Source organism: Azolla caroliniana, unplaced genomic scaffold (genome assembly GCF_043228905.1).
Source record: "Azolla caroliniana isolate FFs.n. ecotype wild unplaced genomic scaffold, voAzoCaro1.0.p SCAF_9, whole genome shotgun sequence".
Classification (NCBI taxonomy): domain Eukaryota; kingdom Viridiplantae; phylum Streptophyta; class Polypodiopsida; order Salviniales; family Salviniaceae; genus Azolla; species Azolla caroliniana.
Window position 1 is genome coordinate 12,476,695 of NW_028230444.1, and position 144,179 is coordinate 12,620,873.

Below are 144,179 nucleotides of genomic sequence, written 5' to 3' on the forward strand. Positions count from 1 at the left end.
AGTTGCGGTTCCGCTACCGGAAGATAGCTGGCAAAAGATGAAGAAAGTTGCTAATGATCCAAGGTTAAGAGATCCAAAGGCAATAGGTCATGTCTTCACCGAAGAGATGAAAGGAAAGCTACGATTTGGAAGGGAGGATTTCCTCCTCCCTGAAGAGGAGTGAATATTTCGTGACATGCTTGAGAGACATGGGAAGGCTTTCACATTTTTCCCACAAGAAATCGGATGTGCTAATCCAAGGACGATAGAGCCGATGGTGATCTTCACGGTGCCGCATGTACCTTGGAATTTGAAACTGATACCGATTCCGAGAGCACACCTACCGAAGCTAATTGAGCTCTTAAAGGAGAAGGTGAATATAGGAATTTTGGAACTATTGAATGATCCTTATTCTAATAGGTGGTTCACGGTGCCGAAGAAGAATGGATCATTGCGATTCATCCAAGATCTTCAACCGTCAACAAGGTGACAATTCGGAATGCTGGAATTGCTCCGAGCGTGGATGAATTTGCCGAAGCGTTTGCAGGGCGGTCCATCTACTCCATTGGTAATCTCTACTCTGGATACGACCAATTTCAGTTGGCGATTGACGGTCGTGACATTACAACCATGAGGACTCCGATCGGGCTCGTGCGGATGTGTACCTTGCCTCAAGGTGCAACGAACTTGGTGGCTCATATGGTGAATGCCATGAACAAGGTCTTGAAGGATTACATCCCGGACATTACCATGCCATTCTTGGATGATATTCTGATAAGAGGATGTTCAGATGAGGAGAAAGATGAATCGAAAGATAAGGAAGGGTGTAGAAAGTTCATCGTGGATCATATGAAAGATTGTGAGAAGGTGCTCCAAAGGCTCGAAGATGCGAATTTGACATTTTCGAGAGAAAAATCCGCATTCGGGCAACCAAAGATCTTGGTGGTAGGTCACTTGTGCGGAGCATACGGCTGGAAGCCTTCGCCATCCAAGGTGAACATGATCCAGGATATGAAAGAAGAATGCGTAAACCAAACAGAGGTTTGAAGGTTCCTTGGAGCATGCGTGTTTTATCATATCTGGATTCTGCACTATGCTCATGTTGCCGAGACTTTATATGGATTGATAAAGAAAAGAATGAAGTTCGAATGGCGAGACGAGCACACAAACGCGATGCGAAGATTGAAGAAACTACTTCTTGAAGCTCCAACACTAAGAAAGGCCGACTATACTGAAGGGAAGCCAATTTATGTGACTGTAGATACGAGCCCAACCGGAATCGGGTGGGTCATCAACCAAGAAGGAGAAGATAATGCGCGGTATGTCATACAGTTCGGGGCAAAGGTTCTCAGCGAACGACAACGAGGATACGCCTAAGTCAAGCGGGAACTTTGGGGTATTGTGTTGGTAGTGAAGACGGACAAAGACTACCTGATCGGGTTGGAAGTGATAATTGAGACAGATTGTCTCCCAATCCTCGGGATGATCTCGAGATGTGCGACCCCAGATCTAGCTATGCTAAGGTGGGTCGCCTATATCAATTCTTTAAGCCCAGAGATCCGCCACATTGCAAGGAAGAAGAACACCATGGCTGACATGCTATCAAGGGCAAGATGTGAGAATGAAGGTGACATGGTTTCGGAAGATGAAGACGTCACCCTCGACTTCTTCAAGATGGCTCGACTATCGGCAGAAGACAAGGTCACGCTAACCCTCCACAACTTCAATGAGGAAGAGTACAAATGAGAGTGGTTACTGATCGGTAGATTCTTAAGAACAATGCCGACGGATGCTTCATTGACAAAGGTGGAGGCTCTACGAATCTAGAAGAAAGCTTACCAATACTTCTTGAGGGGAGGATTCCTTTGGCGACACCCAAAAAGAAGGACAGGAATGCCACGTTGAGTGGTGGTAAAGAAAGAAGATCAAGTGACGTTGATTACCGAATTACACGACAGTCCTTGGGCAAGTCATAGAGGAACAGATTGAGCAATGGATTCGCATATTGCACTCCACTGCGGAATGCCCCGAGTTCAAGCAAATCGTGCACCGGATTGCTTGATGAAATTGGCGTTCCTCATCCTGAGGTAACGCTTGTCGTGAGGACATAGAAAACCTTTCCTCCTCATCATCCAACTCGAGCTGTAACACTCGTTCAATTACCATATTCGTCGTTTCCCCTTTCACGCTATTGTTGTTGAGCGTTGCCAGGATGGGCCAGCGTAAAGCTGCCAGAAATGTTTCCCGAGCCTCTTCCCCCGCGGGGCTTCGTTCCAGTTTCCGTCGTAAATTTTGGAAACATAAGCTGAAGTCCGCTATCGTCTCGGTCGGTAGTTTCTTAATTGTATAAAACTACCCGAGAATCTCGCATTGTGGAACCCTCCGATGGAAGAATCGCAAGAAAGCGGACTGCAGCTGATCGAAGGTTGTTATGGCTGGTAAATCCATCTGTGAATGCCAAAACGCCGCACGCCCATCTAGTGTTAATCCGAACTCCGTCATTTTCGACTGGTGTGCCACCGTCTCGGAGAGATTCTACGCCATGTGGTTCGCATTCCAGACATTCAGGAACATGCGAATATGAGTTGTGGCGTCGGTTTCGCCGTTAAAGCGGGGGTAGGCAAAGGCCATAGTGGGAGCTACGGCGGATCGGGAAAGACCACAAGGTGGCTGCGGTGAGCGTGGTCCCCGCGTCTCGTCGAGGTATTTGGGGAGCGAAGGATCCCCTTTGCACTCACGGCAGGTAGTACTGAGGTCGTTGAGGCGCGGCTTTTGCCGTGCGCGTTCTTCTGCCTGGCGTGTGACGGACCTTGTTATTGGTCGGTCTTGTCGTGTTGGTTCTCTGGGTCGTCTGCAGCTAAACATCCATTCGTTGTTGCTCGTTTGTGAGGAAACATAGATCACCAAGCGTGCCAAAAGTGTTGCTGTTTAGGAACACGGTCCGCGGTCAGTCCTTCAACCTAGACCTCAAAGTGGGTGTGGAACAATGAACAGGGGTTTAAGCGTAATGCGTAAGGGAAGAACCCCTGTACCCTATCAGCGTATAAGGGAAGACGGCTACAACCGAATCCCTATCAAGGGTTACACTTACGTACTTCAACGCTTAAGTATTCAAGACACCCACACTGAATTAGCCATAGCTATACACAGAAGATCAGAGAAGATAGAATTCTATTATCATGCGTTTCTTTACATTCCCAAAATTACACGCACCTCCATCAGAGGTTTTCTGCCCTTTATATATGCAGGGTCTAATTAGCCGTTCACGCTCCCTGCGTGAACAGTTACATGCGTTATGCTCTTATATAATTTCTTATTCCTACGCTTTTGTTCGTCGGTTACTATTCCGGCGGACAATACTCACAAACACATTGCCAACAATGTATATGGCGAAATGGGCACACCGAGTTTTGGGCTTTTTGATATCTTAAACGTTTAGGCCAACTATCCCATTTTGTATATGGTAGATTCACTGTAATATCATTTTGTGTCGATATCATAATCCTTGGCATCCAACCATCCCATTTTGTATATTCCCATTTTGCACATGATGTACTCTTTATATATTCACTATCCATTGTAAGAGATTCGGTGTAAAATTAATATTCATTGCCATAATGAGGAAGCAATATTTTGATGTATATGGTATCTAAGTCGGTGATGCAATATTTTGGTGTAAAAGGTGTCAAAGTGTATTTTGAAATCATGACTGAAAATAAAGTGTATGATCAATATGGTGTATAGGTGTATATGGTATCAAAGTTTATATATGAAATCCTCTTTCAATACTATGTGTGAGGAATTAATGGTAGAATATGTGGACAAACCCGATGTTTGACAATATATAGAAGGACAATGGTGTGGCCTGACTTGTGTTTGGAGGAATATATGGCCCAAGTTTAGTAGATTATTCAACTATGGACATGTTGATATTACTACTATTATAAAGAGACATTGACAGTTTATCAAGTACACTGCTTTGAGAGGAGGAATAAACCAATCTATTACCGATCTTGTGCATGTCTTAATCAAGGATAGTGAAACCGACACTTGCATCAAAGGGACCATCATGAATGGTACATGTAACGGCAAGAAATATAGTAGATTTGTGACCCATGCAAATTGTAGGGATCAAAGGTCAAGACTTAAAGAGATTGAGACGATTCTCGAAAGGTATGTGGTTGATACCAAAACGATGGATAATATGGGTGAGGCCCGATATTGGTTTAGAATATTGAGCATGGCCACTCCCACTCCAATGCTCTTATTGTGATTGCCAAGACCTTGCAAGTAAGTGTAAGCATTTACTCAAAATTTGGATGATCATTGAGAGGCATATGTCATCCCTATGTGGGTCGTTATCATTTATAGATCATATGTCCCAAATGCGAATGGATGATATCATAGAAAAAGACATGGAGAGAGAGGTAGAAGCATATGACATTGAAGTCTAAAATACAAACAACCGAGGAAGTTATTGAATGGTTCAGCCAAGGGTTAGGATCCTTTAACAAGGTTGCATTTGAGGATTGTCTGCAACAAATGGCAGATCTTCGGAAAAAGGTGTATAGTTTAAGTGTGATGAAAGTAACCAATGAGGTGTATAATTCAGAAGCAACAAATTGGTGCAAAAAGAGGAGTGAGGCTCGACATTTCACAATAACTTATTGGCAACTCCCCAAACACTTCCGAATCCTATGCCGAAAGATTTACAAAGAGGTGCAAGTCGGTCTTGGAGGTGGTTGCCAATAAGTGAGACTGAGAAGGTTTGGAGTTTGCATTGCAATCGCTTGATCTTGACTTTCAGGGACTCGAATGCTTATTGCTGCAAAAATCATGGTTGTATTTTGTTGTCATGAATAGTACTAAAGACAGAGAGGAAAATAGTATTAGAGGTAGAGGAGGATGAGTACTGTGAGTACTTAAGAGGAAAAGATGGTGTGGAACTCACGAGAGAGAGATGATGGCAATAGAAGATATATATTATAAGGAGAAAGATACAAGAACAACTAGGAGGCTTAAGACTAGCGTTGAACTAAATTGGTTCTCAATAATGCCATGTGCCTCTTTTTATAGTATGCTTAGGAGTATTCTTGACATTTCTAGAATGTTCCAAAGAAATCTAGAATATACATGGATTTCCTAAGTGAAATAATAAATGAAAACAAATCTTTTGTATTACAGTGTATAGCTTAATGATAGGGCTTTAACCCATGTGACACAAGGTCATGGGTTCAAATCTTTTTGAAGCCATATCAGGCTATATCATGACACTACCCCCCTCTTAAGACGAGTTCCACTCGTCGTCTTAGATTGAGGACCTAGTTTGTCTGGATATTGTTGATGGAAGTCCTAAATAAGAGCTCGAGCATTTGCTACATTCTCGATTGGTTCCCAAGTACGATCGCTTGGTATATAGCCTAGCCAATCGACCAAATAGTAGAGCTTGTTGCGAACAATCTTGGAATCGAGGATGGCGGCAACTTCATAGTCCGGTCCTGCTTCAAGCTCAATCGGGGGTGGAGGTGGTGTAATACGATTCGGAATAGTGTTGTCTTGATAGGGTTTGAGGAGAGAACTATGAAAAACCGGATGTATCCATAGTTGCGGAGGTAGATCAAGGCGAAAAGTGACATCATTGATTTTTCTAATAATACAGAAAGGCCCTAATTGTCGATAATCCAATTTATTGCATGGTCGAGTAGTCTTGATGTGTCGTCATAATAGCCATACCCGATCTCCAATGTTAAAATAGGATGGAAGCCGATGACGATCCGCATAAACCTTTTGTGTTTGTTGAGCTTGATGTAAATGGGTAGATAGGTCTGCTTGTATCTTGCGTAGCCACTCCAAATGATCCTCTGCACGAGGATTTGTGGGTAACTCCGGAGTTTCAAATCCACACCACCGGGGATGATAGCCTATATAAGCAAATTCGTCAAAGTGGAGAATATCCGCCCTATCAACCTATTGATAGCTTAGAAAACACCGAAGATACTATTCTGGTGTTTGATTTGTTTGTTCTTTTGGTCCGTTTGTTTAAGGTTGATAGTCGAAGGAGAGGTTACAAGTGACCTTGAGCATTTTAAAGAGATGCTTCCAAAATTTCGAGATGAATGGAGGTCCACTATCGCTGATGATACACTAGTGGATAGAGTTATTATAAGCAAATTCGTCAAAATGGAGAATATCCGCTCTATCATCCTGTTGATAGCTTAGAAAACACCGAAGATACTATTCCAGTGTTTGATTTGTTTGTTCTTCTCGTCTGTCTGTTTAAGGGTGATAGTCAGAGGAGAGGTTACATGTGACCTTGTGCATTTTAAAGAGATGCTTCCAGACTTTCGAGAAGAATGGAGGTCCATTGTCGCTGATGATACTATATGGGAGGCCATGATGCCGAAATACCTCACGCATGACAATTTCAACGGTTTCTTCACTAGTGTTTTCCTTAGTACAAGGCAGGAAATGTGTCATCTTAGTATATCGATCTACTATTGTTAAGATCGCATTGAACCCCTTTGAAACTGACAAATTTGTGATAAAATCTGTTAAGATCGCATCGAATCCCTTTGAAATGGATTGCCACATCTTGCTTGGAATTGGTAATGGTTCCAATAAACCATATGGATGGTGTCTTGGCATCTTGGCTCTGCAACATGTATCACATGTCTAAACATAGTCTTCAATAAATCGTCGCATAGGAGGCCACCAAAATGATCGTTGTACTAAATCCAACGTTTTAGTAATACCAAAATGTCCAGTTGTATATGTGTCATGACAATTTTGGACTACTCGAAGGCGATAAGAACCTTTAGGAACATACAAGAGTTTCTTAAAGAATAGTAATCCCTCATGACATTCGAATTGTTGATAGTCTGTATCTGGTTGTTGAGACTGTGAACAGGATGCTCGCGAGGGATCAATTTGCACTAGAATGGCTTCAATGAAAGTGTCTATCTTCAATTCTTCACGTATCGTATCGATAATGCGGGAATCCAATGGAGTGTCAAAAACCCATGTTGCATGTAGTTGTGTTGGTCCCAAGATTACGTGCTTTTGATTATCGAATGTTGGATCATTGGGACGAGGTGCTAGATACGAGCGCCGCGATAATGCATATGCCTTCCCTTGTTGCTTCCCAAGGTGATATGTAATTTTGAAGTCGAAACGAGTGAGGAATTGGGCCCACCGAGCTTGCCCTCGATTTAATACACGAGAATTCTGGAAGTAGGCAAGATTTTTGTGACCACCGGATACAGTGACTTGATGAGAAGATCTCTCTAAAAAATGCCTCCATTGTGCAAAAGAGTCCACTATTGCTAATAGCTCCTTGTCATGTATCTCGTAATTTATTTCGGCGGCGTCAAACTTGCGCAAGTGGAAAGCCACAAGATGTAGTTTTTCATCATCGCCTTGTTGTGATAGAATGTTACCAAGGGCGAAATCCGACGCATCTGCCTCAATGATGAATGGTTTTTTCGGATCAACATGAGGTAGAATAGGAGCTGATGTAAATGCTTTCTTAAGACTCACAAAAGACATGTCCACTTCCTTAGACCAAACAAACGACCGCCCCTTCTTGGTAAGCTGTGTGAGAGGCAAAATAAACTTTGAGTAGTCTTGTATAAACTTGCGGTAGAAATTTGCGAAGCCTAAAAAACATTGCACATCTTGCAACGAACATGGAGTTTGCCACATTACCACAATTTTGACCTTAGCTGGATCCATAGAGATGCCTTCCGAAGAGATGACATAGCCTAGAAATTCCACCTGGTTGCACTCAAAACTACATTTTTCCAGTTTTGCATAAAGACCATGTTCTCGAAGTTGTTTTGGTACTAATAGTACATGAGAATCATGCTCTTCTTGAGTCTTCAAATAAACTAGTAGATCATCCAAATAGATGATCAAACAAATATCCAAGAGATCTCGGAATATATCATTTGCCATGTGCTGGAAGATTGATGGCGCGTTGGTGAGACCGAATAGCATAACCGTATACTCAAAGTGCCCATATCGGGTGTGAAAAGCGGTCTTCCATTCATCTCCCGGTTGGATCCATACGAGGTTATATGCTCCTCATAAGTCGATCTTTTTGAAGAACCTTGCACCATTAATCCGTTCTAAAAGACTCAAGATAAGGGGAAGTACATACCTATTCCTGATGGTGACCTTATTCAAGCCATGGTAATCCACGACGAGATGAAGTGAACCATCCTTTTTCTTGACAGCTGGAGATTTCAAATGTCGAATGAACCCGTTTGCAAAATTCTCCTCTATGTAGGCTCAAAGGACTTCTAGCTCAGTTGGTGACAAGTTGTAGATCGATCCCCATGGTGGCTCTTTTCCTAGTTGTAAATCAATGGGACAATCATACGGTCGATGGTGAGGAAGAGTATTGGCTTGTACCTTATCAAACACATCAGCATAATGACGATACTTCTCTCCAAGTTCAACTATGGATTCCTCTTTAGTGGCGTTGGAAGGTTTTACTGATATTGCGAATACAAACATTGATTCCTTGCATCCTTCCTCATGCAATTGATGTAGCGAAATGGTTGAAATTCGATGAGTAGATCCTCGGGTTTGTCGCTACCGGATTTTTCTTGTTCTCCAATCTATGTCTAGGTTATGTAATTCGAACCATGGTAACCCTAAGACAATTGGATGCTCTGGACTACTAATATATTAAAGGGAAAAGTATCAGGATACCCCTGGAAGTTCCGCTATTTACCAGAATGTCCTTGGAAGTTCCAAATTTATCAAACTACCCCTATGTCCAAAAAATTACACTTTATAAAGTAATTATACACTCAAATCTACAAGCCCTATTTACCAAAGATGGAAGAAATGGACCCGAACTAGCCCTATTTACCAAATATTTGAGTGTATAATTACTTTATAAAGTGTAATTTTTTGGACATAGGGGTAGTTTGGTAAATTTGGAACTTCTAGGGCATTCTGGTAAATGGACAAACTTCCAGGGGTATCCTGGTACTTTTCCCTACATTAAATGATACTACACACACCAAATTATCTAGGACAACCTGAATCGGTTCTGACTCTTCTACAATATTTCCGGAAGCAATGGGGCAACCATCAATGACTATTATAGATGTTGGGCAAGGAAGCTTTCTTAGGGATATTTGATGAGCTTGGGCAAAATTCCTATCCATGAAGCAAGAATTGGCTCCGGAATCTAAGAGTGTGTGAATGTAAACGTGTGGAAGCGTTAGATAAAACCGGCTCAGCCAAATAGCAACAAAGAATAGGAAAGGTTTAATGGAGAAGCTTAATACACAGAGAGTATACGCGGGCGGGGGGGGGAGAGAGAGAGAGAGAGAGAACATAAACTCAATTCAAAATATCACTCTAAAAACCTCTATATGTACAACGTGCTAAAACAACACTATTTATACAAGTCCATAAAAGACTGACAGAAGTACGGACATGTACTTCAATATTCCTATGTGCAATTGACACTAACTACAAGACAATGATTACCTAGTAGTCTAGGTAACTGCTAGGCTTCCGGTTCCCACTCGAATCCAACTCTCCGATCCGTCTCCCCGATCCGGCCGATTGTTTCCGGATACCGATCCGACTCATCCTTCTAGATGCCGATTCGGATCCGGTTGAGCTTGCTCACTCAACACTCCCCCTCAAGCTCAACTTGAGGTCAGATCGTGGTGTTAGTGTTTGTGACAGTCGGTTCTTCTACTCGGCTCCTTCTAGCGTCGCTCTGCCTTGCTCACGCTCCTCATCTGGTCCGGTCCTGTTTGTCGCGACCCTTCTAGTTCTGCGCACCTCGACCTCCTCGATCGGCTTGTCTGCTCAATAGGCCCATTTCAGCTCCCTTGCTGTTGTGACTCTGGTGCTTGTCGACCTGTCGGTTCCTTTGTGTTGGCGTCGACTTCCGTTGCGTCCATGTTCGCTTGGCCTTTAGTTGATCTGGCTTCTCCGAATCTTGAACCGAATCGGTTTCCTTCGATTCATTCCAGCTCTTGTCTGAATCGGTGTTCTCCAACTCATCTTCCGATTTCAGGCCCTTCACCATATCAGACCATGTCTGGGTCTTGGCCTTCTCCTTCCAATCGGCTCTATTCTTCTTGACTCTGTCGCCATTGCCACTCGTTCCGACTTGTTCGGACGTGCCAACTTCTTTCGTCGACTCGGCTTCCTTTTTCCTTTTGTCTCCCCCTTTGTTGGTTCTTTCTTCCTCTCCGGCTCCTTGTCCGGTGCCATCCGTTCCCTTTCCTTTTCTCCCCCTCAAGTGTGGCACATTGAGATGCTGAATACCGAGCATCTCCGAAAAATGTTGCAATTTGTCCGATCCTAGCGGCTTGGTGAAGATGTCGGCAACCTGTCGATCCGTGTGAACATACCAAAGGTCAACTTCACCGCTCAGAACCCGCTCGCAAACAAAGTGATAATGCACTTCTATGTGCTTTGTCCGAGCATAGAACACGGGGTTCTTGGCGAGCTGAATGTTGCTCATGTTGTCACAGTAGATCAGGATCGTGTCCGTACCTCAATCCGCAGGTCTTGCAACATTCGCCGAAGCCAGATGGCGTCACAAGTGGCATTGGTAGCGCCCTGGTATTCAGCCTCAATGCTCGATAGAGCCACTGTTGGCTGCTTCTTGCTGCTCCACGCAACAACCACGCTACCTAGAGAAAACATGTAACTGGAGGTAGATCGGCGATCCGATGCATCACCAGCCCAGTCAACATCGATATATCCGACTAGCTTCCCAGCTATACCGTGCCAGTATAATAGTCCCCCACCCTTTGTGTGGTTAACATATCGGAGTATCTGATGTGCGCACTGAAGGTGCTCGACGGTCGGCTTCTACATGAACTGGCTAATCACTCCGATTAGGTAACTGATGTCGGGTCGAGTGATTGTCAGGTATATGAGGCTTCTGATAATTTGTCGAAACCATTTCTCATCGCAGGCCGGTCCAAAGTTGGGACTGAGTTTTTGGTTTCGGTTCAGAGGTGTGGAGACAGGTCGGCATTCCGTCATGCCGAACTTGTACAACATATTCAAAACATAGTGTCGTTGTGAGAGCAATATGCCATCGGGGGTTCGGATCACCTCGATCCCAAGAAAATAATGAAGGTCCCCAGGTCCTTCATTTCAAATGCGTCCGACAGCTAGGACTTTACTCGGCCGATTTCAGTGAATCATCAACATAAAGTAAGATGCAAACCAGACCGTCCGTGTCAGAACCAAGGATAAAAGATAGAGTGATGGAAGAAGGATATTAGAGAACACGAGAAGAAAGGAACCAAATACTAAGAGAAGAATGGATGTATAAGATAGAGAAAGAAAGAGAATGGATACAAGATATATAATGAGAGCTAAAGACTGGTGTTGATTCGAATTGATTTGAGAATACATGTATGCCCTTATTTATAGGTTCCTATAGAATAGCTTAGAGATTTCTAGAATGTTCTAGAATGCTCTAGGACATTCTAGAACATTCTAGAGTAATCTAGAGTTTTTACAATAATCAATGTAATACAAGAAGTAGCTTTTATTGTTTCATATAACAATAAGCTATCTTAATGGTTGAGGTTTTCAAGTATGGATTACAAGGTTTGAGGTTCAAGTCCGGGTGACGCCATAATGGTCATGTGTTCACGACACTATCCCTCCTTCGAGAACGCCGAGTGGAAGTCGGCGTTAACATTGTTGGGTCGGGCTTGTTTGGATAGTGACGATGGAAGTCGTTGACCAGAGCTTCAGCATTACAAACGTTATCGATGGGTTCCCAAGTGCGATCACTCAGTGGATAACCAAGCCAATCAACTAGATAATAAAGCTTATTGCGCACAATCTTAGAATCGAGAATAGCAGCTACCTCGTATTCGGGGCCATCCACAAGTTGTACAGAAGGCGGTGGTGGCACGACACGATTAGGAATTAAAGAGGTGTGGCAAGGTTCCAAAAGAGAGCTATGAAAGACAGGGTGAAGCCGCATATGTACAGGAAGGTTAAGACGAAATGTTGCATCATTAATCTGCGCCGTGATGACAAAGGGACCTAAGCGTTGATAGTCAAGCTTAGCACACAGTCGGGTAGTCTTGATGTGACGATGAAGCAACCATACACGGTCACCAACCTTAAACGGAGACTTAAGACGATGTCGATTGGCATTGGTCTTATGGTGTGCTTGCGCTTTCTGAAGATGGGACGATAACTCGAACTGGATTTGTTGTAGTCGGTGGAGGTGATGCGCCGCACTAGGGTTTCGTGACACTTCGGGAAGATCCAGTATACACCATCGAGGGTGGTTGCCGGTGTAGGCAAAGAAAGGTGTAACTTTGGTAGAAGAGTGGACCGTGTTGTTGTATGCAAACTCGGCAAGATGTAAAATATTACTCCAATCATCTTGTTGATAACTAATGAAACATCGAAGATATTGCTCGAGCGTTTGATTTGTGCGCTCTGTTTGTCCGTCAGTTTGTGGATGATAAGCCGAAGAGAGTTTGCAAGAGATTTTGAGGCCTGCCCATAGGTGCTTCCAAAAGTGTGAGATAAATTGAGGACCTCGATCGCTAATAATATCATTCGGGAGACCATGATGGCGAAACACTTCACGCATAATGAGATCTGCAGTTTCTTCACTATTGATGGTCTTTACACATGGTACAAAATGTGCCATCTTGGTGAACCGATCCACTACTGTTAAAATAGTATCAAAACCTTTGGAAGGTGGCAGATCCGTAATGAAATCCATAGAAATAGACTGCCATGGCTTGTTGGGAGGGGGTAATGGTTGTAGTAAGCCATAAGGGTGATGTCGGGGTATTTTGGCGTGACAGTAGGTGTCACAAGTGCAAACATAATCTTCGACAAATTTTTGCAAGTGAGGCCACCAAAACGAACATTTCACCAGCTCAATGGTCTTGGAAATACCAAAATGTCCAGCCATGGGGGCATCATGACAATGTTCCAACACTTGAAGTCGGGTTGATCCGTCGGGGACGTAAAGGAGATTCTTGTAGAAGAGTAAACCATCTTGCCACTTGAAGTCCTGATAATGTTGAGATGACCCTGGCTATGTGGAGCAAGATGGACGACTTGAACCACAGTGGGCTAAGACATCCTTAGCAAAATCATCCGAATGAAGTTGTTGCCGAATAGTGTCAAGAAGGGTAGAATCAAGTGATGTGGCATAAATTGTTGTTACCTGTAGCTTTGATGGCCCGAGGAGAGTTTGCTTTTGATTGTCAAAGGCTGGATCTCCAGGTCGAAGTGCTAGATACGAATGCCGAGACAGAGCATCTGCTTTCCCTTGTTGTTTTCCGGGGCGAAAAATGATCTTGAAATCGAAACGCGTTAGAAATTGGGCCCACAGAGTCGTCTATTTAATACTCGAGCTGTTTGAAAATATGTGAGATTTTTGTGATCACTATAAATGATAATCTGATGAGGTGATCCTTCTAGAAAATGACGCCATTGCTCGAATGAGTCGACCACAGTTAGTAACTCCTTGTCATGCACCTCATAGTTTATCTCCGAAACAGTAAATTTTCTCAAGTGAAACGCGACTGGATGTATCTGCCCGTCCTCGCCTGGTTGCGATAGGATACTACCCAATGCAAAGTTCGATGCATCCGCCTCAATAGTAAATGGCTTTTCAGGATCAATATGTGCTAGGATGGGTGCTGATGTGAATGCCTCTTTCAGCTGCGTAAAAGCCTTGTCCGCTTCGATACTCCAAAAAAATGCTTGATTTTTCTTGGTGAGTTGAGTAAGGGGCAACACAATGCTTGAATAATTATGTATCCGAGGAAACACTGGACATCCCGAACTGAGCATGGGGGTTTCCATTCCAATATTGTTTGGACTTTTTCCGGGTCCATGAAAACACCATGGGATGAAATAGTGTATCCCAAAAATTCGACTTGTTTGCAATCAAAACTGCATTTCTCAAGTTTGGCGTAAAGACCATACTTCCTTAGGCGTTCAAGTACTTGCCGCACATGTATATCATGCTCCCCCTATGTTTTAGAGTAAATCAATAGATCATCTAGGTAGATGATTAGAAAAATATCCAAGAAATCCCGGAAGATGTCATTTGCCATATGTTGGAATACAGCAGGTGCATTTGTGAGCCCGAAAGGCATGACTATATACTCGAAATGACCATACCGAGTACGAAATGTTGTTTTCCACTCATCTCCCGACCGAATTAGAACAAGATTATATGCACTCCTTAGATCAATTTTGGTAAAATGCTTTGCCCCACCAATGCGTTCTAAGAGATTGGAGATTAAAGGTATAGCATACCTATTCCTTATGGTGACTTTATTTAAGCCTCGATAGTCCACGACCAAACGAAGGGAGCCGTCCTTTTTCTTCACAAAAAAGATAGGAGCACCAACTGGAGACTTTGAATGTCGAATAAACCCATGTGCAAGATTTTCCTCGATGTATTCTCGAAGAACCTCAAGCTCAGTGGGTGATAAATTGTAAATCGGACCCCACGGTGGCTCTTTTCCTGGTTGGAGATCAATAGGACAGTCGTACGGCCGATGCTTTGGAAGAACACTAGCTTTGACTTTGTCGAAAACATCAGCATAGTCTTGATATTTTTTGGGAATTTGGATGTCTGAATTCCCTTGAGTGACACTAGAAGGTGTCACTGATACTGCAAATAAGAAAAGGTCCTCCTTGCCTCCCACTTGGCGCAATTGTTGCAATGTGATGGCCGAAATTTGAGGAGAAGGATATGGTGCATCGATAGAACTATATACTTTGGGAGGATAATCCCGAGTTCGATCCTTGACAATGATATTTTCTGCTAAATGGCACCTAATTTCTCGCTTCCTCCAATCGATTCTAGGGTTATGTAGCTCGAACCATGGCAAACCGAGGACAATTGGATGCTCAGGACTACGGATTATGTTAAAGGAAACTACACATCCTAAATCACCCAAGAGTATGTGTATTGGCTTAGACTCTTCAAATAACTTCCCGGAAGCTATGGGGCGTCCATCAATCACTACTATGGAAACTGGACAAGGAAGTGTATGCAAGGATATTTGGTGTTTTTGGGCAAAATCTCTATCCATGAAACAAGAATTGGCTCCAGTATCTAAGAGGGCTTGGACTTGAAGTTGACAACTGGGTGTCCTAACTTGTACTAGGGCTGAGAAGACTCTACTAACATGCTTGGAAGTAATGGAACCCACACTAGGTTGTACATATCTAGGGTTGTCCAACCAAATGGCTCCTATTTTGGCCAGACTTATTCGTTTGACTCCTCTTCTAATTGGCTTAGGACTTCAAATTTATTGGACAAGGGTGGATTATTCATAATATTAGATTCACTAACTACTTCTAAAATGTTGGACTCATTTTTATTGTCATAGTGAATTTGATTTACCTGACGTCTTGGCCTACGGGAGCAATGAATGGCTATATGTCCTGGACCTCCACAATATAAGCACAGATGGTTTGCTCGACGACGTTGCTTCTCTTCGTCTGACAACGGTCCTCGTCGTTGAGTCATATCGATCTCCATGGGTGTAGGACTATCCATTGGGACTGGACTACGTGTTTGCCTTGGAGTTGGAGCAGGGCTATACATTTGCCTTGGGGATGATTGCGTCGTTACTGATGCATAAGTTGGTGTGAATCTTGATCTTGTTATTTGTTGTTGTCTCTCACATCGACGCTCAAAAAGGCGATTATCACACCGTATTGCTTAACTAATAGCTTCTGTAAGTGATCTTGGATCCTCGGGGAAGGTAAGAAGTAAGTCTTTGACATCACTACGAAGGCCTGAACGGAATTGCTCCATTAGGGCTTGTTCATCCCAAGGAATATCGCTTGCGATGAGATGGAAATTGGCAGCATATGTTGAAGCTGGTTGATCACCTTGACGAAGTGTACGAATCTTGTTGATAGATGTTCTTGCCCCATCAGTATCTCCGAAACAAGCCTTAAATTCCTTGATAAATTCCTCGAAATTATTCAGTAGAGGAGAATTGGTCTCTAGCAATGGAGCAAACCACGACAACACTATGCCAGTCAATAAAGTGCCCACTAGCCTGACTCGTGATGCATCTGTTGGATAACGTGCGGGATGCATTTGAATCACCAACCGTACTTGATTCAAAAAACCTCGGAAATGCGCCCTCGACCCATCAAATTTAGCTGGGAGGCTAATTTTGGGCTCCTTGATAAGTCCCTGACCTTCAACCCTTTGTTGTTGTAACACGACGATTGTCGACTCTAACTGTTGCACTCGTCGCGTGAACTCCTCTTATTGTTGTTGCTTCTCTATAGTAACCTTTTGTAGATCCCCAAGTAGACGTTGATTCTCTACTTCAAGAGATGTGAACTTTGATTTAAGGTTCTCCATTTTTGCAACAAGGGTGAGATATTCTTCTGAGTTAATGGCAGCCATGGTTTCAGGATGGTTACAAAGGAGGATGAGAGAGAGAGAGAGAGAGAGAGAGAGAGAGAGAGAGAGAGAGAGAGAATTCGAATCAAACTGTCAGAACCAAGGATAAAAGATAGAGTGATGGAAGAAGGATATTAGAGAACACGAGAAGAAAGGAACCAAATACTAAGAGAAGAATGGATGTATAAGATAGAGAAAGAAAGAGAATGGATACAAGATATATAATGAGAGCTAAAGACTGGTGTTGATTCGAATTGATTTGAGAATACATGTATGCCTTTATTTATAGGTTCCTATAGAATAGCTTAGAGATTTCTAGAATGTTCTAGAATGCTCTAGGACATTCTAGAACATTCTAGAATAATCTAGAGTTTTTACAATAATCAATGTAATACAAGAAGTAGCTTTTATTGTTTCATATAACAATAAGCTATCTTAATGGTTGAGGTTTTCAAGTATGGATTACAAGGTTCGAGGTTCAAGTCCGGGTGACGCCATAATGGTCATGTGTTCATGACACTCCGGACCTTGCCGGATGAACAAAAATGAGTCGGATTTAGAGGTCACAAACCCCATCTTACGCAACCGGTGTGTGATCTTCGCATTCCAAGCTCGGGGGCCTTGTTTCGGACCGTAAAGCGACTTCTTAAAACGGCACACCGCCGACTTGTTCATCTCCGACTGAAAACTGGGAGGTTGGATCATATAGACCCGTTCTTCAAGGTCACCTTGAAGAAACGCATTCTTCACGTCCATCTGGTGAAGATGCCACCCCCTTGCCGCAACACGAACCGTCGTCATCTTCGCCAGTACCACACGAACCGTTGTCATCTTCGCTACCGTGGGTCTGTGCGTATCCCTTCGCCACTAATCGGGCCTAGTACCACTTAACCGAACCTTCGGCATTGTACTTTATCTTATACACCCATTTGCAACCGATTGGTTTACAATATCGGGGAGGGTCAACAAGGTTCCATGTGTCGTTGGCATCGAGTGCCCGCATTTCTTCTTCCATAGCGGCACGCCAATTTGCGTCCTTTGCCGCTTTTGTGTAGCTCTCCGGCTCACGCACTTCCACCACTTTGGTCATGTACGCATAGTGATGCGCCATGTACTCATTGTACCCGTACCGCGTAACAGGGTTCTTCTGGCGGGAAGACCGTTGTAACTTGGTGTCACCCGGTTTGGGGCCCTTCTTGCCCGGTTCGGACTTCGTTCTCGAAGATCCGCCTTCATCCTTTCCGAAGTCGGATTCACTTTGATCTGACTCAATGTTGTCGGTTTCATATTCCGACATCTTCTTCTTCCCCTTCTCTTTGCGTGTGAACCGTCTCCTCGGTTCCTTGCGCGGGGAGAGCACAACAGAGTCTCCACTACTCATCAGTTCCTCATCCAACTGGTCATCCCGACTCAACCGCTCCCGAGTTGTTGAAAAAGGCTTCATTGTTCTGGCTAACAGATATTTATGATGAATGGCTACAATTTGACTGGACTGAAGACAAACATCATTTTTACTCATTCGGTCCACTTAGCCGGAATGAGATTGGACTCTCTTCTAGAGTGCCGAAGTCTTCACCTTCTACCTGGACCTCCTCGGGCTCACTAACCTCATCTTCTGGAATCGGGACTTCGTCGGGAGTTGGAGTTGGTAAGGAGTACCATGATGCCGTCTCATCAAACTCGACATCTCGGCTTACTCGGACCTGCTTAGTCCGGGGGTTATAGCACTTATACCCCTTCTGCTCATGCAAGTAGCTGACTAGGATGCACTTCTCCGACTTCAGATCCAGCTTCCTCCTCTTCTCATCCGGTACATGCACATATGCTATGCTACCGAATATCTGAAGGTGTCTCAAATTCAGCTTCCGCCCAAAATATAGCTCATGTGCTGACACCTTGTCACCGATCCGGTTTTGGATGTAGACAACCATTCGGACCGCCTCAGCTCAGTAGAAATGGGGCATGCTCTTCTCCTCCAGCATTGCCCTTGCCGCGTCGACAATCGACTGGTTCTTCCTTTCGGCCACACCTTTTTGCTCCGGCATGTATCTACAGCTGAATTCTCTCCGAAGTCCGTTCTACTGCAGATAATTGTTGAATTGGCTAGAAAAGTATTCTTTTCCGCCATCTGACCGCAAGCACTTGACCTTCCTCTCCGTTTCCCGTTCAACTAAGCTTTGTAAGTTCCGGAAACATTCAAAGACTTCGCTCTTCCGTTCGATGAGGTAGATCCACGTGTGTTGGTTGTAGTCGTCGATGAAGGAGACGAAGTATTGACTCCCACCAAGACTAACATTTTGTGTTGATCCCCATGCATCTGAATGGATTAGATCGAGCTTGTTACAACTTCGATTTCATTCGGTGGGGAATGGAAGCCGATGTTGCTTCTCGAGTTGGCAGGCTTCACAAATTTCAGCCTTCCGGCCACTGAATTTTGGCAATCCAAACACAACTTGTTTCAATTGCAGGTCTTGGAGCCTCTGGTAATTGACGTGGCCAATCCGCTTGTGCCACAGGTCAATGTCCAACCCGACCTTCTGCCCTTTGGCAAATATGGCGGTGCCAATGTCATTGGTGTTGAGGATGAACATCCTCCCTTCTCTACGCCCTTGCGCAATTATCCGGCCTTCTTCCTTGATGAAGCACCCTAGGTGCGTAAACCGCACCTGCATCCCCTGGTTGTCGATTTGTCCAACTGACACCAGGTTCTTTGTGATAGTCGGAACATGTAGTATGTTCATCGGCTTCCCTTTTTGTCCGACATGGCTTAAAGGGACTTCTCCGACATGCACAATCAGGTGAGGGGTGTCGTCTCTGGTTTCGACAATCCCCAAATGTTCCGACTTCTCCAAAAAGGAGAACCACTCTTCATGGCTCGTCATGTGGTTGGACGCTCCTGAATCAACGTACCATACTTCCTCCGATTTGGAAGTAGTCTCCTTCATTGAGTTAGCCTTGTGCTTCATTACGAAGGCTGGCCTGGCCCTTTACCGTTTTTCCCAGTTCCGAATCCTTCCGATCCTTCCACGTAGTGCGACCTTTGTCGGTTCTCCCGACCGGTTTTGCCGGATCCGGATTTGTCCGAATCGGCACGTTTCTTCCAACACTCGCTTTCCCTGTGGCCCTTTTTGCCATAGTACCATCATTCCATGTCGGCCTTTCCTTACTGATTCTCGGTGCCGCTTTGACTCCCCTTGCTTGTGGAGGGTCCGGAACTGTTGTCGACACCACACCACCTCTGTGCCTCCGGTCCTGCTCTTGTCAGTCGCCTCCATTGCGTGCCGACCCACCTCGTCCACCACGTCCATGGGGCCGATCTATCTCCCTATACAGCATCCAGTCGTCCGATTGAGTGGTCCTTGACCCACTCGTGTGGTTTTCTTTGACCATCAGCATCGATTGCAAGTCGAAGAAAGACGGTAGTTTCTCCCGGGTGCAGATCGCTGTCTGGATTGGCCCATACCTTTGCGCTAGACCACCGAGGTAGATTTGTACCATCTCGTCTTCATCCACTGTCACATTGATGGACCCGAGTGCGTCGCAAATCTCCTTTATCTTGGTGGTGTAATCCGTAACTGACATGTCTCTTTGCCAGATGTTGTTCAGCTCTTGCCAGAGCTGCAACTTATGGGTTGTGGTACTCGCGGCGAAAAACTTCCTCAGATTTCCCCAGGCCTCCTTCGGCGTCTTTGCATCCTTGATGTAGCCGAGCATCTAATCGTGCACACAGGACGCGAGGCAGTACAATACTCGGCTCGCTCTTTGCTCCCATACCGGAAAGTCACTGTGTGTCGGCTCCGGTGCTACCTCATTCGTTCCTTCCACGAAGCTCCAATATCCATGCCCCAACAGGTACTGGTGCATCTTGTATGACCAGGACACATAGTTAGAGAAAAAGCATGGATTACTTTTAGAAAAAGCATGTTAGAGAAAGCATATAGTCTATAGTTAGAGAAAAAGCATGGATTGCTAAGACTCTCTCATCACTATATAAGGATGTGGAGCACAATGTAATAAGGGGGGGGAAAATAAAAAAATAATGAGGTGATTATTAGAGTCTAAATATTGATTAATATAATACTCATGGGATTCGCGAGTTTTTGATCTCTCTTTTCCAATCTATTCCAATCAATTCCAATCGAATCCAAAGTATAATTAGGGTTAAATATTAATAAAACTAAACAAAACTATATTCGTGGGATTCACGAATTTCTATCTCTCTTTCTTATAATCTATTCATAACTAGACTCATCTCAAATTCTTCCTCCGCCTAGTCCAAAACCCCAATGGTTCCCACCCGACTCACGCAACGATCCGACGCCGAAAGGCACGACACAATTTGGTGAACCTGACATGAAGACGGATGACAAGGAGATGGAGAATCAACAAGAGGCGATGAACACGATGATGATGATGTTCGAGCGGATGCTACAAGAACAACAAGCGATGTCGGAGATCACAGTGGTAGTAAAGCGGCTCGTACAATGAAACGGACAATTCAACGGAAAGGATGCATCACGCTATCTACGTGACTACAAGGCGGAGATGATACGATGTGGGATACCGGAAGGATTGCAAGTGATATCCTTCAATCGGGTAGCCACCGATGAGTTACAAGAGAGAATCTACAAGATACGGCAACAAAACCCAACATGGGGGTCCTTTGAAGAAGCTTTACGAGAGGCATATGACTACGAGAGATCAAAGGGACAAGATCGACGCGAGTTTCACCAGTGGGTGGCATCAACGAAGACCCACCGAAGCGCAACACAAGCATTCCTAGAGTTCGAGCATCATTTTGCTCGACTCTCGGAGCGGGAACAAAGATTGGTGGGGGAGGATAAAGTCCTAATGTTCATAAGATCGATTGATCGAAAAGAAAGGATAGACATCAGGATCGAACTCGAAGATGATGACGGTACAAATGGTCTTACCGAGGATTGGGTTGAAGTCGAAAGAGTATGCCGAACACATGATAAGAGGAAGACGAGAATCTCGTCGGCAACAACATGGCCTATAAGGGATGATCGATTGAGGATGAATGATGTGTCTGAGACAAAGGCCGAAGTACGATACATCAGTACCACGAGAGAGGGTATAGAAGAAGGCATCCTCTTGTCTTGCGAAAGAACGATGGCTAAGGATAAGACCGATAACTTGAGAGTGGCGAACACCACTTCAAGGGTGGAAGAAGGTTTCGGGATACGAGTGTTTGAAATATCAAGAGAGAAAGGGGTAAGCATAATCGATGCTTGCATGATCAAGGGAGATAAAGAGTGCGAGGCGGACATGATTAAGGAGGTAGACACGAAAGATGACATCGAGTCGGAGGTGGCTATGGACGAGTCAATGGCGAATGGCCGTGTCGAGACTTTCCCACCACTAATTCCAGAGACTTTGGCGGTTGCGTTCGAAAGGCAACGTGAGACCGAAGAGATGGAAGGTGGCGGAGAGAAAACGAAGGTCGAAGCCGATTCATACAATGGAGAGATAGTCGAGAAGGTGGCTATGGGTGAAACGACGGGGGACGATAATACCGAGTATTCCTGCCCACTAATTCTAGAAACTTTGGCGGTTGTATCCGAGAACCAACGTGAGACAAGAGAGACGGGAGATGGCGACAAGGAAGGTAAAGTCGAAAGTCAGTTCGAATGGAAGATGATCCCGTCCGAAATTCCAATCTAAACGAAAGCCAAACGAAGCAGAAGTGGATTCAGCCGAAATCTGATCGGTCGAGCTCGACCCAGATGGAAATCGTTCCAGCCGGAAGCCGATCGGATGAGACCAATCCAGAAAGAAGCTAATACGACTCAATCGGAGGTTGAACCGGTCAAGGCAGGTGAACACGAGGAAAAGGAATCCAACCCAAACCAAAACCGATCGGTCGAACCCAAACCAAAAGGGGGCCAACTCAGTTGAAACCGATCAACCGAGTCTGATTCGGCCAAACGCGAATACGGATGGAAGCCGACCTAACTGAAAGCCAATCAAACAAGACCGTTCCGGAAAGAAGCTAATACGACTCAACCAGAGGTCAAAACAATCGAGGCCAGTGAACACGAGGAAGAGGCCAAGCAGGCACACTACCACAGACGACAAGGGCAAAGCAGATTTGAAGGGTGTTACTGAGGATGAGATCTCGACAAAGAAGGATGGCTCTAACATGAAAATTGTCAACTCTAACGCGAGATTGTACGACGAAGGTGGACGAAGTGCGGAGTGTCTTGACTAAGGAGACAGTCGGAACGAAGGTGGCACAAGCACGAGACATGAAGGATTATGCTCAAGAGGAGCACAAGGAGTCATGACAACTAGTCATGGCCATGCAAAGAGTGAATGAAGAATATGGTGGATCAGATGGCGACAATGGTTTGGGTGGAAGGAATGGACATGCTCAAAATGGAGAGACAAAGTCAACATTGCGAGAGAAATTGAGGATATTACGGATGAAAGAGAATATCGAGCTCCAACAACTTCGGCACATACCGGAGGATGTGCAGGTTTGGAGGGGGTGAGTGTCATAGTGTATTTCGTACACTACGTGAAAAACGTATAAAGTACCAGATTTAATAAATATGAAGAAAACGAAGAAAATATGAGACTACATGTTACATGCACAGGGCAAGATTCAAACCTTGTACCTCCATGTTAATAATTTGAAGCATTACCATTGCAATAACACATCATGCATGTCAAAAAAGCAGATATCCCACATCAAAAGGTTTAGTTAGATGAAAAACGCATGATAGAAAAAAGCTACACATGTATAGTCGATAAAAACGCATGAGGTTAGAAAAAAAAAGCATGTTAGAGAAAGCGTATAGTCTATAAATAGAGAAAGCATATAGTTTATAGTTAGAGAAAAAGCATGGATTGTTAAGACTCTCTCATCACTATATAAGGATGTGGAGCACAATGTAATAAGGGGGAAAAAAACAAAAAAATAATGGGGTGATTATTAGAGTCTAAATACTGATTAATATAATACTCATGGGATTCACGAGTTTTTGATCTCTCTTTTCCAATCTATTCCTATCGATTCCAATTGAATCCAAAGTATAATTAGGGTTAAATATTAATAAAACTAAAAAAAACTATATTCGTGGGATTCACGAATTTCTATCTCTCTTTCTTATAATCTATTCATAACTAGACTCATCTCAAATTCTTCCTCCTCCTAGTCCAAAACCCCAGTGGTTCCCACCCGACTCACGCAACGATCCGACGCCGAAAGGCACGACAACGTAAGTAGAGGCTGGACAATCACCTTGACGTAATCATCGGATTTTGTTGATTTCCGTCCTTATGCTATTAGTATCTCCAAAACAGGCTTTAAACTCGCTTATAAACTCCTCAAAATTATTTAGTAATGGAGATCTTTTCTCTAACAACGGAGCGAACCATGCCAAAGTTGAGCCGCTCAACAACGGAACCCACTCGTGATGCATCCGTGGGATATTTGGAAGGATGCATTTGAATGACTAATCGTACATGATTAAGGAATCCTCTGAACTGTGATCGCGTTCCATCGAATTTCATAGGAAGGCTAATCTTGGGCTCTTTATGAATCCCTTGAGTACTTGGTCCTTATTGTTGCAATGCTACAATGGTTGCTTCAAGTAGTAGCACGTGTAACGCTAGCTTCCCATGTTGTTGTTGCAACTCCTTGTGTTGTTGTTGCGTTTATTGCTTTTCTAAAGAGATTTGTTGAAGATCCCCTAACATCTGTTGATTTTCTTGTTCCAATGCAACAAACCTTTCTTTCAAGCATTGCAGCTCCGAGAAAACGGATTGATATTCTTGAGCGCTAACAATTGTCATAGTATTGGAGGAAGGAGGGATAAGAGGATTAGTATGAAGGGAGGGAGGAGTAAGAAGATAGAGAAAATTGGTTCAAACTATCAAGAATAGTATGAAAGACGGAGAGGGAATTAGTACTAAAGGTAGAGGAGGATGCCTACTATGGGTACTTAAGAGGAAAAGATGGTGTGGAACTCACAAGAGAGAGAGAGAGAGAGATGATGGCAATAGAAGATATATATTATAAGGAGAAAGATACAAGAACAACTAGGAGGCTTAAGACTGACGTTGAACTGAATTGGTTCTCAATAATGCCATATGCCTCTTTTTATAGCGTGATTAGGAGTATTCTTGACATTTCTAGAATGTTCCAGAGAAATCTAGAATATACATGGAATTCCTAAGTGAAATAATAAATGAAAACAATATTTCTCATATTGTAATGTATAAACTTAATGGTAGGGCTTTAACCCATGTGACATAAGGTCATGGCTTCAAATCCTTTTGAAGCCTTACCATGCCATATCATGTCATTTGCCAATCTCCCCACATGATCTCAACTTTTGTATGGATTCAATTTTCATGTCTAGGTTTTGGGTATTTGATTTTTGAGATTTTTGGTCTCCGAAATCAACATTGGATAACTTATGATCTTAAAAACTTTTTATGGCTCGAAATTTGAAGTTTCTAGTATGTTGAAAACATATTTTTGGTTTTTTAGTGGCCGAACTTTTAATGCCGTGGCAAAATCTAAGATGGAACGATGTTTGGAATGATCTCTAACTTTTTGTTGTACATTGGGAAGAAGATTTGCGTGTGTTTTAATTTTAATGGTGGAAGTTTTATATATCAAAAACTCTGTGATCTTGATGTCATATATATTTTTTGGACTTACACAAGTTTTTTGAAGTTTTTGATGTCAAGCTTTGAGTCGGGCCATTGCCTTGAAGTAGTTGTTCTATTGCTTTGAGTCGGGCGACTACCCTGAGTCGTCAATCGGGCTATTGCAGTCAAAGAGTCAGGCAATCGAGTGACAGATGAGACGACGGCGTGGCACATATCCTCGGAAACGCATGGCCCAACATTCCCTCCCTCCCTCCCTCCCTCCCTCGGGAGCCCAACCCAACCCAACTTTTGATTTTGGTAGCAATGAGACACACGAGAGCCTTTCTAAACGACTTAAAATTAATTCACTACATATTCCTTCTTCTTTTATTTTAATTATTCCTTCATCATTCAATGAAATTCCTCGCCATCGCCAAAACACACACAGAGAAGACAGAAATTCTCTGTGAATGAAGACATTCGGATAGCTTCGTGTTTGAAGGAGAAGAAGTAAAAGTTTTCTTTGTACGTTTGCTTGTTTCAAATCAGAACAGAGGAAGAACAAGGTCCAGGTCTTTGAGATCGGAAGAAGAAGAAGAAGAAGAAGAAGAAGAAGAAGAAGAAGAAGGAAACGAAAGGTAAGAGATGAAATCCAATTCCTATATTTTTAACCTGATTCTTTCAATCAAGGAAACGGGCCCCTTTGCTGAATTTAGGAATGAATCCTTGTTCTAAAGGTCTAGAAAAAAGGTTCAATTTAGGGATGAATCTTTGGTCATCTGTTTAATTCAGAAAAGGGATTCCTTTCGTTTATTGTTTTGATTCCCCCTCGAAATATCATAAACACATAGTTAAAGAAAATTTAGTTCTTCCTAATTGTTGTTTTGATTTCTCCAAACATCTACTGTAAAATTTTACATTGAGTTACTATCAGACCAGATGTGCCGAAGGTGGACCAATTCAATGTATTACTTCTAATTGATTGAGGATATGGCGCTACATTCGGGGCTCATCAGTCTGCTTTTCCTGCAGGTAAAATAAAGTATCTATGTGCTCATCTTCATCTCCTTAAAGTTAACACAAATAATCATTTATAGCCAAGGGAAATGTAGTTAGTGAAATTCAGATGATATTAGACAAAGCATATGTTTATGGAAAAAATTCAGACGACAACTTAATGTGATCTACAAGAAATACGCATGGAAGCAATCTAGGGTTTAGTAAGCCATGACATGTTCCCAATTTACTCAGAAACATTTTTAGTACTAAAACTATGCATGAAATGTTGAAAAAACCATTGCTTATGACAGAGGAAGAACAAGGTCCAAGTCACATCTCTTCATTTCAATATATTGAAACTTTAGGTTATACTTGACATTACAAAGTGTTTCCCTCTAGCTTTTCTTTACTGATAACTAATGTTAAAATACCATTAACCTTATGACATTGAAAACTATACATCTGAACCTAACCCTCTTCTTTCTCATACATTAGTTTGGGGATAATTACTCTAATATTAGAATTGTATACCAATTTCAGTAGAAAATCATTTAATAAAAATATTTGGCCACATTAGGATGATGATATGATTATGTAGGATTAAGCATCTTGCATTGTTAGATGATAAATTTATCATCATTAAAAAGGAAAGTTTTGTTGGGAGCTAATTGCAGTCTCATCTTAATATCTCTAGAGGAGTGGGGGGAGATTCAAGAGGCAGAAAACATGGTTAATGTTTGTGGAAAATGAGAGGAACTCATAGAAAATTACTTAAAGTATCTTGGGTAAAGGGAGGATATGAACAAACGGAAGAAAAAGAAAGATATATGGAAATGGCGGAGTTTTCTTTGTGAATTAGTCACGACATAACAAGCATTTGGAGGAGATAGAGATATGCCAATACTATCATAACTTGCACAAACTCTAATTGAAGGATTTGAACGTTTTGTTCACGAAAAGAAGAGATTAAGGGGTTTCCAAAGATTGAAGATACAGGTAAGGAAGTTGAATCTTGATCTGTTGGTAACCAATACCAAATGGCGGAACCTTCAATGGAAGAGAGGGATGTTGCATATGAATGTGCCGTCAGATTCTTAGTATCTATGACTTCCACCGGTTCTGCATCTAAGATAAGTGCTATGTGAAGGAACTCAAAATGATTTAACATGAGTTCATTTCATCAAGCTTCCCCTTGGTAATTATGGGAGGCTATGATCTCAACCTGCCAGGTGACCAACTACTTCCACTTGTTGACATCTTCTGTTGTGCTGCTCAAACAACCACCAATCGTGTTTAATTGCCGCTGCCTTATAACCAAGGTTGTTAGGTACGTTAGGTATGGTACGGATACCATACGTATATAACGTATTAATACCCGTATAGTACCTCCCTATTTAAAAATACGTTAAATACGTTTTCTTAATATGTTAAATACTTATAAAATACGTATTTTACGTATAGTACGTTAAATACTTCTAGAATTTGAAAATTATTTACCTTTCTAAAAAATATCTATAATATTGTAAAAAACATCTATGTTTACACAATTTTGTGATGTACAATATACTTCTATATCCTAAAATGCATATGAGACATTTGAACATTTCACATCCTAAAATACTTGTAGTAATATGGATGTCGACATTCCCTTATTCTATAAATCACTGTAAGTGTGTATCACGATGTTCTATTTCAAATTGTAATTATTTACAATTATGCCTTCACAGATTGAGGAATCGTCTACGATTATCACACTCATGATAGTTTCTCTTTTCTTCATTTTCTTCTTCTTCTTCTTCTATCTTCTGCGATTATCACACTCATAGTCAGGACAGGTTTATGTATTCTTTTCTCTCTTCTTCTTCTTCTTCGTCTTCTTCATCGTCGTCTCTTCTATTCTTCTTTCTTCCTTCCTTTGGCTTCTTTTTCACTAAAATCTTTTTTTTCTTTTGCTTTTTGTTGGGGTTTTACTTACATTTTCTTTATAAATACGTATTATACCTGTTTTTTTATAAATACGTTAAATACTGTATTGGACAAATGTACATGATATTTGATTGAACAACATTGAGGTATAGTACGTACTATACAAATGATGAGGTACTACCCGTATTTAAACGTTAAATACGGGTACGTAAACAACCATGCTTATAACTGTCTCCTCTTCTTCTTGGGTTGAGCAAAAGGTGGCATACACACGTTCGTACGCATACCTAGGAGTAACATTCACAAGGCCTAGGTTCTCCTTATGGGAGGCTGCAGGTGCTTGACTTTCTCATGGATATGTAGCCCTTGGTACTCTCGAAAGACAATGTGCACATTTGTAGTTCCAAGAGCTATGAACTAAATCGTGGCTATTTGACATAGTTGTCAAACCAATGCTTCTTTGTGGAGTAGATACGTGGGAACTGAGTCTAAACAAGGCAAATAATTGGATTCATTGGGAACTTTACTCTCAATGATTGCCCATGTGATAAGGAACTAAGCATTGGTGCTCCATGATATAATTGTTGGGTCTTCTTTTAAGAGTAGACCAAAGTAAGAAAAACAAACACAAGAAGACCTAAGGAAAGCAAGACAAACAGAGGGAAGATGGAGGCTGGAAGTGCGTTCTCTATAGATGTTCTCTTACATAGAAGAAGCTGAATAATGATCATCCCTAAGTACTATGTACCACCACATATATGAGTGAATCCAATATGTGGTAACATGGGTCAAAAACCTCTAACCACCTCTAGAGTAAAAAGTGCCCATGTATAGGGAAAGAGTTCACATCAAAGCTACCAAAGGGAACAGGTAAGTGTAACAATAATTTGGATAGAGATGGGAGCAGCCCCTATAATTATCGAAAACATGGATCGACCTCTAAACATCACTTTGTAGGAAGATTGCACACTATAAATTGCTTTTTACACATATCGGAGGATGTATTCATCATCATACCATCTTATAGGGACATACATTTATCCTATGCACTACGCAATGTGATAGGGCTGGGTAAAGGTAAAGAGGGATGTTTGACAAATCAGCTATTGAGAGATGACATTCAGCAAATAGGACTGTAGTAGAGATGAGAGTAGAGACACGTAGATCTTTGGTGTACCCAACCGCCTTGATTGATACCCACGAATCCGGTAAAGTCATAAGTAGGAAGATAGCTTTGAGCTTGTCATCAAAAGCTGGTAATCCTGAATCTTGTAGTTGGGAGAGAGTACCTGTGAATAACGATAGATGCTCTGTTGCACCTTTCGACTCATCAAGCCTCATACTGACAAGTTTTCTCATCAAATGCACCTGATTCACAGGAGTAGTATTCTCGTAAGTTTTCTTAAGTTTCTCCCAAACTTGATGGGCAGTAGTCAAGCCCTTTACATCTACAAGAATTTCATCAGAAACAACCATTTTAATATATGTAATGGCCTTCTTATTCAGAGTGTTCCAAGCATCATTTTCCATCCTCTCTGGTTTCTTTTCTACGAGAGCATCTTCACAATCTCTTAGAAAGAGGATGCCCAGCATACTCTCTTTCCACAATTCGAAACCTTTTCCATTAAATCTCTTGATTTCAAAGAGGTTTTTCACTTCAGCTGAAGTGGAGGCCATTGCTCCCAAGATTTATGACAGATGCCTTCAGAAATTGAGCAGAATACCAGTAGGAAAGGGTCTGACAGATTTTTTATTTTTTAAATTTGTGTTTTCTGCTGATTCTGAATCTAAAGAAAAACAGCAAAGCAGAGGAAAGAGATTTGGCTTTGATACCAGTTAAAGGTAAAGAGGGATGTTTGACAGATCAGCTATTGAGAGATGACGTTCAGCAAACAGGACTGTAGTAGAGATGAGAGTAGAGACACGCAGATCTTTGGTGTACCCAACTGCCTTGATTGGTACACAAGAAAAAAAGGTTATTATATTAGTTAACCTTACAAAGAAAGTGGTGTGTTCACATTACAAAACGAGGTGTCCTGTCCAGGTGAACAATGTGTTAACATATACCTAATTTGTGAACTACGGGCCTTTACATCTAACAGCTGGGAACTTCATCACATCAGTTAGAGATTTAGGTAGATATGCATGAATACCTTAATACCTCTAGAATTTGCGAATTGTGTCATCATGGAGTGAAATTTGACGAACACTATGTTTGTCACTGTAGCATTCAAATAAGAGGGTGATATAGTTGCCTCTTTAACCAAGGGTTTGGCCCACTAGCCAAGGTAATGGAATGTGGGATTTTTCTTGTAGAACTGAAAAGACACAGGGGAAAGTTTTTGAAGGATAATAGTATAACAACACAAGCTCATCAACAAAGAACAATCACAACTTTCTTTATCCCCATCACTCCGACTCATGCTACAAGTCAATCAAGGGCTACTCAAATGGGCTCTTGAGCAGGACAAATAATAGAAGTATGTGGGTCATCTAGGTAAGTATGTGATATGGGCATCCCCGGTTACCTAGTGTGTTTGGCACTTCCACATCTCCAGTCTCCTATACTTACTGAACAATTGAACATGCTTGGCCTTGGCTATGCCTTCTATAATGTTGCTCACATGTGATAACCATCTAAATGTAGAAGCTCAAAGATAAGCTCCTTCAAGTTAGCAAACCTTATGTCCTCCACAAAAGATTGGTGGTTGCCATCTTGATGCAGCAGCAGTAATCAGCATATCACGACCTCAATATTTTTCCTTGGAAAATGAGATCAATTTGCATATCTGAATCCCCATGTATCTTTGTACGACACATATACCCTTGATAGGCACTTGTTCTTGACGTAATACGTTCTTCTATTGGAAGCTCAAGTATTAACATTATCATAGGAGTGGTGACAAATGAGGATTGACTCAGTTCCACCATGTCATTCTCCTTCGAAGTTTCTTCGAAGTTTCCCAATGGTTCCTTAGTACATGCACTCTGATTGATTACGAGGGGATTGAAAATGTATCCATCTGTGGAATTTTTAGCTAATGGGCGAAGAATATCTCAAGTGGACAAGAGGGCAACTGATTCTTAAGCAAACATTCTGACAGTTGCAGAGATATGGCAGAGCGAGTTGGTAGGGATATGATAAACTGTTAAATAATGAGAACAATCGTGGATCGCAGGCTTTATTTTAATGGCTAGCACACTTATGTTTTTTCTCCACACTTGTTTTGTTATTCAATCTTCATTTCGGAATTTTGTTGCAGGTAATCATACTTGGATCAGACGGTGTATACACATCATCAGAGTATGTGTCCAGTTAATGATTGATCTATTTTGAAAAGCTTCCAAAAAATTCTGTTTTTTTGTTTTTGTCAATTTAGTTGACATTGTTTTCTACCTGCATTATGTGGTTTTCAGCGGAATTCTACTTTAAAGATTGTAGAACTCAGTCATTGTTGGGGGATTCTTCTTCTTGTAGTATTATTAGATGTAAAATATTTGAGATTCTATATTACTTAATTTTCTTAAGGTTTTGTTTTGGCTGGTGCTTGTTTTATACTGGCTAAGCTTTATTTCAATGGAATCTCGACCATTTTAAAGTTTGCTGTCCTTAGATTCTGTTATAGGAGCCATTGTAGATTCAGACAGTAATCTTGTTTTTTGAGATCATGCAACATCCCACATTTTCTTCACACAAAATTCATTAATCATTCTGGTCATGGGAATACTGTTTCCCCTATTGTTATGCAATGCATATATAGTCAATTGAGGATTTTTGCCCATCCATCTGTTTCCACAGCAGCCAAGTTGTGCAATTATTTTATCCTGGAAAGGACTATTTCTTTCATTCTTGAGCAGGCAGAAACATGAATATAATTACTGTGCAATGTATGGAATCTGTGGGGCTCGGGAGGATGGAAAAGCGTTGAACTGTCCAAACTATGTGCTGGCAACAGAGGTAGTTTTGTCTTACCATTTCATGTGAATGGAAATTGATTGAGTGTGTCAGTTGATGTTCTCGGAGATTTATTTCAAGTCTATATCTTTCTAGTTATTTATTTAATAAAAAATTTCTAACTTTCTGTTTACATGTTTTCAGCCTGATTTGTTGCTTTCAGCCAAGATCCAGAGTCTTTGTCCAACTCTTACAGGGAATATATGTTGCACAGCAGAACAGTTTGGTATTTTGCGTACTCAAGTGCAGCAGGTATATATGTATCTCATGAATTGAAAAATGCCCTTCTAAGCTCAGTTTTGCGCAAGTTTTGATTGAGTTGAATTCTTCAAATTATCTTTAACTGACTTATACAGGCTGTACCTTTCCTTGTTGGATGTCCAGCCTGTTTACGCAATTTCTTGAATCTTTTCTGTGAACTTTCTTGCTCTCCGAATCAAAGTGTTTTTATTGACATAACATCTGTATCAGAGGTATGAATCTTTTATCTCACACCTTAGATGAGTTGAAAAAACATTTATTTTCCTCGTATTCTTTATCCTAAGATGCACAGCTAATATAGTTGTTTGCCATGCATATCATAACTATTGATACTGCAGGGACCTGGCAATTCAACTGTTACTGGTATTGACTTTTTCGTAGCAGAAGAATATGGCAAGGAACTATATGAGTCATGCAAGGATGTAAAATTTGGCGCAATGAACACTAGAGCCATGGACTTCATTGGAGGTGGCGCCAATAATATCAAAGGTGATCATTAACGATGAATATAGATGATTTTTGCTCAATCAGCATTGGTAAGAATTGTTTTTTCTATATGCAGAATGGTTCACGTTTATCGGCAAGAAAGCGGAAATGTTTGAACCTGGTTCTCCATTTGCAATCCAATTCACATCCTCTGTTGAAAATTCATCCTCCATTGAGCCTCTCAACATGTCAGTGCATCCTTGTTGGGATACTTCATTGTCATGCTCTTGTGGAGATTGCCCATCTGCAAATTCCTGTGCTGATGTATTACCACCTTCATCACATGATGATGAAGGTTATTGTTTAATTGAAGTTGGTCACAAACAGGTTGCGTTTTATCAACTAGACTTTCCACTAGCTCTTTATAATATACATTAATATAATTTTATATTAATGCAGTACTTTCTTCTGTATACTGTATTCTGAATGACAGGTGCGATGCATTGATCTGACTATGAGCTTTTTATATATTTTGCTCATCTCTGCTGCAGCTTTTTTTTATTCTTCTAAGAATAAAAGGAAAGGGTACCAAGGCCAAAGTATTCGAGAACCTCTCATCAAATTTGAAGAGGAGAGTGAACTGCATCCGGTCAGCAATTATGTAGAAACCACAGATATACAAGTAATGTGACCTTGTGGGTTGTATAATTCAAGGAAAACCTTATTATCGTTTACTATTTGTCTGTTCATTGCCAGGTGCTGGAAAGTGAAGAAGAAGCTGAATACAAAGAGGACAATCACAGATCTTTTGTACAATCTTTCCTATCAAAATTCTTTAGGTTTTTCTCCTGCATTCAAGTTCTTTTTTTGTCAAAGAAAGATATAAAAGTAAATAAGATAAAAAGAGACGAGGGAATCTGGTTTTCGGCACATGTGAGATTCTCAAGTTAGATATATTGTAGCGTTTGTCTTCAAAAGATCTCAAGCATAGGTTGATCCAGAATGGAAAGGTCGCTGAAGTGAGGGAAGCACATGCGATGGTGGGAGATAATGGCCTTTATCTGTCGATGACAAGGGTGTTGAGGTCGTGGTTCATGGGGCTAGGGCCTACATGCACGACAAATTGCTATTGCCTGATCAATTGTAACCCCTTTGTTATGTCTTGGTCGGTAGCCCATTTGTGTATCCCTTGTTTGACTTGTAGCATTAGTAGGAGTGATGAGGCTAAAGAAAGTTGTGATTGTTCTTTGTGGATGAGCTTGTGTGGTTGTATCCTTCAACAACTTTTCCCGATGTCTCTTGAGCTCTAGCAGGAAAAGTCCTAGGCACCGTTGGTCCTCATTTTCCATTACCTTGCGTAGTGGGCCAAAGCCTTGTTTAAAGAGGCAATGATATCTCCCTCTGATTTCATAAAAGACACTATAGTGACAAACATAGTGTTCTTTGGATTCCAGTCCTTGATGACACAATTGGCAAATTCTTTTTTCTAGAGGTATTTGTGTATATAAGCCTACCTCAATCTGTAATTGATGTGATGAAGTTCGCAGCTGCCCCTATCACACTTCGCAGCGCATAGGATAGATGTATGTCCATATAAGGTGGCTTGATGATGAATCCATACTCCAATGTGTGTAAGAAGTATGTCTTATAGTGGGGAGAATCAAGCTCAACTTGTGTGAACATGTGCTTATGAAGAAAAGGACGATGTGTGAAAAAGTGTGTGAGCACATTTTATTGTAATCCATGTAGTTGTCGAGTGTGTGAGAGCACATTTTATTGTAATCCGTGTAGTTGTCGAGTGTTAGTGTGGTCAAAGAATATTAGATACTCTTATAACAAAATCGTACTCAAGTGGATATCTTGGTTAGATTCCACCAACACATTTAATAGGGAAGTCCCTTGAGGACTTGTATATAAAACCCCCTTTGGCCATTTAGTTTAGTTGATGATCTTTAGTTAATTAATATAGCTCTCTTCAGTGCATAAGCTGTCATCCCCCTACTGTGTATTTTCTTATTATTTTCTGGTTATTCTCTTTGATTTCTTCTCTTGCTTATTCACCCACTCTCACACAAACACACTACGCTTCTGAATACTCAACTCTAATAGAGTTAGATTCCTTACATGGTTATTTTGGGGCTGATGCATGTTATCTTGTTTTCCAAGTTAATAATATCAGTTCGGGTCTCTCTATTCTTTTCCACGTTGGTCATATTTAGATGGGGACAGTCCAAGCTATATTGGAATGGGGGTAGTGCATTTATACTCATGCCATGTGACTCTAACCATTGCTGCATTTCAGCATACCAACAATGAATGTCTCCATTTTCAGCTAGTTGTCTTGATGACATAAGTGACAACCTTTGGTATCTTCATTTAGGGAGCTCCCAAAGTCATTGGATAAATGTCACTAATCGGAACAATGCCTCGGTGATTATAGGTGCTGCTCCCATCTTTGCCTGGATTATATCATGGGGCACCAATGCTTTGCTCCTTATCAAAATAAATGTAACTAAGTAAATAAGCAAATAAAAATAGAATTAAGATGTGACCGAAGAATCTTGTCATCTATACATGTAAGATTCTCAAGTCAGATATATTGTAATTTTTGTGTTTGGAAAATCTCTAGCATAGATCGATCAAGAATGGAGAGGCCTTTGAAGCAATGGAAGCACATGTGATGGCAGGAGATAATGGCCTTCATCTTTTGATGACCAGGATGGTGCGGTCATGGTTCACAAGGGCGGGGCCTACGTGCACGACAAATTGCTGTTGCCTAATCTATTGTAGCTCTTCTGCACGTTTTGGTTGGGAGCCCTTGATTGGCTTGTAGCATAAGTAGGAGTGATGGGGCTAAAGAAAGCTGTGACTTGTTCTTTGTTGATGAGTTTCTGTGGCGGTGTTTTTGTCCTTCCACAACTTCTCGGTGTCTCTTGAGTTCTTGCAAGAAAAACCCCAAGCACCGTTGGTCCTCTTATTCTATTACCTTGCATAATGGACCAAAACCTTTCTTAAATAGACAATGGTATCTGCTACTTATTTTATGGAAAATAGTACAATGACAAACGTAATGTTCTTCAGATTCCCCTCCATGATGACACAATTGGCAAATTCTTTGTTCTAGAAGTATTTGTGCATATTTTCCTTCTTCAATCTCAACTGATGTGAAGAAGTTCACAGCTGCCCTATCACATTGCACATCGCATAGGATAGATGTATGTCCATATGGATAAGGGGACTTGAAGATGAATCCATCCTCTAATGTGTGAAAAAGTGTCTTAAAGTGGGCCACCCTCCAACTTGATTATGTCACTTGGGACCTCTCTACTCTTTTCCACCTTGGGTCATGTTCTGATTGTTGGGTTCTTGTTTTGAATCACAAAAACTTACCCACTTTAGGGTTATGAGAGTATTTATAGACAGGGGGAAAAAACCTCCTAAAGAGGGAAAAAATGCCCCTGTTGTCCTAAGTGTATTCACACGCATCATTGTCCTAAGTGTGTTCACACACATCACTATCCTAAGTGTGTTCACACACCACTACCGAAATATGTCAACAAATTCCCCTTGGGAGTGATGCGGTGAACAAGGAGCTAGCACTCATGGCTAAGCAAGTGCCAAGCTATGTGGATACAGATAAATCCACAAATGGAAGTAGGCCTAAAGCTTTGCGGAAAGCTTCAAACTTCTCCCTAGGCAGAGCCTTTGTGAAGAGGTCTGCAATGTTCTCTTGCGTGGGCACATAAGGCAAACTGATCTCACCAGTGGAGAACCTTTCCCTAACATAGTGATAATGCATGTCAATGTGCTTAGTGCGAGCATGGAACACAGGGTTCCTCACAACTGCCATTGCGCTTTGATTGTCAGTGAAGATGGTGGTGGCAGAAGATTGACCAACACCCAAATCAGCTAAAAGGCGTCTGAGCCACACACACTCAACTGTAGCTGTGAAAGCTGCCCTATACTCAGCCTCACAACTGGAAGTGGCCACAATAGGCTGCTTCTTGCTCAACCAAGATATGCATGAGCTACCAAGCATGAAGCAAAAACCACTTGTGGACACATGAGTGTCATAACAACCAGCCCAATCAGAGTCAGAAAAAGCATGCAGGTCTGGCGGTAGTGATCCCCCCTTGGGATAAAACAACCCAAGTGACCGGGTACCACTCAAGTAGCGAAAGATGCGCTTAACTGCCTGCCAATGCTTTACTCCTGGGCAATGCATAAACCTGCTCATTTGAGAGACAGCAAACTGAATATCAGGTCGGGTTACGCATAAGTAAATCAAGCATCCAACTGCCTGGTGATAGAGAACAACATCAAATGCATCTCCAACATCATGAAGGCTCAAACGTAAACCTGTCTCCATGGGAGTGGCAATAGGTTTACAGTCTTCAAGGCCAAAACACTGCAATAATGTGTCAATGTATTTCGATTGACGCAAAGCTATTCCACCATCAACTTGCATAAATTGAATGCCCAAATAAAGATGCAAATGCCCCAAATCTGACATCTCAAAAGAGGCATGCAAATCAGCATTAAAGTCAGCAATGTGCTTCTCATTGGGACTAGTGAGCAACATATCATCGACATACACAACCATGATCAGAAATACATCATCAGCACGCTTAACATATAAGGTGCTTTTAGTTGGACTATTCTCAAACCCAAATGCAATCAAATAGGCATGTATCTTTTCATACCAAAAACGTGGTGCTTGCTTCAAGCCATATAATGCCTTTCTCAACCTGCACACTTTATGTTCATGACCTTTCTGCACAAAACCACTGGGCTGAGTTACATACACCTCCTCATGAAGATCACCATTTAGAAATGCTGTTTTAATGTCAAATTGATGCTGTTCAGACACATCACTGTCCTAAGTGTGTTCACACACATCACTATCCTAAGTGTGTTCACACACATCACTATCCTAAGTGTGTTCACACAGCACTATCCTAAGTGTGCTCACACACATCACTATCCTAAGTGTTTTCACACAGCACTGTCCTAAGTGTGTTCACACATATCACTACCGAAATATGTCAACACTGATGGGGACAATCCAACCTATATTTGAGTGGGGGTAGTGCATTTGTGTTTATGCCATGTGACTCAAAACATTGTTGCATTTTAACATACCCACAATTAATATCTCCATGTTAAGCAAGTTGTTTTCATGACATAAGTGCCAGCCTTGAATACCTTTGTGTAGTGAGCTTCAAGAGGTGTTGGATATTGGCCGCTAACCTGAATAATGCCTCGATGATTGTTGGGGCTGCTTCCATCTCTGGTAGGATTATATCATGGGACACTAATGCTTTGCTCTTCATCATTGGGACAATTATTGAGATTAAAGAACTCTCTAAACCTTTTGATTTATGTGTAGAAAGTTGTAAAGGTTCCCATATTAAAGCAATTCCATCTCTGGTAGGATTATATCATGGGACACTAATGCTTTGCTCTTCATCATTGGGGCAATTATTGAGATTAAAGAACTCTCTAAACCTTTTGATTTATGTGTAGAAAGTTGTAAAGGTTCCCATATTAAAGCAATAGTATGTTAAAATAGTGATGCATTTGCTAAAAGAAAACCTTCTGTAAATTTCAAATCTTAGAAAGTTGTGAAGGTTCCCATATTAAAGCAAATAGTATATTTAAATAGTGTTGCATTTGCTAAATAAAAACCTTCTGTAAATTTCAAATCTATCTAATACTGATTATGTGTTCTACCAATCCTCATGGTAATATATACTGGAATTTATGTCTTATACATGGGAAGAAAGGGATGTTTGATAATGTAGGCTAAGATTGGGGTTGAGAAACCAGACAATGGAGTCTGCAATTTGTTTAAACAGCTCAAATTTAGGGACAAATACACGTCTTATTGTAATCTGAACTCCGTAGCTGAGAATGCAGCAACAAATTCAGACTAACGATAGTCAGCAAAGAGGGGAAGAAAGAAATATATATTAACATCTCTAGAAAGGGCCGTAATTTGCCCATGAGACGTAAATAAGTTTACAACTAATGTTAATTTTTGAATTTTGATAGCAAGAATCTTTCTAATATTGATTCCTAAAACTAAGCAGGGGAAATTGAATATTGACAAGAAAATAGTTCGAAATTAATTTGATTTCATATATAGAACTTGCTATTAGGCCAAACCTTAAAAAAATCAGAACCTTTTTCTTTCACATCTTTAGCCCAAACCTTGTGCACGTAGGCCCCGAACCCATGGACCATGACCTCACCACCCTTGTCATTCACAGATAAAGGTCATTATCTCCCGCATCGCAGGTGCTTCCCTCGTTTCAGAGGCCTCCTATGCTAGAGATCTTTCAAAGAAAAAAGTTATAATCTGTGTAACTTGTGAATCTTACATGTGCCGAAAACCAGATTCTTTAGTCTTGTTTTATATTATTTACTTAGTAATATTAATTTTATTTTGATTTGTTGTCCTCAAAGATGAGACAACACTTAAGATGTAATCTCTTGTTTGGTCTTATAGGCCATTTTGGCCTGTAAAAAGATTCATTTTAAGGACTGCTTTATCCTGCATTGCTTGGCATATCTTCTGTGTTTAAGTTGCTGATCATGTCCACTTTGTGTGGGCATCTTTAAAAGCATAATATATTGCCAAAAACTTTCCAAGCACTGTAGGGCCTCTAGTTTTAAAGCCTATTTCATAGCCTTGTATATTTAATTAGGGCTTTAAAGGCAAGGCATAATGCAAACTAGTATAATTCATAGGTGGCTTGGTATTGCTGTTGCGAAGAATCCTGGGCTTGTTTTGTCAATAGCAGTCGGCATCATGTTTATTATGTGCTTGGGCTTGTTCTTTTTGAAGGTGGAAACTGATCCAGAGAAGGTAATTTAAAGCCATGCTTACTATGTACAACATAAGATGACCAGTGCCTTGTAATGAAAATAATATCTTCATTTTCCTTTCCAGCTGTGGGTTAGTCCAGGTAGTCAAGCAGCAACAGAAAAGGAATTCTTTGACACACATTTGGCTCCTTTTTACAGAATTCAGCAGGCTAGTTAGCGAGATATAATATTCGTCAATGCCTTTACTTTTTCTTATGTTCTGTGGGTATTTATAGAAGTAATAAACCCTTTTTTAATCCTTTTTTACAGCTTATTTTGGCAACAATCCCAAAACCAGGGGATACAGTTGCTTCCACCATTGTCACAGACAAGAATATTCTGCTTCTATTTGATATGCAGAAGAAGGTAAATAATTAATTTCCCTAGTCCAACATTAAGAAAGTGAAAATACCCTTATCAGCAATAGGATGGCTTATTTTTGTGTCCCTAAATTAATGATCTATGATCAGACTTTGTACCCTATGGGGATACATAATCATTCTTTGATGAGTCGTCTTCATCCTGGTTTAGAAAAATATTATTATCAGTTTGTTTATTTTTTATTGTACACAATGCTGAGCTTGTAATGTGCATTTAAAGCTATTATATATTTATCATGTTCAATACCGTTGCATCTATCAAATACATACCTATTCATTCTTTTTATGGGGTTCCTCTACATTATGATGCAAAAAAAAAGAATCAAAGAACATGCACCTTGGAAGTAGTTAAGAAGTAGAAGGGACACCTATGGACAAAGTTGGAGTTGTGAGTGCAACATCAGATGGCAAAAAAAAGAAAGAAAGTGTGTGCCATTCATTTAAGTATCAGTTGTTGGATCACAGGAGTATGGAACCCCTCAGAGGGATGTAAAGGCATTGGGAACAAAGTTGGGATATCAGAGATCCCCATTACACCAGAATGGATAGTTGAGAAACATGAATCGTGAAGCCAAGCATTGATTTTAAATGATAGTAAACCCTGAAAGGTGAAAAAAATATCCTTGAATGAGAATCTTACATTGGCACAAGATTTATGCCTATCTTCCTACCAAAAGATATTGGGGGCCTCTTGTTTGGTCTTATAGGACATTTTGGCCTCCTAAAAGACGTTAACATATCTTTCTTTATTTCATTATCCAATTTAATGGTATCATTTCCCAATTGTTTGTTAGTGGATGATTAATTATGAATCACAACCAATTAAAAAGGGTACCAATAAAACAAAGAACAAAATATCAGTTTTTTATTTCAAATAATAAAAATGGAAAAGAGTGAAAATAGGATATAGTAATCCTCATCATATATTGTAGATTTTTAAGTGCCAGTCTTGAGTATCTTTGCTTTGGGAGCTCCCAAATGCATTGCATACCAGTCACTGATCAGAATAATGCCTCAATCTCTGATTGGGCTGCTCCTACCTCCATCCAGATTATAGCATGGGGCATCCTTGTTTTGATCCTAAACATACAGGCAATAATGGAGACCAAAGTTCTCTTCAAATCTGGCTAGTTATGGGCCTAGAAGGCCCGGTCTTCAAATCTACTCCGTCGTACAAGTGTGTTAACAACCAGAATTGAGTTCGTGTTTCTTGGAACTGTATATGTGCACATCATCTTTTAAGGGCACCAAGGGCTGCATATCCACGAGTAAGTTGAGCACATGTGGCCTCCCTTAGGGAAAACCAATTCCTCTTTTCATACAAAATGACTTTACAGCATTTAGATCTCTTTCTAGATCCCTTGGAGGGTTTCAAATAAATGGCGTCATTGCATATAATAATTTAAGTATGGATTCCTTGCACCAACAATATATTTTCCTTTTATGGGCTCTTCCTACGAAGGGCTCTGAGGGTCAATATGTGATCCAAAGTTGTCAACCCCTTTCATGAACCTGCCTCTCTGGCTGAATGTCAGCCATTTCTCTCACCATCATAAGTGATTTCATTTCTTCTGATATCCCTTCATTCTAGATTGACCCATGCTAGATATATTTTGAAGACAGAAATTACAATCTATCTGACTTGAGAATAGTACATGTATAAATAACAGGGTTTCTTAGTCACATTTATTTTTATTTACTTTCTATTTAGTTGTTTCTATTTTGGTTTGTCTCTAAGATGAGACAACATTTTAAGCTGTAATCTCTTTTCTGGTCTTATATGTGTGATCAATAGAGATGCCTCGAACCTATCTGCATGGACGTTTACTATTTTTCAACTGCGTCCTCAAAGATCCTACCTCCTAGGAGTGATCTATCTACCATCATCACAAGGCATTGGAGACAACCTTCTTGTCCCACTGAACTGTCCATATTAGATCACTCCATGATGGACATCTTCAGATGGCCGTATTTTTAGTTACAATTGTGAGGCACCGAACCTTAATCATAATTACATTTAAAGCCATTTATTATAGGGAGCTACAGTAGAAATCCACTTTTCTTTTGTTAGTCTCATTCATGAGATGGTAAAACTAGTTGGAGTATTTGTCATGTGTCATTGGCCATTATAGTCTTTTATAGACGTTTATATATCTTTCTTTTGTTCTTTCTTGGTTTTCTTCAGAAGATCCAAAGTGTACCTTTATTCATCTTTATCAGCTGCTAAGTTCCAACGATGCATATTTATTGAAGTTTGATAATGCAGTTGGTACAATCATTATTATCAAATATTATCCTTTGTATGTACAGATTGATGCAATAAGGGGGAACAACTCAGGGGTTTCTGTTGCCTTTGAGGACATATGCTTGAAACCAGTTGGCTCTGCCTGTGCTAGTCAAACTGTATTACAGGTATGATTTGACTTTGCAAGGAAATTCACATATATTCAAACACCATTAAGGTACAACTGCTTCTATGTCTGTATTTCAGTATTTCAAAATGAATCCTGAACTTTTTGAAGATTATGAAGGTGCTTCCCATGCCCTATTTTGTTTTGAGGTACTCAACTTTTGCCTGCTACATTATTTAGCTAATGCCTTATAGTTGAGGAAAATCCAAGGACTGGAAAACTGATGGGAAAAAATTATCATTGTCTTGCCAGCATTTTTCTTCATCTGAACCATGTCTCAGTGCTTATCAAGCACCGGTTGATCCAAGCACTGTGCTTGGCGGCTTTACTGGGAATAATTACTCTCAGGTTTTTCTTAAATTCAGATGATAAATATTTGAATAATAGCGGCAAACTATTTAGCTCTTTACTTTTGACTATAATTCAGGCAACGGCCTTCATTGTGACATATCCTGTCAACAATGCAGCAGGGAAGTTCACTGAAGCAAATAAAGCAGCTATTGCATGGGAAGAGGCTTTTGTGACTTTAGCAAAGGTATTTATTTAATGCATTAAACATTTAGTGTTTTAGTATTGTTAAAATAATGGATATTTTTGAGCAGGAAGAGCTTACACAAATGGCGCTTTCTCATAATCTGACTCTCGCATTCTCCTCTGAGAGTTCTATTCAAGCAGAACTAAGCAGGGAGAGTACAGCTGATGTTATGACAATAATGGTAAATGAAGTCAACAACATATTATTTATTTATCTCTCATAATACTTGGAAAGTAATGCTGAAGTGATATTTTTGTATGCAGATAAGCTATTTGGTAATGTTTGCCTATATTTCCATCTCTCTTGGTGATTTTTTGCCTTCCAAAGCTCCCTTTTATGTCACATCAAAGGTATTCAGGAACAAACTTATTGATCATTTACTTCAGCTAGCTATGTTTACAATATGTGCATTTTAATGAGGGTTTTGTTAGAAGGTTTCTATTATGTAAAACTTTCAAGAATACCTTATGAGCAAAAATAAGTAATGAATAAAAATATATTGTCCAACAACGAGTCCAAACTGTCTGTTTCATACAAAAGGATTCAAGTTGATCCAATTTCCACGTGTATAGTACCTATTCTAGGATCATAGGTATCATTTGGTTGTAACTTTGGTCTCATTCGTCATGCACATTGGAATAGGTACTAGAATAGGTACTTTGGTCTTTCTGGATAATTGAACGCAAGAAAGGAAGGCAAATGGGCAGTAAATAGAGATTTGAGATCATTAGTACAGAGAAGAGAGCTGCATGAATCTGCATGGCTTATGAGACTTTATGCATCACTATTTGGATCACCATGGCTCTCTAAGGACATACACTAATTATTTTGAAGATACCTTCAAGAACACAGATATACTGTCTATATAAAGACACCACTGCATTGCCATAAACTCCCAATGTGCAAAGATATAGATGGGAGTTGGTATGTCATCCCCAACCATAGATACCACACAGTAGTAGAAGCTCCAGAGGAGTGGCTATATTTTGGAAAAAGGAGCTCCATGAGAGTGCATCTTGTGCAAGGATATAGATACGAGTTATATGTGGATACAAATAAAAAAGTAGGGATCTTAGAGAGCTATGTATTGCAATTTTCTTCTTTCCACCTGCCTACTTGAAGTTTGTACCACTGGAAGAATCACCATTTGCACCATTATATGATGATATCATAAGGTTTTCTAGTATGGGGGATATAGTACTATTAGTATGGAGAAGTTATGGCAGGCGAAGTTGGTCTAAAGCGACAAGCTCAAGAGATGAGTGCAGTAACAAAATATGATAAACACTTTCTAGCCTTGAGAAGTGCTGATGGATTTGTGATGTATAATAGTTTGTCGCGATGGTCCGTATCAGATGCTTTGATATGTTGGAACATCAAGGGAAGTGCAAGCACAATCGATTACCTGATGGGATCTGTAAAGAATCTAACTCTAGCATGTACTTTCTGCAGGTATCATTGGGTTTAGCAGGCGTTTCAATTGTAGCATTGTCTGTTCTTGGATCCGTAGGCCTTTTCAGTATATTTGGAGTGAAATCAACTCTAATAATTGCTGAAGTGATACCTTTCCTTGTCTTGGCTGTAAGTAAATTCTGTCATTTATTATGGTTGCATGTTAGCCACTTCTAGAAGACATGAAAAATTAATGTGGTAGTGGTAAAACAGTGCTCTTGCTAATTATCGTTGTTATAAGTAAATTTAGCAATTTTGAGACAAGCAAGTTGCTGCATTAAAAGATAAATAATCCATGCATACTACATTAACGCTCAAAACTCACACATGCAGTTAACACTATTGAGAGAATAAAAATTTGCTCATCACAATTGTCACAGTTTTATTTATAATCTTCACATTTCTTGAGCTTAGGACTAGCTTTTGCATATTCCCAATGTATGTACATGTTTGCTTTCCTGTTTGGAACATAAAATATATTCCGTTTTGTCCACCAACCGTTCCATATTGGATTACATCATGTTGAATTTTTTCGGAGTGCAGAAATTTTGGTTCCAATGGTGTGGCTTCAAATCTGTTTGTTTAATTTTGTTCCACAATTACATTTCAAGTCATTTAGTTTCAGGAAGCTAGCATAGAAATACATTTTTCTTTTGTTATTCTCTTTAATTCCTCGCATTGGCAAGTTAACATAAACAGTTGCAGTCTTTGACCATTATGATCATTTAGAGATGTTAATAGTCTTTTTTTCTTTCTTCTGTTTTGGATATTTATTTATTGTAATATGAAAATTCAAATTGGGGCTTTCAATGAGAAATATCTTACCTTTTGACAGGTTGGCGTTGATAACATGTGCATCATAGTGCATGCGGTGAAGCGGCAAGATATACACCTTTCCTCAGAGGTGCGAGTTGGTAATGCTTTAGCTGAAATAGGGCCTTCCATAACACTTGCAAGTTTGGCGGAGAGTCTAGCCTTTGCGGTTGGGATCATGACCCCAATGCCAGCATGCCGGGTGTTTTCTATGTTTGCAGGTAGCTCCAGTATGGGTGTTACTTTTTTCGTTCTCTGTTTTAGAAGACTGACATGTATTTATACTTTTGCATATTTAGAAGACTGACATGTATTAAGCTGGCATGTATTTATACTTTTGCAGCCATGGCAGTGTTTTTGGATTATTTGCTACAATTGACAGCTTTTGTTGCTCTTCTTACTTATGATCTGAAAAGGACAGAATCGAAACGGGTGGACTGCTTCCCGTGCTTCCCCACTACTGTGCATGAAGATGATTCAGCAGGTTCAAGGAACTCCTTTCTATGTATTGCGAATTGAACTTATCTAGATGCCAATGCATGTAACAATATAATGTGAATGCCATTTTTCATTTTTCTTTCTGCTCTTTGAAGAAGGCACGATACCCAGCACACGCCAAGAACCTGGTCTTCTTGTCACCTACATGGAGGTATTCTGAACTCACATCTGATAACCTTGTTTGCTCAGGATGGCAGGCTTTTTATGACTCAGAAAATTCAAAATTTTGGTATTTTTCCAAATTGCTCCCTTTTGGTTGCAGATGTTTCATGCTCCGTTTCTAGAGATACCATCAGTCAAAGCTTTTGTACTTGCGGGATTTATTGGATTAATGTTTGCCAGCATTGTGAGTACCGTATTTCATATGCTCATTCTAGTTATCATGGCTTGGTTCATGTGAGTTTGGATCTATGAATGTGTGTCCAGCAAAGATGCCATACTAGTTTTACTATGGTAACTCAAGTTAAGCTATCATGTTTTACAGAAAGTTTATTTTATGTATTAGATTCAATTTTTTTGATAGATCAGGATCCGCTGCCGATATTATTGTAATGCATCAAAAAGCAATATATTGTCTGGCTAATTCTGATCTGATGTAAATAATGTATTTGATACAAACTTACATTTTAAGGATTGAAGAAATTAAGGGATACATTACTCAGTGCCAAATGGTTGCAGCATTAAGGTTTAAGAAGAAGCAGAATTATCTTACATAAGTGGAATCCATCAAGAAAGAATGATATGCATACATAAAGACCTATCACATACAATCATACACATGAAACTGATTCAGCACTGTTTTTTGTAAACAAAAGAAATTGAGATAACGATAATCCAAGAGCCAAGATGGTTTTAGCTCAGCTAGTAGGGTTGCCTTTCAGAAACCAAAAGGCCATACATCAAGTCCAAACACTCCACAATGGCATCTAGTAAAGTAGTGTATATAAAACAGCTGCATGGGTTAGTAAAAACTTGGCTTACCGTTAGGATATGGCTCTAATATGAAAATATATATACATATATGAATATTTACATACATACATACATACATACATACATATGTATATATGCACTCTAGAGAAGTAGTTGGTTTATCAATAGGGTAGAAGTGGTAGTGAGGAATCTAATTGTCTACACATCTTTATAGGCTTGTATAACACGCGTATCACCTGGTTTGGAACAGCAAGTAGTTCTTCCTCGAGATTCTTATCTTCAGGTTTATTGTCATTTATTCTCTTGAATGAAAACAAAATTTTGGATGCCTCTAGGTTGGCCTAATATTGGGACAATCTTGGAATATGTGCAGGGTTATTTCAACAATATCACAGAATATCTTCAGATTGGGCCACCTTTGTATTTTGTTGTGACAGATTATAATTACAGGTAACCTGCCCCATTTGACACAACATAAGAACTCATGACCCCTTTAGAGTTTGGTAGTAAATTCTTCTATATTGCAGTGTTTCAAGTAATCAAACAAATTTATTGTGTTCTATCAGCCAATGCAATCCTAAGTCGCTTCTGAATGAGGTTAGTGGCCTATTTTCTGTGAAATTGACCAGTTGATTAAGATTCAGTAAAAATCAGTTTGATGCTTCTCCTCTCCACAGATTTCTCGTGCTGCAGGATCACCAGAAAGTAGCTATATTGCGAAGTCAGCTGCTTCATGGTTAGATGATTTCCTTGTTTGGCTTTCTCCAGATGCATTTGGGTGCTGTCGGAAGTTTACAGATGGCAGCTATTGTCCTCCTGATGATCAGGTAGATGTTGAGAATCAAAACATTTGAAATAAATGCTTAGTGTTGATGCTGTGAGAAAATCATTGACAAGAGATTTAACAAGATATCATTTGTAACGATCACTCATTGAGTTTTTGAGGCATTGAGATATAATTCAAACTAAGTCATTGTTATTTTATCCAGCCTCCTTGCTGTGCTGAAGGTGAAGAATTTTGTGGAGTTAGTGATGTCTGCCAGAACTGCACAACAGTATGTCAGCAGTAAGCCCTAAATTCTTCCTATTGTGCATATGTTCCATTAAAAGCTTTGTTTTAATTTGTGAGCAGTGTTTTCTTCCTTCTGAGCTACATGGTGGACGACCATCCACGAACCAGTTCAAAGAAAAACTCCCATGGTTTCTGAATGCTTTGCCTTCTGCAGACTGCAGCAAGGGTGGCGTTGGTGCCTATTCAAGAAGTATTGATCTCAATGGTATATCTTCCTGTGCTTTTTTGTTGAGTCTTCTTTGAATTGGTTTTTGCATCCTTTTCAAAGAAAAGAAGACTTATATTAAGAGTAACAGTTTTGTGTCATAGAACATTATTTCTTACATCCATAGACCTCTATTAATCATCCACATAACAACCATGTACTTTTTCGAATGTGCATATAACTCATCTCTTCTGTGTCAAAGTCATTGCATAAAGCAGCCACAAATTTTCCCACGCAATGGGCAATGCCCCCAAACTTGGTAATCATACGAAATAGTTCATATGATGAGGAATAGTCACAAGGAGATGCTTGCAGTGCAAAATAACTCAGGGTATTTATACACACAAACAAGCAAGAGCAACCTTCCAATGCCTCGTGAGCAAGAAGAAGAGATTGTATTTAGCTAGATCTAAAGATCATGTGCATTGCTTGTTTCTAGGACAAGAAAGTAAAAGAGCATGGAAAATGTTCATGAGAGGCAACCTACCACACAAATGACCTCACCTCAGGTCTGGCATGCAGATGCAAAGGTACTATCTGATATCCCGGGGCAGCCTCCACCTCTCCACCCACATGGCTTGGGCCCACATAAATCCACCTTTTTTACTCCAGAAAATGTAAGAAATGCCATTCATCAATTACAATTTGGAAGGCTCAGGATCATGATGGATTGGTGGGTGAGCACTTTATCTATGCCCATGACATCTTGCTCCCCTTGCTAGCACACATCTTTAATAGAACTATGTGTAAAGGTTTCCAGATCCATGGGTTTGTTAGAGGCAGTGGCTAGCACAATTGGAGTGAAACAGGGATGCCCACTATCGCCCATTCTCTTCTGTCTTTACATAGATGAGGTATCACATTACAAAGAAAGGTTTGGGGGTTCAGGAGCCAAATATTACTATACATATGCTGATATTGTGTTGATTTTTCACTCTCCGGAGGGACTATAAAGACATCTAAATGTCTTTAAACTATTTTGTATGGACAAAGATTTTGCGATAAACATGGATAAAATTAAAGCGACAGTGTTTAACACCAGTCAGGCATGGGTAACAAGATCAGAACCAGATTTCTTCTTAGGAGAGGAAAAGGTAGAATACACACGCTCCTACACATACTTAGGAGTAACATTTACAAGGCCTAGGTTCTCCTTACGGAAGGCTGCTTGTGCTTGAGTTTCTTGTGGATATGCAGCCCTTGGTGCTCTCAAAAGACAATGCGCACATTTGTAGTTCCAAGAGCCACAAACTAAATTGTGACTATTTGATACACTTGTGATTCCAACTCTTCTCTATGGAGTAGAAACGTGGGGACCGAGTCTTCAAGGCAAATTACTGGAAAGATTTAGAGATCCCTTTAGTGTAAATGAATGTCTGCATTGTAAGTAGCAAAGCATCGGTGCCCCATGATACAACCTGTATCCAATGTCTTTGGGAGCTTCCTAAAGGAAGGTACTCAAGTTTGGCACTTATGTCATCAAGACAACTGGCTGAACATGACGACATTCATTGTTGGTAGGCTGAAATGCAGCAATGGTTTGAGTCACATGGCATAAGCATAAATGCACTACCCCATTCCAATATAGCTTGGACTGTCCCCATCTAAACATGATCAAAGTGGAAAAGTATAGAGTGATCTGAACTGATATTAGCCACAAAACCTTCACGCTGCTGCATATATATGTCTTCATGCAGATCGCCATGTAAAAAGGCAGTCTTCACATCCATCTGTATGAGCTCCATATCTTCAACTGCAACTAGGCCCAAAATGGTTCTTAATGTAGTCATCTTAACTACAAGTGAGAAGATCTCATCAAAATCAACTCCATATTCCTGCTTGTATCCTTTTGCAACCAATCTTGTTTTGTACTTTGGCGAGGAATCAGAAATGACCTTCATTTTATAAACCCATTTGCATGGAAGTGTTTTCTGCCCTTTAGGCAACTGCACCAAATCCCAATTGTCATTTTTCTCAAGAGATTCCATCTCCGACAACATGGCTTTATACCATTTCTTATTGTCCTGTCTGTCCATTGCTTCCTTGAAGCAAGACGGTTCACCACAATCAGGCACCATGACATAATCAGCCACATTGTTTGCATCAGGAACAAATCTGTCAGGCTGTCTAGTAACTCTAGACAATCTCCTAACCCAATGCTCATAGTTTGGTAGCTGTTGAGCCTGCAAATCATCATTTTCAACTTGCTGTCCAGGCATTTCAGCCTGCAAATCAGCATTAACAGCTTGTTGTTCTAGCCGTTCCTGCACATTTGGTGGCTCATCATTTTATGGCAAAGGCTGGCTGATCATTTCCAACCTCATTTTCTGCATTTGCAGGTAAGTTTACAGCAGGTGTTTGGTGCTGTACAGCGGACACATTTTTCTGTCTAAAAGGTATTTCTTCTCGGAATACAACCCTACGTACTTCCTCAGTCTTTTCGGGTTGTTTATGCATGCAATTTTCCCAGAAGATAACACCATTGCTGCGTTCTATTTTTCTTTTCTCGGGATCCCACAATTTTTACCCCATTTCACCCTCGTCACCGTATCCTAGGAAAATACATTTGCAGGACTTTGGCTCAAGTTTGTTGCGTTCTTCTTTACGAATGTGCACAAAGGCCTCACAGCCAAACACTCTCAAGTGAGCATATGAAGGTGGCTTGCCCGACCACGTTTCCCGTATCCTAGGAAAATACATTTGCAGGACTTTGGCTCAAGTTTGTTGCGTTCTTCTTTACGAATGTGCACAAAGGCCTCACAGCCAAACACTCTCAAGTGAGCATATGAAGGTGGCTTGCCCAACCACGCTTCCCGTATCCTAGGAAAATACATTTGCAGGACTTTGGCTCAAGTTTGTTGCGTTCTTCTGTACGAATGTGCACAAAGGCCTCACAGCCAAACACTCTCAAGTGAGCATATGAAGGTGGCTTGCCCGACCACGTTTCCCGTATCCTAGGAAAATACATTTGCAGGACTTTGGCTCAAGTTTGTTGCGTTCTTCTTTACGAATGTGCACAAAGGCCTCACAGCCAAACACTCTCAAGTGAGCATATGAAGGTGGCTTGCCCGACCACGCTTCCCGTATCCTAGGAAAATACATTTGCAGGACTTTGGCTCAAGTTTGTTGCGTTCTTCTTTACGAATGTGCACAAAGGCCTCACAGCCAAACACTCTCAAGTGAGCATATGAAGGTGGCTTGCCCGACCACGCTTCCCGTATCCTAGGAAAATACATTTGCAGGACTTTGGCTCAAGTTTGTTGCGTTCTTCTTTACGAATGTGCACAAAGGCCTCACAGCCAAACACTCTCAAGTGAGCATATGAAGGTGGCTTGCCTGACCACGCTTCTTGGGGTATTCCCCCTCACAAAGACCTATTAGGTGACCGATTAATCAAGTGAACAACTGTCATAACAGCCTCTGCCCAAAAACCATGGGGTAATGCAGCATGAGACAGCATAGTATGGACCTTATCTTGAATAGTCCGATTCATACGCTCTGCAACTCCATTTTCGGGTTGATTATAAGGGGCAGTGAGCTCCTTGTTTATCCCTTTGCTATCACAAAATGCTTGAAAAGCCTTGGACACATGTTCCCCACCATTGTCAGAGCGAACACACTTAAGTGTCTTATCAATTTGATTCTCAACTACTGCCAAGAATGTTCGAAACTCCACAAGACACCTCTTCTTTGTAATGTGAACACACCTCTTTCTTTGTAGGGCTAACTAATATAATAACCTTTTTTTCTTGTGTACCAATCAAGGCAGTTGGGTACACCCAAAAATCTGTGCCTCTACTCTCATCTCTACTACAATCTTGTTTGCTGAACGTCATCAATCAATAGCTGCTCCCTCAAACATCCCTCTTTACCTGTAACTGGTATCACAGCCAAATCTCTTTCCTCTGTTTTGCTGTTTTTTTAGATTCAGAATCAGCAGAAAACACAGTTTTAAAAATAAATAAAAATAGAAAAAAATCTGTCAAACCCTTTCCTATTGGTATTCTGCTCAATTTTCTGAAGCCATCTGTCATAAATCTTGGGAGCAATGGCCTCCACTTCAACTGAAATGAAAAACCTCTTTGAAATCAAGAGATTTGATGGAAAAGGTTTCGAATTATGGAAAGAGCGTATGTTGGGCATCCTCTTTCTGAGAGATTGTGAAGATGCTCTTGTGGAAAAGAAACCAGAGAGCATGGAAAATGATGCTTGGAACACTCTGAATAAGAAAGCCATTACATATATTAAAGTGGCTCTTTCTTATGAAATTCTTGTAGATATAAAGTGCTTAATTACTGCCCATCAAGTTTGGGAGAAACTTAAGAAAACTTATGAGAATACTACTCCTGTGAATCAGATGCATTTGATGAGAAAACATGTCAGTATGAGGTTTGATGAGTCGAAAGGTGCAACAGAGCATCTATCGTTATTCATAGGTACTCTCTCCCAACTACAAGATTCAGGATTACCAGCTTTTGATGACAAGCTCAAAGCTATTTTCTTACTTATGACTTTACTTGATTCGTGGGAAACATTAGTTGTTTCACTATCTAATAGCCCCACCTTGACCTTTGATGTTGTGCGGGGCGCTATTCTCAGTGAAGAGATTAAAAGACAATCTAGCGGAGAAGGTAGTGGTTTAGCATACAATATTAGGGCGAGATATGATACGAGGAACCCAAATGTAGGACAAAGAAATAGAAGTAAGAGTAGAGGGAAAGGAAAGCAACAAGATATCACATGCTATCAGTGTGGCCGTAAAGGTCATAAGAAACCTAATTGTAGATATTTGAATATAGAACTAGAAAGGAAGAAGAATGTAGGAGAGAAGAAAAACAAAGATGATAAATTTAATACAACAGAGAAAGCTAATATGACTTCAAATGTTATCATTGAAGACCTATCTGGTGAAGATGGTGATGTACTTTGTATTACAGGTGATGCCTTCATAGCTCATGTTCAAGACATGCAAATCACCAAAACAGATGTTATTGATGCTTTATTGTCAATCGATGATGGATTGACACAAACATGGATAGTAGACTTTGGGGCTTCTTTTCATGTTATTCCATGTTTGGAGTGCTTTACCACATTTGACGTAGGCAGTTATGGAAAGTTTATCTTGGTAACAATAGTGCTTGCAATATTGATGGTATTGGAACCATACCCTTGTCTTTGGATAATGGTCAAGAGCTCGTGCTCAAAGTTGGTAGGCATGTACTTGGCATTAAGAAAAGTTTGCTATCTGTAGGATAGATGGATTTGCATGGTTACACCACATTATTCGGTGGTGGATTGTGGAAACTAAAGAAAGGATCTATGGTTATTGTGAAAGGTTGCAAAAAAGGCACTCTTTACTGTTTGCAATGTAAAGCTTTACCTGGAAAGTTTCTTGCTATTGCTGAATTCGACTCTCGTTTAGAGCTTTGGCATAAGAGATTAGGACATATGAGCCAAAAAGGACTTGAAGTCCTTTCTGCTTTAAAAAGATTTGATGTTAAAGGATCAAAGCTGGTTTTTTGTAATGATTGTCTATGTGGCAAACAAATGAGAAATTCTTATTATTCTGGTATCTCTCGTAAACCAAATGTGCTAGATTTGGTGCATTCTGATGTATGTAGCATGCTTGTAAAATCCTTGGGCGGTGCTGCATATTTTATTTCCTTTATCGATGATTATTCCTGAAGATTTGGGTGTACTTGATGAAAAGAAAAGGTGATGCATTTGATGCATTTAAATCTTTTCATGCATTTGTGACTACTCAAAAAGGGACAAAATTGAAATGCCTCAGAACAGATAATGGGGGTGAGTTTACATCTGCAGAATTTAAGTCTTATTGTGACTTACATGGTATTAAAAGAGAGCTTACAGCTCCATATAACCCTTCATCAAATGGGGTGGCAGAAAGATATAATAGGACCTTGTGTGAGCGAGTACAGTGCATGCTGTCCACAGCTAATCTCCCTCATGAATTTTGGGGAGAAGCATTAAAAACCGCAGTTCATATATGTAATCATTCTCCCCACAAGTCCTTAAAGAATGGAATCCCGGAGGAGGTTTGGTCTGGCAAACCAGCCTCATATGACCATTTACGAATTTTCGGCTCTGATGCATTTGTACACATTAGAAGTGAGCTGAGAAATAAGCTCGATGCTAAGTCCACCATGGGCATTTTTATGGGCTATGGTGATGAAGGTGAAATGGGCTATAGGATTTGGTTACCTCAGTCTAGAAAAAGTGTACGCAGCCGGGATCTTGTTTTTAATGAAGAAAAATTGCTGAAAAATGCTTGTTCCTTTGTTGGGAACTCTAAGAGCGTTACATTTCAGCAATTACAGGCATCCACAAAATCTGAAAATAAACCTCATGATGTTATACCAAAGGTTGAATATGATGATCGACCGGTTATCTTTGAGACAGAAGAAGTTGGACAGCAAAGAGCTGCTCATGAAGGTATTGGTCAATGAGATGACGGTACTGAAGAACAAAATATAGATGTCAAACAACATGCTGGACATGGTTTGCAACAGCCAGAAAGTGCTGAAAATGATTTTCCTCCAGATTTAGAACCAATCCCAGAAGATACTGATCATTGGGTACGTAGGTCTAATCGTTCAAGGAGGCAATCACATAGATATGACCCCTCTTTGCATTATGTCATGCTGTCAGATGAGGGTGAACCTCCTACTTATAAGGAGGCAATGTCATGTGAACTTAGCAGTAAGTGGGAGATTGCAATGCAAGAAGAAATAAAATCTTTATATGCAAATGATACATGGGATCTTGTGTCCTTACCTCAAGGAAGGAAAGCACTCCCAAATAAGTGGATTTATAAGGTAAAGCAAATTGAAGGGAAACCAAAATACAAGGCAAGATTAGTTGCCAAGGATTATGCACAAAAGGAAGGTATTGACTTCCAAGAGGTCTTCTCTCATGTTATGAAGATGACCACACTTCGTGTGCTATTTGCTCTCACTGCAATGCTTAATTTGGAGTTGTACCAAATGGATGTAAAGACTGCTTTTTTGCATGGTGATATTGATGAAGAGATCTACATGAAACAATTTGAGGGTTTTGTAGTCCCTAACAAGGAGCATTTGGTATGCAAACTAAAACGTAGCTTGTATGGCCTAAAACAAGCACCACGACAATGGTATAACAAGTTTGATACTTTTATGCTTTCTCAAGGCTTTGATCATAGTTATGCAGATCATTGTTTATACACGAAAAAGGATATCGATGACAGTCCTATCATACTTGTTCTATATGTGGATGATATTTTGCTAGCTGGGAAAAGAAAGACTAGTCTTGATGCTCTAAAAGATCAATTGAAATCGGTTTTCTCTATGAAAGATTTGGGAAATGCAGAGCATATTTTGGGCATGAGAATTAGTAGAAACAGAAATGACAAATTGTTGTTTTTGTCACAAGAAAAGTACATTGAAAAAGTGCTTAACAGATTTAATATGGCAGAAGCATAGCACAATGTGATAGGGCAGTTGTGAACTGTTAGAAATATTGAGAATCGATTAGATAGGTATATAGGGTTAGAAGCACAGAGATGGATATATGAACACAAAACTTCTATTACATATGAGAGTAGCTCACAATGGTAGTTCACTCATGCGCGCAAACCTTAGAGCTTAGATGGGATCTGGACCAGCTCACTACAAAATTAGTGGGGACTGATGATCATCACACCATTGTGTAAGAAAGTGGATTATATTTTCTCTTTGGTTTGAGTGTAACATTAAATGTGCATGTCAGTTGATAATTGGGGAGATTTTCCTTTTCTGTCAACTAACTTGTCATTTAATATGACGCAACTCCTAGATACAAGCTAGTGCTAGATAGTACTTATCTTAAAGTACATTGTAACTTGCCCACAAAATATTCTTCTAGTTGACTTGATTAGCCAATCCTATTAGCCTACTCCGCTCTTTCCTAAATACATTGCATCCTACGCATCTACAGTTTCCTAGATTGACACCTTATTGACCCATATGGTCGAGTTGCACAATAGCTACTCCTCATTTGGGGTGCTATCACAAAATGTGCAATCTAAGAGTAAATATGGGGATAGATTTACAACTTGGGGTTGATCATTTATTACATCTAACAGAACTTCATCACATAGTGAGGTTGAGGTAGGTAGATGCATGAATACCTCTAGAAGAAAGAATTTGCTAATTGTGTCTATAGGGAGTGGAATCGGAAGAACACTATGTTTGACATTGTAGTGTTTTTTATGAAATAAGAGGGAGATACCATTACATCTTTAAACAAGGAATGGAACATGAGGACCAACGATGCCTAGGAGTTTTCTTGGTAGAACTCAAGAGACATACGGAAAAATTGTCGAAGGACAACAATATAACCGCACAAGATGAGCAACAAAGAAGAATGACGATTTTCTTTATCCCTATTACTCCTATTCATGCTACAAGTCAATCAAGGGCTACACAAATGGGCTCTCAACGAGAACTACAATAGATCCAAGCACCATAGATAATAATCTCACCACCCTTGTCAGGCAGATAAAGACCATTGTCTAGCACCATCGCAGGTTCATCCCTTGCCATAACAAATGTAGGTTCTGGCCCCATGGACCGCAATCTCAGCTTGTACTCGACAAATAAAGGCCATTATGTCCCGCCATTGTAGGTTCTTCCCTCTCTTTGGATTGACCTCTTCATTTTGGATTGACCTATGCTAGAGATCTTTCAAGTTTCGAAGACAAAAATTGTAATATATCTGACTTGAGAATGTTACACTATTTTCTTTATTTACTTCATAACATTTATTTACTTTGATTTATTCTCAAAGAAGAGACAAGACTTGTAATCTCTTGTTTGGTCTTTTTGGCCATTTTGGCATCTTAAAAGATGTTAATATATCTTTCTTACTTTGTTTCTTTGTTTCTTTGTTTCTTTTGTTCTTTGTTTTTTTGTTCTTTGTATGTACCCAAGGTTGGCACTTATGTCATCAAGACAATTGGCTGAAAATGGAGACACTCATTGTTGGTATGCTGAAATGCAGCAATGGTTCGAGTCGCATGGCATGAGTATAAATGCACTACCGCCGTTCCAATATAGCTTGGACTGTCCCCACCTAAATATGACCAAAGTGGAAAAGAATAGAGTGATCCGAACTGATATTATTAACTTGGAAAACAAGATAACATGGATCAGCCCCAAAATACCACTCGGTACAAAGATGGCCCACGATAAGACGCACTTCTTACATACATCGGAGGATGGATTCATCATTAGGCCACCTTATATGGACATACATCTATCCTATGCGCTACGTAGTGTGATAGGGCAGCTAAGAACTTCATCACATCAGCTACAGATTGAGATAGGCAGATATACACGACTACGTTTAGAAGAGAGAATTTGCCAATTGTGTCATGAAGGAATGGAATCTGAGGAACACTATGTTTGTCATTGTAGTGTCTTTTATGAAATCAGAGGGAGATACCATTGCCTCTTTAAACAAGGCTTTGGCCCACTACGCAAGGTAATGGAATATGAGGACTAATGATTCCTAGGACTTTTCTTGCTAGACCTCAAGAGACATTGGGAAAAGTTGTTGAAGAATACAACCACACAAGCTCATCCACAAAGAACAATCACAACTTTCTTTAGCCTCATCACTCCTACTAATCCTACAAGTCCATCACGGGATACACAAATGCGTTCTAGACCAGGACATAACAAAGGGGTTACAATTGATCGGGCAATAGCAATTTGCCGTGCACGTAGGCCCCGCCCCCGTGGACCATGCCCTCGACACCCTTGTCATCGACAGATAAAAGCCATTATCTCCCACCATCGTAGGTGCTTCTCTCGTTTCGGAGACATTTCCATTCTGGATTGACCTATGCTAGAGATCTTTCGAAGACAAAAGCTACAATATACCTAACTTGAGAATCTCACATGTGCCAAAAACCAGATTCCCTCGTTTCTTCTCTTTTCATCCTATTTACTTTTATATTTACTGTGTAGTAAATATAAAAGAAATCAATCATATTTACTGTGTAGGAAATGAGAAAGGAGATGAGATGGGTGCATGCCGGGTATTGCCCGAAGGGCTCCATTAGATGTTGAAGGGGAAGGTGATCTCTTACGTCATTTTATAATGCAAGAAAGAAAGAAAGAAAGATATATTAATGTCTTTTAAGAGGCCAAAATGGCCTATACGACCAAACAAGAGATCAATCATATGCGAACTGCCATAGAAAGAGCCTTAAACAAGGAAATGAGAAAGGAGATGAGCAGGAAAAAGAGTGAAATATCTTCAAAAAAGGTTGAACTTGTAGCTATCTTCAAATTTTATGGAACCCTATCGTCAGAAAGATAAAAATCTAAAATAGAAAAATACAGATTTTGTGAATGATTCACAAGAATGGAAGGACTTGCGATGATTGATTGGACTTTTGTTTAGACTCAGTAGGCTACTTTAATGACCTAAATATAAGGTTTCTTTATTCCATTCTGCAATGGAGGTCATAGAATTAACCAACATGTACTCATCATAGGATTAGGGAAAACTATGGAAAACCTATCTCTTGATCAGTCTTGGTTATGAACGTAATTGTTTACTAATGCAGCTTTGCCATGACTAGGAAATAATATAGTATGTACTGAAATGATCCACCACACATATCTAAAATCTCTCCACACCCTTTGGCCCCCTCCTTAGCTTCTGTATAGTAATATGTCCTTTGGCAATGGAAACAAGATGATCTAATCTCCAATTCAGGTGACAATGCCATAGTTAAAGGACACCCATATTAAACCTGTCCTTTCACCTAGCATATGCACTTACGGAAGCATATAGGGTGCACGAAATGGTATGACATTTTGAAACAAAATGACTTATCTCTTAGCTTCTAGTTTCACCTCTTTTGAGTGCTAGTTTGCTCATCTTAACTCTTTCAGTATATGGTAAAAGGCAAGGAGTTGGGCGTAATCTTGAGATCATTAGAGACTAGTTTTGGAATTGGTGATCTGCATTCTTAGGAATGTATGTTGGGTGCACATCCTTTCAGTATGGAGGTTTTCTGTTCATATTAATTACTATTATCCAAACTTAAACATGAAGTATTTAATAATTAAAGTGTATTAATCTGGATATGCTGATTGACAGGTTTTGAAAGTGGCATTATTAAGGCATCTGAGTTCCGTACCTATCACACTCCTTTGAATAAACAGGCAAGAAAGATTTCCTAAATTCTTTGCAAATATGCTGGAAAAATATTAGAGTCAGAAATAGTGTAACAGTTACTTGTAACAAAATACGTGATGTCCGGAGTAGACCTTTAAATGGAATGCATGAAAGTCTTATGTCAAGTCAATATCCAATTCATATTTCATGATCTGATAATACAATGATAAATTGAGCCTTGGTTATTTGTTGCATTTATATGTATTAAGTGTTTGTGTAAGACCAAAATGCATGTGCTACTCGAGCAGTGCTGTGGAAGATGAACCAAGGAAAATGTTGTTGGAGAGGAATCTGCAATGGTGTTGTTTGGAGCCTTTAGGAGTGTTGTCTACCCTTCTGTGGGGTCCTCTCATTGGATGGCCTCCTGTAAATTCTTTCGTGTGGTGCGTCGTGGAAAAGGGTATTCATGGATTGAATGGGTGCTTATCCAACAAATGGGCGCTCTTGCTTTGGGCACTTGCACAATGAACCAATGCTCACGCAAAGAACAGGCGCTCACAAAGGACGATTGCGCAATAAAGTGGCACTCATGGATTCGAAGGGCCGTTCGTGAATTCAAACCCTTCTTGTGGTCTCTCTTGACAATGCCACAAATCAACAATCCACAATCCACTCTCTCACCCAACACCTAATAATAATCCTAAAATGAAGACAAAGAAAACCCTAAAATGAGGTAAAGAGAATATCGAAACCCTAAAATCCAAGAAGAGGAAGAAGATGCTCACATGTTCTCCCCAAAACACCACAAGTTCTCATATTTACATATTTGCTCTGTTTTTTGTGACTGTCCTTTTCCCCCTTTTCCTAATTAGCCCCCTTTGGACCTGCCACGTCATGACAATGTATGGGACCAAACCTACAACCATCCTAACCTCAACCAAAATTGTGCATGATTTTTAGCTAGATAAACACAAACCTCCACATTTGTTTGAATGGGTGTAAAAGAAGAGAAAACATTGTGACTCTTCATTTGAGTTAATCAGCAAGCCACAGGTACATAGCTGGAACACAGCCATTTTTTATGATATTTATCACAAAGCTTGCGTATCTGATTAATTGGTCACTCTTTGGATGATTGATGCAAATAATTTCTGCAGTTCAAGCAAAATAATTGATTCCCTTTGTTCTGTTTGCAGAGTGATTTCATCAATTCGATGAAAGCTGCTCGATCATTTGCGTCACAAATGTCTGAATCACTTAAGGTAAAAATAGATACATATAATAAAATGTTAGTGAGCTGTGATATTGTTATTTTGTTTGGTTCATGTTTTTTTACTGACAAGTTGTTTTCGTCGTGAAGATGAAGATATTTCCATACTCAGTTACATATATCTTTTTTGAACAATACTTGGACATCTGGAGAACAATGTTTCAGAGTCTTGCCCTTGCATTAGGTAAGAATTTGCTTGCGTTTTCACTTCTGTAACTTTGTGTTGTTATTTTCTTCAGGCTTAAGATAGTAAAAACCAAAACGTTTTTATGAACTTTGCTGCACAGGAACAATTTTTGCAGTATGCCTTATCATAACATGCAGGTAGATTAAATCTTTATGTCATGATGATATATAAATCATTAGTTTAAATGCATAAGAAACTGACAAAAGATTTCATTTTTCCTTTTTACAGTTTCTGGCAATCGGGTATAATAATTACTGTTTTGGCAATGATCGTGACTGATATATTGGTAAGACATAACCATGTTATAACTTTAATCAATGGAACGCTTGGATTTTACCCCCTTTTCTCAATGTTTGTATATAATTCCCCCCCATGGTTTTCAAACAGTACCGGAATGCCCCTCCCTGAATACTATTGCACAGTATGCTTGTAATTAGCAATGGCACGGTTTCGGCTCAAACCGAACGGAACCGTTAAGCCATGGTTTAACGGTTTATTGGTTCCAAAAAAAATTAATGGTTTGGATTTTCGATAAACGGTTCAGTTTTGGTTTGGTTCGGTTCTACAACTCAGGTTTATAGGTTTAAAGGTTTATAGTCTTTTGGTTAACTTTTTTTTTATCTTAATAATTTATTAATTTAATGGTTTGATTAATGGTAATTTATAGATTTACTTAATTTAACTTGAATTTCTATTTAATTTAATGGTTCAATTAAAGTTTCTTTTATTGATTTAATAAATTTAGCTTAAATGCTTATTTAATTTAATGTTTTTTTGTTTATTTAGATGTTTAATTAGTTTGAAATGTTTTTATTTAATGGTTCGGTTTGGTTTCAACTGTTCTCTAAATGATTTAGTTTACTTTTTCTTAAGTAGTTTGGTTTAAATACTCGAGAGTTCATAAACAGTTTGGTTTGGTTTTTGTTTTATATAAACGGTTCGGTTTCTTTGCCTTGAAACCGAACTGAACCAAAACCGAACCGTAAAATATGTGCTGTAAAATATCTGGAACATTTGTGGTATCTTGTAGTGTTTTTATTTATTTTCCCTGTAAAAACACCAAGACTTAATAACTTATATATGTGCAGGGTGTGATGTCATTTATGGATGTGCAATTGAATGCGATTTCAGTAGTCAATTTAGTAATGGCGACCGGCATCGCAGTGGAATTCTGTGTACATCTTACACATGCATTCATGGTAGAATTTCCCTTCGTTGTTGGTTGAAATTAGGATGGTGTGTTTTGCTCATTATGGATATTGATATCAATGTTAATGTCATTCTCTTCTTGTGTTTATTCTTCGTTGAGTTATGGAACAACAAATTCATTTGCACAGATCTTAGAAGGTAGCCGATCAGAGCGAGCTAGCAAAGCTTTGTCAACCATGGGGGCCTCTGTGTTTAGGTGAGAGCCATTCAATTTCAGAGATATATGGATAATTCAGATTTAGATATCATCGTTATTCTTGTTTATACGTAATTTTCTTCTTGTGATGTACATTTGAATTTTATAATATTTTTTTCAAAATCTGTAAATGAAACCCAGTTTTCCTTTCATATATTCATATGTATTTACATTGTTTTCACAGTGGGATAACAATAACAAAACTTGTTGGTGTGCTGGTCCTCTTCTTTTCACATTCCAAAATATTTGAGGTAAAATTCCATTTTCTCCTTGAAATTGTAGGTCTATGTGACAGCATTGGATGGAGAACATCGATGTAGATAATATGTGGTTATATGTACACATACACACATGTGTCTTTCACAATCCCTATAAGTAGATAGTTAGACAGTTTTTACAGTGTGGTATGTGTGCGTGTCTTTGGTTATATGGTAGAGTTTTGCACCATCATATTCACTTCTTATGGTATGTAAGTTTTGTGCCATCGTGCTTCTTATCTTTAGGTATATTATTTCCGGATGTATTTGGCGCTCGTCATACTCGGATTCTTGCATGGGCTTGTGTTCCTACCGGTAAAGTGTTCATATATGTGTATATATGTGTCAAAAACCTCATGTTTCAACAATCCATTTTCAATGTGGCTTATCGGTTTGTGTAGGTTTTCCTTAGCCTTGTTGGACCACCTTCGTTGTGCTCAATAGATGAGGAAACCATCAGTTATATTAATGTGAACATGGGAATTTTGAAAGAAGACTCACAAAGCCAAGATGAAAATGATAGATAGCTTTTTTCAACTTGTAATCTATATGAAGGCTACTAATCCAACATAGTGAAAATCGACCTCATAGAAATGAGAATATACATATTTGCACAATATGTTTACCATATATTTGTATACTATTAGGTTTGTATTATGAGAACTTCTATATTATAAGTAATTGGTTAGCATAATATCTTCTACACTGTGTTTGCATTGACACCTTAAGGTAACTTACGAGGTTTAAGTGCGTTTAAGTGTATGACCATATAAATGCTTGTTGAGGTGGATGCAGAGGTCTGCTATTATTGCAGTTTAACCACCTTGTGGTCTCTGGATTAAGTATATACCACACAAATGTGTAGACGAGTATTTTCTCTTAAACCTTATTTTTAACTCTCTTGAAAAAACGATACACATTAAGCCACCTACTGTGACAACTGTTAAATGACTTCCAAACAAAAGGAGTATGTTAATGTTTTTGCTTCAGAAATATGGTTCTTTCTGGAACTAATTTTTTAGCTTCAGAAATTGGATTCTTTCTGGAACTTGCTATTAGTACTTCCTTCTCTGCTAGCTCTTTCAATTCCTGGATTTCTTCTCTATCTTCATGTCCAAAAATGACTGCATAACAACTCTCATAGATTTTGATCAATATATAAAATTTCCTACTAATTAACCTAGCTAGATATTAAAAAAAAATTGACTCGCTATTTTCAGAACAATAACTTAAAATTTTTGTTCATCACATACCACATAGAACAACACAAACTCTTGTAAGAAAATTTCATAATTAGTAGAATATTAAGAACGTGAACATATATAGCTAATTTTAGACCTGTGGAAACATTTATATCTAATTTTTGTGTATCATATTGAAACATTCCGTAATAAATTGGAGAACATTTATAACTAATTCTAAAGACATGGGAGAATAGCAAGTCATCACATGGGAGAAATTCCAAAACAAATTAGATAAATTTAACAACATTCCAATCTATTTCTTCAATGAAATATTTGATGTTATCATAATCATAAGGAGTTCTTATCAAAATATGATATGTTTTTTTTTGTGCAAGAAAATATTGGCACTAAAGTGATGTTTCTCTAGTTCATGTCCATCGATAGATATTCCTATCAATGCATCTATGACACCACTTTTTAGTCTTTTCTTAAGATTATTGTTTATTAGATTTAGTTGACTAAAGCTTCACATGTTTCAAAAGAAGAACATTGAAGCTTTTCTTTCCAAACATCCTTATAATTATCACGCCCCGAAACATCCAAAACATCTCCTCCAATACATATTGTAGTAGCTTTCCTTTTGAAGATTACATATTCATCACATAGTTTATCGTTATCCATCATAGAACACTTTGCCATCATCATTTTGTCAACACTAAAAAAACTGGAAGTGTCTTCAACTCATTAAGACCATCTTTTGTGCTACAATGCTTGTATATCTGAAAGATAACATTCATTGATGATAACATTCTAAATTCAAATAGAGTCATCATATCGTAAACCTCTTCTTTTTAGACTCTATTTTCCGTGAAAATAAAACTTGGAGAGGAATTTCTTCAATTAGGTCCTCCCCATCAATACTTCTACCATGATCCTTATATATATATTGCCTTTCACCACATCTCAATAAAATTGAAAGCATTCATTTTTCTCCACCATATTTAGGAATTACTATCCTTTTCAAACCATTAGATCTGTAATATCTTGATGTGAAAACTACTCTTCTATATCCCTAATGGCCACAATAGCAAATCTCCAATGCTATTTATATCCACATAAACTTTTTGGAATTCCATTGTCAAGATAGACATACTCTTAAGTATACCTACAAGGAATGAAGCATACAAACTTCCTTGAAATTCTAAGATGGTGGTGGACAAGGATCCCATGAAAACTTAAATGGGCTCAACCTTGATATTTCTACGAGTTGCGAGTTCAACTCTCGTTCACCCATTAGTATCATGTGTCTCAAACCCTTGTTCTTAGGTTAATGCTAGAAACCTTTACACTTCACACTCAATATTATCTAAGACACTTGATATCATCAAGTTTTGTAGATTTTCTTTATTGAAAAAGATCTAATATGCATCACTTTGTGAGTGTAAAGTCTTCATAAATGGTTTATACACATTTTGTACACTCATAAGAGCACCATGGCAATTACATCATCGAGTCTTCACAATCCCTAGCATACTCAAATGTATACATATATTCTAATGTACCTTGGATCCTAATGCATCTTCACCTCAATGTCTTGAGCTCCTAGGAAATGAGCAAACCACTTGATTCAAAAGTACATCTAGCATTTTACATGTTTCTTTTATTTCAATATTCTTTGAAGCTTCTTGCACACTCAATTAGTTCAATGTACACAACCATGCACATAAGTCATAGATGGATTATATGACTTTAATCTCGTAGCAACACCTCCTATAGACATACATCTCTTTCTAACATCCATCTTCCACTTTTTTAACAATGTCAAAATGCATTCCATTATTCTATTTTCCATACCATCCTCCACTTAAAGTATCCCCAAATAAGAGGTTTTTACTTGCCTTCTTTCGATGAGGGTAACATAAAGAATGAAACTCTTTGTAATACTTATATCGATAGATTCACATGTCATAAATTGAAACCAAGACTTTTCCTTGTCTTATCATAAATCTCAACTATAAAAAACTTACTAATGTTCAGGACAAAGATACACAAGCATTATTGTTATTACATATCTGAGGAAGGCCTTCCACACCACACTCTCTTAATAATCTTAATAGGCTTACAAGCATTCAAAATGCGAGATCCTCTTTTGCCATTAATATAGTATGCACATTCAAATAACTTTTCAATTGAAAAATCTACACCAACCTTTCTCTTTTATGCATTTAGACAATTTTTATTTCATTCTTGCAATGTTTCTTGCATGTTCTTCTAGTGTATAAGTCTTAAAATGTTTGGCTCCTATTTTATTAAATGAAAACTTGCAATGACTATGACTCCTACAATAACTACACCATAGATGACATGTTTCCAAATACTCTTGAAGCCACTTAAATTTATTAAGCCAATCTTCTAGAATCCACATAAGGGATAAGTGTGAGCAAAGAAAAGTTACGTTGAGCGGACAAGCTCAACATGATCTGGATTGACTGAATAAGCCAAGAGCCGGATCGGTGTCCAAATTGGAGAACCGGATCGATGTCCGAAACGGAGAGCCGGATCAATGTCCATTAGTGTGTAACCGGTAGGCAGTTAGAGGCCTACGATCCTAGCCTAGTATGTAGGCATATTTTTAGGAGTTAGTGTCAGTCGATCGTTACGAGCATTGAAGTACATGTTAGTACTTCTGTCAGTCCTTTTAAGGACTTGTATAAAACTGCTCACTAAGCACATTGTATGTACAGAGTCTACAGATTTTTCATTCTCTGCTCTCTTTGTCTCTCCCACGCACTCTGTGTGTGTTGCAAGTCATCCATTAAACCTTTGTTCTGTTTTCTGTTGTTATCTGGTTGAGCCGGTTGTGCCTACAAGCTTCCACACGTTTTCTTTTACATGGTATCAGAGCGTGAGGGTTGAGAAGCCTCTACTGCCGACAAGAGTTGTAACACAGACAAACCCTAATACCCTATAAGAATAGATAGAAGAGGAAATGGATAAAGGCATGGCAAGCTCGCTTCGGACAGAAGCAACTATGCATCTTGGTCGTACAAGATGCACTAGTACCTACTGCGGCACGGCTACTAGAGTTATGTCGAAGGAGCAAATGAGGCAGCGCCGGAGTCGGCACACAAGGACTTCCCGGTATGGGAACAAGAAGCGAGCAGAGTGTTGTACTATCTCGCTTCTTGTGTGCACGACCAGATGCTCCGCTACATCAGAGATTCAAAAACACTGAAGGAAGCTTGGGAAAAACTCAAAACGATTTTTGCCGCAAGTACCTTGGCTCGGAAGTTGCAGTTCCAGCAAGAGCTTAAGAACATCCGGCAAAGGGACATGTTGGTCACCAACTACACCATGAAAATCAAGGAGATCTGCAACATAGTAGGGTCCATCAATGTTGACGAGGATTAGCACGGAATATTGCTCGGCCACAACCAAATCTTGAACACTTCGATGAGAATGGAGAACATAGAAATGAGAACTAAAGAGTGAACACAAGATGTTTACATGGAAAAACCTAATAGGGAAAAACCATGGGAGCCCACAGACTCCAAACTATCACTATGAAGAGAAGGGGTACAATCAGAGACTCATAGGCAACGACCTTGAGCTCAGTTTCTTCCCCAACTGGCGGTTACAACAGAGTATCGCTCTGTATCTCTCTCTCCCTCTCTGTCGCTCTCTTCTGTACAACAGTTACAACAACTATATTTTACACACTCTCTACAAAGTGATGGCCCTAAGTCATATTTATACTTATATGAACTTAGGGCTATTTACGAATATAGCCTCAATAGGCTTACTGAAAAAATATTTACAGATATGTCTTCTCTTCCGGTTCTCACGGGGTCCTCTTTATTCATCACCGGATCCCATCCGGAGAGACCGATTTCCCAACAAATGCGATGCTGGATGAAGACGAGATGGTGTAGATCTGCCTCGGTGGTCTAGTGCAGAGGTATGGACCAATCCGAACAACGATATTGACCCAGGAGAAGCCACCGTCCTTCTTTGACTTGCAATCGATGTCGAAGAAAACCATGCAAGTGGGTCGAGGACCACTCAATCGGACAGTCGCATGCTCTACAAACAGGCAGATCGGCACGCAATAGTGGTGGCCGACAAGGGTAGGAAAGAAGGCAAAGAGGTGGTGTCAACAACATATCCGGACCGTCTACGAGCAGGAGTTAAGGCAGCACCAGAAACCGGCAAGCAAAAGTCAACACAGAATACTCGTATTGTGGCCAGAAAGGCTACCCAGAGAGCGAGTGTGTTATAAGTGGGACAAAAGGGATACAGTGTGAAATGAATCTAAGGATACGTGGAAACCGAAAACCGGGAAGGAGGAAGGTATTGAAATACGAGTAGCCGAGAAGAAAGGAGTAACTGAAGCGCACCGAACAGGATGGGAAGCTATATAAAAAGAAGGAGAATCAGAAGGAAGAGGGAGGAGAGTGCGAAGAAGTAATACCTTTGTCTAGCGAGACTACTATTTTCCTGAGTATATGAGAATAGAACTCCGGCCATGAGCCGTGTAACTCTTGTACCTGAATACATTAATATAATTTTTCTTTGTGGGTTTAATATGTTCGCGCAATCTATTTGTGTCATTCGAATTAGCCACCACAGTTCTTTAGTGCAATTTACTAGGCTAATTGTGGCTAACGGTTTTTCCGTAATTAACTATCCGTGCAATCTCGGGGATTCCTTTCCACCACTACATACCACAACCTCTTGACCCGATTGGCTTAAGAATAATCAAAGGTGTTATCTCGAAGAAGAGACAATTCAGTGTTGGAAGAAGTGCGCCGATTCAGACAAATCTGGATGCCAGACAAGCTAGTCGGCAAAGCTTGCACTACGCCGAAGGATGGGAAGGATCTGAAATTGGAAAGACCGGAAAAGAGCCAACCTTTGTGATGAAGCACAAGGCAAACGTGATGACGAAGACCACCTCACAATTGGATGAGGTGTGGAACGTTGACTCCAGAGCATCAAACCACATGATGAGCCATGAAGAATGGTTCTTGTATTTAGAGAAACTGGAGTGGTCGAAACCAGACACGACACTCCACACCTGATCGAATGTGTCAGAGAAGTTCCCCTCAGCCATGTCAAACAAAAGGGAAAACTTATGAATGTGTTGCACATTCCGACAATCACAAAGAACCTGGTGTCAGTTAGGCAGATCGTCGACCAGGGGTTGCAAGTTCGATTCACACATCTTATGTGCTTCATCGAGGAAGAGGGCCAAATCATCACGCAAGGGTGTCGGAATAGGAGGATGTTCATCCTCGACATCAATGACGTCACCACCGCTATGTTCGGAAAAGATCAAAAAGTCGAGTCCGATATTGACTTATGGCACAAGCAGATTGGCCATGTCAACTACTAGAGGCTTCAAGAAGTGGAAACGAAACAGGTAGTATTGGGATTGCTGAAATTTAGTGGCCGGAAGGCCCAAATTTGTGAAACCTGCCATCTTGGGAAGCAACACCGACTTCCATTCCCCAACAACCGAAATCGAAGCAGAAAGAAGCTCGATTTGATACATTCAAATGTATGTGGACTGGCAAAGAACATGAGCTTAGGCAGGTGCCGATATTTCGTCTCCTTCATCGACCACTACAACCGACACACATGGATCTACCTCATTGAGAAGAAAAGCAAAGTCTTCGACTATTTCTGGAACTTACAAAGCTTAGTCGAACGGGAAATGGAGAGGAAGATAAAGTGTTTGCAGTTGAATGGTGGAAAAGAATATTTTTCCGGCCAGTTCAACAGTTATCCGCAACATAAGGGAATTCGGCTAGAATTTAGTTGCAAATATACGCTGGAACAAAATGGCGTAGTGGAGAGGAAGAACCAGTGAATTGTGGAAGAGGCAAGGGCGATGTTGGAGGAGAAGAGCATGCCCAAGTTCTTCTGGGCCAAAGCGGTCCAAACAACCGTTTACATCCATAATCAGATCGAGGAAAAGGTGTCGGCACATGAGTTGTATTTCGGACGGAAGCCGAACTTATGATACCTGAGGATATTCGGCAACATTGCCTATGTGCATGTGCCCGATGAGAAGAGGAGGAAGTTGGACCCAAAGTCGGAGAAATGCATATTGGCCGGCTATTGTCATGAGCAGAACGGGTATAAATGTTATAACCCCCGGATCAAACAAGTTTGAGTAAGCCACGATGTCGAATTAGATGAGTTAGTATCTTGGTACTCCCTACTGATTCCGACTCCTGACAACTCTGACCACCCGATCACTGAGGATGAGGTCAGTGAGCCCGAAAGGATTCGGGAAGAAGAAGAAGAAGATATTGGTACTCTTGAGGAGAGTCTAATCTCATTCCGGCTAAGTGGGTCGAATGAGAGATTGAGTCGGAATGATCAGTCAGATGAAGAGTCAGCGAGTAGTGGAGACTCGGTCGTGCATTCCCCGAGCAAGGAACCGAGGAGACGGTCCATGCGCAAGGAAAAAGGAAAGAAGAAGTTTCCAGAATACGACACCGACAAGGAAGAGTTAGATCGGAGCGAATCCGACTCTGGAAGGCATGAAGACGGACCTTCAAAGATGAAGTCTACATCGGCCAAGAGGGCCCTAAAATCGTCAAACGAGTAGTTACGCCGATCAACCTGCGAGAAGAATATCGTGAAGCGGTATGGTTATAACGAGTATATAGCGTATCATTATGTGTACATGACAAAGGTGGCGGAAGTGCGTGAGCCAGAGCGCTAGGAAGAAGCGGCAAAGGACGCAAACTAGTGTGCCGCTATGGAGGAAGAGATGCACACTCTCGCGGAGAACGAAACATATAAAGAATCAATTTCTTTTGCAATAAACGAATGTTTCCTCTCATCTACTTGTCTTATATGTGAATCTTGCTTGTGTTGTGCGTGTGCGTACTAATTCCTTCTAGTCCATAACCCAGACGGTTCCGTCTCACGATCCGCACATAGTGACGGATTCTCACGACGGTGTCCTTTCACTCGAATGTCTGCCTCTCTATCCGAAGACTAGCGGAGTTCCGAACTAAGGCGTTCAATCTTGGATTCGGCTAGTTGAGTAGCCTGTTTTGCCTTGGCCGTTAATACCACTTGGGCCTCTGCCTCCTCCCGTAGAGCCTGCAACTCAGCTGCCTGGGAGGCAGGGACATGAGTTGTTTGCTTCGCTAGTGCGCTATTTTCGAGCTCAATAATTCATAGTTGTGCCTTATCCAATTGCTTCTGGTCTTCCATAATTTTCTGTTCTTGGCAGCCATATCTTTGGCGCCAATGGTAACCGTCGCTAGCTCCCTATGTATCTCCACTAAGGCCGTATTTAGCGGAGGGAGCTCTATCCCTATGCGGTGAATGCCTGCATTTCTCTTTCTCCCCACCCTCGCTAATGGGCCTTCGTCTTCACTTTCCGCTGTTTGGTTTAGCGCGCGGTCAATCATTTGGCGTTTGGCGTGTTCCTCGGCCATTCGTTGGGACACTTTAATCTGTTGTTTCGCCAGGAACTCCATTAGCTCAAAGGTTGTGTTGAACTGCAAAAGGGCGCCGAACTCGTGGGTCATGTCCAGAATATCTGGGTAGGACAAAACTTCGCTCTCCGAGGTGAGCACACCCTTACCGCATTGCTACTGTCTGGTTATTATTGGTCGAGGTTCGGAAATCAACTCTAATGTTGTGTCGGCCGCTGCCGTAGTGGGGTTTACGACTCGTGGGGTTGTGTCTTTAACTAGCTCGTGACCGTCTTTCTTGTCCAGCCGTCTACGTTTGGGTCTGGGGCTCCCGGGTGCCGTCTCTTCCTCGACCTGCGAATCCGTTGGTTGCGTTTCGACAAACAGAACCGAGATTGGTTGCTACTCGTCTTGAGGTGGTGAGGTTTCTGCTTCTCGAGGATTTTCTTCATCCTCCCATTCTAGCGCCGCGAGTTTAGGTAATTTTCATTTCGTTGAACGTGGCATGGTTATATGGTAGGTTGATTCCGGGGTGGGGAGGCCACGAGGGGGGAATAGTACTATCAAGTACTGCAGAATGATGGGGCGAAGCTTTTTCCCGGTTTGAAACGCATGCAAGCCTTCTCGTAGCGTTGTCCCCGTGATGATTCCCCAGTCAATGGCCTAACTCTCAAACGTAGCGATGACAATACCCGCTTTCTACTTCAGCATGTCATAGGCATTGGTATGTACACACCCTACTTCCAATAAAAACTTCGCCACTTCGTGAAAGAATGGGTTAGGTACCTCCCGTGTTCTGAATGCTTTTGCTGAGGTTGAATATTCCCCGAAGTATCGTTCAAGAATCCCTGTTAGAGGGATTTCGAAGTGACGTTCGTCACTTCCGGACAAGCCCAACTTTTTCCTCATGTTGGCGTTTGTGATTATGTCGATGTTGAGTTTTCTTGCCACATCTTGGGCATTCGGGTGGGGTGGAGATTCTGCTACCCGAATGTAACCTTCAAGGCCCTTGTCGTGTAACCATCGCCGTAGAGCGGGGGAGATATCTATCGTTGTCATGTAGTTTTTCACACACGATATGAAAACTAGTAAAATAATTATTTAAGATTAGCTTAATGTATTGATATAGAAAGATAGATGTCTTCAAGAGCTTCATAACGTATTTTACTACGCATGAAATGGATAAACAAGCATCAAGTTATGTAAGTGAGAAGTTTGAAGAGAAAAAGGGAAAAAACAAAATTGTGAGATATCCCACATAGATAGGATAACATTGGATTCCCCAATATATATAGAAAGCCAAAACCTATTCATTATATCAATGTGGGAAGCACAGAATGTTCAAGGTGACTTGGGCTAAATTGGGTGGATAAATGTACGGCGTATGGCCCTATCGGGACGCGCGCATTTGTGGATGCGTACATGGCGTTATCGGGATGCACACGTGTGCGGACGCGTCTACCGTTTGGTTGCGATGCGCGTACGGATTGCGCACGAGCTAAAAGTGGGTGGACATGCAAAGTAACATTGGGAAGGGGGATCCGCAAGTGTGTCATGGAGATCCAAAAAGAGCACACAACTTGGGTGGAGTTCGAAAAGACACTTCTCGCTGAATACATGCTTGAAGACGCGTCATGGATGACTCGACATACGCTAATGACATGGATCGAGAAGAAAGGGAAGAATATGTGTGCGTCTGGAGTATATGCCGAATTCGACTAGAAGTACAACCGACTTCCGAGTGTTGATCAACGAGTTCTCGATGGAGATAAAGTCCTACTATTCCTAAAGGTAGTGGATGCGAAAGATCGGCGAGAATTGGGAAACTTTTTGGAGGACGAAACACAACCAAATGGTTTGGTAGCGGACTGGGCGGCGGTAGTCGTCTTGATAAGCGTCGACAATGGCAAGAGGAAACTGATGTGGAGAATGCACAATCGTGGAAGAGGAAGATGCAAGGCATGTAGAAGCCATGCACTATGCCGCATCAGCCGGGATACGAGATGGAAGAGAGAATCTAAAGACGATCAAGCCGGGAGTTGGGTTTTGGCCAACGGTATTTGAGTGCGATAAGAAAGGCAAAATCGATTTGGAGGATCTACAACTTGTTGATCGGAATGTGCGACGAGTTACCGGATGGTCGGATCTAGTCGACGATAACAGGAGCTTTGCGGAGGTTGTGTGTGACAACTATGAAGCTCTTGTCGAAGAGAAGAGGAAAAGAACTGGTGAAGAAGATGGCACATCAAAGCGTCACAATACGAGGAATGCAGGGAATGAAGGACAAGCCCAACCTACGCCACGAAAAGTGATAGGAGAAACAAGCATGAAACCCAGTGGATCGAGCCAACCTTCTCGAATAGAAGTCGATGAATCTATGAAGAAAGTAAAAGAACGAGCGGCGCCGACTTACAAGCTAAGGTCGGACATAGAACAAACAACCGACTTGCGGAAGGTCGTTGAGGAGAAGGTTTTAGACAGTCATGTCAACCTTACTTTGAGAGAGCTACTTGGGATAGCTAAGAAGGAGTTCCACGATACTATCGTGGACTTGATTAAGCGGAAGCGGCAACAAGCGGATGAAGAGGAGGTGAAAACAAGTGTCATAACTATGGCAAGATCGGAAGAGGAGAAAGAAGAAGAAGTGATGACGGACAACCATTACTCTCGGCCTCATTGGGCAAGAGCGACAACGGAGACGCTGGTGAAGATCGGGGAGAAGAAAGAGACTGTGGTAGCTTTGATTGACCATGGTTCGGAGATTAACCTCATGTCGACCGAGTTCTACAAAAAGGGAAGATGGCCATTTAATACAAACCACGGATGGAAGATTCGAGCGGCAACGAAGGCCACGGAAGACTTGTACGGAGCTTGCCCCAATGTTAAAGTCACGATTGGAGATGTGGAGATGGATCAACACTTCTTTGTGCAAGACTCGGCTTCACATCCTGTCATCCTAGGACAACCGTATATCACATCATCCCGGATGGAGACCAAGGTGTTCGATAATGGAGAAGCTTTTGCGCGAGTCAAGAGCCTTGACAATCAAAGATCTGTTCAATTCCTGATGGTGCGAGGCAATCACGAAAGGAACCAAGATAGCCTTGGAGGCAAATCTTCGGATTTTTAGAACGGACTATTGAAGCATGGGGCACAAATAGTCCAAGCAATCATAAGTCCCCACAAGGAAGTAGAGTTTGTGGATTGCAAGGAGAAGCAACATGTGCCACACCTAGTGGCGCATGTAAACTAACACTACTCGACAAGAAGTACAAGCGTCGGATACAAGACTTCGAGAAGGCGCTGAAAGAAGAAAGCATAATAGAAGAAGAAGAATTCGTAACTCATATTCTAGAGGAAGCCTCATTTAACGACACCATCGATGAAATCGAGGAAGTCGTGGACTTGAGCTATCCTCACGATCGACACGAGATTTCAGTTAACTCCATCAACATGTATGCTATCATCGATGAATATCATCGAGGCATCTTGATGGAGGAAGTTGAAGTCAACACAAAATATAAAACGGTGGATAAAAAGTTCAAACCAGTTGCGGTTCCGCTACCGGAAGATAGCTGGCAAAAGATGAAGGAAGTTTCTAATGATCCAAGCTTAAGGGATCCAAAGGCAATAGGTCATGTCTTCAATAAAGAGACAAAAGGGAAGCTACGAGTTGGGAAGGAGGATTTCCTCCTCCTTGAAGAGGAACGAATGTTCCGTGGAATGCTCGAGAGACATGGGAAAGCCTTCGCCTTCTCCTCACAAGAGATCTAATGTGCTGACCCGAAGATGATAGAGCCGATGATGATATTTATAGTGCCTCATGTACCTTGGAACCTCAAGCCGATACCGATTCCAAGAGTTCACATTCCGAAGTTGATTGAGCTTCTTAAGGAAAAGGTTAGGATGGGAATTCTTGAGCCATCCAATGCTCCCTACTCCAATAGATGGTTTACGATGCCGAAGAAGAATGGGTCCTTACGCTTTATTCAAGATCTCCAACCCATCAACAAGGTGACGATCCGAAATGCCGGAATTGGTCCAAGCGTGGATGAATTTGCCAAAGGCTTCGCGGGAAGATCAATCTATTCCATTGGTGATCTCTACTCGGGCTATGATCAGTTTCAATTGGTCGTCGATAGTAGAGACATAATGACAATGAGGACGCCAATCAGGTTGGTAAGGATGTGCACCTTACCCCAAGGTGCGACAAATTCTGTAGCCCACATGGTGAATGCCATGAATAAAGTGTGGAGGGATTGCATCCCTGATATCATAATGCCCTTCTTAGATGACATTCCAATCAAAGGATGCGTGGTGGAAGAGAAAGATGAATCGAAGGATGAAGATGGTTGCCGAAGATTCGTCATCGATCATATAAAGGATAGCGAGAAGGTGTTGCAAAAGCTTGAGGATGCAAATCTCACGTTTTCGGGAGAGAAGTCTGCATTCGGTCAACTAGAAATATTGGTAGTAGGACACTTATGTGGGTCTTATGGCCGGAAGCCATCTCCATCCAAGGTGAACGTTATTCAAGAGATGAAAGAAGAATGTGTGTCTCAAACATAGGTGCAAAGATTCTTGGGAGCATGTGCATTCTATCACATATGGATTCCACATTATGCTCATGTCACTGAACCATTGTATGGATTACTAAAGAAAAGGAAGAAGTTCGAATGGGAAGATGAGCATACCTACGCAGTTCAAAAGCTAAAAAAACTATTATTGGAAGCTCTGGCCTTGCGAAAAGCCAACTACACTGAAGGTACCCCGATATATGTGACAGTGGATACGAGCCCAACCGGAATTGGATGGGTGATCGACCAAGAAGACAAAGAAAAGAATCGGTATGCAATCCAATTCGATGCAAAGGTGTTGACCGAAAGACAAAGAAAGTATGCCCAAGTAAAGAGAGAGCTATGGGGAATAGTATCTGCGGTTAAAACCAATCATGACTACCTTATCGGAACAGAGGTCATAATCGAAACTGATTGTCTACCTATTCTCAGAATGATATCTGGTTGTTCTGCACCGAATATTGCTATGCTGCGATGGATTGCCTATATCAAGTCCCTTAACCCAAGATTCAACATATAAATGGAAATCATAATGTGGTGGTTGATATGTTGTCAAGGGCAAGGTATGAGGGTGAAGAAGATTTGCACTCCGACGAAGAGGATGTTGGCCTAAACTTCTTTACGGTTTCTTGTGCCCGGGTGCTAGCAGTGTTTAAAGTAGAAGATTATGAGGGAGAATTCATCGAAATTGGCAAGTACTTAAGCTCTCTTACAAAGGATGAATCATGGTCAAAGGAAGACTTCTACCGAATTAGGAAGAAGGCCTACAAGTTCTTCCTCAAAGAAGGACATCTATGGAAGTTTCCAAAGAAGAAGAGTAGAACTCCACTTCGAGTGGTGTGCAAGAAACAAGATCAACAAACACTAATTGTTGAATTTCATGATTGTGTGTGGGTAGGTCATCGAGGTATATGGGCAACTTTCGCAAAGGTCAAGGAGAAGTATTGGTGGCCGGGTGTTTACAAAGATGTAGCAAGTTATGTTGAAACATGTGAGCAATGCCAATTATACTCAAATATTCAACATAGGGATGAACTTCATCCAACATATCCATTATCAATGCATTATAAGTGGTTGGTAGACATAGTGGTTATGCCGATGGGATTGGGGCAAAGGAAGTATCTCGTGCTAGCAAGAGAGGATCTCACCAACCAAGTAGAAGGACGGGCACTAAGGAAAAAAACAACTTCGGCGATTTGTAAGTTTCTCCTTGAAGATGTTATTTGTCGATACGGATGTGTCGGCAAAATAGTAGTAGATAGGGGAGAGTTAGATACAAATGAAGCTAAAGAGTTCTTTTCAAGAATAGGCGTCAAACTATCGCTCACTATGGCATACAACCCGAACGCAAATGGGAAGGTGGAACCAGGACATAGTCTGATTGTAAAAACTCTAGCAAAGGCTTGCAACGGCAAGATGGGGAATTGGCCACGATTACTACCTTATGCATTGTAGGCTAATAGAACTACACATATCACGGCTACAGGATATATGCCGACCGGACTCATATTAGGGCAAAAACCAATAATGCCTATCGAGCAAAGTATTACTTCGTGGACATCTTTGCCATGGTAAGATGAAATGAGTCGAGAAGATTTGCTAGCTATAAGGATTCAATTATTAGAACGGAGGCTTGAAGATGTCGAGTTGGCAATAGAATGGTTGCGCTAGGATTGATTGAAGAACAAGGAGAATTCTGATAAAAAGCATCGCCTTCGACAAAGAAAAATTGAAGAAGGAGATTGGGTTCTTGTCTATGATAGTAGTCTTGATAATCAATTTAGCACTGCTTGAAAGTTTGCAAAACGATGGTTTGGCCCGTATATGGTTAAGAAAATTGGAAACAATGCAACCTATTTTTTAGCGGAGTTAGATGGAACTCGACTTGCCTTGCCAATTACAGGAAAGAGGATCAAGATCTTTAAGATAAGAGAGGCCCCAAATCTTGAGATCGAAGCTCTAGATGATGTAGGCTCAAACATTGAGGATGAAAAAGAGTAATTAAAAGAGGAACCTCACCACAATTGGCACATACCAGTGGATGTGCAGGTTTAGTGGGGGTGAATGTCGTGTGGTTTTTCACACACGATATGAAAACTAGTAAAATAATTATTTAAGATTAGCTTAATGTATTGATATAGAAAGATAGATGTTTTCAAGAGCTTAATAACGTATTTTACTATGCATGAAATGGATAAACAAGCATCAAGTTATGTAAGTGAGAAGTTTGAAGAGAAAAAGGGAAAAAACAAAATTGTGAGATATCCCACATAGATAGGATAACATTGGATTCCCCAATATATATAGAAAGCCAAAACCTATTCATTATATCAATGTGTGAAGCACATAATGTTCAAGGTAACTTGGGTTAAATTGTGTGGATGAATGACCCAAATGATTTTGGGTCACGGCATACAGCCCAGTCGGGATGTGCGTGTGTGCGGGCGCGCGCGGATGCGTACACGACGCGGTCAGGATGCGCGCGTGTGCGGATGCATGCACGCCGCGATCGGGACGCACGCGTGTGTGGATGCGTACATTGCGTGCGCGGGTGCGTCTACAGTTTGGTTGTGACACGCATACGGATTGTGCACGAGCTAAACTTTATGGATGATTAGGTCATTTGGGTGAATTATATGGACGGTCACATGCAACTAAAAGTAAACGGTGTGCAACTAAAAATGGAAGCATGCAACTAAAAGTAGAGGTCATGCAACTAAAAGTGGACATGCAAAGTAACATTGGGAAGGGGGATCAACAAAGAGCTCAATATATGTCCCATTTTTTCCCTCTAGTTTTTTTTTTTTTTCCTTCTTCTTTTCTCTCCGATTCCAAAACAAATTATCTCTTATATTGGTATCAAACTCTTGGTTTGGTTTGCTCAATCTTTCATATTCATATTGGACCACTCCTTATATGGTTGTTGGCTCCTTTCTTTAAAAGATTTATCTCTCATTTTCATATCCAATCCATTGTAACATGATTCTAAGTTTATAAAGAATTGATTTCTTTTGCAATAAACGAATGTTTCCTCTCATCTACTTGTCTTATATGTGAATCTTGCTTGTGTTGTGCGTGTGTGTACTAATTCCTTCCAGTTCATAACCCCGGCGGTTCCGTCTTACGATCCGCACATAGTGACAGATTCTCACGACATCGTCATGTCGTCCGGTCGAGCTGATCGGGGGAAAAGACTAGGAAGCATGGTTCGCAAGATTGATTTTTTATGTTGGCGAGGTGAGCGAGGGGAACATTGAGAGCGAGGGGAGTGAGGGGACCGACGAGAGCGAGAAAAGCAGAAAGCTTGGGAGTGTTTTCCGCAATATGTAGGTAAATGACGTGTTTCTTCTTTTTGTGAAGATGAGGAGTTAGGGTTCAAGATTTTGCAAGCCATTGTGTGCACGTATGTTCTCCCTTTCCTGGAAAGTGTGCGTGCATGTGCTCCTTTTAATAGTCATGTCTGTCCTTTTTTTTTCTTTTTTTCGTTTTTTTTCATTTCAGAACTAATGGTTATGGTTGGCCTTATGGTACATTATCATTACATATTTTTACAAGTGGGCCATATTAGTGACCGTTCCCCTCCGCCTCTATTGGGGAAGCGGTCTAATTGTTAGTCTTGGCACGGAAGGGGTTGGGTGGTGTGGGTCCCCGATACGACTTTAGTCGGAACCCATTGACCTTCTGACGTAGTACTTCCCCTGCAAGAATGCCCAGTACGAATGTTCCATTTTCGACTCCTACTATCCAGTATGGCCAAGTCCAGTGGAAACAGAGTTTTCCCAGCATCTATCCCATGCGAGTTTGGAATACAAGGATTGCTTTTCCCATTTCAAAGTACTTCGCATTGGTGTCATAGTGCCGGTCCTCGAATGCCTTCCGTCGTCGCTGCCCGTGCTCCGAAATTACCATGTTGTGGGCTTTGTCTTCCCCTAGTTCGCGTAGTTGTTGTAAGCGGATTTGTTCAGACTCTCTCTGAAAGGCATTCGCGGACGTGTATGCGTAAACTCAGTGTTGTGCAACTTCGTGTCCCAATCCGTGTGGTTGTCGTTGACAATCAATTTCAAGATATTCAGGAGTGTTTTATTCGTCGACTCCGCAAGACCATTCGATTGTGGTTAATACGGCGTGCTTTTCTTATAAACTACAACGTAATGTTCGGTGAGATCGTGGATGGCCGTATTCAAAAAATGGCTTCCTTGATTGCTGATGAGCTCGATAGGACAACCAAAACGACACCAAATGTTCTCATACAAGAATTTGGTTGTGGAAGCTGCGATGCTGTCGCACAACGTTTTTGCCTCTACCCATTTCGTACAATAGTCCGTGGCCACTAGGATATATTTGTTTCCAGTGCGGGTTGCGGCTCGAGTAAAGGGTCCGACGAAATCGAGGCCCCATCTCTAGAATGGTTCGAGCAGGAGTACGGGCTAATGGGGCATCCGTGCCAACTCCGTAGGTTGGCCCATATGCTGGCAAAGGTCTCATTCTTTGCAATATACATATGCATCCCTTTGTGTTGTGGGCCACCTTAGTCCTACTTGTCATACCTTCCGGGCCGTTACATCCCCTGCGTAGTGCCCCATGTTGTGCCGTAGTGAACCTCCAACTAGGAGGCCTACTCACTAATCAAGAGCCAGACTCGAAGCCCCGCTCATTCATCAAGAGCCAGACTCGGAGCCCCGCTCATTAATCAAGAGCCCTACTAGGAGCCCCTCTCATTAATCAAGAGTCGAGCTAGGAGCCCTACTCATTAATAAGCAATGACTATAAAAACCCTAAGAAGGTCATTTTGAACCTATTTTCAAAACAAAGTTTTAGGGTATTTGGAGGGAAGAATCAGAGAGGAGCACCACTTTTTGTTAGCAAGCACTTCCCAACCATCTACCATCCTCATTCAATCAGCAAAACGAAAGCGATAATAAGTATGTATTTTGATGGTTACTTCTATTTTTTACATTGCTATCTCTTTTCTTTTCATTTACATTTGATCACATGGTTTCATATTCTAACATGGCGAGAGACTTAGTTGTTCCATTTTTCAAATGTGTCATATAAATGCATTGTTATAATTTCACCATCAATATGAAGTGTGAATGTTAAAGTGCGGAAGTGTCAGATAGAACCGGCTCAGCCGGATAGCAACAGAAAATGAGATGAAGGTTTAATGGAAAAGCTTCAAACACACAGAGTATATATGGGAGAGACAGAGAGAGCAGAACATAGAACTATATTCAAAAATTAACTCTAAAACTCTGTAGATACAACGTGCTAAACAACACTATTTATACAAGTCCATAAAGGATTGACAGAAGTACTGACAGGTACTTCAATGCTCACAAGTGCGATTGACACCTACGAGACATTAACTACCTAGTAGTCTAGGCTACTACTAGGCTTCTGGTTACTGCTTGATCCGGCTAACCGGCTCCCCAGCTCACCGGCTCACCGATCCGGCTCATCCTTCCGGATGCCGATCCGGATCTGGTTGAGCTTGTTGCTCAACACTCCCCCTCAAGCTCAACTTGAGGTCAGATCGTAGTGTTAGTCTCCATGGCAGCTGGTCCTTCCACCTGGCTCCTTCTGGCGTCACTCCGCCTCGCTCGCGCTCCTCGTCCAGTCTGGTTCCGTTTGCCGACCCTTCTGATTCTGCGCACCCCGACCTCCTCGGTCGGCTTGTTTGCTCAACAGGCCCAATTCAGCTCCCTCACTATTGTGACTTCGGCGCTTGTCGATTCATCGATTCCTTCGTGTTGGTGTCGACTTTCGTTGCCTTCTCGTCCTCTTGGCCTTGAATTGATCCGGTTCTTCCGAATCCATCTGTTGAACCGAATCGGCTGTCTCGGATTCGTTCCAGCTCTTGTCTGAATCGTTCATCTTCTGGTTCCAGGCCCTTCACCACATTAGACCATGTCTGGGTCTTGGCCTTCTTCTTCCGATCGGCTCTCTCCTTCTTTACTCTACCGCCACTGCCGCTTGTTCCAACTTGTTCGCATGTGTCAACTTCCTTTGTCGACTCGGCTCCTTTCTTCTTTTTGTCTCTCCCTTTTTCGGTTCTTCCCTGATTGGCACAATCGGCAGTTTCTTTGCCTTTGCCCGTTCCGGTGTCTTTGCCCGTTCTCCCCCTCAAGTGTGGCACATCGAGATGCTGAACACCAAGCATTTTGGTGAAGTGCTCCAACTTGTCCGATCCGAGCGGTTTGGTGAAGATGTCGGCAACTTGCCGATCCGTATGAATATACCGAAGTTCGACTTCACCGCTCAGGACACGCTCACGCACGAAGTGGTAGTGCAATTCTATGTGCTTTGTGTGAGCATGGAATATGGGGTTCTTGGCGAGCTACATGTTGCTTATGTTGTCACAGTAGATCAGGATTGGGGTTTGCACCTCGATCCGCAGGTCTTGCAGCAGTCGCCGAAGCCAAATGGCTTCAAAGGTGGCAGCGGTAGTGCCCCAATATTCCGCCTCAATGCTCGAAAGGGCCACTGTTGGCTACTTTTTGCTACTCCACGCAACATCCGCACTACCAAGGGAAAACATATAGCCGGAGGTGGATCAGTGATCCGATGCATCGTCGGCCCAATCGACATCGGTGTAGCCGACTAGCTCTTCGGTTATACCATGCCGGTATAACAGTCCCCAGTCCTTCATGCCACTCACATACCGGAGTATCCGGTGTGTGCACTGAAGGTTCTCGACGGTCGGCTTCTACATGAACTGGATGATCACTTCAACCGGGTAACTGAGGTCGGGTCGAGTGATCGTCAAGTATATCAGGCTTCCAACGATTTTTCGGAACCGTTTCTCATCGCAGGCCGGTCCTAAGTTGGGACAAATCTTCTAGTTCCAGTCTAGGGGTGTGGAGATCAGTCGGCATTCCGTCATGCCAAACGTGTACAACATATTCAACACATAGTGTCTTTGTGAGAGCAATATGCCATCGGGGGTTCGGATCACCTCAATCCCAAGGAAATAGTGAAGGTCCCCCAGGTCCTTCATCTCAAATGCGTCTGACAACTGGGACTTGACTCGACTGATTTCATCGAGTCCGGGTTCGGTGATGACTAGATCATCAACATACATCAAGATGCAAACGAGACCGTCCGAACCTTGCCGGATGAACAACGAAGAGTCAGACCTGGAGACCCCAAACCCCATCTTACACAACCGGTGTGTGATCTTCGCATTCCAAGCTCGGGGGGCTTGATTCAAACCATAAAGCGACTTCTTCAACCGTCATACCACCGACGTGTTCATCTCCAACTGGAAACTTGGGGTTGGGTCATAAAGACCTCTTCTTCAAGATCACCTTGAAGAAATGCATTCTTCACGTCCATCTGGTGAAGATGCCACCCCCTTGCCTCAGCAACCACCAGCACCACACGAACCGTCGTCATCTTCGCTACTGGAGCGAAGGTCTCGTCGTAGTCAATTCCATGGGTCTGTGTGTATCCCTTTGCCACTAACCGGGCCTTGTACTGGTTAACTGAACTGTCAGCATTGTACTTTACCTTGTACACCCACTTACATCTGATCAATTTACAGTGTCGGGGAGGGTCAACTAGGTCCCATGTGTCGTTGGCATCAAGTGCCCACATTTCTTCCTCCATAGCGGCACGCCAATTTGCGTCCTTTGCCGCTTCTGCGTAGCTCTCCAGATCATGCACTTCCGCCACCTTGGTCATGTACGCATAGTGATGCGCCATGTACTCATTGTACCCGTACTACTTCACGGGGTTCTTTCGGCGGGAAGACTGGCGTAACTTATCGTTACCCGGTTTGGGGCCCTTCTTGGTCAAGTCAAACTTCGTTCCCGAAGATCCGCATTCATCCTTTCTGGAGTCGAATTCGCTTCGATCCGACTCAACGTTGTCGTGTTCATATTCCAGCATCTTCTTCTTCCCCTTCTCTTTGCACGTGAACCGTCTCATCGATTCCTTGCACGGGGAGAGCATGGCAGAGTCTCCATTACTCGTCGGTTCCTCATCTGACTAGTCATTCTGACTCAGCCGCTCATTCGGTCCACTTAACCGAAACGATTCCGGACTCACATTTAGAGTCTCGAACCCTTCGTCTTCTAACTGGATCGGTTCAGGCTCACTAGCCTCATCCTCCAGTATCAGGTCGGGGTCGGAAGTCGAAGCCAGTAAGGCATACCATGATGTCGTCTCATCAAAGTCAACATCCCGGCTAACTTGGACCTGCTTCGTCCAGGGGTTATAACACTTATACCCCTTTTGCTCATGTGAGTAACCGACCAGGATTCATTTCTCCGACTTCGCATCCAACGTCCTCTACTTCTCATCCGGCACATGCACATATGCAATGCTACCGAATATCCGAAGGTGTCTCAAATTCGGCTTGCGCCCAAAATACAACTCGTGTGCTGCACCTTGTCACTGATCCGGTATTGGATGTAGACGGCCGTCCGGACCGCCTCAGCCCAGTAGAATTTGGGCATGCTCTTCTCCTCCAACATCGCCCTTGTCGCGTTGTCGTGAAGATTTTCGGCAATAGTGTGAAAATCCCATAAAACCTACAAAATCGAGTATGAATCACATAATACAATAATTGTGAAGATAACATTTTAAATAAATTTAGTATCTAAGTACAAAATGATGGAGGTTTCGAATGCACTTTATTACACGAGAAACGAACAACTAAATGTCAAGATATGAGGGTATAAAGTTTGTGAAAGGAAAAGAGAAAATTGTGAGATATCCCACATAGGCACGACAAATACGGCTCTCATCATATATAAGGTAGAGCAAAAGCTATTATCTTTGTGTCTATGTGTGGAGCATAGAGAGTTCAAGGTAACTTGAACTAAGAGTGGAGGTGGGCTAGCTACTCGTAAAGGGTTTTGGCCAACCAAAACCGGACCGACGATGGAGCCGGTGATCCGGCGGCATCCGACGGCACCGATATCCGGCGGCAACCGGCGACGAAGAGGTGATAGCATCCGGCGCTGGTGAGACGACGACATCCGGTAACCGACGGTATCCGGCGAGGCAGCGTCCGGTGACTAAATAAATAAATATATAAATATATATACATATACAAGGAGGGCAAGTAAGGATTCGAACCTTGCACCTCTAAGTTAGGAGTCAATTGGCTTACCATTAAGCCATGCCATTTAATTGAATTTATATTTCTATCATTGTACTTTTACATGTAAATTCTCATACATGAGAGCTAAAATGAGTGACATGGTTATCATGCACCACATGTAATACATAAGTGCCAAATGGCAAACATGCATTTTATGCATGTCTTGTACCCTCACATGCATCATACGCATGAGAGCATCTATAAAAGAAGGAAGGGGGAGGAGAAAAAACACGTTTTTTTTTGTTATGAAATTAAGAAGAAGAAATTCGTTATCAAATTGATCGTGTAACTTGTTTCTTAAATCCAAAGATAAAAGTTCAATCAATCTCTCTCAATCGTTTAATCTCAACTTCTCTCTTTCCCAATCTATCTTAAGTACTTTCTCGCCAAAGCTTGCGCCAAAGCTTGTACCGACTTTGAATCCTTCCGGTCCAGAACCCCGGCGGTTCCGCCTCACGATCCGCGCGTAGTGACGGATCTTCACGACAGCGTCGATAATCAACCGGTTCTTCCTCTCGGCCACAGCGTTTTGCTCCAGTGTGTATCTGCAGCTGAACTCTCTCCGAATTCGTTTTTGCTGCAGATAACTGTTGAATTGGCCGGAAAAATATTCTTTTCCGCCATCCGACCACAGGCACTTGATCTTCCTCTCTGTTTCCCGTTCAACCAGGCTTTGTAGGTTCCGGAAACACTCGAAGACTTCGCTCTTCCGCTCAATAAGGTAGATCCATGTGTGTCGGTTGTAGTCGTCAATGAAGGAGACGAAGTATCGACTCCCGCCAAGAGTAACGTTTGGTGTCGGTCCCCATACATCCGAATGAATAAGGTCGAGCTTGTTACGGCTATGGTTTCGTTCGATGTGGAATGGAAGCCGGTGTTGCTTCCCGAGTTGGCAGGCTTCACAAACTTCAGCCTTCCGACCGCTAAATTTCGGCAAACCGAAAACGACTTGTTTCGATTGCAGGTCTTGAAGCCTCCAATAATTGACGTGGTCGATCCGCTTGTGCCACAGGTCGATGTTCGATTCAACCTTCTTCCCTTTCACAAACATAGTGGTGCCGACATCATTAGTGTCAAGGATGAACATCCTCCCGTCTCTGCGCCCTTGCGCAATTATCCAGCCCTCTTCCTCGATGAAGCACCCGAGGTGCGTAAACCGCACCTGCATCCCCTGGTCGAAGATTTGTCCAACCAACACCAGGTTCTTTGTGATAGTTGGAACGTGTAATACGTTCATCAGCTTCCCCTTTTGTTTGACATGGCTTAAGGGGACTTCTCTGACATGCACAATCGGGTGAGGGGTGTCGTCTCCGGTTTCGACAATCCCCGGTTGTTCTGGTTTCTCCAAAAAAGAGAACCACTCTTCATGGCTCGTCATGTGGTTGGACGCTTGGGAATCAACGTACCATACTTCCTCTAGTTCAGAAGTAGTCTTCTTCATCGAGTTAGCCTTGTGCTTCATCATGAAGGCTGGCCCTTTACTGGTTTTCCCGATTCCGGATCCTTCCGATCCTTCCGCGTAGTGCGAGCTTTGCCGATTCTCCCAACCAGTTTTGCCGAATTCGGATTTGTTCGAATCGGCGCGCTTCTTCCAGCACTCGCTTTCCTTGTGGCGCTTTTTGCCACAGTACCAACATTCTGTGTCGGCCTTTGCTTGCCGGCCTCCGGCGCCACCTTGACTCCCCCTGCTTGTGGAGGGTCCGGAACTACTGTCGGCACGTTCTTTGTGCCTTCGGTCCTGCTCTTGCCGACCGCTACCATTGCGAGCCGACCCGCCTCGTCCACCACGCCCATGGGGCCGATCTGCCTCCATGTACAGCATCCGACTGTCGGTGGGTGCACTTGTTGACGCACCGGCGTGGTTCTCCTCTACAAGGAGCATCGACTGTAAGTTGAAAAATGACGGTGTATTCTCCCTTGTACATACCACCGTTCGGAATGCTTTGAACTTAGACGTTAGGCCCCCAAGACAGATCCGCACCATCTCATCTTCCTCTACAGTGACGTTGATAGAGGCAAGTGAGTCATAAATCTCTTTGATTCGGCCGTGTAATTGGCTACTGACATGTCCTTCTATCAGACATTGCTCAAATCCTGTCAAAGTTGCAACTTCCGGGCCGTAGTGCTTGCCACGAAAACCTTCTTCAGGTTTCCCCAAGCTTCTATTGGCGTCTTGGCATCTCGGACATGGCTCAACAGCTGGTCTCCGACACCGGATGCAAAGCAATACATCACTCTGCTTGCCGCTTGTTCCCACACTGGGAAGTCCTTGTGTGCCGCATCAGGTGTTATGTCGTTAGCTCCGTCGACATAGCTCCAGTAACCATGCCCAAGCAGGTACTGGTGCATCTTGTATGACCAAGATGCGTAGTTGGATCTATCGAGCTTCTCCATCGAGAGCGAGCTAGCCATTCCTCTGTCCATCACTTCTCTTTCTATTCTTACTGGGTCTTAGGGTTTGTCTTCAGATGCTAATGTCGGTTGTAGAGGTTCTCAACCCTCGCGCTCTGATACCATGTGAATGTTAAAGTGCGGAAGCGTCAGATAGAACCGGATCAACCGGATAGAAACAGAAAATGAGATGAAGGTTTAATGGAAAAGCTTCAAACACGCAGAGTATATATGGGAGAGACAAAGAGAGCAAAACATAGAACTATATTCAAAAATTAACTCTAAAACTCTGTAGATACAACGTACTAAACAACACTATTTATACAAGTCCATAAAGGACTGACAGAAGTACTGACATGTACTTCAATGCTCACAAGTGTGACTGACACTAACTACGAGACATTAACTACCTAGTAGTCTAGGCTACTACTAGGCTTCCGGTTACTACTTGATCCAGCTAACCGGCTCCCCAACTCACCGCGCTCACCGATTTGGCTCATCCTTCTGGATGCTGATCTGACTCAGGCTTATTCAGCCGATCCGGATCCGGTTGAGCTTGCCACTCAACATGAAGAAATGTTGAATTAGAAACAACGAGTCGTTTTCTCTATGCTAATAACAAGTGTGCAAGAAACTTTTCTACGATAGTAAATTTTTCAAACGTTTTTGTATTTTCTTTCAACCCACTTTCATTGTTTTCCACCAAACGAAACTAAGCTCAAAGCAACACAAAATATGTTTGTTAAAGTTTTGATTATCTCACATACTTAGTTACAACACAAGGTACGATGTTCTTGAGCACTTACGTATTCCTATTTACATACATAGGAATGCAATTATTCCCAACACACAGATGTGGATACACATCATAGGTTTGTTATTTTCCTATTGGATGACGACAATGATAATATTATGTAGTAGAGATCAGCTAAGCATTGTAAGCATAGATATAATCACCATGAGGACATGCCATTATAGCCAATGAATACCATGTACGTATGTGTGCCTGCATATTCTAAATGTTTGAATTCTTCCACGTGATCCTTCGGAATATGGAACCATTTGTTTCTCATATGTTATATTCTAAATGTTTGAGTTCCACTCTACATCGGTATCTTATTAAGAGAACAAGGTTCAATCATGGTTCTAGACATAAAACATGCTTTGTAATCAAAGTAGGATTTGAAAATTGATATATTTCAAACATGTTAATATGCAATGTATTTGAATCACCATAAATAACATGTTTGTGTGGTGTCTCTGATTTTATGAGCTTCTTTTGTATCCCTTTTTTTCTTCTTACTTCTTGATATCGTACGAGATATACGAAGAGTAGAGTGTGATGAGTGAGGGTCGAATGATATAATGTTCTTGATGAGTGTGTGTAAATGTGCATAAGTGTAATTGTGAGTGTGAGTAGATATGTATGTGAACAGATGCACATGTGGGTGTATGTGGACGGATACGAAGAGGAGCTTTCTAAGGAATGTTCATTTACTGAATTCCATTACTGTGGCGAGAAGTTATGAGCATTTTTGTCTGTATCCATCTTTGCCCCATGGCACCTCAAACGCAAGGTAGATTTTGAAGCCCTAAATCAAGTGAAAGGTACATTTTCTCTCTCCCTCTCTCCCTCTCTCATAGGGTTTGGTCCTACAATGACACACTCGTAAGGTTGCCTCAAAGTTCGGGAGTATGATTGATAATGAACCGAAATCACCAACAAATGTTGATTCCAATGCAATAAACACAATGGACAAAATGCTTATGAGTCACTTGATTTCTCTTCAAGAAACCATAAACAAGCAAGGTGAAGAGATTAGGATGTTAATGAAAGAGAATGCTAAACTCCAAACTATTGCCATTGAGAATGAAATTCTTAAGAAAGTGGTTGCAAAACTTGAAGAAGAGATTCAAGAATGTAAAAGAGCTTTCGAAACAAATGAGCGCCTTAATAAGATTGAGTTAAAGGAAGCATTAAAAGAAGAAAAATTAGACACAATGAGGTGGGATGTAAGTGAGATAAAAAATGTATGTACAACGAAATCATGGGCCGATGTATGTGGTGGGGATGGGGTATCAAACTCATCTAATATGCATGTGATGCATCAAGAGAAGAATATAGAAAGCATAGATGCCCGAGAATTGAAAGAGCGTGAACGAAGATCAAAGAACATTGTTATCTGTGGGATTAAAGAGGAGAGTATGGAAACACCCGCTTCCCTTGGAAAGGCCATTGATGAATTTTTTAACATGCATTATGGGATGTCAGATGTGAATGTATATGGGGCACACCGAGTTGGGAAACATGGTGTTACTCGCTCCGAAGAAAGGCCCATTGTATGCACAATGATGGATGATACAAAGCGGCGGATCATACTAAAAAACAGTTGGGTATACCTCAAAGGTACGCAATACTTTGTGAGTGAAGATCGTACTATCTCACAACAAAATGCCCGTCATAAAACATATGAAGAAAGATTGAAAAATAAGGTTAAGGATGTGCTTAAAGATGGAAATGTAGGCAAATAGGGACATGTGACCTATGAGACTAAACTACGTCTTTTACGACTATGTTTTTGGAATTGTAGTGGTACCCATGGAATGTGGGATTCGGCATAGAGGAGTTCATCGATGACTCGAATATCACACTTCTTGTTGAAACATGGGAGCATGATAATCAAAGGATTCAAGGTTTAGGAAACTATAATGTACACTCTTTGATATGGGAGAAAAATCCAAGACAAAGAAGAGGACAAGGAGGGGTGGCATGTTTGATTAAAAGGAAATAGAGAAATATGTGTCAATCGTAAAAAGTGATGAACATAAATGCTACATATGGTTCAAAATAGAAACACCTAATGATTTGCCCACTTTTGTCGTTGGATGTTACATTCCTTATCAAGATTCTAACTTCTATGCTTCTTTGGATAAAGATCAACCTCTTGCAAATCTAGAAGATGATATTGCTTATTTCAAATCCAAAGGGGAAGTTATTGTCTTTGGTGACATGAATGCTCCTACAAGAAGTTTCCAACTTGATTCACATGAATCTTTCATGCCACATATCTCAAGGATGCAAGAGGATATGCAAATGGATAGTCGATCTTCTAGCGATGAAAAAGATCCGGACCAATTTGGGAAACTACTCCTACAAATGTGCAATAGTACCGAATTGCTTATTGCAAATGGTGTTTCCTTATGGCCCAATACTAACGACTTTACATGTAGAAAACACAATGGAAATAAATGTATAGTCAATCTTCTAGCGATGAAAAAGATCTGGACCAATTTGGAAACTACTCCTAAAAATGTGCAATAGTACCGAATTGCTTATTGCAAATGGTGTTTCCTTATGGCCCAATACTAACGGCTTTACATGTAGAAAACACAATGGAAATAAATGTATAGTCAATCTTCTAGAGATGAAAAAGATCCGAACCAATTTGGAAACTACTCCTACAAATGTGCAATAGTACCGAATTGCTTATTGCAAATGGTGTTTCCTTATGGCCCAATACTAACGGCTTTACATGTAGAAAACACAATGGAAATAAATGTATAGTCAATCTTCTAGCGATGAAAAAGATCCCAACCAATTTGGAAACTACTCCTATAAATGTGCAATAGTACCGAATTGCTTATTGCAAATGGTGTTTCCTTATGGCCCAATACTAATGGCTTTACATGTAGAAAACACAATGGAAATAAATGTATAGTCAATCTTCTAGCGATGAAAAAGATCTGAACCAATTTGGAAACTACTCCTACAAATGTGCAATAGTACCGAATTGCTTATTGCAAATGGTGTTTCCTTATGGCCCAATACTAACGGCTTTACATGTAGAAAACACAATGGAAATAAATGTATAGTCAATCTTCTAGCGATGAAAAAGATCCGAACCAATTTGGAAACTACTCCTACAAATGTGCAATAGTACCGAATTGCTTATTGCAAATGGTGTTTCCTTATGGCCCAATACTAACGGCTTTACATGTAGAAAACACAATGGAAATAGTGTGATTGACTATGTGCTATTTTCTGAAGGTATTTTGGATCATATACATAAATTCTCATTGGGGGAATGGACACCAGAATCCGATCATAGGAATTTATGTATTGATCTCAAATGTATGCATAGGTTTGATTGCAAGAAGGTTATTGAAGATAGTAAACAAACGCACTTGAGCATGAATCTTAAGCGAGCGCCCATGTATTCCAAGATGGTTGAGGATATGTTACAAATGACAAAGACACAACATGGTGCCACACTAGAATGCAAATGGGAAGCTTTTAAGAATGTCATTCTCTCTTGTACAAACAAATGTTTTTCGACCAACCGCACATCATGGAAATGCACGAAGAAATGTTAGAAAAAATGGTTTGATAAAGAATGTCATGAAGCTCGAAAGTGCCTTATGGTTTTGGATGTAGTTAAGGATAAAGAAAATTACCAAAAGCATTTGCATGACTATAAAAGGCTTATTCAAAGAAAGAGACGAATATGGGAAGTTACTCAACAACTTCTCCAAACGCAAGAGAAAGCACATGCATGTGCTAAATTTTGGGGAAATCTAAAGGGGAAACGTGTTGAGAGTTATGGTGACTTAACTCTTCTTGACTTGTCTATGCATTGTAAGAATTTATATAAGTTATCTCTTACCGGAAAGATGACTATGGTTCTCTTTCACATATGTCTCCCTTCTTTACAATTGAAGATATATGCATAGGACTTAAGAAATTGGCCTCTCGAAAGGCAAGCGATCTTCAATATATAAAAGTTGAAATGCTCAAATGGACGGGAAAGGAAGCACATATATGGATATGCGATATGTTTAATGATGCATTGCAACATGGTATGCTATATGATTGGACTACAAATTGGATCAAACCTTTACATAAAGGCGGAGATGTAAATAATGTAAACAATTATCGAACCATCATGGTTGGCTCATTAATGGCAAAACTATTTGGATGTATAATGGAATCAAAGATAAGTGTATGGGCAGAAAAAAATGGTAAGAGAGCTTATGGACAAGCTAGTTTTCAAAAACACCATAGCACCATTGATCATCTTGTTACTTTTCGAGTATTAATGGAGAAAAGTCGCCTTAGAGGTAAAGGTTTATATTGTTTCTTTGTAGACTTCAAGAAAGCTTTTGATATGGTTACCAAGTTTGTAAAGGAAGAATGTGTTGAAGAAGTTGTCATTGGGAAAGTTGTGATTATGCTTTTGTTATATGAGGATGATGTAGTGCTTTTTGCAAATACTTCAGGAGATGCACAAAAGCTTATGAAGGCATTGGAAAAAATTTGCATGCATACTAGATTAAGTGTCAATAGCTCTAAAACAAAGATTATGCTTGTGAAGAGTAAAAAAAGAGATAAACCATGCATTATGTACAACAATGAACCACTTGAATATGTGGAAAGCTTCAAATATCTTGGCCTTGAAGTTCCTTCAAATCATATATGGAATAAATGTGCTACACGCCGCTTAGAGGCGGGTAAGCGAGAATATTATGCATTTGAGAACACATGCAATCTTGGAGATATTAAGTGTTGGGTCCTCAAGAAATATCTTTTTGACACTTTGGTGACCATGGTTCTTCTCTATGGGGTGGAAGTATGGGGCGGTAGCATCCCTAAATCTACGTGGAAAGAGTTTGAAAATGTCCAAAAACATTTTCTTACAAAGTTTCTACAAGTTAAGAAACAAACGCCCTACATCCTCCTCCTCCGTGAGACGGGATCGCCTCCCATTGAGATCATGGCCATGGAAAGGGTTGTTGAATACATGCTTAAGGTTCAAAAAAGCCCCTCACATCGACTTCCTAGAATTGAATGGGAAGCAAGCAAAAAGATCCAAAAGTCGCATGAAAGCAAAATTTTGTGTTCCGGTTGGATGCAAGATATAGAAAAATGGTTTGGTAGATGGGATGCAAGACACTTGCTTCATGATGCGTCACTAGATTCCTCTGTAAATGAGGCCTTTTTGCAATGCCAATGTATCATGACATGGGACAAATGTGGTGGCTCACGCTTCACACATTATACTACAAATGTTGCATCTAACTACAAAACCATATTCTTCGCGGAACGGGGAAGCCGTACACATCGATACATGTTAGAGCCCATCCCGATATCTGTCATTCGAACCATTGCTTCCATGCAACTTAGCTCGCACGGATTGAGATGTGAGACGGGGCGTTGGGGCACAAGTGATGAGATGGCTATCACCCCGCAATAATTGTCATTTTCGTCATCGCTCCTCATCACACCCACCATGTCTATCTTCATCATTAATCATCAACGACATTATCATTAAACCTAACCCTAAAACCATCAACACTTCTCATATGCCATATTTGAAATGCTATCATTTTCGTCAATGCACATCATGCTATCACCCCGCAATAATTGTCATTTTCGTCATCGCTCCTCATCACACCCACCATGTCTATCTTCATCATTAATCATCAACGACATTATCATTAAACCTAACCCTAAAACCATCAACACTTCTCATATGCCATATTTGAAATGCTATCATTTTCGTCAATGCACATCATGCTATCACCCCGCAATAATTGTCATTTTCGTCATCGCTCCTCATCACACCCACCATGTCTATCTTCATCATTAATCATCAACGTCATAATCATTAGCCCTAACCCTAAAACCATCAACACTTCTCATATGCCATATTTGAAATGCTATCATTTTCGTCAATGCACATCATGCTATCACCCCGCAATAATTGTCATTTTCGTCATCGCTCCTCATCACACCCACCATGTCTATCTTCATCATTAATCATCAACGTCATAATCATTAGCCCTAACCCTAAAACCATCAACACTTCTCATATGCCATATTTGAAATGCTATCATTTTCGTCAATGCACATCATGCTATCACCCCGCAATAATTGTCATTTTCGTCATCGCTCCTCATCACACCCACCATGTCTATCTTCATCATTAATCATCAACGTCATAATCATTAGCCCTAACCCTAAAACCATCAACACTTCTCATATGCCATATTTGAAATGCTATCATTTTCGTCAATGCACATCATGCTATCACCCCGCAATAATTGTCATTTTCGTCATCGCTCCTCATCACACCCACCATGTCTATCTTCATCATTAATCATCAACGTCATAATCATTAGCCCTAACCCTAAAACCATCAACACTTCTCATATGCCATATTCGAAATGCTATTGGAGACACCTTGCATGTTCCACATTTCTCCATTGAATATTTCAGATCTTATTATATATGGACTTGTGTCCTCCCAATTATTTAACTATACACGTAAAAAATTGTTGCATGCATTTGACGATTTCTTGGTGTGCTTGGATTTTGAAATTTGAAGACTTGAATGCAATGGACATATCGGTGGTTATTGAAGATGGCATGTGGTTTGTACAGATGGCGCGTCAGTCCAAGACCTTCATAGACTTTGATGCGGATTGGGGTGAAACAATACCCTATGAAGGGAGGTATGGCTTGAATCATTTCTCAACTATATATTGTGATGTTTGTGTGCTAACTTGAATGATGGTTTAGGGTTTTTGTAAGAAAGGGTGCTAGGTGCCCCAAATCCAACGATATGGACGCTAAAAACATCATTACTGAAAAGCCTATGAGTGACTCGAACATGGATACGAACCCCATACACGACGTGGGGCCATTTGTTGAAGATGTCAAAGTAACTGGTGAGCTTATGTACATTCTTGTAATCATTATTGAAGTAAGTATATATTGGGTTTTTCTAATCATTCCTGGCTTGAGTCGGGCGAGCTCCTGGTGACAGAGGTTGTAAGACAATGAGGCTCCTTTTGACAGAGTCGGGCTCCGAGTTACAGAGATTGTCAGACAACGGGGCTCCTTGTGACAGAGTCAGGTTCCTAGTGACAAGCGGTGTCAGCTTTTTATCCACATTGGACGGTGGAGATCCCATCAACGGTGTGCGACCTGCACCGTCCACGCCCGTGATTGCCTCACTTGCCATCTTAAATTTTTTGGTGGTAGTTAGTGACGAGCGTGTATATATATTAATATATATATATATATATATATACACACCGTCTGTCTCTGTGTGTATGATCGCGGTACGCAGGAGCCATTTGATTGCCATGGATTATACTATCAAATCTCGTATTGCAGTTATTGAGAGTCACCTCACAAGCTCCGTGCTCGAAGTATTACACACAAACACACCCACTCTCTCTCTCTCTCTCACTCTGTATATATAGCTTGAATTTTCCATAGATTGTGATTCACTGATATTTATACTTATATTCCCTGTGAAGGATCGTTTAGGGTTTAAGATCGAACCAAATGTTCGCAGAGCTCTTTGTGAATCATCTCCTGTGGTTGCTCTTGAATCAACAATCATCACACATGGTAAGTGGAAAAGGATAGAAAAAAAATTATATATCTATGTATCCAGTGAAATAAGAAAGAAGAAAGAAGAAAGATTGCCACTATGAGGCTTGCACCGAAATAAAATCCATCCTATGCACAGATAAAATAAAGTAGAAGCAAATATTGTCCTATATATTAGTGCCCATGCGATGAGATTCATGGGGCCAATGAATTATTCCGAAACACCCTGCCCAGCCACAGGTTGCTTGTAGGTGGGGAACTTTAAAATAGTTGAATAAAAAAGAGAAAGCCAAAGCGGAAAATTTAATCTAAGTTTGTTTGTTTGGATATTCGAGTCTGGCTCTGTTGTCGAGTAGATGAGAAAAAGAGCACGCCTAGTGTCATTAACACTGGTTCTGCCCTTGTCTGGAGTTCTTGAGAGCGAGCCATTACAATTTTTAAGGAACTCCTGAAAAAACCTAAATCTGGCACCTTAGATAAACTCAGACAAAGAAAGAAGGAAAAAGAAAGTTGCTATGATGGTGGACACAAGATTCTGTGAGAAATTATTGTTTCTCTTATTGGCATCCACACATAAGATGGTCAACTCAATATTTTTTTGAGAAAAGTGTTGTGGTCTTAATGCTCAGGAATGCCATATCCTCAAAATCTTCAGACTGCATTGGCAGTTGAGGACATCATCCGACAAAATGGAGCAATTCCAGCAACTATAGCTATAATTAGAGGCGTTCCATGCATAGGTAAGCATACAATCTTCTATTTTGAAGTTTTCTTTTAGCATCTCCTGAGATTTATTTTGCATTTTGATTATTTGGCTAGGATTATCTGCAAATGAGCTGGAAGATTTGGCCAAAAATGGTAAAAACTTCACTAAAACTGCACGAAGAGATATTCCGCATGTGGTAGGTTGGAAATAAGTTTACTTTAGCCTTTCTTAATCTTGTTTGATTAGTGTTTTCAAATATTTTAGTTTAATTTCTTGTGCATTTATGTTGGAAATGAGGAAGATTATTCATAACAGATTGTATAAGACTATATCTATTTGCATACCACCCGTTGTCATCTTGTGGTTGATTAGGTCATGGTTTCAACCCCATTAGGTTTTGGGTATAAATATGATGCCATTACAAGATTTTGAAGTCATGGGGAAGACAAAAAGATGGCGCCTTTAGTTCTTTGTTATCCCAGAAAGTCATGCAGAGACTAGCAGATTTATAGTTGGTGAAGCTTCACATATATAGGGAGGGTGAGAACTTTTCATCTGCTTTTGTGAAGCCCAAGAACTCCAACACAAATTCACCTTTAAAAAATGTAGTAGAGAAAATGAATAGGACTATTGTGAAGCTGACTATGCTGGATCATGCATACTTTGAGTGGATCTTTTGTACAGGGTGTCTTCCACTATTTTTCCCGTATTTAGAACAGGTCATATACCTCCTCCCCATAGATGCTGACACCGTCAGTGGCTTACCAGGGCATTGCAGGGTTTTGGATACTCAACCTTTATATATTTAACATATAGAACACAATGGAGAAGACAAGGATTTATACTATAGCAAAGAGCCAAAGCACGATCAGAAAAAAAGGTTTGATACAAGAGGAGCTCTCTCCAATGCGCTCCTAAGTGAGCAGATACAGATAAAACTCACTGGTGGAGCGAGGAAGTGTCCCCTTTTGGCAGTCTGTAACAAGGTCATTTATGCAAGACAAAGATATTCAACTGAGTATAATAGTTATTAAACGTATATGTATCATGCAAATATTTAGAAAACTCACATGATTCTTATGGGATGGGAAAATTGTACAAATATTCAGAAAACTTCGTTCCGTAACAAGGTCATTTATACAAGAGAAAGATATTTAACTGAACATAATAGTTATGAAGCGTAAATGTATTTAAAGAGATCTCTACTTGTCTATGGGTAGGGAATGGAGATGGGAATGACATATTGAAAATTAATGTGTGTATGTATATTCAAGAATCCAGGGAAATTCCTCCGAAGCATATGTATGGTAATATAAATGTTATGGCTCTCTGCCGTAATTTTAGTCAATGATTTCAGAAGATTATATTCCTCTATGAAAAATTTGGATAATCTGTTATGTATCTCAAACTAGCTCGTGTCATATTGAGATCGACTATTATTACATGATTGTGTGCTATCATTTATATCGTGTTGAATCCTTTGTTTAGTTGTTGCAAAGAATATCTTAGAAACGTTTTCATATTGATACATATGGATGTATCTGTATGTATATTCTATACAGCATATGTATACTCAAAATGTGGATTCCATCTTAAAGTCATGTGATTAGCCTCACCTCCCGTTGTAAATATTTGTACCTTAACTAGTACATTTGAAATCAAAGTTGGTCTATTATGCAGGTTGCAAGAAAGGGGAATGGTGCTACTACCGTTTCAGCTACTATGTTTTTTGCTTCAAAGGTATATTCTGAAAATGTTAAACAGGTTTGTTATATATTGATGCTTGATTTGTTTCTCTGCTGCATGGTATTTGCACAGGTTGGTATTCAAGTGTTTGTTACAGGAGGTATTGGAGGTGTTCATCGTGGTGGTGAAAACAGTTAAGAAATTCTTTGTTGCTACTTTTCTGCTTTCAAGGTGCTTTATATAGTGATCAATGCGATGTTTTTTTTGCCTGATTGCAACATCCATGTCAGATACTTGGGTATGCTTGTTCAATTATGCACATTTAGCTATATTTATTTATGTATATACAGGTATGCTTATATATGTTGGGATTAAAGGCCCTTTAGCTTTCTCTAACTAAACTAGAAAAACGAGTTTATATTATTTAATATTTTCTATTTTTGTCAAAGTTCTACGGTCTCGTTTTCAGAGCTGTACTACAACTTCTAAAAGAATATTTTGTAGTTTGAATGGGATCCTTGTACTAGACTCCACTCAGCATTAAATAGGTATTTATGAGGCCATGACTTAGCTGTCATATCAACATTTAAAGCTCTTCTTCTAAGAGCATGTTCTATGTATCTTGGATAGCACACACACACACACACATATATGTGTGTGTGCGTGTGTGCAGTCCTACCTTGTATATTCTTTTAAGCGGTAGCCTTTTGTTTTGCAGAACTGCATCTACTTCTTCAATCCCTCCTATATGTTAAACCGCATAATGTTTTTAGTTTTTGTATCTGCCTTTGGATATTTCAGAAGATTGTCATTCTATCTTCTACTCCCTTACAACTGGTATCAGAGTGAGCATTGCATCCTCTCAGGATCTCCATTTCTTAGTCTCGACTTTGAATAAGTGGGACTTTTGTTTTTTGTGTCTGTTCTGTATTCCTTCTTTCACCATGGCAAATACATCGGCCAATGTAGGGGTAGAATTCAGGAAATTTGATGGCACTGGATTCGACTCATGGAAGGTTAGAATGGAAAGCACACTTTACTTACAAGGATGTGCAGAAGCATTGGAGAAAAACAAATCAGCTGGTGTGGATGATGGGACTTGGAAACTACTCAGTCGTAAGGCAATTGCCCACATTTACATGGCAATATCAGATGAAGTTTTAGGAAATATCAAGGGGCTGACTAGTAGTCATGAGGTATGGGGCAAACTGAAGACTATGTACGACTCACAACCATTACAGTGAATTGAGTTCACTTGATGAGAAGGCTCATCACTGCACGACGTGAAGATGCCAACACACTTCCACATTCAATGGTCTACGCAATCAACTTCAAGATGTAGGATTGCAAATCTTCGACGACAAAATGAAGGCAATCTTCTTACTCATGACGATGCCTGAAACATAGATGAACGATACAATAGGACATTATGTGAAAGGGTTCGATGTATGCTTTCAACAACTAATCTCCCTAATGCATTTTGGTGAGAGGCTTTACAAATTGTAGTGCAGAAGATGAGATGGGTTATAAAATTTGGTTACCTCATCTCCGAAAAGTAATCGGAAGTCGTGATGTTGTATTCAATGAAGCAAAGTTGCTCAAAAGCAATTGTACCTCATTAGAATCAACAAAAAGAGTGAAATTTCTGCACTAGCCAACCATTGACTCAAGAATAACATGTCAAGGTGACGATGATGAACAATTAGAGATCTACTGTCACGGACACACCAACCATGGACTACGACGGAGCACGGATGACAAGAGTACGACTGATAAGGCTATGAACGTGGAACTGGAAGTGACGAGGCTAAGAACTGTAGAAGCTTTGAGTGATGAGACTATGAACTTAGGAAGCTAGGGTTAACTGGAGAGCATGAAGACAAATATGAAGATCAAGGAGACAATACTATGAAACGAGGAAACTAGATTAATATGTCAGTGACTGGCTTTGAATTCCTTGAAAGTGACCAAGGAGGTTATAAGTATTTGTACTGTGAGCTGAAGTACATGCATTAGAATACATATTTTGGAGAATACTCTAGAATCCTCGAGAAGCTTCTAGTTCTAGAACTTTCTAGAGGTATGTGACTAGAGAGTATTTCTAGATCAATGCTCTTATCTTCGGGTGTAGAAAACTACGGTTTAACTATAACAGAATAAGTTATGGTTATGCTCGTAACACCCACCCACATGGATGATGGACCCAAAGGCACTAAATCCTTAGGAAGCCTCATCCACGATTAATTGGATCCAAACGCTTACCACTATGGATAGCATGTATCCTATTGGCGCTAAGTGTTGTGATGAAGATGGTGGGGTTGTAGATTGTTTCAGTGTTCATGCTCTGGATGTAGACCCAATAACTCCAAAAGCATACGAGTACCACATTATGTCTTCCTAACATTGCTAGACACCCCAAACAATAGGGCCATTGAATGTACCATGTTAAATGGGTCACTAAGATGTCATTACCTTGGTAAGCATTGGAGTGATATTCTACAAGAGCTTTTAGGATCCCGAGCTCATAGCCAATGATGACCAATTAACCCGGTCAGTTCCTATGACTTGTGTTTTTTAACGCAGATGTGAAATTCAAATGAGTCAATGGTCAGTGCCTGAATTATGCCACCCAATGCTCTCCTTGAAGTTCTTATCCTAGGCCAAGATTGGTGGTGTTATGACAGTGTATAATTTCATCGAGCTCACTAGTTCATGTTCCAATATCGGACGGTCTTGCACCCGAGTTTTTGGTATGAGGGCAATCACGTACAACATCCACCAATCCATGCCGCCACCACATGAGATCCAAAAATTTCTTCATGAGCCTATCAAATACCCAAGGAAATGAGTGGAGTAAAGGATGTGACTAGGCCTCTATTTAACTCTACAACTTGGGTGATCCTGTACACAAGGCACAAGAAAACATCTGAGTGGGTCAATATTCAGAGAGTAATGGTTGAAGGTCCCTTAAGAATCACAATTTAGTATGGAATGCTGCACAAGGTTGGCACAAGTGTAGCCACCAATTCATGCTCCCTGTGCACAATCAAGTACGCCACACCTTTAGACATAGAACTAAGGGAGTACGGCAACAATCACAAGTGTCTAGCCCAGTTGACTTTCCTGCTCATCGTATGAAGACAGATGTGTTCATCAAGGGAATAATTGAGGAACAATGTGGAAAATGAAGTAATGTGGTCTGGCTAGTACCAATGATTCTCACGGAGACTTAAGGTGGTTCGAGGGAACACTCAGTATTGGTTCCCACCGTCAGCATGAGTGGCAACAGTTGTGAACTATTCAATCCCTACCACATGCGCTCCACGCTGCATGGTTGACAATCTGGACAGCACTATAATAAAATGATCACAAAATCAGTAGTTATGGCTCCTGCACCTTTCCAACAACCAGACCACTAGGCCTTTGCATTTCCCCAGGTTCAAATATCTGATCCACTAGTAAATAGACAATAGAACTCATGCGCTGCTTCATTTGAATGTCTTGGCGGAGGTTTTAGCATGATGTATGTGAGCCTGTTTCAAACTTACATCAATATGTTCAGTCACTTCCTCTCATGTTTATCTTGATTAAATCTGTCAAATTCCTTGTTCAGAATTGGCTTCACTTAATCCATGCACACTGATCACAATGTCATACACAATCCTTGCATGTTTATGATGCGCGACATATGAATAACAGCTATTATGCTAGTAAAAACAGAAAGTATGTATATTAAATGTTGGGTTCTTGCTTTGAATCCCAAAAAGCTACACCACTTTAGGGTTGTAAGAATATTTTTAGACGGGGAAAAAACCTCCTAAAGAGGGAAAAAATGCCCTGTAGTCCTAAGTGTGTTCACACACATCATTGTCCTAAGTGTGTTCACACATTACTGTCCTAAATGTGTTCACACACATCACTATCCTAAGTGTGTTCACACATCACTGTCCTAAGTGTGTTCACACACATCACTACCAAAATATGTCAACAAATCCCCCTTGGGAGTGATGCGGTGAACAAGGAAGTGACACTCATGGTTAAACAAGTGCCAAGCTATGTGGATAGAGATGAATCCACAAATGGGATTAGGCCTAAAGCTTTGCAGAAAGCTTCAAACTTCTCCCTAGGCAGAGCCTTTGTGAAGAGGTTTGCAATGTTCTTGTAAAGAACCTAACTCTAGTAGAGTTTAGTATTCAGAAGCGTAGTGTGTGTGTGAGAAAGAGAGAGTGAATGTATAAGCAAGAGAAGGAATTACAGAGAATAACCAGAAAAATAAGAAAACACACAGTAGGGGTATGACAACTTATGCACTTAAGAGAGCTATATTAATTATCTAAAGATCATCAACTAAACTAAATGGCCAAAGGGGGTTTTATATACAAGTCCTCAAGGGACTGCCCTATTAAATGTGTTGGTGGAATCTAACGAAGATATCCACTTGAGTACGATTTTGTCATAAGAATATCTAATATTCTTTGACCACACTAACACTCGACAACTACACGGATTACAATAAAGTGTGCTCACACACTTTTTCACACATCGTCCTTTTCTTCATAAGCACATGTTCACACAAGTTGAGCTTGATTCTCAACAGTTTTCTTGCGTGGGCACATAAGCCAAACTGATCTCTCCAGCGGAGAACCTTTCCCTGACATAGTGATAATGTACCTCAATGTGCTTAGTGCGAGCATGGAACACAGGGTTCCTCGCAACTGCCATTGCGCTTTGACTATGAGTGAAGATGGTGGTGGCAGAAGACTGACCAACACCCAAATCAGCTAAAAGGCGTCTGAGCCGCACACACTCAACTGTAGCTGTGTAAGCTGCCCTATACTCAGCCTTACAACTAGAAGTGGCCACAGTAGGCTGCTTCTTGCTCAACCAAGATATGCATGAGCTACCAAGGATGAAGCAAAAACCACTTGTGGACACACGAGTGTCATAACAACCAGCCCTATCAGAGTTAGAAAAAGCATGCAGGTCTGGCAGTAGTGTTCCCCCCTTGGGATAAAACAACCCAAGTGATCGGGTACCACTCGAGTAGGAAAAGATGCGCTTAACTGCCTGCCAATGCTTAACTCTTGGGCAATTCATAAACCTGCTCATCTGAGAGACAACAAACTGAATATCAGGTCGGGTTATGCATAAGTAAATCAAGCATCCAACTGCTTGCTGATAGAGAATAACATCAAATGCATCTCCAGCATCATGAAGGCTCAAATGTAAACCTGTCTCCATGGGAGTGGCAATAGGTTTACAGTCTTCAAGGCCAAAATGCTGCAATAATGTGTCAATGTATTTTGATTGACACAAAGCTATTCTACCATCAACTTGCATAAATTGAATGCCCAAATAATGATGCAAATTCCCCAAATCTGACATCTCAAAGGAGGCATGCAAATCAGCCTTAAAATCAGCAATATGCTTCTCATTGGGACCAGTGAGCAACATATCATCGGCATACACAACCATGATCAGAAATACATCATCAGCACGCTTAACATATAAGGTGCTTTCAGTTGGACTATTCTCAAACCCAAATGCAATCAAATAGGCATGTATCTTTTCATACCAAGAACGTGGTGCTTGCTTCAAGCCATATAATGCCTTTATCAACCTGCACACTTTGTGTTCATGCTCTTTCTGCACAAAACCACGGGGCTGGGATACATACACTTCCTCATGAAGATCACCATTTAGAAATGCTGTTTTAATGTCCAACTGATGTACATTCCAACCACGATGGGCTGCAATTGCACAGATGCTACGAACAGTAGTCATTCGACAGGTGCCTGCAAAGGTCTCATCAAAATCAATGCCTTTTTCTTGGGCATAACCTTTCGCAACAAGCCTAGCCTTATACCTGTCAATTGTTCCATCAGGTTTATGCTTTAGCTTATATATCCACTTAGTGCCAATAGCCTTCTTGCCAGGAGGCAAGTCACATAAAGACCATGTGCCAGTCTTCATAATAGCATCATATTCTGATTGCATAGCAGCCATCCAATTTTCTGAATTTTGTGCCTCATCAAAAGAAACAGGCTCATTCTCATAGCAAAGACTAGAGGCAGCCATAGCATAACAATCTGATGCAAAAGAAGCACTATGATAACTTGAACGAGTACGGTATGGCAAAGGAAATTCCAATTTACTGTCTTGCAAAGTCTGCAACAGCCATCTAGGCACAGTCTTTGCCTCCTCTATATCAGCCCTCTCATTAATAAGTGCATCATGTAAGTCTGCATCAGAAATGGAATGATCTACATCATTATGAGTAGCTTCCAAAGGCTGAGAAGGTGCATCATGTAAGTTTGCATCAGAGATGGAATGATCTGTATCATTATGAGTAGCTTCCAAAGGCTGAGAAGGTGCATCATGTAAGTCTGCATCAGAAATGGAATGATCTGCATCATTATGAGTAGCTTCCAAAGGCTGAGAAGGTGCATCATGTAAGTCTGCATCAGAAATGGAATGATCTGCATCAGAAATGGAATGATCTGGATCATTATGAGTAGCTTCCAAAGGCTGAGAAGGTGCATCATGTAAGTCTGCATCAGAAATGGAATGATCTGCATCATTATGAGTAGCTTCCAAAGGCTGAGAAGGTGCATCATGTAAGTCTGCATCAGAAATGGAATGATCTGTATCATTATGAGTAGCTTCCAAAGGCTGAGAAGGTGCATCATGTAAGTCTGCATCAGAAATGGAATGATCTGCATCATTATGAGTAGCTTCCAAAGGCTGAGAAGGTGCATCATGTAAGTCTGCATCAGAAATGGAATGATCTGCATCAGAAATGGAATGATCTGCATCATTATGAGTAGCTTCCAAAGGCTGAGAAGGTGCATCATGTAAGTCTGCATCAGAAATGGAATGATCTGCATCATTATGAGTAGCTTCCAAAGGCTGAGAAGGTGCATCATGTAAGTCTGCATCAGAAATGGAATGATCTGCATCAGAAATGGAATGATCTGGATCATTATGAGTAGCTTCCAAAGGCTGAGAAGGTGCATCATGTAAGTCTGCATCAGAAATGGAATGATCTGCATCATTATGAGTAGCTTCCAAAGGCTGAGAAGGTGCATCATGTAAGTCTGCATCAGAAATGGAATGATCTGTATCATTATGAGTAGCTTCCAAAGGCTGAGAAGGTGCATCATGTAAGTCTGCATCAGAAATGGAATGATCTGCATCATTATGAGTAGCTTCCAAAGGCTGAGAAGGTGCATCATGTAAGTCTGCATCAGAAATGGAATGATCTGCATCAGAAATGGAATGATCTGCATCATTATGAGTAGCTTCCAAAGGCTGAGAAGGTGCATCATGTAAGTCTGCATCAGAAATGGAATGATCTGCATCATTATGAGTAGCTTCCAAAGGCTGAGAAGGTGCATCATGTAAGTCTGCATCAGAAATGGAATGATCTGCATCATTATGAGTAGCTTCCAAAGGCTGAGAAGGTGCATCATGTAAGTCTGCATCAGAAATGGAATGATCTGCATCATTATGAGTAGCTTCCAAAGGAGGCACAGTCTTTGCCTCCTCTATATCAGCCCTCTCATTAATAAGTGCATCGTGTAAATCTGCATCAGAAATAGAATGATCTGCATCATTATGAGTAGCTTCCAAAGGCTGAGAAGGTGCCTCAAGTGGGTCAACACTTAATTGTCCACTTGTAAAAAGAGGCAACAAAGTGTCATACACGTCTTTGGAGCTAACTGATGTGTCTTTCGTACATTAAAAGAAGTGGCTGAATTACATCCTCCACAAAAACAACATCACGGCTCACCAAAATGGCTGAATTAGATTGTGGGTGATACAGACGATAGCCTTTACTTTCAGAACTATATCCTACAAAAATACATTTCACTGCTTTATCATCCAATTTTTTGCGTTGTTGTTTAGGCACTAATGCATATGCCAAACAACCAAAAACACGCAGATGAGCAACAGATGGCTTTTGGCCATGCCAAGCTTCATATGGAGTGATAGAGTGCAGTGCTTTAGTGGGACACCTGTTAAGTACATATGCTGCACACATGACAGCCTCAAGCCAGAAACTATGTGGTAAGGCCTGACTTTTGACCATACACCTCGCCATTTCCATGAGTGACCTGTTCTTTCTTTCAGCAACTCCATTTTGTTGAGGTGTATACGGCATTGTACACTGATGTTTTATCCCACGTTCAGCCAGAAATGCATTAAACTCACAAGACATATACTCCCCCCCTCGATTAGAACGGAGGGTGCCCATTTTACATGCTGAAAAATTCTCAGCCAAAGCTAGAAATTGTTTGAAGCACAGAAACACTTCGGACTTTGCCTTCAATGGATATACCCATGCATGCCTAGAAAAGTCATCAATGAAAGTCACGAAATAAAGATAGTTCCCAAGAGAATGTGTCTGCATAGGGCCACATACATCACTATGAACAAGCTACAATTTCTGCGTAGCTCTAACTGAACCATCTTTTGGAAAGGACGAACGTTGCATTTTGCCCAAAATACAGCCTTCACAAACATGCTTCCGAGGTGCCTCAAGTTTGGGCAAGGAGGACACCATTTTAGATTTCTGCAAGTGAAGCAAACTTGCAAAATTCTGATGACCAAAGCGTGCATGCCAAATCTTTGCATCTGAAATAGCTTGAGAATCCTGTATTGCACAGGCTGAATCATTTATAGATCGTTCATAATCTACGAGCTTATACAGCCCACGACATAAAATGCCAGAAGCAATAATAACATCCCCATTGGACAGATTATGAACTGTACACCTTTCATCAACAAATTTAACAACCAAGCCAACCTTGGCTAATGGTGAAACTGACAACAGATTTTTCTTGATTCCTGGCACAAACAAAGCATTGTACTACCATCAACAGTAGTCAAAATGATCTTACCAACACCCATAACTGGATAAGATGAGTTGTTGGCGCATGTGACAGTATTCCTTGTAGGGGCAGATTCCAATGTAGTGAAGAAATTGTGCTGCGAGGTAATATGTTTGGTTGCCCCACTGTCGTAGTACCAAACATCTGATTGTACAACAGACATACATTGTTCAAGTGAAGATGGGTCAAAACTGCAAATAGTAGTAAATGCCCATTCTTCATTTTGTACAAGATTTGCAGACTCTATTTTTGGTGCAGAGACTTCTGTAACAATGAGTCCTGCCTCCTTTTTCTTTGCCTCTTTTGCAGCCAATTTTGGACGATTCTTCATAATATTTGTAGACTCTATTTTTGGTGCAGAGACTTCTGTAACAATGAGTCCTGCCTCCTTTTTCTTTGCCTCTTTTGCAGCCAATTTTGGACAGTTCTTCATAATATGATCAATTCCTTTACAATATTTGCAAAATAGTTTTTGTTTCTGCTCTTGTTTTTTTTCATTCACTTGTGAATTATTAGCAAATCTCTGCTTGCTAGCAGAAGAGTTCCATTTACCTTTGCCCTTCTGACTAGCTAGGAAAGCTTGATCTGCAACACGCATAATAGACCTGTTTGCCTAGACTGATCTTCCTGTAACAAAACAGAGACTAACTCCTGGAATGATAAGACATTGGGATTACCTTTCATCATTAAACGAAGAGTACAAGCAAAACTCTGATATGAATCAGGAAGACCATTTAGAACGGTCTCCACAAGTGAACTATCTGGTATCATTTCATCAGCAGAAATTAATTGTTCCTTGAAATCTTTGATTTTTGTAAGAAAACTGTCCATAGAATCACCTTCATTCATGTGCTCGCTCTCCAATTGTTTTCGGAGATAAGCAACACGAGCGTCATTTCTTGCTTGGTACAAAGTGGTAAGAGTACCCCAAGCATCCTTTTGGTGTCTTGCAAAGAGCGAATATGGGGAATAATGGCACGTTTCACAGACAAAGCTATCAAAGCATGTGCCTGAGCATCTCCACCATCCCAACGAAGTTGCTCTGCAGTTGGTACAATAGAAACTGTAGCATGGGCATGAGCATGATGATTAACATCCTCAACAGAATCAATACCATCAGCATTTGTGTTTTCAACAATAGGACATTTTTCAGCCCCTTGAACCACATCCCACAACCCCTTTGCTACTAATACATGGCGCATCATATAAGCCCAAAGAGGGTAATTTGTTCCATCCAGTTTATCCTCAACAACAAGCATTCGAAATACATCGTTCTCAGCCATGGCCGTGGACTGAACACGTTTTGATGTAAAAAAATGGACTGCTGAATGAATAAAAGGGAATAACGTACCTCTTTGACTTGAAAGATGAACAAGTGAAGAGAAAAGGGAAGCAAACTGATTTTTGAGGGTTGTAGGAATGTCTTGGAAGACTCGAGGAGGCTTTTTCTAGGATTGAATCGACTTGGAAGCAGAAAAAGAACACAACTAAAACTGCGTAGAGAAAGAAAACACGCAGAAATTTGTTTTTTCAACAACAGAAAAACGCCACCACAGATGGCACAGACGGACTGCGTATGAGAGCCGTTGTGTTGCTGCTCAAATGTCGCTTTGTAGCTCTGATACCACTGTTGGGTTCTTGCTTTGAATCCCAAAAAGCTACACCACTTTAGAGAGGGAAAAAATGCCCCTGTAGTCCTAAGTGTGTTCACACACATCATTGTCCTAAGTGTGTTCACACATTACTGTCCTAAATGTGTTCACACACATCACTATCCTAAGTGTGTTCACACATCACTGTCCTAAGTGTGTTCACACACATCACTACCAAAATATGTCAACATTAAAATGACTTGGAACATAAAACTAATGGATTGAGAAAAGAATATCACACCCCTTACTTCCCTATAAAGTGAGGACATCATGCAGTTAGGCTGATTTTGATTTAATGTTTTCCCGACCATTTAGTTTTGGTTCTTTACCAAATAGACCAAGGAATTTGGCTAGTTTGTCGGAGTTGTTCTATTGGAGAATCCAACCAATAGTGAAAAACGTGCACTTCTTTGAAAATTACACCATTGAACCAAATTATGATAAAGGGATGAAATAAGGTGGACCAGATATCAGAATAATCAATTATACCTTGTTCCTTTCTGTAATAAAGTGGTTCCCTCTTTCTTTTTACTAAAGAAAAAAGGTTTGTGAAAGGTTTTGCATTCATCAACTCTTCAGTTTCCAATTAGAGACACACAATGTTTTTAATAAGGAAAATACTTCTAGTGTGATGTTTCTAATAGGTATTGGTACATGAAATCTGAGCACATATGGCTGCATAATGTTTCACAGTCAGTATTTCTGTCGAAACAAATTTGAAAGAGTTTTGAGTGCATGCTTATGATTGATTCGTTGAACATTCTTGATAGATTTAGATTTGGATTTAGTAGGTTGGGCAAGACGGGGATCAAATCTTCATTTCCAGTTCAGTCGTAGCGTTTGCTGGCATTTTAAAAGCTTTCCTAGACGTTGATCTGAATGTAATTTTCCTTTGAAAACTCTTCTAAACTGTAATTTTGGTGCATTTGTTAGCTTTTCTCTTCTTAAGTGGTGTTGTTTGTTTTACACCAAAATTATTACTCTATTTTCTAATTGTATTTTTTATATTTAAGCTTTTTTTAGTTTGTTTTTCTTTTGCTATTTTCCTATTAACTTATGCACATGTAGTATTACAGTTTCAATCTAATTACAGTTATTTGAATGTAGAAATATAATTACGGTTTGATCATGTTGCAGCAATGGATGTTTCATCTGACTTAACAGAGCTTGGAAGAACCCCTGTTGCCGTCATTTGTGCAGGTGTGAAATCAATCCTTGACATTCCAAGAACCCTAGAATATCTGGTAGATTATTATTCATATTTAATGTTTTTGAATGTGGTAAGATAGAGAGTGGATTAATTTAATCAGTTGGTCATTGTGGAATGTCTTTGATTTTGTAGGAGACTCAAGGTGTTCCAGTTGTAGGCTATGGTGTTGAAGAGTTTCCAGCTTTCTTCACTCCATCAAGTGGATGTAAAGTAAGATGAATAGTTTTCAGTTTTGATATCATTCTTGTAAAAACCAGTTGTGAAAAACACCAAAATATCCCTAATGTTTTGCATATCTACCAGGATACTCGGTTTTCAAAAGTAACTAGACTACCCCTTGCATTTAAAAAATAAAACCACCAAAATATCCCTCTGGTGTCATTTAGCTTAATCCACAATTACTTGATCATTATCAGTGACGTAATTATGTTTATTATACTGGGTCATATTGTATTCATTCAAATAGTTAGCTATTAGTAGGCTGGCCAATAAGCTTAATTGGCCTATTTATTTCTAATGAAGAATTGTTTTACGAGGTAAAATTTCGCTTGAATAGTGATTAATGGCCGATTAATTAGTAAGCCTACTTTGATCTGATATTTTTTTGTTAGTTTTTATAAACGTAGTGGTCTTTTGGTAACAATGCAAAAAGTTAGGGGTACATTAAATATTGGTGTTTTCTCCAAATCAATTTATATGCTAAATCTGGATTCTGATTTTTTATGGATAAAGGTGCCTTGTCGCGTGGATACTCCTCTTGACTGTGCACAATTAATAAGTAAATATGTTCCACCCCTTCTAAATATATGAATAGTGACATCTATAAAGTTCTTTTAGCATTGTATTAGGATAAAATAAAGCATTAATTTATGCAAGGTAGCAAATCTAAACCTCAAGTTATGTTTCCATGTATGCCTAATTTCAATTATTTGATGCAGTTTCAAGCCTGAAATTGGATTTAGGGAATGGGATTCTTATCGGAGTACCTATACCAGAAGAATATGCAGCACTTGCAAAGCCTATTGAGTCTGCAATTGATAGGGCTTTACATGAAGCAAAGTATGTATCTTTCTTTTGTTTCTGTCATAATGGGCCAGGCTGTAAACACATCTTTATTACATCATATCTTGCAACCTCACAAAAAGTTGACATAGCCATCTCAATGATTGCCACATAGGTTGTATCCCTCTTTTTTTCTGCAAATAGTAATGTATCTTTCTTTTGTTTCTGTCATAATGGGCCAGGCTGTAAACACATCTTTATTACATCATATCTCGCAACCTCACAAAAAGTTGACATAGCCATCTCAATGATTGCCACATAGGTTGTATCCCTCTTTTTTTCTGCAAATAGTAATGTATCTTTCTTTTGTTTCTGTCATAATGGGCCAGGCTGTAAACACATCTTTATTACATCATATCTCGCAACCTCACAAAAAGTTGACATAGCCATCTCAATGATTGCCACATAGGTTGTATCCCTCTTTTTTTCTGCAAATAGTAATGTATTAATTACAATCGATGAAATAGAATTACTATATCCGCTCACCACAAAATCAATCATACAGGGTTCCCATGACATCCCCCATCTCTAGATACATCGATCCTTATAGGCCTATACAGTCCCGTGTAAATAAAAGCCAATCCAAATGATGGACATGATGCCTTGCCGACCTACAAATCCCTAATTCCTCCTTTTTCAACCTCCATTAAGGAAAACTACCATACCAGTATACCTTTTAATCCCGTTATCTCCAATACCTTAGATATTGAAAAGCTATCTCAAAATGTGGAGAAGGCATTATCAATTCCACATGATACAAACCCATTGAAAAGGGGATTTGGGCGCACTGCTTATAGAAGCTCAGTGGCTCATCAGTGGACAACTCATAAATGGATGCCGACTATGTTCCTCTCAAAGTGTGCAGAACAAACACATTCCAGACAAAAAACTTCATCTTTACAAAGCAGCTCCCAGAGATAATCCACCCAGAATGACCCTCCAAATAAACACTTTCCCTCTGAAAATAAGACGAGATTGCGGCCCCATTTATACAGCACTTTGCCACCAACTATTGGATCCTGTGACTCCCTATTCTTTACTCACCTATTCTACTATCCATGCATACCTATCGATTAGTTTATGATATACAGGATTTGTTTCTACTTTGGCAAGGCTTTTATGACTTGCAAATGTCCAATCTGCCTCAGGCATAACCTCAATTTAATCTGAAATTAGATATTGCAAATCTGGAATTTCTAGCAATTGAGACCATATAGCACGATAATTTGTAGGAATATGGAATCTTGTCCCAGCTGTCGGAAAAGCCATTATTTTTCTTTGGGCACATGGCATCTTGTTGTACATTAACCAAGCCCAAGCATACCATACTGTTAAACTGGGCTAGAAGGCAATGTTATCCTCCCATTTGAAAAGATGATATGTTGCAAACACTTACAATTGCAAAGAATTCGTATTTTCCTGTTTAGATTGCAAACAATTGCAAAGGCCACTCGACCATGTCTTTTTGGAGTACAAATATCACTCCATACCACCCAAATAAGGCTTGATTTTACTTCCTCTTTCATAATGTGAATCAAATTGTGGTTGCTAATTTCTTGATAACCTTTTCAGACTTGGCAACAATGGTAGATAATATGAAGTCATAGGAATCATGATTGATTGGATCACTTTTAATTGAACATGGAACGGCCAAGCTTGTGATTGCCAACCAATAGGATATAACCTAAATGATTAAAAATCATACCATGTTGTACTGCCACCCCTGTCCAACCACTGTCCAACCGAGATCCTCCAAATTTCTCTTTGTACATGCGATAAGAACTGATTTGTGCATGTTAATCTTCAATCCTGAGACTGCAGAAAACAATTGCCACACCTGCATAGCCTTAATAATGTTTTCTCGCAAGGCTCCCAAAAACATAAAGTGATCATTAACTTGCACAATGCATTATTTGCATGATGGTAAGGAAAGTCCTACTGACCCTTTATTGCTAGCCATATTATGTAAGATTACTGAAATTGGATGAATTACAATTGTAAAGAGGCAGGAACTTAATGGGCTTCCAGAGGCTGCACCTCTCTCTCCGTTTCTTTCTTTCTCTAGTTCAAAAAGTCATTTTTGCATTATATCAAGTTTGCGTCTGTCAACTCTTGTATCCAAATGTCATGTGTCAGGCATTGTAATCCATCTCTTTTAGTATCTATCTATCTATCTATCTATATAAAGGATCATTGTGGGAAAGTTCTATAACATATATTAAGAATTTATGTTTTTTAGTAATCAACATGTTTCTGGGAGTGCCATGACTCCATTTCTTCTCCAAAGGGTAAATGAACTTACAAGTGGCAATTCTCTTGCTGCAAGTATCCTCTGAAAGAAAAAAATTCTTTTTCTTTTCCTTTCGTCATAATAAAGATTTGGTGAAAACACTAAAATGCTTGTCGGATACCCATAAGTTTTCAGAATTTACTGCGATACCCTTTTGCAAGATTGAGTACTGCAGAGGATTATTCGGGTAAAGTTTGAAAAAAGGGTACTTTAGTGTCTGGCCATAGAAAGTGAGAATTTTCTGTTGAACTAAATTACTTCAGATATTAAGCTTGTGCAGAATAATGCCAAAGTAGGAGCACAAATATCCGTTGCCTTGAGCAGGTGAGTTTATTGCAGCCCACACATGTTTTTTGATTCAGTTTATTTATTTATTTAAAGGAAATTGCAGCATGGACCTCCTTTTCTAACAGCATTTCTCTGATATTTTATTTTTCATTTTTCAGGCTACAGTCGGTGAAAACTTGAAAACCCTATTCACGTTCATGTATACATACACATCCTTTTCTGAATAATTCTTCTTTACATTTCACAACTGTCACTGGGTAATCAGGCACCCGAAGGAACTGTTTAGTTTTTACGACTAGACATAGTAATGGTTTTTGGTATGTAGAATTGTTTTCCAAATGAATTGCAATGATCCAGCATCGGAAGCAAGGACCTCCATAATCAATTAAGTTCAATCTGAGGTCTATCACAATATGGAAAAGATGCATAAAAGTTTTGTTTCGGTGGCCTATTATAGTCAAGTTCTTGAGATTGTTTAGGATCTTTGTTAGTCTCTTAAAATGCTAGATGTCTATGGTTTGACAATTATATTGGAATGCTGGGAAATTTCTTTTGTATTTTCATATGGTTTGTTTGAGCTTGAATAAAGTTAGCAATTTGGATATGTGAGAAAGAATCACAAATAAAAGCTTAGGTATTCTAGTGAAATTTGTATGCAAGGAATACAATGAGAGCAGCTTAATGAATTAAATGGAAAGGGATGAAATAAACATTAGGCAATAATCATTGAGCATAATAAAAAATAATGAGATAATGTTGGAGGACTTGTATTAAGAGATACCAAACGAGTTTTTGAATTTGGTAAGATCATTATGGAGTTGTAGTCATACAAATATTTATTGATAAGAAAACTCTTGCTTCTGTGTATATTGCAATATCTATCATTTAAGGTTATGAACCATATTTTTTGAGAACATGTCTTTCGCTTCTAGGGCTCGGCAACGGCTTGGCTCAGTTAGGTTTAGGCTTGAGCCTAGCTAAATGGTTTCCAAGCCGTTTAAGCCGTTTAAGTGATTTAATAATTAGGGTTTAGAAAGTTAGAAATTAGAAGTTAGAACTTGAAAGTTGAGAGAGATTGATAGGAGGCCATAGGCAATAGACTGTTGAATCACGAGAGGGAGGGGTAGAGAGGGAGAGGGAGCTTGTAGAGTGGACGATCAAAGGACCTCCTTGTTATATACATTCTTTTTGTATATATAGGTGAAGTTTTAGTTCCAAATTCTCTCTTAAGTTGGACCTAGCACACGGTGAGCTCGACTTGAAGGTGGTTGAGGGATGTGCAATAGCAATTGAGAATGGACATATTGGGGTTTGGAAAGGGTTACATTAACCCTCCCGTCATGAGCTCGCTATGTCGGAGGTGATCGAGGGTCGAGCGGTAGCAATGTACAAAGGAAGATGAGGGGGATGGGGGTTGGGGGGGGGGGGCATGTCAAATTTGGAGAAGGATTGCATCACCGAGAGTCAGAGGTTGCCATAGCCTTGGGGCTCATACTTTGGGTGGTGGGAGGCAGGCGATTCGTGGATGCTAGCTGATCAATTGTAGTAGTCTACGGAGAGGGAGTTGTGGAGGTGGAACTTGGAGTTGAATTCGGACGCATCAGTGGTAACTTGGTAAGGTTGAGGGGGTGGGAGTTATGAGAAGGAGAAGAAGAGTAGGAGGAAGTGGTCGTGGTATTTTTTGGGTTTCTTCACACCTCTAAAGCTTTTTTGTCCCAAACCGCTTCATAAACCGGTTTAGGGATCAATTTAGTTTAGGTTTGAGAACCCCAAAATAGTTTAGGCTTAACCGGTTAAGCCAATGGCTTTCATCTATTTGTGCTACGTCATTTAAGGTTGATGATAGTTGTTCAATGTGCGTAACATAAATGGAAAACAAAGAGAGCAATATGCCAAATATTGGAGCCATATAATAAAGAAAAACAATCATGATTTTTTTTTCTTCCCAAATGCCACTTTTTAATTGTATTTAATAGAACGGTCCACCTTTTGTATACTATGAAAATGATAGGATTCTAATTAACAAAGGAATGCCAAGGATATTCAATCAATGCTTAACACAAGTCTACTTATGTATTTTCAAAACATCTTAATTATTATCAACCCCTAAATGTATTAAGATTGTTGCTACATAATGAAAGCAAGATCATTAGATGAATATAATGACAACAATTATGAACATTGGCATGCAATATGTAACTCATACATTGTTATAGTGTTTAATAAGGATCTTTGGATTCATTTGTATGATCCTTTCTTGTGAGTGGTTGCAATGCTAGGAAGGAAGTTGGTTGGATTCCTTTGACGTACCACATGTTCAAATGCAATTGCAAACTCTCCCATACCTTTGCAAAGTTTTCTTTCATGAGAATCTACAAGAATGGAGTGAAAGATGTGAACGTGACCGCTAGATTCTTGAACCAAGAAGATGCACAGGTGGCATTGTCAATGAATGTATATGCAATTTGGATGATTATGTTGGCACCTTGTAGTGATCCTAGGGTTTTCCTCCTTGGTTCACACGTGAGCACTTGTAATATAAATTAAATGTGGGAGATAATGTGTTGTTTGAATAAATGTGTGTTTATGATCTATATGATATTTGTGTTCATGTATATAACTATGCGCTTGTGTTTTTATGTGGTTCCAAATCAAGTAGCCAACAATGAAGAAATAATTAAATTCTAAAGATCCGACTTGCATGAATCATTGAAAAAAAGAAACAAGCGGTAGGTGGCAAGCAATTCAGTTTGTTTCGTGAAAAGAGTCTCCATAGGTTCCACAAGGACACAATAGTGTTCTTTGGTGGAGAGCCTCACCTAGCATTTCTTTTGTGTTGAGCCTGTGTGAAGAATAAGTAACATGCTTGGCCTACATGAAAGTATGTCTCTGCAAATTCTATGAGAAAAAATGCATTGTATATTCCTTGCTATCAACAATTTCCCTATTTTTGCAAATGTTGCCCATGTATCTCTATTGTTTTCCCAAGAACTATCATGGAATTCTAAAACCAAAGTAGTATGTTCCTCCCTGCAAACCATTGTTAGTGATGTTCCCCTCCTGTTGTTTAAGTGCTTCGAAACAAACCCCCTCCTTACAAATCCTTTGCATTTCATCCTTGAACCATGAAAAGACCGTCATTATTGAGCTCAAGAATATGTCAATATGCAACCATATTCATTGGCATTCCATATGTGGTGGGGTTGGACGCAAGCGACCTCCAGCAGGAACTTCGTGAGTTCGCAGAAAACCTCGTCTGGACCTGCCTGCGTCTTGTAGGCTTTGGTTGAGGAGTACTCCCCGAAATACGATTCGACTTTTTGTAGGGGTGGAACCTCCATTTCTTGGCCATGTTCATACTTCAGGCTGAGTGCTATTCGGACTTGTCCGGTCAACGCAGGTCTTCATGCCAACCTCATGCCTCTGGGTGGGGGCGCGCATCAACGACTTTTATAATCACCCAGGCCGTGCCTTGTTACCCTTAGGGGTAGGAAGCAGACAAGGAGTGAAGTCGAGAGGGCTAACAATCGGGGATAGTGTGGAAGCCAAAGCCGATGTTGAAGCGGACTCAGATGAAGTAATATGAAGCCGGAAATAGAATATTAGTATTATAAGTAGCCAAAATAATATTAGAAATAGATTCGAATAGCTATGAATCTTTAGGAAGAGTTATGATCCAAAAAAGTGCGCCGATTTGATCTGACGATTGTATCATCACATGCTTACTTAGAAAAGGGGCATGCATCTTGTAAAGGAACTGTCTGTAGATGAAAACATAATTATACATAATTATACATATGTGATATGCGGAAGGATATGAGGACCTACAAGTACTATCAAGCAAACAACATAGATAGTATGAATATGCAAGAAGATAGGAAGTTAGATAGACAAGGTTAAGCTCTAATGGAGGCTCTATTAATTTTTCTTCTGTAACTCTGTCTCTTTACAATGATACAGTTGGGCTTATGTAAAATGTTAAATGCAGAAGCTTATAAACCGACAATCAGTTGGTTATCCGGATATTGAACAGAATAGTTCGTTAACACAGAACACAGGATACAAGGAAAGAGAGAGTGAGAGCAGACAACAAAAGACTCTATTACAGAAAGATGCTCCGTATATTACATAATGCTTATGTGCACTTTATATATACAAGCTCATCTGTCAGGGCCGTTAAGAAGTATTGACATGTACTTCAAAGCTCTTAAAGGAACATTTGACACTAATTGCCTATGTTGGACCTATTTAATAAAATAGGTCTACTCGACACGTGTGATGTTCCGAATGGCTTATGCAACCCTTTGTCATTCTGTCTGAATCTGTCAACCAGATCTGACATCCGGTGCGGAACCCAGTCCGGAGCTTAGGGTTATCAACCTAAGTGGGCCTAGCCAACTGGATCGATTCTGGTCTAGCTTACCTGCTTGTCCAACCAGTGTTGGCTGGTTTAGACGACCAAATATGAAAAGACTAAGAAACGGTTACAGGCCGAACTGAAGACGGGTGAGGCCGAACGAAGCAATAAAGAAGGCCTAACTTAAAGCGGAAATAATAATAATTATTATTAGTGGTTCATGCTCTATTCGTAACCGCCCATGATCCCTATGAAAAGGGACATGGAAAGCATGTAAAAGGGGATCAAATAGTCTTGTATCAAGTTGTTTTGAATATAGAAATCTGGTTGCTAATACACTGTCTTTATGTTCTATGTCGAAGTTTATCTGTGTTGAGTTTCCTTATGTGTTTTGTATATCGTATACGTAACCAGTAAGTTGTAACCTATTGAGCAAACAAGCTCAATTGGATCCGGATTGGCTGAATAAGTCGGAGCCGAATCAATATCCGGAACGAACAACCGGATAGGTATTCGGAACCACGGGCTGGATTGGAGAGACGGATCAGATTGTAACCGGTAGGCTATTAGAGGCCTACAATCTTAGCATATTCCTTGGAGTTATGGTCAGTCGCTCATGAGCATTGAAGTACTTGTCAGTACTTCTGTCAGTCCTTTTAAGGACTTGTATAAAAAGTGTTATGTAGGACATTTGTATGTATAGAGTAATTTTTTGAATATTGAGTCGTACTGCTCTGCTCTTGATGTCTCTCCCATGTACTGTGTGTTCTCACGCTTCCATTAAACCTTAATTTCTGTTTTCTTGTTGTTATCTGGCTGAGCCGGTTTGTTTATAAGCTTCCGCATGGAATTCTTGACATGGTATCAGAGTGCGAGGGTTGAGAACCTCTACTGCCGACAATTGCTCAAAACGGACAAACCCTAATCACCGGTAAAGAGCAGAAGAAAGATATGGACAAAAGCATGGCAAGCTCGACCGGAGCAACTATGCATCCTGGTCATATAAAATGCACCAGTACTTGCTAGGGCACGGATACTAGAGCTACGTGGAAGGAGCAAATGAAGCAGTGCCGGATTCAGCACAGAAAAGGACTTCCTCGTGTGGAAGGAGCGAGAAGACTGCTGTATTGCCTTGCGTCCTGTGTGCACGATCAAATGCTTGGCTAAATCAGAGACGCAAAGTCGCCGAAGGAGGCCTAGGAAAATCTCTGGAAGATTTTTGCCACAAGTACCACAACTCAGAAGTTGCAGCTCTGCAAGCGCTCAACAGTATCTGGCAACGAGACAAAGATCAATGAGATCTGCGACGCGCTCGGGTACATCAACATGATGGTGGACGAAGACGAGATGGTTCAGATTTGCCTTGGTGGTCTAGCACAACGGTGCGGGCCAATACGGAGAAGCCACCGTCCTTCTTCGACCTGCAATTGATGCTAATGGTCGAAGAAAACCACGCGAGTGGGTCGAGGACCACTCAATCGGAGAGCCGGATGTTGTACATGGAAGTGGATCGACCCCGTGGGCATGGAGGACGAGGTGGGTCGGCATGCAATAGCGGCAACCGATAAGAGTAGAACCGGTGGCACAGAGATGGTGCTGACAGTAGTTTCAGACCCTCCACAAGCAGGGGGAGTCAAAGTGGCGACAAAAACCGGCAAGGAAAGACCGACACAGAATGCTGGCACCACATTTCCTCCCTGAGAGAAACAAGGAGGTTTACAACACATGGAAAGGATGGGGATCAGAAGATGGGCCTAGGGTGGCATGTTGGCAGGTTCAGAATGGACGTCAATGGACGATTCTGGTGGGGGGTGAGGATCACACCCATAGAGTGCTCTAAAAGGGCTGATTCATGCGGCAACCTCCTACTTGAGGGTCTTGTTGAGGCATTCGGTGAAGATGGCGTGGGGATGTAAACATCTACGGACACGTAGTTGAGTTGCAACGACGTTGAGGACATCCCTCGTGGATTTGTTGGCCTTGATAGTTGGATAGGGCTAGTGACGGAAAACGAGCTATCAATCGGCGAATAGAGATCAATCACTCTTGTAGACTGAGGGCCACCTGGACTTAGCTGAGGTGGGGGATAAGAGGGCTATCGTGTCGGAGGGGGATCGAGGAAAGATCATATGGCGGCGAAGATCAATCGCTCCTGTGGACTGAGGGCCACCTGGACTTGGCTGAGGTGGGGGACAAGAGGGCTATCGTGTCGGAGGGGGATCAAGGAAAGATCATATGGCGGTGAAGATCAATCGCTCCTGTGGACTGAGGGCCACCTGGACTTGGCTGAGGTGGGGGACAGGAGGGCTATCGTGTCAGAGGGGGATCAGGGATCGTGTAGGAAGGGGATTGGAGAAACTCATGGGACAAGAAGTTGAGGGGGAAGAGGCGGATGCTTGGACGTGGGGGACTGGTACCCCACATCTCCACCAATATGTGAAATGCACATAAGAGATCAAAACCAATCTAGTTAGCTTCTTACTTCTTACTCAATTTATAGTTTATACAAAGGTACCCATTTGGGTTGGCTTAGCTTAAAAGGGTATGCTAAAAGGGTGGGTCGGCTTAGGTACATGCATCCTAAAAAGGGTGTGCTAAAAGAGTGGCACAAAGGCATACATGCACACCACAATATTTACAAATATGTCCTTGGATCCAGTTTGCACCGGATCCATCAGGATTCACTCGATCCGGTTTCTAGGTCTTATCTGAAACCCTTCCGAAGGGACCGAATTCCCAATAGAAAGCGAGTGTTGGAAGAAGCACGCCGATTCGATAAATCTGAATCTGGTAAGGTTGGACAAGGGAACTGACAGAGCTCACACTATGCCGAAGGATCAGAAAAATCCGAAACCAGAAAGATCGAAAAAGGGCCAGCCTTTGTGATGAAACACAAGGCGAACTCGATGAAGAAGACCACTTCCAGATCGGAGGATGTGTGGTACGTTGACTCTGGTGCATCTAACCACATGACGAGCCACGAAGAGTGGTTCTCGTTTCTAGAAAAGCCGGAGCAACCGGGAGTTTTCGAAACTGGAGACGACACTCCGTACCCAATAGTGCATGTCGGACAACAAGGGAAGCTTATGTTGGAGAAGTCCCCTTGAGTCATGTCAGACAACAAGGGAATCTTATGAACGTGCTTCACGTCCCGACAATCACAAAGAACCTGGTGTCAGTTGGGCAGATCGTCGACTAGGGGATGCAGGTATGGTTTACATTCTCGGGTGCTTCATTGAGGAAGAGGGATGGATCATTGCACAAGAGAGCCGGGATGGGAGGATGTTCATCCTCGACATCAACGACATCGGCATCGATTTATTTGCAAAGGGTCAAAAGGTCGATTCGGATATCGACTTATGGCACAAGCGGATCAACCACGCCAACTATCAGAGGCTTCAAGACATGCATACGGAACAAGTTGTGTTCGGACTTCCGAAATTTAGTGGCCAGAAGGCTCAGATTTGTGAAGCCTGCCAACTCGGGAAGCAACACTGGCTTCCGTTCCCCACCAAAAGAAACCAGAGCTGTAACATGCTCGACTTGATGCATTTGGATGAATGGGGACTGGCACCGAACGTTAGTCTTGGCGGGAGCCGATATTTCGTCTCCTTCATCGATGACTACAACCGACACACGTGGATCTATCTCATCAAGAAGAAAAGCGAAGTCTTCGAAAGTTTCCGGAACCTACAAAGTCTTGTCGAACGGGAAACAGAGAGAAAGATAAAGTGCCTGCGGTCGGATGACGGAGAAGAAAACTTTTCCAGCCAATTCAACAGTTATTTGCAATAGAAAGGAATTCAACTACCGATACACATCGGAACAAAATGGTGTGGCCGAAAGGAAGAACTAGTAAATCGTTGAGGCGGCATGGGAAATGTTGGAAGAGAAGAGCATGCCCAATTTCTATTGGGCTGAAGCGAACCATACGGTCGTTTACATCCAAAACTGGATCGGGGATAAGGTGTCAGCACATGAGCTATATTTTGGATGGAAGTCGAATTTAAGGCACCTTAGGATATTCGGTAGCATTGCCTATGTGCATGTGCCGGATGAGAAGAGGAGGAAGTTGGACCTGAAGTTGGAGAAGTGCATATTGGTCGGCTACTCTCATGAGCAGAAGGGGTATACATGCTACAACCCCTGGACAAAGATAGTCTGAGTAAGCCGAGATGTCAAATTTGTCGAATCGGCATCTTGGTACTCTCTACTGACTCCGACCTCCAACTCCGACCTGAATCTGAAAGATGAGGCCAGTGGCTCGAAAACAATCCGGGCAAAAGAAGAAGAAGGATTCAGTACTCTAGATGAGAGTCTGATCTCATTTCAGCTGAGCGGGCCAAATGAAGAGCTAAGTCGGAAAGACCAACAGGATGAAGAGCCGGCGAGCAATGAAGACTCAGTCGTGCTTTCCTTGCGTAAGGATCTGAGGAGACGGTTCACGCACAAAGAGAAAGGGAAGAAGAAGATGTCGGGGTACGACACCGGCAAAGAATAGTCGGATTGGAGCGAATCCGACTCCGGACAAAACGAAAATGGACCTTCGGAAATGAAGTCTGAACCGGCCAAGAGGGCCTTGAAATCGGCTAACAAGAAGTTACGCCAATCCAGAAGAACCTTGTGAAGCGGTATGGTTATAACGAGTACATGGCGCATCACTATGCATACATGATGAAAGTGGCGGAAGTGCGTGAGCCGGAGAGCTACACAGAGGCGGCAAAAGACGCGAATTGGTGTGCAACAATGGAGGAAGAATTGCGGGCACTTGATGCCAACGACACATGGGACCTGGTTGATCCTCCCTGACATTGCAAACCAATCAGTTGCAAATGGATATTCAAGGTGACATACAATGCCGATGGTTTGGTCAACCGATACAAGGCCCGATTAGTGGGCAAAGTGTTACGGGCATGACCATATAATATCCCGTGGTGAGAATTTACCATAGTATTCTATACACGTGGATAAGTGTGAGGGTTAAACGAGAGTGTAAAGAAGGGGAGGATTACTTTTAATCCTCAGGATTGAGACAGTGAACTTGCTTGGGGGCCTTGGGTATCGCTATAAATAAGAGGCCTAGCTACCCTCATTTCATCATCTTTGGACTACGTCGAGACTCTGTTCTTGTGGTGGGTCAACTCTTGTAGCGCGCGCGCCAACACCAGGTACGACTCGACGCCACAACAGGATGCCGATCGAGGCTCGAGTCCGTCTCGATCCCTTTGCTCGAGGGTGGTCAGGTGGATCGACACCCTTCTTTCTCTCTCTCCTTTCTATCTATCATTATTTTATCCTTATCATATGCTTACATTAGGGCATATCTCTAATAGTTGGTATCAGAGCTCATGTTCTAATGTTTCTTTTGTTGTGTTTGGTGTTCTTGATTGATGGTGATCGATCGATGTGCGGTCGGCCTTGATCCAGACAACGATCAACAAAGAACTTCGGTAACTCTTTCCTTGTTTTTTTTTCTACTTTTTCTTCTCCCATCCAATCATGTATATAGTCTATATGTAATTTTTTTCATTAATTCAATGATGTTGTAGTGGTAATTAATTGGTTATATAAAACGTTTACATATGTGTATGAGGTCAGTACCTCGATTTCGTTGTAAATGATATGCGTTTGGTCTCGTATGCGTAAGAGGTCAATGTTAACCGTTGTCGTGAAAATCCATCACTATGTGTGGATCATGAGACGGAACCGTCGGGGTTCTGGACTAGAAGGATTTAGTGCAACACGTACAACACAAGCAAGTTTTAAGCATAAGACAAGTGGGAGAGACAAATCATTAGTTTATTGCAAAAGAAAATCGATTCTTTATCATTTCAGAATCATGTTACAATGGGTTGGGTATGGAAATGAGAGATTAATTTTTCGAAGAAAGGAGCCAACAACCATGCAAGGAGTGGTCCGATATAAATACGAGAGATAATTTTTGACAAGAAAGATTGAGTAAACAAAGCTAGGAGTTTTGATATCAATATGTGAGATAATTTGTTTTCTCGAATCCGAGAGGGAAGAAGAAGGAAGAAAAAAAAACTAGAGGAAAAAAATGGGACATATATCGAGCTCCTTGTTGATCCCCCGTCCCAATGTTACTTTCCATGTCCACATTTAGTTGCATGGCCTCTACTTTTAGTTGCATGCTTCCATTTTTAGTTGCATGCCTTTTACTTTTAGTTGCATGGTCTTGGCTTTTAGTTGCATGCGACCGTCCGTATAATTTGTCCAAATGACCCAATCATCCATAAAGTTTAGCCCGTGTGCAATCCGTACGTGTGTCGCAACCAAACTGTAGACGTGTGCGCGCGCAAAAGTCTCGACCGCGCCGCATCCACGCATCCGCGCGCAAAAGTCCAGACTACGCCATAGTGTACGCATCCACGCACTCATCCACACACACGCGTCCATCCGAAACGTCCACGCGTACGCCCAAAACTTGCACACGCGTGTACATCCAAAGACGTCCATGCACGTGTACGTTCGAAAACATCCATGCGGCCATGCACACACGCGTACGCCCGAAGCATGCACACCACACAATGTAGCCCAAGTCACCTTGAACATTCTGTGCTCCACACATTTATAGAATGAATATGTTTTGGTTTCCCTTATATATCCTGGGTTCCAATGTTGTCCTATCTATGTGGGATATCTCACAATTTTGTCTTTTATTTCTACTTCTTCAAACTTTACACTCACATAACTTGATACTTGTTTATCCGTTTCATGCGTAGTAAAATACGCTATGAAACTCTTGAAGAAATCTATCTATATGAATACATTAAGCTAATCTTAAATAATTTTTTACTAAGTTTCATATCGTGTGTGGAAAACCACATGACATTCACCCCCACCAAACCTGCATATCCACCGATATGTGCCTATTGTGGTGAGGTTCCTCTTTTAATTACTCTTTTGCAACCTCGATGTTCGAGGCTATAACATCCAGAGCTTCGATCTCAAGATTTGAGCCAGATCGGCATCCGGAAATAAGAGCTAGATCGGTATCCAGATGCTATCCGAATACACTGGCTGGATTGGTGAGACAGATCGGACAACCGAATTCGAGTGGGAACCGGAAGCCTAGTAGTAGCCTAGACTACCAGGTAATCATTGTCTCGTAGTTAGTATCAGTCGCACGTAGGAATATTAAAGGATGATGTACTTCTGTCAGTCCTTTTAAGGACTTGTATAAATAGTGTTGTTGTAGCACATTGTACATAGAGAGTATTGTCGTTATTTTGAATCTAGCTTTTATGTTCTTCTCTCTTTGTCTCTGTCTCTCCCGTGTATATTTTTGGTGTGAAGCTTTTCCATTAAACCTTCTCTTATTCTTTGTTGCTATCCGACTGAGCCAGTTTGTCTAACGCTTCCGCACGCTAACTTTTACACCTTTGAAGAAGAAACCTGACTAATTTCTTTTAGTGATGCAAGTTTCAACATTGCGTTTTCAGGTGGTTGAATAGTTAGTGTTGGGCATTCTGATTGCATATGACCAAACTTGTTACAGGTGTAACATGCACCTGCAAATTTGCCCCATTTCAGCTTAAAAGGTCTTGCACCAATAGTTGGATCATCCGAGTTGAGGGAGATACCTTCCAATATCGGAACATCCGTGTCCCAAAGAATTAAATCTATTAGAGGTACTTGTAGTTTTTGGGGGGCATACTACTCTCCCCATTCAGGCTGCAATTATAGGTAACAAGTGATTCCAATTTTGTGGAAAGTCAAGCACTTCTACCCAGACATGACATTTGTGATGAATTAGCCCTTGATAGTCTTTTGTAAAAGACCATGACAATGCATGAACCATTTGATCTCTATATGTTAAACGAGATTCTTCAAGTAATTGAGTTTTGTACTTTGGTTTTGATAACAATACTTCATAAAACCCTCTAGCAACTAAATAAACTCCACTAACTGCATATGCTTTAAACATGCCATTTATCCATTGAGCCACGTCATTTGCAGAAGGCATCTTCCTAGGAAAGAAAGAGCCATGAAGATTGGTTCTCCTTTTTGGAAACATCGGAACAACCAGGGATTGTCGAAACTAGAGACGACACCCCTCACCCGATTGTACATGTCGAAGAAGTCCCTTTAAGCCATGTCGAACAAAAAGGGAACCTGATGAACGTACTACACATCCCGGCTATCACAAAGAACCTGGTATCGATTGGACAAATCATCGACCAGGGAATGTAGGTGCGTGCAGTTTACGCCCCTCGGGTGCTTCATCGAGGAAGAAGGCTGGATAATTGCGCAAGGGTGCAGAGAAGGGAGGATGTTCATCCTCAACACTAATGACGTCGGCACTACCATGTTTGCCAAAGGATAGAAGATTGAATTGGACATCGATCTCTGGCATAAGCAGATTACTTTTCCGGCCAATTCAACAATTATCTGCAGCAGAACGAAATTCGGAGAGAATTCAATTGCCGATACACACTGGAACAAAATGGTGTGGCCGAGAGAAAGAACCAGTCGATTATCGACATGACAAGGGCAATGCTGGAGGAGAAGAGCATGCCACAATTCTACTGGACTGAGGCGGTCCGGACGGCCGTCTACATCCAAAACCGGATCGAAGACAAGGTGTCAGCACATGAGCTGTATTTCTGTCGGAAGCCGAATTTGAGGCACCTTTAGATATTCGGTAACATAGCATATGTGCATTTACCGGATGAGAAATGGAGGAAGTTGAATCCAAAGTTGGAGAAGTGCATCCTAGTCAGTTACTTGCATGAGAAAAAGGGGTATAAGTGCTATAACCCCTAGACAAAGCATGTCCGAGTAAGTTGAGATGTCGAGTTTGATGAGACGGCATCATGGTACTCCCTACCGACAAAGACTCGATTCCAGAAGATGAGGCTATTGAGCCCAAGGAGGTCCAGGAAGAAGATGAAGACTTCGGCACTCTAGAAGAGAGTCCGATCTCATTCCGGGTAAGTGTGCTGAATGAGCGACTGAGTCGAAATGACTAGTCGGATGAAGAACCGGCGAACTGTGGAGACTCTACCGTGCTCTCCCCGCGCAAGGAACCGAGGAGATGGTTCACACGCAAAGAGAAGGGGAAGAAGAAGATTCCGGAATACGATACTAGTAGTGAAGGGTCGGATCGGAGCGAATCTAACCCTGGAAAGGGAGAAGGCGGATCTTCAGAAAGGAAGTTTGAACCGGCCAAGAAGGGCCTCAAACCGGGTAATGAAAAGTTACGCTGGTCAACCCGTCAAAAGAAAACCGTCATGAGGTACGGATACAATGAGTACATTACGCATCACTATGCATACATGACTAAGGTGGCGGAAGTGCGTGAGCCGGAGAGCTACGCAAAAGCAGCAAAAGACGCAAATTGGCGTGCTGCTATGGAGGAAGATATGTGGGCACTCGACGCCAACGACACATGGGACCTGGATGACCCACCCCGACAGTGCAAACCAATCGGTTGCAAATGCGTGTACAAGGTAAAGTACACCGCTGACGGTTTAGTCAACCGGTACAAGGCCCGGTTAGTGGCCAAGGGATATGCACAAACCCACGGAATCGACTACGATGAAACCTTTGCTCCGGTAGCGAAGATGACGACGGTTTGTGTGGTACTAGCTATTGTTCCGGCAAGGGGATGGCATCTTCACCAAATGGATGTGAAGAATGCATTTCTTCAAGGTGATCTTGAAGAACGGGTCTATATGATCCAACCCCCTGGTTTCCAATCAGAGATGAACAAGTCGGTAGTGTGCCGACTCAAGAAGTCGCTTTACGGTCTGAAACAAGCCCCCCGAGCTTGGAATGGGAAGATCACGCAACGGTTGTGTAAGATGGGGTTCGTGGCCTCTAAGTATGACTCTTCATTGTTCATCCAGAACGGTCCGGATGGTCCGGTTTGCATCTTGCTTTATGTAGATGATTTAGTCATCACCGGACCAAGACTCATTTGAAATGAAGGACCTGGGGAACCTTCATTATTTTCTTGGGATCGAGGTGATCCGAACCCCCAAGGGCATATTGCTCTCACAACGCCATTATGTGTTGAATATGTTGTACAAGTTCAGCATGACGGAATCCCGACCGATCTCTACACCCTTGGATCGGAACCTGAAGCTACGTCCCAACTCCGGCCCGACCTACGATGAGAAACGGTTCTGACAAATTGTCGGATGCCTCATCTACTTGACAATCACCCGACCCGACATCAGTTATCCGGTTGGAGTGATCAACCAATTCATGCAGAAGCCAACCGTGGAGCATCTTCAGTGTGCACATCGAATATTGCGGTATGTGAGTGGCACGAAAGACCGAGGATTGTTGTTAATCCTTAGGGCCGGACAATGGCCTAACACAGGGTGTCTACGGAAGACACTTCATCAAAGGGTGTTACGGCGAGATAATTTAAGACACAACGATTAATCAGACTTAATTGGCTACTTAGCAATATGGCATTAACTTAATACACGCGTAAGATATAACAATTAATACAGAACGGTAATCAATACGTGAAGATAAAACAAGAAGCTTATATTAATTCTCCGTTAAAGTTTTACATTGTAACCGGGCCTTTATATAGGTCACCGGTGCTGAGTACAAAACGGTGCCAACCGGCACCTATTCGGAACCGGTCCGTCCGTTCACGTCTCATAAACTACTTAATTATAATCTATTCTGAATAACCATTCCCTTTCACATTCTAGTCTTTAACTCCTTTGCCGGTCGGGTAACACATGGCACGCCCGTGGGACAGTACCTTGTACATCGAATCCCACTATCCAACCCTTAGCCTTCATCCAAGATATCCAGAGTACCCTGCTCCAGGGTGTCCAATGGTTCTTCGGAACTCTGTTGTTGTTGCTGTGGCTGTGGCTGTTGCTGTTGTGGTTGTGGTTGTTGTTGCGTCTGATCGGCTCCCGGTATCGGCGGTTGTGGCGGTACTTCCTCCGTCAGCTGCTCTGCCGGAATTGACTCCGGTTGACTCGTTCCGGCCTTGTCTCTGTCCGGTCCTTGCCCCAGTGATGGCTCCTCATCGCCGAGGTTGACGGTCGCCACCTGCTTTGCTTCTTCTCTCCGTAGCCTGGATTTCAAACTGGATTTCAACATCCAATCGATCATCGTCTAGTTGTGCTACCAGTTGTCGAACCACTGCTGATTGTTCCTCCGCCAGAGTTACAAAATCTTCTGCTAACTAATCTCTTACGGTGGTGAAGTCCTCTTTTGTTAGCATGTAGCAGTTGTTGCCATCCTTCTACCGGTTTTCCGTGTCCGCCCTTAGCAACTAGAGCTCGACTGTGTGCTTTGCCCATTTGTCCCACCATTGTGCAGAGCTTTAGTCAATCAAGTGTTTGGTCTTGTTCCTCCATGCCTGGACAATGAACAGGATCCACTCCAATCCCATCTTCGATTTGTCCTCCACGACTTGCCGTTCGTCCTTCAATTGCTTGATCAGCGCCACCGTATCCGCCTCCTGCTCCCGGTAATGTGACAATTGGTTTTGATAGGTGTTCTGCAACCTCTGCAATACCATTGTCGCTCTTTCCTTCTCTTCATAATGCTGCTTCCTTCATAATGCTCCATACCTTCTTGCGCGGCTTCCTCCAGCAACGTGGTTCTTTCAGCCCGTTCCTCCACTAGCGCCGTCTCAGCTCGATGCACCTCCTGCTAGAGCTCTGCCATCTTCTCCTGCAGTTTCTTATGCTCCGTATCCAGGTGCGGTCCTTTGCTCAAATGGGTTTTTGGGCATCGGTCCTCTATATGGCTTCAATCGGAATATGTTGACCCATTTGCCTAACACTTCGCCGACAAGTGTCCCTAACTGGTAGGACCCATTATACTCACGTGTTAGCCAATACGGGCCGGTCCATCTAAACCGTAGTTTACCCGGCATCTTGCCCATCCGGGCCTTTAAATAGATTTCCGGTCTGTAGTACAAAACGGTGCCATCCGCACCTGTTCGGGATCGGTCCGGATCCGGAACGGCATACTAGTTCCGGTCCGTCCATCCACACTTATAGCTTACTTACAACCATTCCTAATAATTAAATAACTCCCCGTTTCACACTCTGGACTCCTTTGCCGGCCGGTAACACATGGCACGCCCGTGGGACAGTACCTTGTACGCCGAATCCACATCCGACCCTTGCTATTCTTCGTCCAAAATATCCAGAATGCTTTGTTCGAGAGTCTCCAATGGCTCATCTGGAATTGGTTGTTGTTGTTGTTGTGGTTGTTGCTGCTGTTGTTGCTGCTCCGTTCGTTGCTCTGACACTGGTGTCTCCGTCGTTGCTTCCTTCGTCGTAGTGGTCTCCGGTTGACTGGTTCCGGGCTGGCCCTCGGCCGACGACGGTTCCTCATCACTAAGGTTAACCGTTGCCTCTTCCCGTGCTTTTTCTTCCCGAACCCGGGACCGCTCGTAGCTTTCAAACTAGATTTGAGCGTCCAACCTATCATCGTCTAACTGAGCTATGAGTTGCCGGACCTACGCCAGCTGTTCATCCGCCAAGACTTGGAAGTCATCGGCCAGCTCGTCACGTATGGCGGTGAAGTCCTGGAAGTCAACGTGTAACAATCATCTCCTTCCTTCCGCCGGTTTGCCACGTCTACCCGTAGTAATTGGAGTTCCGTCGCGTTTTGTGCCCACTTTGTCCACCATCTTACGGAGCTTTCGTCAATCAAGCGTTTTGTCTGATTCAGCCATGCCTGGAGGATGCACTGAATCCGGCCCGTTCCCAATTGTGATTTGATTTCCACCGCTTGCCGTTCCTCCTTCAGTTGCTTGATGATTTTGACATTTTCTTCCGCCTGCTCCTTGTAATGCGTCAATTGCCTTTGATATGTGCTTTGTAATTTCTGCAATACTGTTGACGCTCTCTCCTTTTCTTCCTGCTGCTACCTCTGGAGCTCCATCCGGACCTTCTCCGCCTTGTCTAACCGTCTTGTATTTTCCGCACGTTCGTCGGCAATCGCCGTCGCGGCCCGATCAACTTCCTGCTGGAGCTCGGCCATCCGTTCCGTATGCTCCGTTTCTAGCTGTTTGTAGTCCCTGTGCAGGTGCTCAAAATCATCTGTCTTTTGCTTGAGCCGTGCGTTGATCTGTCGATGGGCCCGGTCCTCGCGGTCCTTCTGCTGGCGGAGCTCTTCCTTTAGCCATTCAATTTCCGTTTCCGCTGTCTTCTGCAGCTTGTCCTTTTCCTGCAGCACTTTGTCTTTTTCCTCCCTTAGCCGGTCGTACGCTTGATGGCCTTTCCTGAGGCTCTCCTCTGCCCGGCGGAGGTTCTCATCAGTCTTCTTTAATTTTGATTCAGCCACTGTCTTCAATTCCCGTTCCCGGCTCCTTAGCGCTTCTTGTGCGGCAAGTTCATCTCTCAATTCCGCAAGCTCCTGGGCTTGCGCCGCATCTCTCTCTGGAACGGGTTCCGTTGCCAGGGTCTTATTGGTATGTACAGGTTGATCTGTTTCTTTATTCTGTACACTTACCAGAGTCACCGGTGATTGGATCTGTGTTGTCGTTAAGGCCATTTTGGCCATCTCTGCCGTGACCTGATCCAAGTCTTTTTCAAGGCAACGGATTTTGGACCGGGCCATCTCTAGTTGTTCGGTTGTGACGAGCAACCGTTCACTTTGCGCTCTTTCTTCCGCCTTAATATACCCCATTGCTCCGGCAATCTGTTCGCCTATCCACCGGAGCCACAGGCTACCGGTGCCTTGTTGTTGCGTTTGCACGGAGGTTTGACGGATGGGCTCGCTTGTAGATGGGTGGTCCTGCCTGATTGCGCCGAGTTGCAATTCCGTTTCTGCCCGTGGACCACCCTGCTGTCCTGGTTCCCCTTGCGCTTCTTCTTGGTTGGCCGAGGGAGGTTGCATTGACCTTTCCGGCTCTGGCGGGATGGGACTTGCTGGTGTTGCCGGTGGTGCAGGGGCTTCTGATTTTGGTGCCATGCGCACCGGTTCCGGTTCCTCCCTTGGCGTGGGAGTCTCAGTATGGGGAGCCGGTGTTCCCTCCGTCGGAGGGTCCGAACGTTTCCCGGCTGCCTCAACGGTCCTTGCTGACGACCGTTGCTGGAGGTGCTCCGTAGGCTCCTCCTCTATTTCCTCTTCCTGAGTCCCGACATTGAGTTTTGCTGCTAAGGGGTCCGCTTCTCTATTCACCGGTCGGCGGAGTGTAACCTTTACGGGCCGTACCGGTGGTTCCTCCTGCGTGTCCGTTGGCCGCTTCCGGCTGGCGCTCTCGTTTCCCGCCTGTTCTGCGTCCGCCGCTTTCCCCTTAGTGGCCTTAGAGGCCAACAACTGTTGTCTTTTGGAAGCCGTCTTTGGGGTGCCGTCCGCCACTCTTCCCCGCTTCTTGGGCTGGACGGGTGGCACAAGCAAGGTGAGCCACTACGTTACGGCGTGCCATATCCTCCGTCCGTCTCGGCCTTCTTTGCCTCTGACGATCTCGATCGCCGCACACAAACCGTCAGCGATCAATACCGGCCAATCCACCTTGATCCCTTCATAGGTGGTGATGATCATCCCTGCCCAGTTCTGCGGCATGACAGGGGGTCTAGGGTACACATGGCCGTATTCATGGAGCACACGAGCAATCTCGCGGAACAACATATCTCCGCCACCCTGTGTCCGGTAGACCTTGCTGGCTAGGGAGTACTCACCAAAATACTTGATGAGTTGTTCCGAGGTCGGATTGTCAATCGTGAGTATGCCTCCCTTCGGAAGGCCTGTTAACGCTCGGATCGCCTCCGCCGTTATGACCTCTGTGTCGATTTCTTTGATCACCTTGTCGGCTTCTTTGTGTGGCGGTACCTCCATAATCATCAAGAAGACCTCAAGCCTGTGTTGCTTTAGCCATTTCTTGGTGGCTTCCGACAACGTTTGCGGGTCCATGTCTGTGTCGAGGTCGGATTGTGGTGGCGAGGTTGGATGGTGATGAGAGTGAGATTGAGAGAGAGAGAGTTCAGAAAGCTGGGGTTCTCTGTGCGTAGGTTCTCGTCTGATGATCTTGCAACGCCTTGGTGCTTCTGTGCTCCTGGGTTCGGGAAAGTAGAGGGTCTCCACGTGCAGTGGTTTTTCTCTGTGCATTCTGGCGCCTTTCTCGAGTGTGTGCACGTCGTGTACTAAAATAGCATTATGTCCTGTGGTGGCGCTTAAATGCCCACTACGTACCTTTTCGCTCCTCGCTCTCTCGTCCATTCATACCTCACTTTTGCATGATTACTTCGTTTTTTTTTTTAAATGTTAGTGTGAGGTTACTTGCCCGTTGGTCCTATCGGACCCTTACCGGCCTCATTCTCCCCAGTTACCGGCTCGCCGTCTCTGCCGTCTTGGTGGTTGCCGTTTCCCTCATAGGTTGCCGTTTCCGCTCCCGTGTCGGTCCTTTGCTCAAATGGGTTTTTGGGCATCGGTCCTCTATATGGCTTCAATCGGAATCCGTTGACCCATTTGCCTAGCACTTCGCCGGCAAGTGTCCCTAACTGGTAGGACCCATTATACTCACGTGTCAGCCAATACGGGCCGGTCCATCTAAACCGTAGTTTACCCGGCATCTTGCCCATCCGGGTTTGAAATACTAACACCGGCTTGCCGATTGCAAACATTTTTTCATTTCCTTTCCTGTGCCGGTCGACAAATTTCCGTCGCCGTTGTTCCAATTCTAAGTGCAGGATGCTTGCCAGTCGTTGTTCCTCGAGTTCACACAGTGCTGTTAATCGTATTGCCTCCGACTCCTTCTCGTTCAACCGTTCGCGTAACTGGATCCGTAAGCTGGGTACTTGGAATTCCACCGGCATTACCGCCTCTAGTCCGAACGCTAACCGGAACAGTGTTGTTCGGATGCTCGTTTTATATGCCGTCCGGTATGCCCAAAGCGCGCTATGTAGCTTGGTATCCTAATCCGTTCGGTTTTCGTTGACGATCTTCCGGAGGATATTCTGGAGCGTTTTGTTCGTCGATTCAACTAACCCGTTTGCTTGCGGATAGTATGGTGTGCTCCGTTTATGGACAACGACATAGAATGTTGTCAGGCTTTCAACTACTTGGCCGAGAAAGTGCTCCCCTTGGTCGCTTATTAATTCGATTGGGCATCCGTAACGGCACCAGATGTACTCGTATAGAAATTTTGTCGTTGACGTAGTGGTGTTGTCTCTTAAGGCTTTGGCCTCCACCCATTTTGTGCAGTAATCCATCGCGACTATGACGTACCGATTACCTGTTCTCATTGCCGGTGGTTTGAACGGTCCAACAAAGTCCAACCCCCACTTCTGGAATGGTTCGAGTGGTAGTATAGGATGGTGTGGCATCCGAGCTTGCTCCGTTGGCTGGCCCATTCGCTGACATAGGTCACATTCATTTGCGTACCGTAAAACATCTCTTAATGTCGTTGGCCACCATAGGCCACTTTGCCATATTTTCCTGGCTGTCACATTTCTGGCATAGTGACCTTTGACAACTCCGCAGTGGGCTTCCCTCAGTATGAGGTCCTTTTAATCGCTGCGCACAGCCCGTCTCCATATGCCGTCCGCGCCCTTGTGGTAAAGTGTGTCTTGCAGTAAGCAGAAATGTCGGCTTTGCACCGCCAGGCATTTCCGTTTGTCCCGGTTCATCTCTTCCGGAGGCAGTCCTGTGCTCAGAAACTGGTGCATGTTTGTGAGCCACTTGTCTTCCTGTGCCACCATCTCATCTGCTGCCATTTCCGTAGTGACTTGAAACAGCTCCGCATCCGGAAACTCGTCCGCTACTCCGTCACCCGTCTCTCTGGACTCTACGCTTAAGTAATCCGCCACGACATGCTGTATACCGGGTCGGTGGAATATTTCAAACTCGAATTCCTGTAACAGTAAGGTCCACCGGGCCAACTTACCGGTGAGTGACGCCTTGGACACCAGGTAAAGGAGTGTCGAATGATCTACATGCAAGGAAAACTTCCTTCCCAATAAACAATGCCGAAACTTTGTCACATTGTAGATCATCCCTAGAGCTTCCCGTTCCGTGGTAGAGTAGTTCCGTTCCGCTTGGGATAGCTTTCGGCTGGCATAGTACACTGGCTGGTACCACTTTGGCTCCGTAAGCTGCATCAGTACGCTTCCGATTGCGATGTCGGAGGCATCCACGAACACATGAAATTCTTTACTCCAATCCAGAGGCTGTTCTACCGGTGCTTGCGACAATAGTACCTTGAGGGCCCTATACGCCCTATCCTCGGTGTGGGTCCACTAGAATGGTGTCCGATGTACGGCGGCATGCAACGGTGTAGCCAGGTCGGCCAAGTATCGGAGCATCCGGCTATGCCACCGGATCTGTCCTAAGAACCGGCTCAATGCCTTTGCCGTTGCCGGCGCTGGTGCTTCTAATATGGCTTTCACTTTATCCGGGTTGACTGCAATACCTTCCTGGCTCACAATATGTCCTAATAAGGTTCCACTGGACACGCCAAATACACACTTTGCCGGATTCAAGCTTAGCCGATATACTCTACACTTTTCTAGACAAAGACGGAGGTGCTGAAAATGGTCCCCCTCCCGGCTATAGACGGCGAAATCGTCAAGGAAAACCTGCATAAAAGCCGGGATATATTCACCAAAGATTTCCATGATGATTCGTTGAAATGTTGCCGGTGCCGTTTTGAGTCCGAACATCATCACCACGGCCACAAACACCCCCCATTCGGTGACGAAAGTCGTTTTCTTTTGGTCGTCGGGGTGCATCCGGATCTGATTATACCCGCTGAATCCGTCTAGAAAGCTATAGACCTCATGGCCGGCGACGGCATCCAACACTCCATCTGTGAACGGAAGTGGAAACAGATCCGTTACTGTAGCCGCATTGAGTTTCCAGTAGTCCACACAAACTCGAATTTTTCCGTTCTTCTTCGGTACGACTACGATCGGGCTCAACCATGTCGCTTTCTTTACCGGACGGATAAAGCCAACTCTTAGCAGTTTGTCGATTTCCTCCTTGACTTTGGCGGCATAATTGGGATTCATCCGGTACCGTCTTTGTGCCACAGGTTTTGCATCCTTGCTCAAGTGAACCTGATGCTGGTATAACTGAGGGTCGAGTCCTCGCATGTCTTCGTATGACCAGGCGAACACGTCGCGAAATTCCGTGAGAAATGTGATCATCGCCGTTTTGTCTTCGGACTTCATCTCCTTGGCGATGTGCACCGGTTTTGCTTCGTCCGTGGTCCCTAGGTTCACTTCTTCAAGTTGCGACGCTTTTACGCGCTGTGAAACGACCATTTCCCGTTCCAACGCTTCCTACGCTTGCCGTAACTCCCGAATTGCGTCTTTATCCGGTTCTGCTTCAGCCTCTTCCGGCTGCGGTAAGTATGGTGCTACTGCTTCGGCAATGTCAATTTCGAAGAGGGGTATGATCTTTGGGTTTTCCTGCAAGTACTGAGCTTCTTCTTCGTCAGCTAACCCTTCTAGCATGTTGACGCACTCTGCATACAACGGTGTACATTCCTTGCCAGTGCTCATCTTTGGCTGTGTTGGTACCCGTACCTTGGCTTTTCCTCGCCGGAAGGTAATTATATTTTTCCTCCAATTCTGTTTGATATGTGCCTTTTTCAACCACGACCGCCCCAACAATAGCAGGTATGCGCCTTGTGCCTGTAATTATAGCACTACTGCCGAGATGTGAAATGTGTGACCGCCAACGGTGACTTCTAATTTTCGTATTAATTCTGTCGGCCGCACTGAGCTTGTATCGGCCATCCGTAACCAAAACAGACACGGCTCCCACTCGTGGATTCCCAGGGCATCACACGTCCGGAGGCTTATTACATTCATACCGGAGCCTCCGTCTATAACTGTGCCGGGGAGTTCTTTCCCTTTTACAATGGCAGTGATTACCAGACTGTTGGTGTCCACCCCCGTTGGTTCCTCCTCTGGATTCGAGAAGAGTACCGGTGCCGGTGCCGGTGATGATTCTCCTGCCGTCATGGTTGTCTTCAGTCCTTCCGTGAATCTTGGCACAAGCTGTAGGAGTCTTCCTAGTGGCAGCGTAATCTGGCATTCTTGCAACGCCAGCCATGTCTCGTTCTCGGAGTGACTGCCGCCGGCAACCCCTACGATATTCTCCTTTTGCCGCTGTAAGTCTGTGACATTTTGCTCGTTTGCTTTTTTCACCCATTCCGTCGCTTGCTTCCGAATGGTCTCCTGCGTCTCCCATTCCTTGGCCATGCCCTTCGAACTTGTGGTCACCTGCTGCAGATCTGCCACTTCAGGGACTACCATATTTACTGCCGGTCGTTTGTCATAGCTCTTCGCCGGGCATTGATTACTATAATGGCCTTCCTGTCGGCAGTAGTAGCAATAGGCTTTCCGGGTATTGCTGGATTCGGCATTGTCTGTTGTACCCGAGGTAGGTCTCATGGTAAGCGCGGGGTTTTGGGCCGGTTGGCTGCTCGAAGCTCCTTGTTCCGGATCCCGTGGGTAGCAGCCTTTTTTGAAATGCCGTTTTTTGTTATAGTTCTTCTTATTGCGGTACTCTTGGCGAGGTTGGTCGTTATATCTGCCGTATTCCTCCTGTTGCTGATGATACCCGGGGGAGTGCTCCCGGTTGTAATGTTCGTATCGTCTATTGTAATCCCGGTACCGATCATATCTATCATGCCGGTCGTAGTTATCCCACCGATCACCGTACCAGACATCATTCTCCTGTCGATCGCCATGCCGGACATCCTGTGCCGGTCGGTCGCGGTCCATTCGCCGCCAGCGTTCCTCTTCTTCATCCCAGCTGTTGCGTGGCTATATTTGTCGGACGGGCAGTGCTTGCCGGTTCAATAGATTATACTCGCACCTATCCGTCGTATGGCCCTTGGATTGACAGATTACAGATTGCGTCCTCATAGTGCATTCTAGTGCCGAGTGTCCGGAATTCAAGCAGGTTGTGCACTGTATTGCTTGCCGAAACCGGAGGTCTTCATCGGACGGTAACGCCCGTTGGAGTGCTCCCAGTGTGAGCCAGGAGCTTGTCTTTTCCATCTCTCTCACTCGGTCAATGACCTGGTCGATGGTACTTGTGCGGAAGTCAATTATTGTGCACATCGTGCGTAGGGGTTCCCGGAGCGCATTCAGAAATATAGTCCGTAATTCCTCCTCTGGGGGTGCGCGGGCAAGCTGACTATGCATCCGTTGAAACCGGATGACAAACTGGGGAATGCTCTCCCCTGCCTCCTGTCGGATGGTATAAAATAAGCCCACCATTACTGTCTGGTGCACCTCCTTTTGGAAAAAATGCAAGAATTTAGCTTTTAAATCTGCGAAGGTGGTGATGGTAGATGGGTCCTGCGTCCGACGCCATCTCGCTGCCGGTCCCTCCAATGTGACGCCAAATTCCATTATCTTAGAGCGTTCCTCTTCTTCCGGGGTCAATCGCTGGGACACATGGTTTGCTTCCCATGTCTGTTCAAAGGCGTGAACATGAGCTTCCGCGTCCGGATCATCTCTATACTTGGAGTACTGGAACGACATGTCGTCGTCCGGTATCGGTGCACGGGCTGGCGGTGTTGGTGGTTGTTCCTGGTTTTTCTCTGGTGTCGGTGGTCTTTCCTGATTTGTTTCCGGCGTCGGTGGTCTTTCCTATTCTTTTGGTGACGGAGGCCTCTCCTCCTCGACTTCCGGTGTCGGAGGTCGCTCTTCCTCTGCTGGTTCCGGAGGTTCCAGCCTTAGTAATTCCGGTTCCGGTGTGTCCGATCCTTCGTCCTCCGGTCCGCTCGGGGTTTCGTTGCTGCTACGGTAGTTCGTGTGCACGTTGTATTCCCCTTCGGAATCCGATTCATACGCTGAAAAGGCTTCTGCTTCGCCTTCTCCGCTTGCCAACGCCTGGAGAAGGGATTCGGTTTCCCGGAGGCTGCTTAGGCTGTTGCCGTCGTCCGGGTGCGAAGTTTGCTGTAACCAGAGGGACTCCTCTGCTACTCTCCGGATTACGTTGGAAAACGAGCGATCCACTCTAATTTCCTGCGCCGCTTGCTGGAGAGCCTCACGTCTCCTTTGCCTTTCGGCAAGGCGTTGAGTTCGATCTGTAACCAGGTCGTGCGTTGATCTAGTCATCCATCCGTGCCATCGTTCGCTGCAAAAACAGGAATCGTGGTCGCCAAAAATTGTGTTAACTCTTAGGGCCAGACAATGGCCTAACACAGGGTGTCTACGGAAGAAACTTCACCAAAGGGGTGTTACTGCAACAGGATTAGACTCAACGCTTAATCCGACTTAATTAGGTTACTTAGCAAGATCGTCCTTAATAATCACACGCATAAGATATGACAATGAATGCAGAACAACAATTAACACAGAGAGATAAAAAAACTAAGCTTTATTAATTAACCGCTGCTCATTACATTGTATCCGGGCCTTTAAATAGGTTTCCGGTTTGTAGTACAAAACGGTGCCATCCGCACCTGTTCGGGATCGGTCCGGATCCGGAACGGCATACTAGTTCTGGTCTGTCCGTCCACACTCATAGCTTACTTACAACCATTCCTAATAATTAAATAACTCCCCGTTTCACACTCTAGACTCCTTTGCCGGCCGGTAACAGTAGTCCTGGTGCAGGTGCTCAAAATCATCGGTCTTCTACTTTATCTTTTGGTTGAGTTGCCGGCGAGTGCGGTCTTCCCGATCCTTCTATTGACGGAGTTCTTCTTTAAGTCTTTCGATCTCTGTTTCCGCCATCTGTCGCAACTTCCCCTTTTCTTGCAACGCCTTCTCTTTCTCCTCCTTCAGTCGGTCATATGCCTGATGTCCTTTCCACAGATTCTCTTCTGCCCGACGGAGGTTCTCACCAGTCTTTCTATGCTCTTCTTCTACCGCTTTCTTCAAGTCCCGTTCTCGGGTCCTTAATGCTTCTTGTGCGGCCAGTTCATCTTTCAATTCAGCAAGCTCTTCTGCTTGCGCCGCCACTATCTCCGGGACTGGTTTTGTCTCCGGGGTCTTATTGGTATGTATAGGTGACGGTGTTTCTTTATTCTGTACATCTACCGGAGTCACCGGTGCTTGGAGATGTGGTCCGGTTAAGGCCAGTTTGGCCAATTCTTCTGTGGCTAGGTCCAAGTCTTGTTCTAGGCTCCATATCCTTGACCGGGTCGTCTCTAGTTCTCCAGTTGTGACGAGCAACCGGTCCATCTGTGCTTTCTCTTCCACCTCTATGTAGTGCACCACTCCGGCAATCTATTCTCCAATCCACCGGAGCCATTGGCTACCGGTGCCCTGTTGTTGTGTTTGCCCGGAGGGTTGCCTGTTGGTGTCGCTGGCCAGTGGTCGGTTTTGTCTGGTTGCGTTGAGCTGCAACTCTGTCTCTAGTTGGTGGCCACTTTGCTGTTCTGGTTCTGGTTGCGGCTTCGTTGGCTGCTCCGCCTCTGATTGCTCTTGACTTGTACTTCCGACACTTGCATTTCGGGTCTTGTTGTATCCTGACCCGCCGGTAGAGGTTGTTGTGTAGGGAGCTCTGTGACCGGTTCTATCCGAATCGGTTTCGGTTCCACCCTTGGTGTGGGATGCTTGGTGCGGGGTAGAGGCGTTCCATCCTTCTTTGGGTCCGAACGCTCCCCGGCCTGTTCGGAGGTGCTTGCCTTTTGGCGCCGCTGGAGGTGCTCTAACGGTTCCTCCTCCGCTTCCTCCTCCTGAGTCCCGATGTTGATTTTTGCTGCCAAGGGGTCCGGCTCTTGTTGAACCGGTCGGTGAAGTTTGATCTTGATTGGCCGTGTCGGTGGCTCCTGCTGCGTTTCCTCCTGCCTCTTTCTATTGGCGCGCTCCTTTGCCGCCTGGTCCGTGTCGCCCGCCTTCCCTTTGGTTGCCTTAGAGGCCAATAGCTGCTGCCGTTTCGAGGCCGTTTGAGGGGTGACTTCGGTTGTTCTTCCCCGCTTCGTGGTTTTGACGGGCTCGATAGGTGGCGCCAATAGAGTGAGCCATTGTGCCACTGCCGTCCATATCTTCCAACCCTCCTTGCCTCTAACAGAGTCGATGGCCGCACAGAGGCCATCCGCAATCAGTACCGGCCAGTCCACCTTCACGCCTTCATATGTTGCTATGATTAAGCTGGGTGGGTTCTGAGGCATGCACGGGGGTCGAGGGTATACATGTCCAAATTCATGGAGCACACGGGAAATCTCTCGAAATAGTGGATCTTCGCCGCCCTGTGTCCGGTAGGCCTTGCTGGCTAGAGAGTATTCCCCAAAATATTTTCGGAGTTGCTTCGGGGTAGGGTTTTCGATAGTGAAGATGCCCCCTTCCGAAAGGCCAATCAAAGCATGGATGGCCTCCTCCGTGATCAGTTCTGTGTCGATCTCCTTTACTATCTTCTCCGCCTCCCGGTGCGGTGGAGCCTCCATGATTGTGAGGAAACCTTCTAACCCGTGTTGCCTTAGCCACTTCTTGGCTGCTTCAGAGAGTGCTTGGCAGTCCATGGCTTCTTCAAGGTCGGTGACCACTGGTGAGGGGTGTGTTTGAGGAGACTCTGTGTGCGTGGGCTCACGTCTGATGATTTTCAATCGCATGTGCTCGTTTGTGCTCCTCTATTCGCGAAATGTGAAGGCTTCCACGCGGTGGGAGTTTTCTTGGTGCATGTTGCCGCCTTTTTCTGACTCGCGCGTGTGCACGTCGTGTTGTGCGGATACTTGTCTTATATGGATGTCCGATAGAGCTAATAAGTGACCAAGGTGATTCCGCTCCCCCGAGGCTGCTTAGGCTGCTTCCTTCGTTCAGGTAGTCATTTTGTTGTAAACAAAGTGACTCCTTGGCCACTCTCCGGATCACTTTGGAAAATGAGCGATCCGCTCTGATTTCTTCTACCGCTTGCTGGAAAGCCTCTCGCTTCCTCAGCCGTTCAACAAGTCTCCTTGCTCGCTCCATAACCGGGTCGTTCATTGGTCGCGTCATCCATTCCCGCCACTGTTCGCTGCGATTGTGCAGGATTCGTGGTTGCCAAAAACTGTGTTAATCCTTAGGATTGGACAATGGCCTAACACAGGGTGTCTACGAAAGACACTTCACCAAAGGGTGTTACGGCGAGATAACTTAAGACACAACGATTAATCAGAATTAATTGGCTACTTAGCAATATGGCATTAACTTAATACACGCGTAAGATATAACAATTAATACAGAACGGTAATCAATACGTGAAGATAAAACAAGAAGCTTATATTAATTCTCCATTAAAGTTTTACATTGTAACCGGGCCTTTATATAGGTCACCGGTGCTGAGTACAAAACGGTGCCATCCGGCACCTGTTCGGAACCGGTCCGTCCGTTCACGTCTCATAAACTACTTAATTATAATCTATTCCAAATAACCATTCCCTTTCACATTCTGGTCTTTAACTCCTTTTCCGACCGGGTAACAATTGTTATACCGACAGGGTACAACTGAAGAGCTAGTCAGATACACAAATGCCGACTGGACCGATGATGCATCAAATCACCGATCCACCTCCGGATCGAGGTGCCGACCCCGATCCTGATCTACTGCGACAACATAAGCAACATACAGCTTGCCAAGAACCCCGTGTTCCATGCTCGGACAAAGCACATAGAAGTGCATTATCACTTCGTGCGTGAGCAGGTTCTGAGCGGTGAAGTCAAACTTTAGTATGTTTAGACGGATCGGCAGATTGCCGATATCTTCACCAAACCGCTCAAATCGGACAAGTTGCAACACTTCGTTGAAATGCTTGGTGTTCTGCATCTCGGCGTGCCGCACTTGAGGGGGAGAATGGGCACAAGCAAAGAAACTGCTGACGGCACCGGTGAAGGAACCGGAAAGAGAAAAACAAACAAAGGGGGAGACCAGAGGAAAAAGAGGGCCAAGTCAACGAAGGGAGTCGGCACATTTGAACAAGTCAGAACGAGCGGCAGAGGCGGCAGAGTCAAGAAGGACAGAGTCGACTGGAAGGAGAAGGCCAAGACCCGGACATGGTGTGATGTGGTGAAAGGCCTGAAACCGGAAGACGAGTTGGAGAACACCAACTCGGAGAAGAGCTTGAACGAATCAGGACTGACCGATTTAGACAAGAGTTAGAACGAATCGGAGGAAGCTGATTCAGTTCAAGATTCGGAGAATCCGGATCAACTAAAGGCCAACCGGGTGAGAAGGTAGCGGAAGTCGACATCGACATGGAGGAACTGATGGATCAACAAGCGTCGGAGTCATAACAGCGAAGGAGCTGAACTGGGCTTGTTGAACACACAAGCCGACCAAGGAGGTCAAGGTACGCAGTACCGGGAGGGTCGCAGGAAGTGGAACCAGACCAGACGACGAGTGCGAGCAAGACGGGAGGACGTAAGAAGGAGCTGGAGGAAAGGACCGGCTACCACAGACACTCACACCACGATCCGACCTTAAGTTGAGCTTGAGGGGGAGTATTGAGCGAGCAAGCTCAACCGGATCCGGATTGGTATCCGGATGATATCCGGAACAATGAGCCAGATCGGTATTCGGAAACAAGAGCCGGATCGGTATCCGAATACAACCGGCCGGATCGGGGAGATGGATCAAAGAGCCGGATTCGAGTGCGAACCAGAAGCCTAGTAGTAGCCTAGACTACTAGGTAATCATTGGCTCGTAGTTAGTGTTAGTCACACGTAGGCATATTGAAGTACCTGTCAATACTTTTGTCAGTCCTTTATGGACTTGTATAAAAGTGCTCTCTGAGCACATTCTATGTACACAGAGTATTGTCATTTTGAATCAAGTTTATGTTCTTCTCTCTCTCTCTCTCTCTCTCTCTCTCTCTCTCTCTCCCCCACGCGTATTCTTTGTGTTAAGTTCTCCATTAAACCTTTTCTCATTTTCTGTCGTTATCCGGTCGAGCCGGTCTGTCTAACGCTTCCGCACACTAACTTTCACATTATACATGAATTATCAACATATTATGCAGTAGTACATAAGAAAAGTACTCCATACTACCCTCAAGCTAATGGGCTAGCAAAATCCACTATAGACAGAAAATGTCATCTTTTGAATGGATAAGTGTAGAAAGTAGTGTGCGGAAGCAGGTATGAAGACCGAACAAGAGGAAGGAAACTCAGGTTCAATGGAGAGCTTGAGCTTACACGGTATACGCAGGAGAGACAGAGAGAGTAGACACAAAAAAATATATTCAACAATAATACTCCTGTCTGTACATAAGACGTGCTCAGTGAACACTTTTATACAAGTCCTAGAAGGACTGACCGAAGTACTGACAGTACTTCAATGCTCATCAAGAGCTCCTACACTAACTCCCAAATATATTCCGCACGGAATATCTTTCCTAACGACCTCCCGGTTTACGCACTCAGCCTAATCGATCGGTCCCAACCGATCCGGTCCTCGGCTTCTTCAGCCGATCCGGCCGATGTTGAGCTTGTCTCTGAACAATAAGGTTCTTCCACCATGAATACTTAGACGTCAAACAAAAGTTCGGTGTGAAGCTACACCCCGGCCTCCAATGTCAATGTCTTCATGGGGTCGGCATTGTGGCAAAGCAATACAATACCCTGCTCGCCGATTGCTCCCACAACGGGAAGTCTCTGTGTGTCGATTCGGGTGCCGCGTCATTAGCTCCTTCGACATAACTCCAGTAGCCATGCCCGAGCAGGTACTGGTGCATCTTGTAGGACCAAGACGCGTAGTTGGTTCTGTCGAGCTTCTCTATTGGAAGCAAGCTCGCCATGCCTCTATCCATCGTTCTTCTTGTTCTTCTTCGTCAAGCTGTGTCGGCTGCAGAGAGGTTCTCAACCCTCGTGCTCTGATACCATGTAGAAAGTAGCGTGCGGAAGCAGGTATGAAGACCGAACAGAAGGAAGGAAACTCAGGTTCAATGGAGAGCTTGAGCTTACACGGTATACGCAGGAGAGACAGAGAGAGTAGACACAAAAAATATATTCAACAATAATACT

At 42.1% G+C, this 144,179-nt stretch overlaps 4 protein-coding genes and 1 pseudogene across 7 annotated transcripts; 2 read left to right on the top strand and 3 right to left on the bottom strand.

The window, feature by feature from the left end:
• Positions 1-25,933: 25,933 nt before the first annotated feature.
• Positions 25,934-62,763, top strand: LOC147860188 (uncharacterized). Of its 2 annotated transcripts, none has more exons than XM_087324462.1 (39): positions 25,934-26,065; positions 31,222-31,262; positions 31,817-31,916; positions 32,058-32,165; positions 32,270-32,386; positions 32,513-32,663; positions 32,737-32,987; positions 33,094-33,282; positions 33,357-33,439; positions 39,354-39,471; positions 39,556-39,639; positions 39,741-39,836; positions 42,161-42,262; positions 42,342-42,410; positions 42,514-42,609; positions 42,689-42,796; positions 42,864-42,977; positions 43,060-43,146; positions 44,249-44,377; positions 45,084-45,282; positions 45,405-45,545; positions 45,655-45,710; positions 45,822-45,905; positions 46,707-46,775; positions 46,866-46,942; positions 47,020-47,089; positions 47,170-47,319; positions 47,482-47,547; positions 47,625-47,769; positions 58,924-58,988; positions 60,138-60,203; positions 60,302-60,395; positions 60,499-60,535; positions 60,627-60,684; positions 61,487-61,597; positions 61,736-61,803; positions 61,988-62,054; positions 62,307-62,375; positions 62,462-62,763. In XM_087324462.1, exons 1-39 carry the CDS (start codon positions 26,024-26,026, stop codon positions 62,585-62,587), a joined length of 3,903 nt encoding a protein of 1,300 aa, XP_087180588.1. In that variant the 5' UTR covers positions 25,934-26,023; the 3' UTR covers positions 62,588-62,763. The 2 variants fall into 2 exon arrangements, with proteins under 2 accessions (XP_087180588.1, XP_087180589.1); XM_087324463.1 differs by having other exon boundaries at positions 45,658-45,710.
• LOC147860189 (uncharacterized) lies at positions 36,807-107,733 on the bottom strand. Its single transcript, XM_087324468.1, has 2 exons — positions 107,290-107,733; positions 36,807-36,829 (listed from the first exon to the last, which is right to left on the bottom strand). Exon 1 carries the CDS (start codon positions 107,731-107,733, stop codon positions 107,296-107,298), a length of 438 nt encoding a protein of 145 aa, XP_087180594.1. The 3' UTR covers positions 36,807-36,829; positions 107,290-107,295.
• LOC147860190 (indigoidine synthase A family protein) lies at positions 94,872-113,554 on the top strand. Of its 3 annotated transcripts, none has more exons than XM_087324464.1 (14): positions 94,872-94,977; positions 95,089-95,182; positions 95,794-95,904; positions 95,984-96,066; positions 97,551-97,610; positions 97,689-97,749; positions 109,240-109,346; positions 109,445-109,522; positions 110,045-110,090; positions 110,251-110,371; positions 112,614-112,699; positions 112,928-112,988; positions 113,111-113,151; positions 113,278-113,554. In XM_087324464.1, the coding sequence occupies exons 1-13, from the start codon at positions 94,879-94,881 to the stop codon at positions 113,130-113,132; spliced, it is 1,029 nt and encodes a 342-aa protein (XP_087180590.1). In that variant the 5' UTR covers positions 94,872-94,878; the 3' UTR covers positions 113,133-113,151; positions 113,278-113,554. The 3 variants fall into 3 exon arrangements, with proteins under 3 accessions (XP_087180590.1, XP_087180592.1, XP_087180593.1); XM_087324466.1 differs by having other exon boundaries at positions 109,267-109,346; XM_087324467.1 differs by lacking the exons at positions 112,928-112,988; positions 113,111-113,151; positions 113,278-113,554 and having other exon boundaries at positions 112,598-112,667.
• On the bottom strand, positions 101,398-102,797 carry LOC147860191 (secreted RxLR effector protein 161-like). The gene is made up of 2 exons (XM_087324755.1): positions 102,161-102,797; positions 101,398-101,719 (listed from the first exon to the last, which is right to left on the bottom strand). Exons 1-2 carry the CDS (start codon positions 102,795-102,797, stop codon positions 101,610-101,612), a joined length of 747 nt encoding a protein of 248 aa, XP_087180881.1. The 3' UTR covers positions 101,398-101,609.
• An 11,150-nt stretch (positions 113,555-124,704) lies between the features above and the next one.
• Positions 124,705-125,296, bottom strand: LOC147860192 (uncharacterized; annotated as a pseudogene).
• Positions 125,297-144,179: the final 18,883 nt, after the last annotated feature.

Coding starts and splice junctions, on each gene's coding strand:
- LOC147860188 (XM_087324462.1), top strand. CDS start 26,024: ATGGCGCTACATTCGGGGCTCATCAGTCTGCTTTTCCTGCAG. Junction 31,263..31,816: donor GGTGTATACACATCATCAGA/GTATGTGTCCAG, acceptor ATTCTTGAGCAG/GCAGAAACATGAATATAATT. Junction 45,283..45,404: donor GGTGTTTTCTATGTTTGCAG/GTAGCTCCAGTA, acceptor ATACTTTTGCAG/CCATGGCAGTGTTTTTGGAT.
- LOC147860190 (XM_087324464.1), top strand. CDS start 94,879: ATGATCGCGGTACGCAGGAGCCATTTGATTGCCATGGATTATACTATC. Junction 94,978..95,088: donor TCACAAGCTCCGTGCTCGAA/GTATTACACACA, acceptor TTCCCTGTGAAG/GATCGTTTAGGGTTTAAGAT. Junction 109,523..110,044: donor CTCCATCAAGTGGATGTAAA/GTAAGATGAATA, acceptor TTATGGATAAAG/GTGCCTTGTCGCGTGGATAC.
- LOC147860191 (XM_087324755.1), bottom strand. CDS start 102,797: ATGGAGACAGGTTTACATTTGAGCCTTCATGATGCTGGAGATGCATTT. Junction 101,720..102,160: donor TTTGGCTTATGTGCCCACGC/AAGAAAACTGTT, acceptor GTTAGGTTCTTT/ACAAGAACATTGCAAACCTC.
- LOC147860189 (XM_087324468.1), bottom strand. CDS start 107,733: ATGGCTGAGAACGATGTATTTCGAATGCTTGTTGTTGAGGATAAACTG.